Source organism: Fringilla coelebs, assembly GCF_963513975.1.
Source record: "Fringilla coelebs genome assembly, chromosome: 28".
NCBI lineage: Eukaryota > Metazoa > Chordata > Aves > Passeriformes > Fringillidae > Fringilla > Fringilla coelebs.
The window spans coordinates 6,374,338-6,514,394 of record NC_140054.1 but is presented as its reverse complement, the minus strand read 5'-3'; the positions used below and the strand labels follow the sequence as shown (position 1 = coordinate 6,514,394).

The following is a 140,057-nucleotide window of genomic DNA, read 5'->3' as shown; positions in this document are numbered from 1 at the left end:
ACTTCGGATTTTAAGATAAATCAGCTTTTAGTATTCTCATCAGCCTCTGAAACAATTAACAGTGACAGAATCAATTTCTAAAAAAGGAGAAGGAAGACCTTAGGACAGAACAAGATTTCTCAGGTCTCAGGCATTTGCAAGTGTGGTGAATCCAGTGGTTCTTCCCCTGGAAGTTGTTCCTGCAGGAGGTTGGAACCAGATGATCTTTAGGGTCCTTTCCAACCCAACCCAGTCTGTGATCCTGGACTGATTCTAAGAGAGCTGGAAGCTGGCAGCTCCTTCCCAAACTCCCTGGTGCCTGTGGGAAGGCAGGGATGGCCCCTTGGCACTGGGGCATCTCCAGAGCAACCATTTCCATCCAGTGCCACCTCAGGCCTGGGGTGCTGCTCCGGGTGGGATGGGAGACTGGAGACACACCTGGAGAGAATCAGGGAACTGCTCCTGGCTCCTGGCAGTGAGCAGGCACAGGAAGAGGTACCATATCCATGGAAACCTGGCCCAGGCCAGGCTGCCCTCGGGGTCAGGGCACCACAACAGTCCACGCCTGGAGATGTCACTTCTTGTCGTTTCAGGAAATTAAACCTTTTTTTTTTCCTTTCCCTTAATAGAAGCTTCTTCTTCCCAGATTCAAAACTGTAATAAAAACCAACAACTCCTCCAATTACCAGGGCTGCCTGGGATCCTGGTGTGACCCACCCCAGCCCATGGGAGCACCCCAAGCCTTGGCCCCCTGCCATGCCCCACACTTGGGCACCATGTGGGAAGAGTTTTCCCCATGGTATTTACGACCCCACATGTCTCCAAGACAAGTCAATCCAGTGTGCCAGAAGCGCAGTAAGAGGGACATGACTCCTGTGGAGCGAGAGCTCAGGTGTGGTGGTGTCTGAAGCACCCAGGGTTGAACAGCCCCAGCCATCCCTGCCATCCAGAGGAAGGTCCCACCAGCACGGCCCCTGCCTCCCAGCACGGTGGGCTCCCCCTCTGGCAGGGCTCTGGGCATGGAAAGGGAAGAGGGTGAGCACCAAACTCCCAGTGTCAGCCTCACAAGAGGCTTCTGCACCCTTTAAAGGGTGTGCAGTGAGCCCAGGCAGCAGCAGAGAGGAAGTGAAAGCCTGACTTCCCTGGCCTGCAGCCCGAGCTGCTGGGAGAGCAGGGGCTGGGCAGAGCAGAGGGTGGGCAGAGCAGGGGCCCACCCTGCCCTGGGAGGGGAGGGGGCTCAGCCTGCCCTGCCCTGGGAGGGGAGGGGGCTCAGCCTGCCCTGCCCTGCCCTTGGGAGGGGAGGGGGCTCAGCCTGCCCTGCCCTGCCCTTGGGAGGGGAGGGGGCTCAGCCTGCCCTGCCCTGGGAGGGGAGGGGGCTCAGCCTGCCCTGCCCTGGGAGGGGAGGGGGCTCAGCCTGCCCTGCCCTTGGGAGGGGAGGGGGCTCAGCCTGCCCTGCCCTGCCCTGGGAGGGGAGGGGGCTCAGCCTGCCCTGCCCTGCCCTGCCCTGGGAGGGGAGGGGGCTCAGCCTGCCCTGCCCTGGGGGATCTCCAGGGCCCATGGCAGCACAGGGATGCGAGCAGCAGGGCACAGAGCACACCCAGGGCCCCTGCCAGGGCTGCCCACCCACCCTGCAGACCCTCCCCAGCCCTGGCTGGCCCGTGCTGTGGCCAGAGCAGGGCGAGCTGAGGGAAGGGCTGGGCTGTGGGGAATGCAGCGAGGCGCAGGCAGGAAGCTGAGCTGAGCTGCTCTCGACCAGAATAGAAACAGGAAACGAGCCCGGCACCGAGCGCCGAGCGCGGCGCAGCTCCTGCAGCGGCTCCCCAGGGATGCTCCGGGCAGGGGGAGCAGCCCACGGTGGGGAGAGCCTCTGCACAGGGGATCAGCCCCCTCAGACCCCCAGGAAGGGGTGGCAGGAGACAGAACTGCCACACGACACACAGCAAAGCTGCCCTGGGCAGGGCCGAGTGGGAAAGGTCGGGGTGGCTCTGGAGATGCTCTGCACAGCTCACAAAATATAAAAACTTGGGGGCAAAGGCACAGCCTCCTCAAGGAACCATGCAGAAATGGTGGGCACACTCACACAACAAGAAAACCTTGGGCAGAGGAGCGCTGAACAAGGAAAAGCACATTTTTACCTTCCACTAGCACCACAGCCTGGGATAAAAAACCTTTCAGATGCACAAACTGAAGGCAGGGATCTGCACTGCCAGAGCTTCAGGTGCTCCTGGGGGAAGCCTGGGGTGCTGCTGGCTTTATCTGCATATCCACTGTGCTGCCCTGCTTTGAAATGCACACACTGCTAATCCCTCTCCTAAGGCAAGCAATAAGGCAAGCTCAAAAGGCTAAACACAAACCAAACAGAAGCAGGAAGTCCCATATGGAAAGAGAAAAAAAGGAGAGGGGAAAAAAAAGGGTTTGAAGTGACCAGCACATTCAACTATAAAGGTTCTTTCTCTCTACCCCCTGAAAAAGTCGTCAAAATTATTAATTTTAAAGCGAAATTTAAGGAAGCAGGCTGCCTGCCTCCCTCCATGGCAGCTCTGACAGTTTTTTGCTGCATTTCAGCCTGTTGCATTGATTATTTCCAGGTCAGGGGACGCAGCTGACAGAGCTCAACTTTATTCCACTTCCAGCAGTCCCAGAGCAGCTGCAGTGACCAGTTGGAAAGAAGGGAGAAGCCAAGCAGTGCTTCCTGACAGCCTCCAGTGCCCCAGCTCAGCCACTGCTCCACTGAGGGAGAGATAACCAAACCAAAACCACCCCACAGCTGCTGGGGACATTCACTGACAAGATTTTTCTGCCAAAGCTCTGCAGCCTCATTCCTCTCCCCACCCAACAAAACCTAATTTGCTTCAATCCACGCTGCAAAGACCCAAGGCCAGAACCCACACCCAGAAATTAACCTTGGATCAGGAATATTTTCAGTTGGTTAAAATCCTTTCTGCCACTGATAGAACACTTTTCAGATCAAAATTCATAGATGAACCAGAGTGAAACATCACTAAATAAACAAAATGGTTTCCCAACAGTGCAAACTAGCAAAATACTGAGGTTAAAACAATTCCCACTCTACAATAAGATGAAAATAAACTGTCCAGGACAGGGAGGAGATTTTTTTCCCTCAGGCTCACCACTACACTGACCAAACTGAAGACATTCTGGGGTAGGAATTCCAAAATTTTTGCCCCAACTGCCCAGTTTGCTGCCACAAAAATTCAAACATCACCTTGCTGTGTCAGGACCTCCAAAACCCTGCCAGAATGTGTCCTCCTGGTTTATTAATGGCTTTTGGGGCCAACCTGGGAGCTCAAACACCAGAGATGCCAACTTCTGCGGCTGGGAAGGGATGAAGAGCCTGGTGGAACCCTGGCCTCGTGCTCCACAACCTTCCCAAAGACATCAGGAACTCCTTCAGGGCAGCCCATGAGACAGGGACTGGGGCAAGGTAAAACCTGTCCCATGTTCCACAGTGAGAGAGAAAATCCCTCCCAACAAAGCCAGAACTCCACAGAACTCTGCAGCAGAGCTGCTCTGCAACCCAAACCCAAATGGGTGTCCCAGCAGCAATCTGCTTCCCCCAGAGCTGCCACCAGCAGCTGCACAAAGGAAGTTTTTACCTGGAAATGTGTGACTCCTTCAGCCTCAAAATCCAAGACTCAAAAGTTCAAGCTAGCACTGAATAAACTGGATACAACTCTCCAGGAAGAATTTTTTGCTAAGGAGAAGAAACTAGGGAATCTCCTGGGAGAAACAGATCTATCCCAAGGATTACTATTCCTCTATTACACCCAGACACAAAATACTCCACTTCACTTCTCCTGTGCAATTGCAATCTAAGTTTAGTTTGGCTGCAATCCTGATGGAGACTCCCTGGGGAAGGAGAGAATTTTACAGGGAAATTCCTCAGCCTGCCTGCCACGGGAAGGGAGAGCAGCCAGGACACTCACAGGGAGGCAGGGCTCTTTAAAAGGCACCGGGGAGAAAGTTTAGTTAATGACACAACAATCAGGACTGGGAAGGCATCCTGAAGGCCCCACCCAGAAGGATCCACAGGACATTCCTCAGGCAGATCCCAGAGCAGCCACAGGAGCTGAGCAACCTGACAATGTCCCTGCCAGGAGTGATGCTCCAGCCAAAGGAATATTCCCCTTTATTACTCAGAATTCCTGCATGAACATTAGTGCCCCATATCCATGTGCAAAGGCCAAGGACTTGTAAAGGCACTGGGCACATAAATTCAACACTTCCCAAGAACCCAAAAAGCAGGAACCTCCTTTTCCTGCTGGGCTGATCTGTGTTTAATTAAAGATGATGCATGGCATGATTTGCCCCAGTTCCAGGATGCCCAGTGAGCTTTTCCACAGCACCCACCAGGCCTGGGAAAGGGCTCAGGACTCTGTAATAAAATTAAAAGCCCACAAACAAACTCTGCTCTTCTAAGTAATCCATAATGACAAAACAGGGATCTGGGAATCCTCCTGAGCAGGATAAAACTTTCTCAACTAGACAGACTGAGCAATATCAGGAAGATAAAAAGAAATTGATGGTGCCCTTCCACAGAGATCTTGTGTTCCTGAGCATCCCCAGGCCAAACTCTGTGCTGGAGATTGATCACTGCAAACTGAAAGAAGGATTTGGCTGCCAGCATCCCAGAGATGCCTTTCAACACCCCACAGCATCCCTGTCTGAAGCCCTCCTCAGCTGGTGCTCTTCTTGTCCTACAGGATCCCAAAGAATTATGAAAGATGTACAAGTGAGTCTCTGAGTCTCCTTTTTTAAATTTTTTGCCTACTAAGGAAGAGAAAGGCCAAAAATACTCTGGGGCTGGGTAAGCTAAAGACTGCTTGATTTCTTAAATGCAAATTATTTGGTGGTAAAGCCAGGAAAACCAGATATTCCCTTGTTTCTAGGTTCCTCCACTCTTGCAGCTGGGATGGATTTCTTTTCTTAGACTACTCAGGAGAAGGGACAACTTGAAAAGGGCCAAATATATTTAACCACAAGGTATAACACAAACTCCCACTTGGTGCTGAGAAGGAGCCACTTGTGCAAAGCCTGGTTCCTAATTCCTATAATCCAAGCCAGAGGGATCAGTAGGATCCAGGAAGGCTCCATCAGCAGCGCCTCTGAAAGGACTTCCCACCGTTCTGAGCTACGGCAATTTCTTCAATTACTTCAGTGGCTTCACTTCTCCTGAGCTCCTCGCCAGAAGATGGGTCACATGGAAGAACTTGTGGAGAGGCAGAGTGGAAAGAAACATGCTATTTAAAAAGATTTTTTTCCCCCCAGGCCTCAGAACAAATTAAATCTTTGTAATCAGGGTCCAAAAGGAAAAGAAAAAAAAAAAGAAAAAAAAAAAAGGAAGAAAAAGCAACAACCCACAACTAGTCCCATTAGGTGGTCAGAACTAGAATCACTTTATATTTTGGGTGACAATTTGTACCCACGATCCGAAGGCATTATTTCAAGGGCTGGTAACAAAGCTGTTCTCATGGCTGGGAGCAAAAATAACTCAGTTCTACACACAGCTCACTCCTCTGGCCAATCCAGCTGCAGCTCCCAGCACTGACTTAGCCAGTGGCTAAAGAAAAAAATAAAACCTCACTCACTTCCTACTGGTTAGAACAAAAGTTACCAGCAAAACTGGAAGTCAGCAGCTCCAAACTTTTCTTCCAAGCCAGAGGCACAGACCAACTTGGGCAAGCTAACCTAAACTTTCAACCCTTCTCTGTTTTCTTGATGTTTTAAGACAAAATTAAACTACTCTGGCCCAAAACCTGCTGGAACACTGGGCACTAACCTCATCCCCAACTGGTCACTGCACATTCAGTTTTAGGATGCCAAAGAAAATGCAGTTCTCCATCTGCCAAGGAAGGAGCTACATGGGACTGATCTGTCTCACTCCAGATACCAACGAATTTGTCTTTTTCACAACTGTTCAGTCAGACTGGACCAGAGAAGCCCACTGATGCTCCAGTGCCAGTCACCAGCGCCACAGTGGGCCAAGGAACAGGAAAATAAGGTAAAAATGAGGATTTTCCCTGGAGGTCAGGGCCTAGTCTGACAGCAGTCAGGTACTTCAGACACTGCACAGAGAGCTCACAGAATGAACTGCTTTAGGCAGCACCTGCAGACCAGAGCACTCAGGGTTAAACTTCCCTCTCAAATCCATCACTTTTGTAAATCCCACTCAACCTCCAGTGGGAAGCCAGAAGCTAATGACTTTGTAAAAAGCACAGGCAGCCTCCATGGCTCCCATTTCCACGTGGAACAGCCCCAGTGCTCATTTTCCTGCTGTGCTGCTGATTGCCCTTGGGCCAGGCCCCACTCACCGGCAGGCTGGAAGGTCTGGACTGAAGATTCAAGTTCATCTCTTCTTGCCCTTTACTGGAAGCCATTGAGGGAGCAGAGGATGCCTGGGACCCAAACGAGTCTTGAGATAACTCCTGAAACATCAACCAACACACACAAAAAAAGTCACAAATGGGAATACAATGACGCCTCTGTTGGAACCACTCTGGGATATTCTCACATTGTGACAGATTTATGTCCCCTTGGTGACATTTGCCCAAAAACAGGAGGTGAGAGCCAGCACTGAGAGCCAGCACACGCAGATAGTGCTCAGAGCTGGGAGCACAGCTCCAGGGCCATGACAGAACAGCCATCCCCAGCTCTCCCTCATCACAGGCTCTGCCACAGGCTGCCCTGGATCTGCCCCTCTGCTTCCTCACCTTCACCATCTCACCCTCGCTCCAGGTACCTCTTTACACAAACAAGGCAAGCCAGTTAAACCCTTCCACTTCTCAAGGGCTGCTCTGGATGCAGTGCAGTGTTTGCTGGAAGGTCCCAAGCTTTGTTTCTCCTCCCCAAAGCCAGGTTTTGCTTTTGCTGGTTACCACCTCTGTGAGCCGCAGGAGAAGCCACCAGGTTTGCCAGTGTGGTGCCACCCAGCTCTCCGTGTGTAACTAACCAGCTCTAACACACAGAACAGCGGGTTTGCCCACGTTGTGCCACGCAGTTCTCCATGTGTAGCCAACCAGTTCTAACACACAGGAGGTTTGCCCCATTTTGTGCCACCCAGTTCTCCGTGTGTAGCTAACCAGTTCTCCGTGCGTAGCTAACCAGTTCTAACGCACAGAACAGGGGGTTTGCCCACGTTGTGCCACCCAGTTCTCCATGTGTGTAGCTAACCAGTTCTAACACACAGGAGGTTTGCCCCATTTTGTGCCACCCAGTTCTCTGTGCGTAGCTAACCAGTTCTAACGCACAGCAGAGGAGGTTTGCCCACGTTGTGCCACGCAGTTCTCCATGTGTAGCTAACCAGCTGTAACACACAGAAAGCAGCTCTGCCCCTCGCTGTCCCCGAGTGGAGCAGGAGCAGGGCAGCACAGCCTACCTGAGGCGGGGGGAAGCGCTGCTGGGCGTAGGCCGAGGGCTGCTGCGGCGGCTGCGCCGGCGGGTACGACGAGGAGGGCTGTGCCAGCGCCGCGGGGGCCGCGGGCTGCTGCGCCTGCTGCTGCTGGTACGGCGACTGGGACTGCTGCTGGGAGTAGGGGGGCTGGCCCTGGGGGTGCTGCGGGGCCGCCTGCTGCGGGTACGGGCTGGGGGGCTGCTGATGGGGCGGCTGCGCCGGCGGCTGCGAGTACGCGGGCTGCGCCGGGGCCGGCGGCTGCGCCTGCTGCTGCTGCTGCTGGTACGAGGGCTGCGAGTGAGCGGGCTGCTGCTGCTGCTGCTGCGGGTAGGGAGGCTGCTGCTGCTGCTGCTGCTGCTGCGGGTGAGGGCTCTGCTGGTTGTAGTAGGGGCTCTGGCTCTGCTGCCCGTACGCGCCGGGGCCCTGCTGCCCGTACGGAGGCATCTGCGTGGGGAGAGAGAGATGGACGTGCACCAGTCACAAGGGTGTTCCTCACACACGCACAGACTCTGCTCCAGAAGCAGAGATTCAGAGCAGTACATGCGCTGGAACTGCCACTACCTAGATACTTCCCAGAAACCAGCAGAAGTCACTCATGTGTGTGACATTATTCTTGGCAGTAACCAAGTTCTAACAGTCATTTTAGGGATCCCTATCTGACCACCCTTCAACAAAAGTAACATTGAAAGGAAAGACTGCTTGCTCCAAACATTTAAAAAAAAAAAAATTGCCTTTTGAATCCTGCAAACAGTCCAGCAGGCGCCACTTGGATCATGTAATGAGCCAAAACTGACCTGGAGTCATTTCTTGTGCAAAGAACAGCTGTGTCTCTAACACAGCACAGCAGAAAGAGGATCTCCCTCCCCTGCTATTTATTTTTCCCTTGCTGGACTCACTGCTCTGCCACCGCCTCTCTTGGAGACAAGGCTTCCCCAGGCTACGGATCCCACCTGGGTGCAGGTGTGGCACAGAACCCAGCCTGGGGAAATGCCCTTTTCCCCAAACAGGCGGGCTGTCTGTCTGTCAGTCTGTCTGTGCCCGCCCGGGCGCAGGGAGCCGTACCTGCTGTGCATAGGAGATGCTGCCCATGGCGCTCTGCGTCCTGCTCTGCATGGCCATGGGGTATCTCTGCGGCGCCTGGGGCCCGTAGGGCTGCCCGGGGTAGCCGTGGCCCTGCTGCGGCCCCGCCTGCGGCCCCGCCTGCTGCGTGTAGGGGTTGTTCCCTCCGTAGGGCTGGGGCCTCATCTTCCCCATCTGATCCATCGGGCTCGCCGGCTGCAAGGCAACGCAGGACACGTCAGGCACACCCAGACACGGGAACTGTTCCCTCAAACATCGCGACTCCCCAAAAACCCCAGAGAAATTCGGCAATTCGGCGCCAAGGAGAAGCTCGCCTGCCTCCTCCCAGGGGCTAAAGCCCAAAGCTCCGTTTGGAATTACACAGGATTCCTGCTGCCCTCCCAAACCCACCACTCCACCAAGAACAAGCCCAGTGAGAAGTCACTTAATGCTGACATCTCTCCTGTGGCAAGACAGGGAAGAAGGGGGGGAAAGATCACCAAGAAAAATCAATTATCAGTGTAAGCGGCTTTTCCCCATTGTAGGTTGTAGTTTAATGTCCAGATATTCCACAACAAGTTAAATTTAGGCTGAAAATTTAAATATTCACAAGAAACACTGCTTCTTTCACGTATAACAAGGTCTCCCAAAACACTACAGGCTGTTAATTTACACTTATGCATTTCAATTAATGCACATTGATGTAGTAACACTGGGCAGTGCTGCTGACATCCACAGTCCTCAAGACTGCAGTTTAATTTTTGAATTTTTTTTTTTACATGTGCTTTGTGTCTGGTGCCTTTTGGAGAATAAAGTTTCTAAATCAAATTCATACAGATGCGTATAAAAAACTTTGTCAGCCTTGAAAGTCAGGTCCCTGAGCTTTAGAGCAGAGACAATGAGTGAAGAAATGCAACTTTCCTTGGACTTCATCTGTGCTACCCCTGCCTGGAGCCAAGATTTTGGAATAGTCAATTGGATTTCCTGAAAACACTATAGACCTCAAAACAGGGCTTTTTCACCTTGGCAGTTATTCCCCACTAAAGCAAGGGCTGTTCTGGCACCATGACCTCTAAATGAATCCCAGCACAGTCCTTAACCCCCACTCCTTGGACTGAATGGGAATCCTTCCCGAGCTCCTGGTGACCTAACTAATCCCAATTAGATGTTTTCCACAGATCACCATGACAATGGACGCTATTACACCATCCCTTCCTGCCACCAGCCCCGGGGTGGTGTTTGTACAGATCCACCCTCTCTGGCTGAGCTCAGGTGCTGAGGAGTGGCCCTACAGGTCTGCACAAGCACACATCACACACAGCTCAGGCTGGAAAGCCCAAGAACGCTGCAGACCAGAGCAGGATTTCACTGCTGTTTGCAGAATGCCCCTTCTCAGGGGAAAGTCCTTGCAGCACTGGAGAGAAGCCTTCCCCAGCAGCCAGCACAGCTTGGAGCCCCAGCAGACATTTGTGTGCCCAGCTGTCAGCGCAGGGTGGCTGCCAGGGAGGCTCAGCCCCAGCCAGCAGCGAGCACAGGGACACCACGGGGACACCACGGGCAGCTCGGGGGGCTCTGCACTGAGGGGGGGCAGGAAAAGCCCCACTGCTGGCAGAGGGAGAGCTGCTGGCTCAGGAGGAGCTGGGCTCTCAGAGCCATTGGTGCCAACATGGCACAAATGCACGGAGAGCAAAGCCCGGGCGCTCTGTGCAGCCCCGGCTCACGGCTCTGCCAGGCTGGAAGGGACCCAAAGGATCCAACCCAGCCCTGCACAGGACACCCCCAGAGTGACCTCCTGTGCCTGAGAGCGTTTCCCAGCGGCTCCTCTGTGAGCACAGCCTCTGCCACCCTGTGGAAGCTGCCCCCAGCCAGTGCAGGGCCCTGCAGAGGCAGATTTTGGATGCCCTCCCACGCTCGGCTGTGCTGGCTGTTCCCATTCTTGTCCATGCCGACACCAAACCAACCCTGAACAAGTTTGATTCCATATTTTATGTCCAAGTTCTCACAGATGCTGCTGCTGGGGAGTGACAAGGGCAGAGGCTGCAGCCCCCGAGGCAGCCCCAGGTCCCTGCCCTGGGAATGCCAGGCACCCACACAGGGTCTGTGCCAGCTGGGAAAAGGAGCTTCCATTCATGGGGCAGAAAAAAGAGATCTTTGAAGGCTCTGGTGGAGCCCTCAGAGCTGCAGGGCCTCAGTCCTCAATGGAGCACCCTTGTAGAGCTCCCATACACCTTAAAGATGCAAATTGTGTTTACATCTTCTCAGCAATTGTCCCTGGTGCTTCCCAAGTCTTGCCTTGTGGGGATCCCCTTGCATTACTGACATCTTCTCCCTGCCCACATTATCTCCTTTGGTATGTAAAAACAGGGCCACCAGGAGCTTTCCTAGCCCCTGGCTTTTGACTTCAGCCTGCTCTCACCACCCCCAAGCACTCACATCCTTCCTTCCACCTGACAAAGTGCAACTTTAGGGTTACTGACTAAGTATTTCAACATCTTTTCCATTTGCTACGTGCTTCCTCCTGGTTGTAACTCATCTTTGCAGCCCTCTACCAAGGGCTACATTCTTTTTTGGGGTTTTTTAAACTTTTTTATTTTCCTAAATACACTCACACCACATGCTGCCACCGCTGCACTGATTGTCTTGTCTGTGGTCACCCACAAGACCAACCATCTCTTCAGGGAGGAGAAAACAAGGTGAAGATTCACTTTTCCATGACTCCTACAGGAAGCATGACAACTTCTAAAAAACTTCCAAGAAACATTTGCAACTGTTTATGCAGCCTTAAAAAAAAAAAAAAAAAAAAAAAGAGAGAGAGAGAGAGAGAGAGAGAGAAAAGAAAAAACCCAAAACACAAACCCCAAACATCTTTCCAGGATGTGACCAAGTCGTCACCCTGGCTGCTCAGCGTAGGAGGACACAACGTGCCTCAAGCTGTCACCCTTCCACCAGGCCCTAGCACAGAGAGGGTGCTAAAAACAAACACCAAGAGCATCTAGATTGCAGCCTTATGGATAAAATTCTATCACCAGGAGGAATGTAAATGCCAATTAATCCCTAATGATGGAACTATTTCATACACACACTCCTGACTCATAGCAAGGCTAATTCGTGCTCCCCAGGGTTGCCCTGTACATCTCAGATGCTGCCATGTGTTGTTTCTTCCTTCAAAATATCCCATTAATTCAGAATATCCCACACATCTCTGCTGCTGATGGGGCTTTAACTGCTCTGGACCTGGTATTGCTGCTCTGGCTCAGTCAGCCCTCAGGAAGCTTCCTTGAACCTGCCCCAAAACCCTACTAGGGAGTTTAACTCTCCATGCCTCAAGAAAAGAGCCAAGCTGGAATGCAGGGATTGATCCAAGGGCTGGTGTGGGGTGCTGGGAGCAGCAGAGGCTGCTCAGCCCCTCTGCACACCCCTGTCACAGAGATGGGCAGGGTAAATAGGGAAATACCAAACCCTGACTGCAAAAGGCTGGAAATTCTTCTCTGGGCTGATACATGGGAAATCCTTTCAATAGGAAACCACAGGAGTAGATTACTGTGATTACACTTCAAAAGCAAAGGCCCTGCCACAGAGAGACATAATTGAGAGAAAGTGTTGCTCCTTGATCACTGAAGTCCAGACCCCCTGCTTACACCTCCCTGCACTCATAGAAATTGCTTCTATTCTCCCTCAATCCCACTATCTCTGCTGTTGTGCAACACCAGTAAGTACCAAAACTCACAAAACATTGTCCTGCCACCAGCCAAACTCCCAAAAACAAAGCTGTGTGCTTTGGTGAGTAAAGAGAGCGACCATAAGCCCCCGTGCTCCAGAGAAACTGCAGAGCTTTCGGGGTAATTTAAGATATTTCTAGGCTAAGAGTTTGTAACAGCAAGCCCAGAGTGAGCTTGAAATTGCCGAGTTCAAAAGCTCTTCAAATCACTCTGTGTGATGTGAAGGGTGTCAGGCCCCTATAATGAGGCAGTGCAGTGAAACCAGCTCTTCTTCCAAACAACACCAGGGTTTTCCCTAAGAAACAAAAAAGCTTGAAGCAGACAAGAGGATTCCGTGAACAATTCTTTTCAGATTTTGTCCGGTGGAAGTGAAATTTGGCCTCTTGAATGAATAGCTTGGTTAAATTGGAGAGGACATGCTATTGGTCCTGTCAGGAAAGTGAGTAAAGGGAAGAGGCAAATCCCACTTGGGAAGCAAGAGCCAAACTCTCCACAGCTGTACAGAAAAATGGAATTCTGACTTTCCCCATTACCTTATTACATATTTGTATTTTATTGGGCCGGAGGAGGAAAAAGGAGAGTGATTTACTGAATTCTCCAGTTTCAAATCAGTGTCATTCAATTATTGGCAAACATGGGTGTTGGCCACAACTGGTTTCTTCAGCTGTCCCCCCGACCCCCTCAAAAAAACAAGAAGGCTGAAAAAATAAGAGAAAAGCCCTCAGCTCCCACCTTGGCTTTGAAATCTTTTCCTGACCAGCTTTGTTGTCCGTTATTTGTGATAAAAAAATAATAAAAAGCATTCCTGGCTGTTTAACCGAGAGAAGCCCTAATTGATTCCCACAGTCATTAACCTGCATTTTACCTCGGAGAGTGGTAGTTAAGGAAGTCGGCACTGCTATTTATAACTCATCTCAAATTGAGGGCAGACTGCCTAAAATCTAACACATCCCAGCTGTACTCCTGTTTGAACTGGGGCCAAGGGAATTTTTTAAAGCAATCTTGGCACTGAATGAATGACACCAACAGTATGAGCGCGTGTGGTTGTGTTGTGGTGACGTAGCTGGAGGTGGAGGGGACGGGGGGGCCGCTCTCCGTAATCCCTCTCCCAAGCCCAGCTCAGCCCCGAGCCGGAGCCGCCCACCCAGAACCAAACACAGGAAACGTCTTTTCCTGTGGAACGCCTTCAAGTGAGAAGCACATGGCTAATCTGCATAAAAGCAAAGCCACGCCACTGCTGCCAGGAAGGTTGAGCTCGGAATCCCCGGCCACCGAGGCTGCCTGCGAGGGCTTGGACCCGCGCCGGGAATCCCAGGAAGGGCCGCGAACAGATGGGGAGGACCCCGGCAGCACCAGCCATTGTCTGGCCGCCCAGCGCTGGTACAAAGAGGAGCCTGCAGGATCCACAGGGAGCTGCCAGCTGCTCCCTGGCCACCCCAGCTCGGCTGGAGAGCGGGGGTCACTGGGGCGAGGTGCTGAGCCGATGCTGAGCAGCACCAGTGATGGGTAACACATCCCCCAGGCTCCGGGCAAACTGCTCACCTCCCCAGGGGATCTCACGAGTGAAGCAAGTGGGTCCTGGAGAAGAAGGATGAGGGATTCGACCTCCCACCTTTAAACCCTCGTCCTAACCCCTCCGACCCCTGCCCCTTTTCCACGCTCCAAGGGCACTGTGAGAGTTCCACTGCTGCAGCACCAAGGCCTGAGCAACACAAACCCCATTTCCCGTGTGATGGTGCCAGTTCACAGGGCACAGGGCTGATGAACAGCAAGCAGGCATTGCCCAGAGCTGGCACCAAGCCCTGGGCACCCACCAAAACCGGCCAGGCTGTGGTGATTCCACAGCTGGGAGCAGCAGCTCCTCTCCTGCGACAACACAGCCATGGCTGATCCACAGCATCACCAAAACAGGACTAATGGGGACAGGGACACAACAGCACCCAAGGGGAACACAGGAGGCTCCAGCAAACCCCAGTCTGACATCAGACAGCCTCACACCCATCTGTGCCTTCCAAAATCCCCCCCAAAGGCAACTCCAGCTCCTCCACAACCGGAGGAATGATCACAAACCAACAACCGTCCTCATTCGGGAGCAAACACGGCTCACCTTGCAGTGGGGAACTCTTTCATCTGCTCTATTTAAGGTGCAACTGGCTGTGCTGAGGTCAACACCCTGGCCTGAACTCGCTGCCTTTTATAGCCCGGGTCATGCTCCCATGCCTCTCTTCCCATGGAGGTCTGCTTTTAAAGGGGGACAGAAAAGGCTCAGGGGAAGCTGAAGTTAAAATAAAGATCCTCCAGCAGGACATGAAGATGCCCCCAAAAGAAAACACCTAGAAAACCCATGGTAATAAACACTCCCACCTCACTGGGACAGTTGCAACAAGGAGCCTGTTTCTCCAAGAATATCATCACAGAAATGCACAGTTCCTTTTTTGCTTTTCCCCTCCCTTTACAAACCAGAGAAATCTACAAACTTCCTTCAGTCCCTCAGCAGACACAGGGCAGACAGTGAGCCCATGCTGGCCCTGCTCAGCTCCCACCAGGGACTCCCCTTCCCTTCCCCCAGAGCAGCCCCATCCCTTTGGGAACCCCACTCCCTTCAGGAAGCAGTTGGGATGCTCAGACTCACATCCATAAGCCTGGAATGCCAAAACCTGACTTCTGGAATACAGTATAGGATTACAAATGCTCATCCCTTGGAAACGTGCAGGACAAATCCATTTTTACATAAGCTACAGAAAAATAAAATTCCTCCCTCGCCCCCACAAATCCCAGAATCGAACTTGGATTTGGACACATAACCAGGTGATGCATCATCATCTCATTATCAATGGCCAATGCAGATGAAAGTTTGGCTGTCAAAACAAATGACCTCTGCTCCACAGTTTCAGTTCTACAACCGGAAAGAGCCTGGTTTTTCTTCTGACTTTTCCCAGTAGGTCAGAGTTTGACCCCAGACACTTTCTATTCCTCTAAACCTCTGCTAACACCCCGACCTAAGCAGAAGCTCATGACAACACAGAAGGAGAACAGGACTCTTGCTGCATTACTTCAGCCACCTGCTTCTATCTGGAGCTCCTGCAAACCTCAAATCTGCCCTGCTCAATGTTTAACCCCTCCTTGATCATTTATTTTGGGGAGATCTGCTGTAAATCCAGATCTTGAGCTGTACCAGTGGAAGGAAGATGAGTGAGTTTCTCCCAGCAGCCATCCTGTGACCTGTATCTCCCTGCTAAACACAATCCAGTAATTACCCATTAATGTTTCTCAGCAAGAGCCCAGTCCACACATCTCAGAGGACTTTCCAAAGCACAGCTCTTACTAAGATTTTTCTAATTGATTAAAACTGACCAGAGTTTTGATTACAGGATGTATCATTATGGAACATCTCATTCCTGAAAGAAGTCGATCAGCAGAAGGTGATGTGGTGGGAAGTGAAATGAGAGTCACCCCTCAAAGCCTCACTGGAAACAACCCACCAGCAGCACAGTGTTCATGCCCAAGTACCAGCAGAGTTGTGTTATTTTTTATTTTATTAAAAACTGGAGGGTGGGAGGGTGCCAAGCTTTCCACAAGCACCACGATGGCTCCTGACGGACACCTCTCCTGTCCGCAGGCTCAGAGCACATCCCCATGGGAGCAGCACAAGGGATCCCCCACCACCCGAACATTTACAACAACCAGAGGACTCATTCCCTGTCCCTCCACCTCAACTACTTACACTGTGGCAGGTCATTCTGACAAACACCATTCACCGATTAAAGGCAGTCATAACTAACAAAAGATTATGATTACTGTGCAATAGCTGATGACCAGTGAAAATTTCAGGCATTTCCCAGTTGGGGTCAGATAATGCAGTTCGTTATTCAGACTGTGCGATCCTATACAATTTATAGTTTCAACTTACATTTAAAATACAATTTCCTTCTACCCAGAGAACTAAGTAACAAGCTATCTATCCCTCACTGTCAGGCTTCAATTCACTTTACAAGCACATATTCAAGCAACTCGCCCCAGGATTCCCCCAGCGCCACTGCTGACTCCACCCAAAACTCCAAGCAACACCAAGATGTAAAGAAAACTGCGCCTGAGCTCCATGGGAGATGATCCCAAGGAACATGTGATCCTTGTAATGAGGTGCTGCTCCTTTTAAGATGGAAAGAAACTTCCTTCCTGAATATTAAATCAGGCTTTAAGTGTAGCCAGCCTCCTACTTCTGCTCTAATGAACTGGAGGCAAGTCAACAAAAAGGCGCTCGGATGTCTCAGCGCAGCGCTGCCGCTCCAGCCCGCCTGGAAGGAGCTCGTGTTGTACCACAGCTATGGGACCGGGCCAAGAGCAAGCCATAAAACACGCAGGAGGAGGAAGGGCTAGGGTGGAAGAGCAGAATTACACTCAGTGTCACCACTGCTTAAGTGATCTCACTCCAAGGAGCACGAGAGCAGCTGTTCCCCATCACCAGCGAGGGAGTCCCAAAATATGCGCTCCAAACAGCGCTGAAAACCTGAAAGGGCTCCAGATGCCCCATAAATACATTCAGACACTGCAACCTGTGGCAGACTTCAGTCATCCAGCTAACTCCCTGTAACCCCTGCTTCCTTTACAACAAGCCCTGCTGATCTCATGGGCAGATGTCTTTTGCTACTGAACACGAGGGATGTTTCCCAAAACTGGAGGTCTGAAGGAAGAGCCAACGCAAGGGCTCACTGGAGTTTGCTTTCTAGAATAAAGGTAGTTTTATCAATTCATTAAAAGCCTTTCCTGCACAGAAATCTGAGGGTGCTGGTGCATGCTTTGGAGTTGATAAGACACCTCCAGCACAGCCTCCTGGGTCCCTTTCTAAGAACACTCTCCTGATAAATCTTCATCTGTAAAATGCAGCAGCACAGGTTTCTACCCACTTGTGTGTCTGAAAGCTCCATCTGTATTTGAATATCTCATCACTTTGCAAATTCATCTCATTTTACACCAGAATAAGCAGTGACTGAACAGACTGAACTGGACAGGCAGACTCCCATGACCCCTTCCCACGCCAGGATGGGCATTCCTGGGGAGCCTCTGGGATCAGCTCAGGGTTCTGAACAGCCCCAGGTCCCCACAGCCCCACCTCTCCTACCACACACAGCACCTCGAGCGAGGAGGACACAGCCACCCTGATCCCTGGAGAGCTGCAGCTCTTGGAGGTGCCTCATCCCACAGCTCCATCTTATCCACAGCTTCCACAGGAGCTGCGTGTCAGGGCCTGCTGCTGCTCCAAGCCGCGGCTCAGCCTCTCCCCTGCTCCTGCAGAACGCCTGAACTCATTCAGAAGTGCATTATGGAAGATCAAAATCATCCATGAGGTCTGAGGCTGGGGATGAATCTGTGGAAGACAGGCAGTCCCAGTCTGTGCCAGCACAACCCCCTGTGCTCCACCACGCTCTCGCGGCTCCCAGCCGCACAGTGGCCATCACCCCGGCCCTGGGATGGGGTGACACGGGCCAGGCTGCTCTCACAGCCCTAGCCCAGCCAGAGAAGCATCACTGATTACCCCAAGAGTCCCTCAAACACCCCTCGGGTACAGGAGCTGTCCCCACACATCGCCACCAGCCCCGCTGTCCCCTGGTTAGGAAGTAACTCAGTAAATCCCAAACCCCCTCCCATCGCTCCTGACCCGGCTGTGTCTTGTATCCCACCCGAAACAAGGTAGCAAAGCTTTGTTTTGCTAATAGGAAACAGAAAGTTACATTATTTCCCTTGTCATTACAGCAGCTGATAAATTCGGGTGCTATTTTTGTGGATTTTATTGAGCCTTCTCTTATTTTAGCCTTAAAATTCAACCTTCAAGCCTCCACTTCAGTTCCACGGAACCAAAAATATTTAAAATTGCAGTAATGACAAGTTACCATCTGCATTTACTGAGGACGGGCTCTGTAACTCTACAGCAAAGCCACAACCAATCTCCAGTATTTACACCCAAACGAGCTATTTGCATCCAGCAAAGCAGGGCTTCTGGGGAAGAGGAGGCTGGGGGAGATGGAAAGTCTACGTGGGCAAGAAACTTGGAGCTGCAGCCAGCCAAGGCAGCTCCAGACAGCAGGAAAGACACTCCTGGAGCCTTCACCAAGCCAAGGCTGCTGTGGTTCAGGTTCACCACAGATATCATGAGTGACACAAGGTCCTTGTTACTTAAAAATACTACTAATTTTTTTTTTAAAAGACCACCAGGCCTTGCTTACAGTAATTTTTGAAGCCTGTTTCTGTTGCCCCACACTCGCTTCTGTCCTTGGGCTTTTATTTCATTTCCATCCAGAAAAATCCAGATTTCTTTCCAGGCAGAATGAACAACGTGGGGAGTTGCTTAGCGAGTTAAGAGGAGCGTGTGCTGGCAGCTGGGGAGAGGATACAAGAATTCCCAACCCTGCCAATGCCATGGGGGCAGGAGGAACAGCCAACGCTGCAAAGTCTCCACTGGTTCCAGGAACAGGTATAACAAGAAACTGTAAGGCAACTTGTATGAGGAAAGGAAGATGAGCCATGACTGTACCTTGACAGCAGTGACACCTCTGAACAGTTTATTGCCATTTACAGAGTGATCAGACACAAAGCTCGCCTCAATTCCTGCCCCTCATTCCGTGGGAGCAGCACCAGCACGCTCAGAGTCCTCACCACAGCCAGGAAATCCCTGCTCTGGGGATCAGCAGCCCAGGGCACCTGCCTCTGCTGGCTCCCAGCACCCCTCCCGGGCTCCCCAGCACCCCTCCAGGGCCCCCCAGCACCCCAGCTGAGTTATTCACCTGAGGAGGGGCTGCAGATTTAGCACCTCGCTCCAAGGAGAGGGCAGGGAAGGGTTAAGGGCCCGAACACAGCTGAAAACCAAGGAGCACTCCATTGCTCTGGGATGTTTCATACAACACTAATCACTTCATCTGATTTTAATTCCTGACACCAAATCAGCATATAGCTTTTCAAAGGAAATCTTGTCCCAGATTGCAAGGTAATCAATCACAATTAACGTGGAAAGCAGCTTTTGCAACACCACCATGGCCTGTGAACGGAGCAGGAAGGACAGGGAAGGGGCTCAGAAACATCTTCCAGGTACAGGCAGATAGGATGATTTGGGGTAGGATTGGTCTGTCAGCGTCTCCTGCACAGCAGCCAGTCAGGCTTTTTGCTTCTCCAGGGCATGACCTGAGTCAGGGTGGGTTTTATGCCAAGTCTCATTTCCTGCCCTGAAGTCCCCTCCCCAGCAGTGTGCCCTGTTCCAGGGAGCCACATTCTGCCCACAGGCTGCTGGAAACCACATCTCCATCAAGGTGATTTTCTCCTTAAACCAGAGAAAATTCCAAAGAGGTTGGTGCCAGACTCTGCTCAGTGGTGACAGTAACAGGACAAAGAGCCATGGCCATAAAATAAAACACAAGTTCCACCTCAGCTTCTCTCCGTGAGGGTGGCAGAGCCCTGGAACAGCTGCCCAGGGAGGGCTGGAGTCTCCCTCTGTGGGGACATCCCCAACCCACCTGGACGTGTCCCTGTGCCACCTGCTCCAGGTGCCCCTGCCTGGGCAGGGCTTGGCCCGGGACATCTCCAGAGGTCCCTCCCAAGCTGTGATCCTGTGAAAACTGTTCTAGGTGTAACCCTGTGCCCAGAGAGAAATTCTGATCCAGCAGCGAGGGCATTAACCTGGATTACTCTGAGGTATGGGTTTAGAGCACCCCTCTGCCACCTGCAGGGTGCAGAGCCAGGGAAAGGCTTCCAAAACATGGAAAACTCCTCCTTCAAGCCTCGTTGGTCTGCCACAATAACTTGAAAGACCCTGACATACTTTGATACTTAAATGTCTCCTCTCAAAACACTGTCCAATTATCCACATATAATTTTTTTATAAAATTAATGTTCAACTTGGCTGTATGCAGCAGCTGCCCCAGGACCTTCCCAGGGGATCCAAAGCACGGCTATCACCACAGGAGCCCCACAGAACAGTAAGTGAATGAGTTTGGGGTTTTTTATGATAAAAAATACCCCCCCACACCCACGCAATGCAAGGGGCAGGGCTGCAGGACTCCCCGGAACAGAGACAACACGTGCAGCCACAGCACATAAAGGCAGCCTCTGGAACACGTGATCACACTCAGTAAACTGGCCTTGAATGAGAAGTCTTTTCCTTGATTAGCCATGCAAACCCCAAAGTCAAAGATAATTTAAAGAGAAAAGAAAATCAAGTTTTAACTAATTCCAGCACTTCCACCGTTTCACTGGATCTCCTGCACAGAGGGAAGAACTCTTGTTGAAAGCCTTTCACAAGGAGCAGGGCTGAGGGGAGATCACCTCTAGCCTGGCCCTGGTTTAATTATTTACACAGAGTTAATGAGTACCAGACTCTCCTCCTAAACTCGCACAGGGTGCATAGTCCTACAGTCATTTGGACTTTAAATCCACCCTTGGTTATGAAGCACAGAACTGCAAACAGGCCTCCAGGAAGGATCCCACAGAGAGCAGTGAGCCCAGGACTCTGGCAGAGTTCAGGTGGCAAAGCAGGACAGTCCAACCCCTCCGAGAGAATTCCCACAGTAACCTGGAAGCAAAGGGAGACAGTCTGCAATGCAACCAGAGTTTCTCTCAAGGAAACAGGGGAGAGGCACAAAGCCACAGGTTTAAGAGCAGGTTACTGTGTGTGCACTTTTGCCTCTGCTCTCCACACCTGGAGAGACAGGACAAGAGACACTCAATTAACGTGATTTGAGCTGGAGTATTTTCCCTAATGTCCAGTGAGCAGCACAGCACTGGGACACGGGGGCAGCTCACTGTCTGTGCCCAGGCGTGGCTGGTCCTGCTCTGGAGGAGGAGCACCAATTCACCAATTCACCAGTTCACCTCCAGGCCTCTAAAACATCATCACCAAACAGGCAAGGAACCCGCAGCGAGACCTGCCAGGCAGCAGAGCCCACACCGCGTGTTCTCCTCAGCAGAAGGATCCAACCCAGGGCTGAAACCCAAACCAGCATGGCCATTTCCAGAGCAGCTCCCTCCCTGCCCTGTGCCTCGTGTGCCAGCCCTGGCCGTGCTGAGCTCCTGCCCCAGCAGAGCCGTTCCCAGAGCCTGGAGGTGCAGCTGGGGCTGGGCCCAGGGTTTCAAACATTCCTGCTGGCTGCTCACAGGCAGGGTGCCAGCACGTGCTGACATCAGAAGGGAAATGGTAATTTTCAGGGTTTCTCTTAGTCAAACCTGAATGAAATTTCACAAGTGAGTGGAGGGGAGGAAAGTACTTCTTTAACCCATTCATCCTCCCCGGGTGGGAAACTCCAGAGCCCTCCCAGCTTCAAGAATTTCTCTTTGAGAAAAGTCACAGAATCTCTAAGGGTGGAAAGTTGTAAGTGGCAGAAAGTCAGAGCACCTTTGGCCTCAGCCTCCTCCCAGCCAGGTCCAAGATGTGCCCATCACATGCCACCAAAACAAAGCCACCTCTGGCTCCCCACATGGCCAAGCACCCACAAAACCAGGACAAGGAGCAGGCTCTGCTCCACCAGCTGCATCTGGGGCCCCAAAAACCACAGCCCACATCTAACCCAGAGCTTCTTGGACCAATTTAGGCTTAATGTTAATTATCCAAGAGAGAGAGGAAGTCACTTAAGTTTAAAAAAAAAATAGAGAAAAAGAAAGAAAGTTAATAGCAATTGAATTTGTCCTTGAAAGAGTTTCAATTACCAGAGCTGGCTTAAGGAAATAATGACATGCTGGTTATCACATGAAAAGCCACTAAGTGTAATGGAGCAGCAGGTTTTTTGGGAGTTATTTACACAAACTGATTTTTCACGGAAATTTCATAGGAATTAAGACATAAACACTATATCCACTCTCTCATAAAGATATTTCTTTACCCTATTAACAGAATTAACCAGTCCCCCTATTTGAGCCTATACATTTTTGTCCCTTTTTTCTCCCAGAAAAAAATATAAAGAACATTATTAGTAATTAGACTCCAGCCACATTTTACTCTTAACACCTAAAGCAAAAAGAAATACTTGCTGAGGAATTCTGAGGCTGCTTTTATTAACTTTACCTGTCATTATGCAGCATCCTTTATGTTTCACTACAGAGAACTCATGCCCACGTTGTGTAAATACTCACTGAGCTGTCACTTAAAACTCAGAAACACTCCAGAAAGACACTGTGGCAAACCTGGAAATGCTCTCCTTGATGTGGTGCAAGAGCCCTCAGAAATGCTCCAGCTGCAGGACTGCACTGCTGGCTTACAGCACCGAGCTCAGGTGCAGGAACAGCCAGGGGTGCTAACACATGATGAATCCATGTCTGACTGGGACAGGGAATGGTCAAACATGGACAGGAGCCGAGTGCTGGCAGCAGCAGCTCCTCCTGTGCTGCTTTAAGCACAGAGCTCCATCCAAAGGGTCTCAACGTGTTCAGCTACTGCCAGGGAGGGAGCTGGGGTCACACTCCCAGCACAGGATGAGACTGCGAGCAGTCACATTCCCCTCCCCACCCTACCCAGCCCGGGAGCCTCAGCACTTCCCAAAGTTCCCAGAGCAGCAGCTCAGCTGCTGAGGAACCCCATGTTCCAGCCCTGCTTCACAGGGAGAGACACAAGGCTGCCTGGAACCCAGCTCCTGCAGAACTCCAGACCCAAACAAACCCAGCTCCTCCAGAACTCCAGACCCAAACAAACCCAGCTCCTCCAGAACTCCAGACCCAAACAAACCCAGCTCCTGCAGCACTCCAGACCCAAACAAACCCAGCTCCTGCAGCACTCCAGAACCCTAAAGAAACCCAGCAGACCCAAAGAACCAAAAGCAGCACCTCCAGACAGCAGAGAGGATGCTGAATTTGGAATTGGAGTTTTCCTGAACAGGACTGATGGCTGGGCACAGTGGGGTCCTCCTGAGCCCCCCAAAGGACTCGTGCTTTATCTCCAGGTGAGGAACCCCCCTGCTGTCCCAGGGAAACCAAAAGGGCAGCAGAGCTCCTCTGGTGCCACCCAGGAGAGACCAAACACAGCCCAAGCAGCTCTGTTCCAATGTGCCAAAAACCAGCTTTTTTTCTTCCCATCCCACTTGTCATTCACTTCCAGCTAGAGATTTATGGCTCTGGCTAACAGGCATCCAGTCCAGTTTTCCCACTGCCCGTGCATAAATTAAAGACTGAACTTTTTGCAGCCAGTACACAACAGAAAAAACTTTTGTAGGACTTCTTAAAAACATTTTTTCCCAGCAGGAAGGTATCTTTCCTTTCTCTCCCACCAGAACAAAAGGGGAAATGTTGTTTTCCACCCTTGCTGATGGTTTAAGGCCATTCCAGAGGGAAAAAGCAAATGGCTAAATATTGACAAGCTTATCTTCTCCATCTCCCCAACCAGATTTGCTGCCTTCAGTTTCTGTTTTTCTGCTGCTGCTCCTTGAGTTTCCAGCATTCCTAGCAGGAATTGGGCAATGGCATTGCTGATGAGCTTCTCCTCAGAGCAATCCATCACACAGGAGTTGCAATTCAAAGAAGAGATCAGGCTCACTAGCCAGAGAATTTTAAATACACAGAGTAAGAACTGGAAAGGGCATTTTCTCCTCTAATATTTTAATTACCCAGAGCACAGATGCAGAGGGTAAAAGCTGGATTTCCAATTGGTGGTGTTCCTTTGAAAAACGCAAGGGAGAAAAGTGGTGGAAAAGTCGTGTATGAGGTAACAGATAAAACCAACAGCTGCACTATTAAGCCTAATTTTAGACATTATTTTCTCTCTGAAGGAAAGCTGCTGGGATTTTTAGCACAGCCCTCATGGAACGTGTGATATGTCTGTAACACAGGAACCACTGACCAGAGTTCTCAAATGAGACAACAGAAAAATCCCAAAGCATTATGAATACACCAAGCTTATGAGAACAGTCAGGGACAGCTTTGTAACAGAACATTTGACTGTCCTGCCTCCCCCCAGCCCAGTTTCAAATATTATTTAAGACCAGGGAAGACGTTCTGCCTGCTTGTTGAAGGAAAACAGGAAGCTTTCCTGATTCCAGAAACAGGAAACAGAAGTTGTAGCAGGTAAAAGGAATAAAACTGGGCAGTTCCAGGAAGCCAGTAAATATTCTAACCCCCCCCAAAAAGGCCTGAAAGTCAAACATAAAACCTTCCAGAAAACAAATTTCCATCTTGCAACCAACAACATCCTTACAAGAGAGACACCATAGGGGGAAACCCTCCCCTAGCCCAGATAATACATAAGGAGTCACAGGGCAGCTCAATTAAACTTCATAAAAAGCAGTAGGCAAGCCTTGCTAACCCCATTTCACCACAACACTCAAGTGGTTTGTCCTGGGTTTCCCAGTAAACTAGTGGTGATAAGGGCAGGGAAAAATAAAAGCTCCAGCTGAGAGTGAGGATTGAGTTTTACTGTCCTGCATCCCACACACATCCTGCCTGGAAACACTGGACACCTCCAAGCTGGGCATCAAGAAGATGGTACTGCAGAAAATTAGAGATTTTAAGAGAATTAGACAACTCCTGGTTGACTTCAGGCTGTTTAAAAAGATAAAGCAGCAAAACCTCCTGTGTCCACACCAGGATTAACAAGATTTTATTAAAAAAAAAAAAAAATCAAAGCAGCACAATTTTCCTGCTTTTTCTAAAACAGCCAAGCCCTAAAATTGCTCATTCAGAGAAAGGAGATGCAGCACTCTCCTTTTTGTTGGAAAGCTCCAGTGCACAACACACAACTCCAGGGCTCCTGACATTACAATGCAAAGCAAGGAAAAACCACGAGCCAAGAGGAGCCAGGTCCCAATTTCCCATTCCAAGACATCGCAGCTCACTGGCAGCACAGTGCCTTTTGGTGCCAATTTAGTTTAAAAACCATATTTCCAACAACGTTTTTCATGCCTCACTCGCTACTAAAGTCGGAATCAAAGTCAACAAAAAATAGCTATTGTATGGCAACAGGCCCAAAAGCTTTTTTTTAAATTAACATAAGATTTTTAAACTGCTTTCACTGAACTTCTAGCAGAGGCCTTGAGATGCCAGGGCACCTATGGGGAGGTTATCCAAGATGTCAATGTTTAATGTGATCCAAAGAGTTCTCCCATTACAGGAGACACTTCATTGTAGCCAAAGCCTGAGAAATGCCCATCTAATAAAGGCAGGGAAGTCCTTTCTCTCAAGCAGTTTCCTTTAAATCCCAAGACCCTGGAAAACTGGCGCATTACTAAGAGCTGCTACATGCTCTGAGGGGAAGCAGTGGAAAAAAATCCATGGGAGAGCTGGAAAAATTGAAAACCAGGACCCATGGCCTGCCTTGTTACAAGTCATTCCCACAGCAAACCCCAGATTTCTCATCCCACACACCACAGATCAGCCATCCTGATCTCCTGATCCTGCTCTGTGCTCCCCAGCTGAAAAGATCATCTGCAAAAAGCACCAAGTCCCCAAAAACACAGAGCATCCTCGTGTTCCCTGGCTGTGGGTGAAGTGCCCATCAAGGTTACACACAGGAGCCAGCCCTGGTGTGACCACACACTCCTCTCACTGCAGGCAACATTCCACCCAAACAACTTTCACAGAAAATTACTGGGCCTTTCCTGATGAGCAAAGTGACAAAATCCTCCTGATGGCATCACTGAGAATTCCTAAAGAGCACCTAAAGAGGGATTAAAGGCACCACCCTGCTCCTCACCCCAACTGCTCTGTGCCCCAGCACTCCCAGGGGTGCTCTTCCCACATCCTCCTCCCCAGCCTGCCCGGAGATGTTCCTGGGAGGTTTCTGGCAGGTGAGCTGCCCTCTGCTCTGCTCTGCATCCCCAGAGGCTCTCAGAGCTGGGTGGGAAGCACCCACCCTGCTCATTGCTGTGCAAGACAAAGAAAGACACAAAGCTTTAAGTTCTCCTAATCCAGGGAATTTAGGAGTACACAGCACAGGAGGCTGTAATTCAAGGCTGCAGTATTATTATTATTAATCAACCTTTTGTGGGCAGCACAGATGACACGTGGAAGCTGTTTTCTTTAGCTACCTCTGCTCTTTTCTTTTTCGGCAGAAAAAGAGGAATTGTCAGTTTAAGACCAACAATCCTGGTAACGAAAAGGACTGGGGGGAAAGTCATTTGGTTTTTGAGGTGAGGGAGTTGCTGGTTAACCTTCTACATCCACTATTTGTCCTTCCTTAAGCCCAACTAATTTTAAAAACAACTTTTCATTAATAATTCCAGTTTATGGGACTACTTACTCAGGTATTCCTAATTCACTGTGTCAGCAGCTCGTGGAATTAAGTGAAATTCATTTGCCAAGACTAAAAAAGCTTCTTTTACAAATTTGTACCAGAACACTGACAGAAGCGAACTGCAGGAAAACACCTGACAAGTTCAACCCGACTCCATATTTTAGTACACATTTTATCTAAATTGAGATTTTTCAGGATTTACAAAGTAAGCACTTTGTGCATCCACGGAACACATGGCCACATTCCCGAGCAGCTGAAACCTTCCCTGAGGATGCTCCAACACTCACTGGATGTTTGATGGCCCCAGCGGAGCAGATCTGCTCTCTGGGACAGCAGCACCTGAGAGAAAAGCCAATCCAACCACTCAAGGTGCTGCAGCAGAGCGCACCTCTGGTAATCAAGGCACAAACCACTGAGCAGTTTTCAGATCAGTGCAGGAGAAGTCCTGAGCAAGAAGGGCAGCTCTGGAGGCTGCAGGTCACCCTACGTGGTACCAAATACCTCCGACCCTGGTCTGAAATCGGAGCAAAGCACACAGAAGGAAAAGGGAAGTTTAGTCCTGCACGAGGCCACCACAGGCCTTGGAGACGCGAGTCTGAGCACAGAAAGGAACCTGCTTTTAATCGAGGCTGTCAGATAAAGATACCAGCACCTCTTTTCCCTGCATCTAAAATGTCTGATGCTGTACTGCCTTCTCCTCTGCACGCTTCCTGGCCATTCCTATTCCAGCAAAGAGGGAATTCTACACATCCAGCAATAAAGATAATCCTCAGGCTTGCTCTTCCTAGTTCCACTCCTCAGAAGAGTTGTGACACTGCTGAGCCTGACCACAACCAGCACCTGAAGTCTCTAGGAAGTGCCTGTATTTATGGGGGGGGAAGGAGACAGATCAGTTCTCATTGAAAATAAGTCAAAATGTACCCTAAGACACAGAGCTACAGACTCCTGCCCTGTATCACAGTTCTGTTAAATGTAAATTAATAATTCTTGGTAACTAACCAAATTCAGCATTTTGGCCACAAGTTTGTTCTGATTGTTTGAGGATTTTTTTTCTTCTTCAGGCTGTAACACACCCCAGAACCCCCCACATGCTCCCATCTAATAAAGAACCCAAACAGCCCCAGATCTGAAAGGGCCAAAACCAGGCAGGAACAAACGCATCCTCAGATCCATCAAAGAAATCATTTATACCAAGGGGAAAGTCACATAACCAAAATAAACAGCAAGCCCATTGTGCGGAGCAGCCCTGCCACCGTTCCGACAACACAGACTCTATTCCAGGCTGAATCCAACATCACAAGGAAAATAAACCCAAGGTACAAACAACGTGCCCTGGCCTCCCGTTCCGTCCGGGGCACGGGGCAGAGGGATGCGGGGCTCAAGGTCACGCCGGGGGATGCGGAGAGGGGCGCGGGGCTGCCCCGTCCCGGGGCTGGCGGAGGAGGCGAGTGTGGAAGTTTATGAGCTCATCAGGATGGTTGTACCATTACATCAGAGGCAATTATAAATGGCCAAGAGCAGGGGATGGGGAGCCAATCAGATCACAGATGGGATGTCAACCTAAGACCAACTGTCTCCTGGCTTTGACAGAAGGATTTTACCTCCATAATTCAAATCCCAAACCCAAGCGATCCGCACTCGCTGCTCCCATCGCCCAGCTCCCCGCCAGCGCTCCCGCCCCGGCCCGCGGCCCCTCCGCCCGCCCCGCGGCCCCCGCGGCCCCGCCGGCCCCTCGCGGCCCTGCCCGCCCCGCCGGACCCCGCCGCGGCCCGCGGGACCCCCCCGGGGCGGCGCCGGGGGTCGCGGGGCCGCGGGAAGGCGGCGGCGCTGCCGGGGCCACGCGTTGTCCCGGGCGCGCCCTTCGCCGCCCCGGCCCCCCGCGCCCGGCCCCGCCGGGCCCTCGCCGCCCGCCCCGACCCGCGGGCCCCCGGCAGAGCCCCCCGGGGCGGCGGGGAGCCCGGCGGCGGCGGCCCGGGAGCCCCGCACAAAGGCCGGGGAGGAGGAGGAAGGGAAGGCGGCGAGGCAGCCATTTTAGAGCGAGCGAGCAGCACAGACAATGGCAGCGCCCGGCAGCGCCGGCCCGGCGGGGGGAACCCGCGGGAGAGCCGCCGCCGCCACCCCGAGCCCCCCGAGCCCCGCGCCCCCCGCCCGGCCCCGTGCCCGGACCCCCCCCCGGCCCGTCCCGCGCGGCCCGGCCGGTACCTGCTGGCTCCTGCCGAGGCTCTGTCCCCCGCCGCCGCTGCTCCCGGGGCTCATGGGCGCGTGGTGGCTCCTCGGCGGGGCCCCGCCGGCCGCTGCCCAGCCCTGGCCGCTGCCCCCGCCGTACTGCGAGACCATGTCGGCGGCGCCCTTGGCGGCGGCCGCCCCGTCCTGCGGCCCGGCGCTATAGTCGCCCCCGGGGTACCCCTGGTAGGCGCGGGCGGAGCTGGGGGAGGTGAGGAGCTGGTTGAGGGTGGGGGTGGCCGTGGGCTGCGGGGTGGTGCCCCCTCCTCCCGCGCCGCCGGCGGCCGAGGGACCCATGACCCCGAAGCGCTGCTGCTGCTGCTGGAAGGCGGCGGCGGCGGCGGCGGCCGCGGGGGACTTGGCGGCCGGCGGCGCGGAGCCCCGGGGGGAGCTCAGGGCGTAGGCCTGGGGGGGAGGCGGGTAGGAGCCGGCGCTGCGCCCGGCCGCGTAGTAGGAGTTGTACTGGTGGTTGGGGAAGCCGTGCTCGGCCCCGGCGCCGTGCGAGTTCTGCGGAGGGGGCGGCCCCGCGGGGGCTCCCGCCGGCCCCGGGTAGTTCTGCTCCAGGCCCCCGCTCTGCAGCGCTGCCATGCCAGGGCTTTGTTGTCCGCCATGTTGGTGGAAGGCAGCGGCGGCGCCCCGGCCGTAGGGCTGCCCGAAGCCGTAGGCTGGCGGGGGCAAGGCGGCCGGGTGGGAAGGGGGCGGCTGCTGCTGCGGCGGCGGCTGCGGCGCCCCCACCCCGTCGCTGCCGCCGCCGCCGCCGCCACCGGGCGGCTCCGGGAGGTTATTGTTCAGGGTGGCGGCGGCGGCGGGCCTGGGGCCCGGGTTCCCGTTCGAGCTCTTCAGGTCGGACTCGGCCCCTGCGCCCCCTCCGTTGCTCTCGGTCCCGTCCTGCAGCTCCTTCCCCGACGGGCCCTCGCTCTCCGCCTGCTTCTCGCCGCGCTCCGCCGCCGCCGCCTCACCCCCCGCCTCCTCCGGGGGACAATCCCGCTGCTGCGCCTCCGCTTTCTTCAGCTCGGATGGAGCCGGGGCGCCCAGGCTGCTGGCGGCGGCGGGGGCGACCTGAGCAGCCATGATCCCCCCCCTCCCCGCCCGGCCACCCCCCCGGACCGGTCCCCCCGAGCTGCTCCCTGCCTGGCCGGCCGGCGTGAGGCCTCGCTGCTCTGCTCTCCCCGCTCAGGCGGCGGCGGGCGGCTCTTCAGGGCAGCGGGGGCTCATTCCCCCCCGGCCTGCTCGGCGAGGCGGGGAGGGCTCCGCTGGGCTGGGCTTCCCGGGGCCTGGCCCCGCTGTACCTCCTCGGTTGCAGCCGGCGGAGAAAGGGGAGGAGGAGGGAGTGGGGGGGAAGGAGGAGGAAAGGGGGGGTGGGGGGGGACCCGGGACGGGGCTCCCGGTGCGGGAGAGGCGGGAGGGAGGGAGGGGGGACACGGCGGGCGGGCGGGCGCCGTCCCCGGAGCGGGGCCGAGCGGCGGCGGGGCCGGGCTGGGCGAGCTCCGACTCTGCTCGGCCGAGCGGGCTCAGTCCGACACGAGGCTCAGCGCTGCCATTTTACCCAGCGCCGCGGCCGCCTGCCAAACCCGGAGCGGAGCGCAGCCCGGCCCGGAGCGGAGCCTCCCCCCCGTCACAAAGGAGGAGCGGGCCGGCCCCGGCCGCCGCCGGCGCGGAGCTGCCGCCCGCAAAACCCGCGGCGGATCGGCGGAGCCGGGGGCCGGGGGGCAGCGCTCCCCCGCCGCGGCCGGAGCCGCCCGCGGCGCTCCCCGGGGGCAGCGGGCGATGTCCCGCGGCCGGAGCGCTCCGGGGGCGTGCTGGCCGCTCGGCGGCCGCCGGCCCCGGGGTTTCTGCCCGTGGGTTACCGAAGCGCCTCTTCTTTGTCCCTAGAAATTCCATTTAGAATTAAGCCCTCTGCGAACTGTTAGCGGTTGTCATTTCCTCTCCGCTTGGCCGTGTCCCTCTGGAAAAGGCGTTGGCGGCGCGCCAGGGCTGTGACTGCACGCGCGGACAATCCAAGAAAGTCCGGCTCCCCGCTCCTGCCAAGGCGAGGGCGGTGGGCACGGAACCAGGAATTCCCAGATCCAAAACCACCTGAGCGCATCTAGACACAACACGTTGGGCAGCGGGACAGGATGCGCTGGCAGTCAGAGCCCAGCGCCGTGCTGGAGCTCCCCGGCTGTCAAGAGGTGAACTGGGAATTGGGCCATGCTCTTCTGCAACCCTTTCAGACCCAGATTCCCACCTCCTCCTCCATCCCGAGGCCTTGGCAGAGCGGGCAGAGGGAGGAGAGCACTGTACCTGGAGCTCCATCCCGGCCATAGCCTGGCCTGTGCCAGCGGGGTCTGAACCTGCCTGGTGAACTTCAGGTGGTGCAGGGCTGCGGCAGGGCACGGGAGGGACAAAAAGATGAGTTATTTGGGATATAAACACCAAGTTCTTAGAAATCAGGACATGGATGTCCAATAAAAATGGCAGGCATGGTGTGGGTTAGGCCTGGGTCCCACGTACCGGTGTTCCTCTGCAATATGGAAATACTTAGAAAAGTGAAGTTGAAGTAAATACAACTTTAAGATGAGAGAAAACATCAGAAAACAGTAGGTGGGGAGCCAAAAGAGGCTGAGGTCCGAGGCTGCCATTTTAGAACATCGCCACAGAACAGATAATGTGGCAGAAGTGACCCCTGTGCAGGGACAACAAACAGGGCTTGGCCCCAGCCCAGCGCCCAGCGGGACACACCGCAGGGAATCCCTCTGGGAGGGAGCAAACTCGAGTCCAGCGCAGGAGGAGAAGCCTTGGGCAGCAGGACTGGGTCCCTGCCAGCACCGTGTGCCTGCTGGGGATCAGGTGAATGTGTCAGTGTCTACTGACAGCAACTCAGCCCTCACACCCGTTATAAAACTTATAATATGAAAGATTTATCATCTAGAGTGCAGGTGGCAGAACAAAGGGGTTATTCCAAAGCTGGAAAGTGGGAGGAGAGGTGGGATATGGTGATAAATAGCAAAATTCTAAGTGTTTTCCAGGGCGAGAACCTGCCCCTCAGGCTCCAAACAAAGCACCTTTGCCATTTCTCAGCCTGCGCAGTTGACTGTGCAATACGGAGCAGATTCCATCCAGCAAATTGGCTGGTCAGCCTTTCTCCTCAGCTGTAAATAAACTGTTAGGGAAAAATAGGTAATAAATGATGATATTGGTATTGTGATAGTACTCAAGGCCTTCTCAAGGGTCAGAGCCCCAGTACAATGCTGAAATCTCACATGGGAGGCCCTGTGGCTTTAGTGAGATGTGTGTGGATCACAGGGAAGGAAAAAAACCAAGATATTCTTCTTCAGAAGAGTTTGGAAACTGTGGAATGTGCTAGAATGAAAATTGATCTACGTCCTCTTATCAGAAGAGTTATTTGATGAAATCCTGGGTTCTGGAAAGACAAAAGAGAAGAGGGGGAAAACTCCTCCAGTATCAGGCTGGACTCTCAGAAGTGAGGCCCAGTGTTCTGTTAATGTCCGTGGTGCCCCACAGCACCAAAACACCATTCCTTGGGTGTTTCATTGGCACTCAACTTTAAAAAGCAGGAACTGGAGAGAATTCTGCCATTTTATCCCAGAACCATCTCAAGCCCCCGCCTCCCCAGCCCCAAAGATAGGTCTGCTTCAGGGAGCAGAGCCCCACCATCTCACTGAGCATCACCAAAACTTTAACCACTTCACTCCAGGAGCCTGGGAAGCAGCTCGGGTGCATCCAGGCAAAGATCCCGAGCTCACACCTCTCTACCTGAGTCCGTCTTTTGGAACCCCCTCCAAGGAGCACTATGTCAGACTATGAAACCCGGTGTTGATAGTAATGTGAAAAGCAGCCTGGATTCCCCAGCCACCCACACAATGAGGAGACACTCACTTTACCAAATGTTTGTGAAAGCTGCAGCAGATTTTGGAATACGCCTCATCAATGAGGCCCTGGCACTTTACTCAATACTGAGGCATTCAGTGAATTCCCAGCCATGAGGGCTGGGAAGCAGATGACAGCACAGTTCTTAACAACATTGCCACCTAAGAGCTGAAAATCCTCCCGCCGTCCCGGGATGTCCACGGGGCCATCCACAGGACCGGGAGCGACTTTTCCCTGCGGCGCATCCTCACTTTTGCCAGCCGGAGCCATCCCCGCTCGGCAGTGCTCGCTTCCCCGTGTCCCCGAGAGGCGAGCACGCCTCGCTCAGCCCGGCCCGGCTCCTGGCTCTCAGATAGGCTGGGAACCAGCGCTCACATGGCACTGCAGGCCACCGCCACCGCGCTGGCTCCTCCTGACTGGAAGTCTCCTTCATGAAGGTGGCCGTGCCATTTAACCCAGCACTAAGGCAGTTTAGGAAACCTGGTCTAGATTAGAGTACTAGAAACAGGAGTAGTGTCTCCCCCCTCCACGAAAAAAAAAAAACCCGGGCTCTGCCAACTGTGTGATGGCAAATATGGACTGAATCGTTGACATGGAAACCGGACTAAAGTCAGCGCTGCCTCGGCTCAGCTCGCACACACAAGTTATCATTATCCAGCCTTTCCCTGGCTACAAACACGGACTGGATCCGGCTGCCGGAGCCGGCTGCGGCTCCCGAGATAAAGTCTGGAGGAGCGAGTAGGGCAGAGCGAGGGGAGCTGGGCAGCAATGGATGGAGCTGTGCGGGGAAGGATGCTCTTCCCCCGCACCGGGCGTGCGGGGATGTGCACGCTGGACCCGAGAACAAGAGACCCATCTATTATAATCTGTGGGGCACCCTGCAAGAGATGGAACGGAGCCGGGAGGGTTATTGGCTGTACCTCAGCTTCTCTTATAGGCTTTTCGCTAAAGAAAATCACATTTCCTTTCAATGCGTTTTTATTTGCCCAGCCTATTCCTTGCAGTGTTTGTTGTATCTGGGTTAAGCGCTCTCCACCACCACTAAGACTGATATTATTTGAATTATTTGTTTGCTGGGCATCGTGCGAGACAACGCTCACTTATCCACTTGAACATAATGCTAAAATATTGTATAATCTCGCTTTCTGGGGAGACACAATGGCTCTGCGCTGTGAGTGCCAGGCGAAGGTAACTCTGTCCCTTTGCTGAATGCAGCAGCTCAAAGGCAGGCGTGGATTTTCCAGGGGTTTTGCTGCTTCCCACGCCAGGTTCCCCCGGGCAGGGAGCGAGCCCCGGCTCGGCCGCCCCGCGAGAGCCCGCTGGTGACATCTGACAGCGATCTGCGAAACTTTGGATGCATTTTAAGGCAGGAAAGTGGACTCGGCCTGACTCGAGGAAATGCATTATTTTAGCAGCACTGGCGAGGACGAGGAAAAAGCGAAGTGGAGTTTGCGGAGGGGAAGGGACGCGGAGCGCAGCCCCCGCGCATCCTGCGCGACCCCCGCGGGCCGGGGGCAGCCGGGGCTGCGGCCACGCGTGTCCTGCGCCCCCGGCCCGCACCGAGCTACCCCAGCGCGGGCAGAAGTGGCACAGCGCAAGTTTTGGGGGCACATGTGTGCGGATTGGGGGGTGAGCGAGGACAGCAGCGCTCGCCCCGCAGTGAAAGTAAGGGTGGGGGTGGAATTTAGTAATTCCAGGGAAAACTGGGGGATATCGGCAAGGGCAGGAAAACAATAGTGAAGTGCGGGGAAGGACGAACCCCGTTTATTCTGTATACCCGGGGGTGCACCCCAGCTGCCCTCGGACAGCAGCGCTCCGGTGCGCTGCTCGGGGAAGGAAGAGTAAATCTACTGGAAAAAAAAAAAAAAAAAAGGGCAAAAAAGAAAATCAAAACGCGGACCGGAGTTTGCAAAAACCCCTGCACTGGATCCGGAGCCAACCTTCTGTTTTCCCTGAATCCCACCAGATTTGGGAGCTCTCGGGTGGGTTGGCAGAGAGACCGCTTTCTGCTGCAAACCCCACTGTGAAGAGTTAAAAAAAGGGGGAAAAAAAGGCTTTTAAATCTGCAAAAAGAGAAAGATCTGAACTCTGGGCCTGGATTTTCCCACTGAAGGAAAACTTATTGTGTTCCAAATCCTTGGGACCTGGCGATGCTGTGCAGGAGGGGTCTGCAGCAGGTTCCCCTGTCTGGAAAAAGCTGTCCCTCGGCCTTTCCCCACCCCGGTGCCTCTTTTCAGTGGGGTGTAAAAAACACATCCCCTCCCGTGAAAATCTACCCTCCTAAAGTGTATTTTTAGAGAAGTTTGAGTTCAGGCGTCATGACTGGGGAGGGGGGGTGCTGCGGGAGAGGCAGGCGCTGAGAAAGAAGGGTTTTTTTCCCCCTTTTCATCAAGCTCTCGCACTGCCATTTTCCCGAGGCAGGGAGGGAGCGAGGGAGGGAGAGCGGAGCGACAGACAGCGCTGGCGAGGAAGTTTCTCACGGCAACTGCGGGCTGGATCGGGAACGGAGCCTTTTGTTCCCGGCAAGTTCAGCAGGAGAGAGAGTTGGAGCCTGCTGGAGAGAAAAACCAGCGGAGAAATAAAATGGAGGGAAGTAGGAAGAGAGGAGAGAGAGCTGGTGCTGGGCTGAGATTAACTGCAGAGCACCGCGCTCGGGTGTGCGCGGCATTTATTTAGAAAGTTGGTGTGGTAGCCTGAGGCAGAAATCCCTCGTTAAGTGCATGGGAATGAGTGAGAGACCCAAGGACACGCAGTGCTGGGCAGGAAGTGGAATTTTCCAAGGGGTTCACATCCTTCGGTGCTCTTTTTGCCAAGATTCGCTCTCCTTGCTCGATAAAGGCTGCCTCCTAGAGACACCAGGGAAAAGGCCTTAAAAATGTGGCGTGCTCTAGGCCTGTTTAAACGGAACAATTAAAGGTTGGGCATACCCTCCCTCAGAGACTGCAGCATGGTCTGAAGCCCAGATGCAGTTTGGGGTACTGCCCTACCTCCCCTCCGTGTCCCTTTCTGCCCAGTAATGTTGAAACACGGTGCATTGTGACCATGATCTCGGAATGGGGTGAAAAGTCACCTAAAACCCAGCCCCCCCTCGATTTAATGCTTAGACACACACCCAGTACATCCCATATTCACATCCACAATTGGTTTTGTCCCCCTGCACACGCCGCTAATCCTTCACCCCAAACCACGCGTGCTCTTTGCATGTATGCAGACCCAGAATGTGAAATAAACTTGTCTGAATTAACCCCCAAATCGCTGACAAACATCCATTCCTTTAGCAGGCACCCAGGAATGGGGAGCAGAACTAATCCCCTCATTATTTGTACACTCAGTCCAGGTGGAATTAAAAAGCAAGAGCCTGATCACGAGGCGAGCAAATTTTTCAGCACAAGTTTGGAGTTTCGTGAGGTGTCCTGAAAATACGGTTCGATTAAAAATGTTCATCACCTTGTGCCTTCCCGGCAGGGCAGGGGAGAAGCTCCGGTGCCCTGTGAGAGCGCGGCGTGGCTGTGACAGCAGCTCAGCGAGACACCACGTGGGAAAGCCGAACTCGGGATTTAAACGTGCTTTTCCACTCCGGCCATGAGGGAGGGAGAGCCTGAGTTGGGGGAAAATAAATAAATAATTAATGAAAAAAAGGCTTCGCGTGGAGCTCAGAAGCGACCTCTGTGGCGGCCGGGGACTGAAGTTCAAGAGCCCCGGGCTGGGAGCGCGGAGCAGATGCGGCTCGGGAAAATCCAACGGCGGCAGGAATGGGAAAGGGGGCTCGGGGGTCGGGGCTGCCCCCCGGCAAACGCAGAGGGGCCGGGAAGCGCTGTCTTGGCCGGGTGGGAGCGGTCCCACCCCTGCATCGGAGCTGGCTCCGTGTGGGAGCGCCCCGAGCTCCGCGGAGGACGCGGTGCCCGAGCCGTGCCCGGTGCCGGTGCCCCCGGCTCCGCCGCAGCCCGCGGCCATCGCTGCCCGAGCCCCGGGGCCGGCCCCGAGCAGCCCCGGGAGCGGCCCCGGCCCCACCGAGCTGCCCTGCCCTCCCCTGCCCGGGCCGGGCCGGGGGCACCGCGGGGCACCGGCCCTCCCCGTGCTGCCCGCTCCCCGTCCCGCCCGGCCCCGGCGCGCCCCACGGAGCCGCCCCGCACCGGGACCTCTGCGGGCCTGGGAAAGTTTAACAGGGAAACGTCAGGAAGCATCAGGCAGGAATTTCAGTGCATCCCGTGTTTTATGGTGGCGTTAACTTTTACATATTGGGAGTAATTAGCAGCGAGGCTGTTAAAAGCAGATTTAAATAACCACCCCCCTCCCCCCTTTCTCTCCTTTCCCAAAATGGTCCAAATCCGGTTTACCTCTGACTCGACCCCCACCCGGACAGAGGTGAGAGCACAAACCCCACGGTTTGTCCATGTAGGCAGGAAAACACATTAAAACCCGCATATTAATTAACAAGTAAATTAAAATAAATATAATTTTGCCACGGTTATTTTGGGTTTTGCCCCTCCCTGCCCCCCAACTTTGTTTTAGCAAAGTGGGGAAACATATACAGAAACCTTCCTTGCAGTAGATGCTTTTTTTTTTTCAAACGGAGCCCAGATGCTGGTCAGGATTAAGGTTACACCAAACACATTCTACATTGCCATTTTCCAAACAGAATAAAGCAGATGGAAAAGATGGAAGAGGATAAAGCAGGAACGGAGCAGCAGTGAAAACTGCAAGCCCTGCACTAACGCTGAGAGGAGTGAGCTGGGATGCCAGGAGAGGCAGAAAGAAAGAAAGCAGGCGTAGCGCCGCTGCATATCACATTCCTCACAGTTAAAATGAGTATCTTTAATTAAACAGCTGTCAGAATTTGGGCTTTAAACCTTGTATTTAAAAGGGGAGAAGGAAATGGAGCTGCAGCTGATCGCTGCGTCTCCTCAGGGCTCAGTCCTAGGAGATGTGAAAGCCACTGGCCGGGGGCCATCAGAGTACTTAAGTCTCTGCGTAATTTTAAACATCAGCAGCCCCGGTGATTTTAAGGATCTACTCCCTTAAAGTTAGCCATGCACTCAGCACTTTGCAGGATCCGCCCAGCACACTCAGAGCAGCTCTGAGCTCCAGGACATGAGTATGTGCACATCCGAGAAACAAAGAAAATCCTCTTTTCAATAGGCTAAACATTTCTCCTTTATTTCTAAGAGACCCCAGTTCGTCCATACTGGGAAATTGGATCAGACTGGAAGAAAATCTCAAGGGGAAGTTAGCAGAATGTGTGCATATTTGCAAAATATCACCATTTGGCAAATTCAGATCTTAGGTGAAATTCTTCAATAGTGGTTTACTCAGCACCGTGACTCAGTTACATGATGTGCTTTGAAAATCTCTTGCAGAAACTGACTTTAAGAGATTTTGCTGGTATTATATCGGCACACACACGACACAGAGAAGGAACACACAAACTATTAAATATTCATGCTATGGGGAGAACACTTAGTAACGTCCCTTCATTCCAGCTGTACAAAGGCAGGCACAAATAACTGCTGAAAAAATGAATAACCCAAAACAATCACAACATTCCACATCAACACGGTGTTGAGCAGCTTGCAAACATGGGCCAAGAAAGGGTCAAACAGTAATTGTCCTAATCTACCTTTCAGCAGCCTCACATAAATGAGTAATTCCAATCTGAATTCTGTAATCAGCCCCCCCGGGAGTGTTGGGACTTCCCACACACTCAGGGTCCTTGTGTGGGGACGGATTTTCTGCTCCAGGCCTCCACCCCTCGAGCTCACATGGCCTGAAGTCACCTTCTGAACTCACAAATAGGGACCTTGGTGACATTTACTCACAAACAAAAATTCAAACACATTCTGACCAGCTTTGCTGGAACTTTCAGAGTTCAGCTCTGGGACTGTGAAATGAGGTCATTTTTATCTATCAGTTATCTCTGCCTTGAGAGAGGCCCGTGATCACACCTCAGCAACAGCACTGCTGGTAGAGGCTGGGATATCACACACATTTTTCACTAAAACAAAGGCATTGGCCTGAGCTTCCTCTGTAGAACTGAGCTCCAGACGTACTGAAGAATCGTAAAAAAGACATAATTTTCAAATATTTATAAAAGTCTTGAGTATATCTGGCAAAAAGAAAAAACCCTACTCCAAATCCAAACATGTAAGGGTTGTCGCTTGCATCCCAACCTTTAGAATTAGAGCCTGAGTGAAACGTGATCAGAAGGAGTCAGAGTCATTACAGCTGTCAGAAAACGGTGCAATTAACGGTATTATGAAACAAAGTATTTAAAAATATTACTTTTCCCAGCTTCAGGAAACATAGTTACTGACCTCGGGCTTTCCTGTGCCTGGGTTCCTGCAGTCACGGATGGCACTGCAGCCCTCCCTGCCCAGCCCACCCTCTGGGATCGCTGCCTTCCTATTGCTTCACCTACCTTGTCTATTTTTAGGGAGTATTTTGTGCAGGACTGCCTCATACACGTGTGCAGAGTGCCCAGCACGCTTCATGTTCTGTTTAAACACAGGGGGCAGTGAAGATGATAATGCTGAGGCAGCAGCAGGAGCAGAACTTCTGCAGGGCAGTGATGAGCCACGGGCTGCAACGAGCCCCTGGCACTTATCAGCATCCCACGGGATAACAGAGCCCTGGATTCAGCTATCATTGCTCAAGAAACTGCTCATTATCATTATGCTTTAAAGAACTTTGAAAATACTCCAAAATTCTTTTTTTTTTTTTTAACCTGTTTAATAGCCACAGCACAGCAACTTTCTTTAAAAATTAAAAAAAAACCCAAACCAAAATACCCACCAATAAACAAAACCCAACCCAAACATGAAGCACTACAGCTGAGTTGTGATGCAAATGAGTGAATTCATTTCCACCACTTCTGGAGGTACAAAAATCATCTAAATTTGACATCCTATTATGGGGAGAAAGAAAAAACCCACCCCAAAATCAAGCCAAAGATGGTGAAAGTAATGTCCAGACAACGAGAGGCTAATTAACCTGACCTCAATGAGATGCAAAACTTAAATTATTCTTCCTCAGGAGAGGGAAAAGATGTAGAGGAAAGTAAAGAGATAAAATACAACAAAGGTTGCAATAATGCCAAAGCTGATATCTTTCTTTGACAGGGCAGGAAATTTTTCTGGGTAGAGGAAGACAGAGCAGATCTCACCCATCCACAAATCAATAAAGTGTTTGGTCTGGTGCATCATGTAAAAATACCAGTTAAATTGGAAAATATGAAGGTAAGTAGAAGAGAAGTTTTGTGGGTAAAAGTGACTAAAAATCCAGAGCTGGATTATGATGAAATGGGAAGTTTTGGGCTAGAGAGCAAGTGCTTTGAGAACTCCTGCAGCTTTGGTCTCAGAACTGGTGCTGTTGATGGGCTTTAAGTGACACGAGCACAAGGAACTGAAAAAGAGTGTTAATGCAGGTGGTGACTGACAAGATCCAAAGGCACCAGTCAGGAGACTGGAATATCCTAAATGAAGACCTGGATGAGGTTCTGGAACAGCACAGGAATCCTGAGGAATGCAGTAATAAGATTAATGCAAATCACAAGGCTGTTCACAGGGGGACTGACAGCCAAAACTCTTGTAACCTGGGAATTCACCACAGCTAGGGAAGGATAGAGACTCAGGAGTGTTATTTAGTCACAGAAATGAAGATGACAAATGGGATCTAAAGACCAGGTAAGGCACATCCAGATGTTATGGCAACAGCTCTCTTACAGAATTTTGGGTACAGTTTCTATTCAAGAATGACACATGATAACTGGAATAATCGCAGAAAAAGCTCCCTGAGCTGGTTACAAGAGCAAGGAATCTGTCAGGAGAGAAGAGTGAAGCTTCCTTTCAGCAAACTCCAACAAACAGAGGGGTGATAGGGTGAGTTTGTATACACAGACTGTGGCTTGAAGACAGTATTTGAACTCTAGGGTTATGTTGGCAACAAATACATATCTAAAGGCCTGAGTACAATTAAAATGATTGCTAGAATAGGATGTCTTATTATTAGAAAAAATAGATTTTAAAGAATCCTTCTTTCCTCTGGGAAACACAGACCCAGTGGAGAACTTTGACAGTTTTGTCATTATTTTCCCCACTTTTAATCAGTGAAATGAGAAGAAAATCTCTGCAATATTGTGAAGATTCATTAATGGTGGTTAAAAAGTATTCAGACACTGTAGTGATAAGTGTAACAAAAATCCATTACAATTAGTAATTCTGTATTTACTGCAGCACTTGAATTATATGCAATAAATAAAATATGGAAGCAAACATCAAATAACAAGGATAAAAGAAAACTCTGAATGAGACAAGAGTTTGAGAAGGCAGGTTGTATGATTTGATTTATAATTAGAGTTTGCATCATGGTGCAAAGAACTGGATTAGGGTGGTCAAAAGTGTAAGAACCACAGACAGGAGAACTGAACACCCTGCTGAGCTCCCTGGTAAATTCATCCGGGTTACAGGAGCATGAAGAGCCACGGAGCAGAGGGTGAATTAATGTGGGCCTGGAGCACACACCAGCTCAGCACATTCCCTGTGGCAGCCAGTGCTTGGAGGGCTCGGCACTGATCCTTACTCACACACTGTCGCTGTCACCTCAGCAGGGAGGGCTCCTCTGCTCTGCAGGGAACTCTTCAAGGAGAGAGATTTCCAAGGGAACAGCTTCCAAAATCCCAGAGGACTGCGCCTCCCAGAAGACCATAAAGGCTCACACCACAGGCCTGGTTTTCCTGGAGTCTTTCTGTTTCCATCATAAGGAACTTAGTTAGAAATAATCAGAAATCTGCTCTTCCACAGGTGGCAATGGGCTTCTGCACGTTAAGGGATGTTTAAATGGATTTACCACTTTCTTAGTCATGAACATTGCAGCCTTTCAGGAAAGAAGTTGCACAGGGAAAAAAAACAATTGATGTCAGGAGAAAAGTAGTAGTCATTTGTCAGGTTGACCCACAGAATCCCCAAATTCCTGAGAATTCCCTGTCAACACATTGTGAAAAATAACATACAGCTGAGTAGCAGAACACCTCTCTGTGGGAGAACTGCCCAGAATATCTTGAGAGGTAAATTAATACAAGAAAGAACCAAGCACTGTGCACCCGATTAACAGTGAAAATACCTGAAATCAGCATAACAAAGTGGGGTGAGTGCACTTGTGCTCAGGATGGTTAAACAGCTGTAATTAGATCAAACAAACTAGATTGATGTATCATCCCTTTGTAGCTGTGGCCTCAGAAGGCAGGTCAGGAGCTAAGTTCAGTAAAACAGTTTTAGTGCTGCAGCTTTTATCTAACAAGACACAGCCACACACTCACTCCAAAGTAAATACTGCTCAGGAGAACTGCTGAATCCCAAAGAAAGAGAGTTTCTAGAGAAGGTGCTGTTCCCCAACAACAACCTTAACTTTTATCAGTAATGAAACTCTCCTCATGAATTCAATAATAGACTCCTTGGATTAACAGTGCTCAGGATTTTGGTTACAAATTCATTCAAGGCATTTGAAGGTCTTTATTGAGTTGCTTCCCATTCACTTAAAGTGTCTGCACAAAATGGGTGAATTCTAATTTGCTTTGTTCTTTCAGAACCTTTTAATTAAATTTTAAGAAAATCATGTAAAACAACATTGAATGAAATATGGTCAGTACATTTCAGAGATGAGCAAAACATAAGGTAGCAGATGGTAGGAAGAGGATATATGTGAAGAAATGTAAATAGCAGGGAACCTCACCAAATCAAAGATGTGAGGCAGAACTGAAAGCGTCTGCAAGACCCCTGGGAGGGCTGAGGAGAAGAAGCAAGCACTGAGCTCAGAGGTATCAGCCTTTCCTTGCTCAGAAATGACACAACACCAACAGGAAGCTCCAATCTGGTAGAGGGACCCCTCGTAACTGAGGTGAGATTGTTGTGAAGGGTGCTTAGATGAGTAAGGGAGGAAGGGAGGAAACAAGGACAGGTGCCAACAAATGTATTTATCAAACACTCTTGGAATAGGAAAGATACCAACTCTCCAGAACTGTAAGCAATGAGGACATTATAAGCGAGCTAATAGTAGAAAATAATCTCATCTTGAAGACAAATGAGATGAACTGTGTAAGTTAGGCAGGAGACCAAGCAAAGAGAGGCTTGGTGTCATCAGAAGAGTTGTGAGCAGCAGAATCAGGCTGACTCTGGGGTTGGGAGGGGATGTAACCTGTGTGTTACCATTGTTTGGGCCAGGAGCTGCACTCAGGTCTCTGAGCTGCTGTGGCTGCACTGATTGCTGGCTGGGAGCCACCTCTGCCAAGACAGAGCCAAAGAAATTTGTGAGTGGATTGTGCCATATCTGTGGATCAGAGCAGAGCCTGGGTGAAAACCAGCCAGCTCTTTCTAGTCTTCTGATAAAAAATATCAATACCACACCAATACTGCTAAAGACAAGCTACTGAATATTAGAGGATGTTTAAGGGTGAAGGGAGGCACCCTTGAGGAGCAAGATCCAGCTGATAACTGCAAATTCAGCTGAAGGAATAGCTGGAAAATGGTGACCATTCTAAACATTTGTATTTCAAATAGTTGGTAAACACATTCCCACAGCAGAACTCCTAACCTCATGGAGCCTAAATCACAACTATTCCCATTTTGTATCTTCTTCTGCCCCAAGCTCCATTTGTCTGGGTGATTTATGAGGTGAGCTCTGGCTGCACAAGGCTTCTCTCCTTCTGAATGGAAGGAACAATTCAGATAAGGAACAAATCTCTTCTGAGTGAATAGAGGAAACTGGACTTAACTGCATTGACTAAGGTATTTATTGTACATCTAGGCCAGAGGAAGCTTAGCACTTTTAATACATATAAAACTGAAGAGAGCTGCTAGGAAGAGCAGAAACTAAACAAAACACATTCACAAGTTCCTTAATTATTTAAATTAAGCCACTAAAGTAACAGGAAAGAAAGAGCAACAGATATCTATCAATTCCAGCGGCTGATTCCAGCCACCCACAGGAACTGAGGAGCAGTTGGCTTTGTGTCCCCTCAGGCACTCTCAGGCTGAGGAACAGCTAAATTGTAATCACATAACCTCCAACGGGCAGTGCTTTCGTGGCTGTTGATTTCATAAATTGTCTTGAGGTTCCTTGTCATGGAAGACATTGGATATAATTACAGACAAAAAAAAAAAAACCCTCACAGGCCTGGTCCTGGGCAAGGTGCTTTGGCAACTCAGCAGCTCAGGGGATCATCAGCTCTTTGCAGACAGGAGCCCAATGCTAAGAGACAAACTGCAAGAAATAAATATCTGTGGTACAACTCCAACTTACCAGTTCAGAAATGACCCTGCACAAAATTCCTGAGAGGCAATGAAACCACAGAATTAAAAATTTTAAGTGCAAATCCCAACATTAAGTCACCCATTTGCAATTGTTGTTGGTGAATCCATCTACTCCAGATGGGAAGAGGTCACTCTCTTCTTTTTCCAGGGCAAGTCTATGAATAATTTGAGTGATTAAAGCTCAAATCAGGTGTGAAAATGAAAGACCGGGAATGCACATGGAAAAGAAACCACACTCACAAAGAGAGACTCACTGAGCTTTCATTCTGGAATCAGGAAAGGCCCCTTCCATTTCTGTCCTGCCACAAAATACAGGTGAGCTCGTACATTTTTTTCCCAAAGAGTTGTCACTTTTAAAGACACATTGGAATCTTATTTTTACTTTTTAGGTCTCCCTTCCTCTATTGGAGATGACCTAAATTTTGAGCTGAAGCACTCACAGCATCCTCGCTTGGAATAGAAAACAACAGCAAAAAAACATCAGGCTGTGAAAAGAGGCAAAATAATAGGAGGGAAAATTACAGTGAAGTCCTCCCTGAATAAGAGGAGGTCACAAAGGCTGCAGAAATAGAAGCTGAAGTGGTGCTATCCTGAGCCAGGGGACACAAAGTGGTTGCATTTACAGCCCAGGCAGAGGACAGGTGGGCAGGATGTGAATTGAAGCAAACGGCCGCAGTTCTGGGAATACCCAACAGTCTCAGCATCCCCTTCAAGCACAGCGCCGTGCTCCCGGTGAAGAAATGTCACACACACCAAACTCCAAGAGCCTGCTGTCACAAAAAAACCCTGCAAAAACCTGAATGCTTTCTAGGAGGGTTCAAATGGAATTAGACAGCTACAGAAAGGGGTAGAGGCACTATTTTATATGTTAAATAGAAAAATGTATGGGACCACATATAGAGCCCAATAATCACCAGTAGAGACTACTGAACATTCATGCAGCTCATCATTAACAAAACAAACCCCAAAATGTACTTGCAGATACAATGATTTTGCTTTACTTTATCATCGTAAACAGTCAGCAGAAACTAAGATTATAATCTGTGCCTTTTAAAAATTCCATTCAACAGATGTTCATAAACAGACTTGAGCCAAATTTCAGGTCCCCAAAAGGATATTCAGCCCGAGAACTTCTACAAATGGATGATAAAGTCCCGCTTTTCCCCTTGTAATCATTGCTTTTCTGAGACACTAAATCCTCTCTTAGCCTCATTACAAGTTCCCACCAGCATAAAATGTATTTTTAATTTCCATTTTCTATAGTATTGTTTTCCAAAAATGGCATTTCCCAGCACAAGACAACTCTCCTTCACTCCTTTTTTATGTCACCTCCTCAATACCAAAGGATTGTCTCAGTGACAAGGCTCTGTTCTTCTAAAAAGATGAAAAAAATCCAAGTGGTACTAATAAATATTTACTTAATGTAAAGAAAAGGGAAGTCAACAGTTAAGGATGAAAATTACAGGGAAAAAAAAAAGGTGTTTGGAAAGGCAAGGCTCTAAGAAGTTCAGTGCTGTTTATGAGAATGACTGCTCAATGGCTCCTTCTGGGACACAGTGAGATGACTTCTTTAAAAGTATGGTTTAGAAATACCCCCAAATCACTGAAATTATAAGTCACCCGAGTATTTCAGCCGCAATACAAAATTAAGAAATATCAGGACACATAATGAAAATGGTGGAATGAAACCAGCATTGCACTGACTTGTCTATGTTAAAAGGGGAAGGGGGGGGGCTGAAGTGAAAGGTTTTATTTTTACTTAATTACTCTCAGTGCTCCCTGGGGACTCCTTCCAAAGCGTATTTTGTATTTGGACCTAAATGCAAGCAGGATTCAGCCTTGATCGTATTCCTTATGACAATACGTTTCTTAAATTAGAAGTCCCACAACTGGAATGTTGACACCACTGCTGGTTCCTCCAGCACCCTAGAGTCCCTCCTGTGCTATCAATCCATTAACCCGGAAAGCAGTGAGAACAGGGGACCACAGACTGTTCAAATTTAAAAATCCATCCACAAAACAATACTTTGAGAGCTTATAGCATCTTTTGTCCATTTCTCTGTATGTGGAAATGGGAAGCCTCAAAATAATTAAAAAAAATATCAACAAACCCACGTAACTTCAAGGTATTCTGAAATGATAACATATTAATTGAGTGAGCATCCACCTGTGATGCGATTTAAGAGTCTCCTACTGCAGCATTTCACACATATTCAATCCACCTTCTGGTTACAGCGTGCAAGTTTATGTATGCTATGTAGAAGGAACAGCAGAGCTGGTTAAAGATTTTCTCTTGCTTCACATACTCTGCAAGCTTCTCATTAACTCATACATGACTTTAATCAGTGCTGAAGCACACACTTCCTTCAGCATGCAGCAGGACTGAGCTGGGGGAAAAAATCCTCCATAAAATATTATTGTAACCATGAATTAATAAAGAGAAGGGCAACATTTTCCTAAAGTGGCTGCCGATTCTCATCTCTAAAGGGTTAACCCGACCTTCGCTGATCCAGAAGAGGTAATAAAATAGAACTTTAAGGACAAAAATGGAGCACTTCAAGAGATTATTATGAAGAGCCACATTCAAGAAGACAAAACCTTATTCTTAAAGCACAGATGCTTCTGAAACAAGAGATCGCACGTTTTTAACAGCACATTGCCAACCGCTTATAATGAATAAGCAAAACGAGGGGAATCAGGGTGGTTTTTTCCCTTTTTCCTTGGAGCTCAGAGGGAAGGGGCGTTCATGAATGTGGTAGCAGAGCCAGCTCTGCACTTCTGCAGGGCTGTGGAGCTGGTGCTGGTCGGTGTGTGGGGGGAGAAAACAGAGTAAAACCTGAGAAAAACCCATCAGAGCTCCTGTCCTCCCCTTCCAGCGTTAATGGGAGGGATACGAGTCCATGGGAGCTGCAGTGGGGGATGGTGCTGGCGGAGGGGGTGGGGAGAACCGAGCGAGGCCTTACAACCATCAGCAGCTCTTGTTCTTGTTCCTTTCAGCCTTAGCAGGAGGATGTGAAGCTCATGGAGCCGGCAGCGGGATGGGGGGGGGAAGCAGCGCAGGATCATAGTTTAGCTTTTGTCCTCTCTCCGCAGGGTTAATAGGAGGACACGAGTGTCACCGGGATAAAGGCAGGGCCGGGGGGGCACGGCGGGGATCGCAGCTCCCCGCAGGACTACGGGCAGCGTGTGCTGGGATTTGTGGGGTCCTGTGCGAAGTCACAACACCCGCGGGCGAGGTGCGGGGGGGAGAACACGGGGCAAACTTCCCTCAACGTGGCGGCTCCGCTTATCCAGCACGGCGAGCCCGGGGTGCCCCGCGGGTGGGGCGAGCCCCGGCCTTATCTGTGGGGCGCAGGGAGCGCGGCTCCGCGGCCGCGGGCAGGGAGGCAGCGAGGGAGGGAGAGCCCAGGTGCGCTGGCAGAGGGAAGGGGGGCACAGGCGGCCCCGCGGCCGCTCTGAGGGCGCTCCCTGCCCGCAGCAGGAGCGCGGGGCTGAGGCGCGACCTCGGCCCCAAAACAGGAGAAAGTTTCCCCAAACTTTGGCGCGGGGGTCCCGTCCCCCCTCAGCGAACCCCTCACGGCGCGCCCCCCCCTCAGCGGCTGTTCCCGCCCCCGCCGCAGGGGGAGGGGGGCGCTGTTCCCGGCTCCGCGCCGCGTTTTCCCGCTCACCCCCCGCTCCCCGCGCCTCCTCACTCCTCCGCGCCTCCGGATCCCTCCGCCGCAGCCGGCGCTGGGGCTTTTTCATCTCCCCCACCCCCACCGCTTCATCCCGATTATCTCGCCCGAAGCTGCGGGGAGGATGCGGGAAGGGAAACGCTTCTCCCACCCTGTTCCTGTGACGGGGTCCCGGCTACAGGGACCGCGGGACGGAGCCTTTTGCTGAGTGAGGGAGAAGAGGCGGTTGGGACTACTTGGCGTTCCTGCCACGGCCTCGGCGGAAGGAGCGCGCTTGAGCGAGAGGCTGTGCGGTACCGCGGCTCTCCTCAGCGCTTCCTGGAAACTCCCGCTTAGGAGCGAGGGGAGGCGGGAGCGAAAGAGTCCCAGGCCGGGAATGGGAGGGGGGCAGGGCACAGCCCCCTCCCCGTGCCCGGACGCCCCCCGAGCCCGCTGACACCCCTCAGACCGACACTTAGCCCCTCTTCCTGTGCAGATGGAACAGGGAGAAGTAGGGGATAAACTCCCTCGTAACCGCCGTGCGGGTTGGTGGGGGCTGAACCCCGTTTTCCCTCACAGTGTGGAGGGTGAAAGGCCAGATTCCCCTTTCCCCCTCACAACCTGGGGTCTGGAAGAGCAGATTCTCCCCTTTCCCCTCACAACCTGGGGTCTGGAAGAGCACACTCACCCCTTTCCCCTCACAACCTGGGGTCTGGAAGAGCAGACTCCCCCCTTTCCCCTCACAACCTGGGATCTGGAAGAGCAGACTCCCCCCTTTCCCCTCACAACCTGGGGTCTGGAAGAGCAGACTCCCCCCTTTCCCCTCACAGCCCGGGGTGTGGAAGGGAAGACCCCCATTTTTTTCCTCACAAGCTGAGAGCGCCCCTCTACCCCCAAAACTGAGGGCTGGGGAGCGGGGAAACGCAACGGTGTGGGGTGGGGGAAAAGAGCCCGGCATGGCCGGGGGACAGGGGAAAGAGATCCCCCAAAAAGAGTCCCTTTCCCCCCGAGTTCCTTGGGATGCGGGCCATCTCTGGATCCGGGGGCCTGGGAGCGGGCTGAGGTGGCGCGGGGGAGGGGAGGCCGGCCTGGTAAATGCAAAACGCTGGTACAGAAGCGTTTTAGCACAATCGGGTTGGAAAGCTCCGACTGCAACGGGCTGAGAACAAAAAAAAAAAAAAAAAGAAAAAAGAAAAAAAAAAAGAAAAACGTGAAAAGGCTCCTTTGCTGCCCTCTGCCTGCCGAGGCTGCGGGGGAGCCCGGCCGCCTCCGAGGCTGGCGAAGGGCTGACATTGCCTGAGTGAAAAAACGGAGGAATCCGGGCCAATTCGCACACCTGTGGTGCTTCCACAGAATCAGTTAGGTTGGAAAAGACCTCTGCGATCATCGAGTCCAACCCTTCCTGGCTCTGGATGCACTGAGTTATCCTTTTTCCCACGTATGGACGTGCTTCTGTTCACCTCACTTCCGGACAACTTAAGTAGAGGTAAAACTCCTTCCCGTTACACTAGGCTGATGAATATCTCCAAGCCCAAGAGGGTTTTGAGGTCTGCACTTTAAAACTTGAATTATTTAATGACACAATGGTACAAATGCCTAACACATATAAGCCACAGGAAAAAGAAAAAAGAAAAAAAAGTGGAAAAAACAGGAGGGTAGAGCGAGTGTGCTGATAAATGCCCGTGATACACAAACACGGGCAGTAAATACCGTGTGGTTCATTAGATATGGGCTGGGGTGATCCTGCCCTGCAGTTAAAGGCCTCTCACTTCCTCTGCTGTCTCCAGATTGGTGCCTTGTACCAGCTCCTCTCCAGCTCTGCCAGTTTCCAGTTTGTCACCCTTTAAATGTGGAGCTGTTGATCGTTTTTGATGTTACAATGCAACTCTTTGATGCCCAAAGCCCCCTCCTCTACTGAATCCACAAGTTTCAGGGATGCTGGGTCTACACAGGAAAGGCAGGCAACATGTAATGAAATTATGTGGAAGAGAAAGGTCCATTAGAGCAAGGAGATACCCGTAAATCCTGTTAGCAGCCAAGTATTTCCATAGAAATTTCCTGATTTTAGATGCCCAGCACCTTTCCTATCCATTTCCTTAACACCATTCCTAAATCCCTACGTGGCTTCATTTACAAACCTAAACCCCAAATGTAAATGGTGGGGGAGGATCTCTTTGAACTCCTGTCTCCTTGGGTTTTAGCTCTAAATTCCGTAGTTCAGGGTCTACTGGAAAGGGCAGCCTCCAGCTCTTGGACCAGGAATCATCTCTTGGTTTTAGACTCCTCCAGCACTGCTCAGTTAAGGATGAGCTGTGTTAATATCTTTTAGTTATGTACTCTTCGTTGAACTTTTATTCCTTTGCTCTTTGTACCCCAGTCAGTGCAGAACAGCTTGTAAATACATGGATTTATTCTGTCAGCCTCACACTGCTTCCCTTAAACGTCAAAATATTAAAACACAAAAGCTCCCCGATTACTCATCAGCAGATCAGTGACTTTACACACAGGCAGCTTTCTCTGGAGTAAATTAAAACAACTCCTTCAAAAAATTTGAGCTGAGGTAGATTGTTTCCAGATTCCCAAGAACTGTGAGGGACAATATGCCCAACACCAGGATCCTCAGAGTGGCTGCAAAAGGTAAAGATACATCTTGGGTCCTGCAATTAAATCCAAATTAATTATTCTGGATTCATTTTGTTCAGTTAATGATGTTAATTGCCTGCCTGGCAGACTGTTTAGAATTTGGAACCATTTAATGACTGCTACATAAAGATTTTGCAGTTGGGAGTGATTTTTTGATAACAGATCCAATACAAATCCCTCTCTGGCCTCCCAGTTGTGTTGGCTCCCCAGTGCCAGGGCAGTGCTGCTTGGTGTGCAATTGTGCTTTAAGTGATTACTAGGTCCAGGGCAGTATTTATACCTGCATTTTTAACATTCTGGCTGACAACATTTCATATTTTTAAAGTTATTCAAGTAACTCAATCCTAAGCAGACATTCTACTGAATCCAGAATACCAGAATCCAGTAAAAAAGGTGTTAGTTTTATAAAACTGAGCACATTTTAACCAGGGAAAGCTGGGTTTATGGGCCCGGAGTACTTGGGACTCGCTGCATATGAAGCAGTATCACTGAAATATCACTGAAAGGTAGTGCAGGAGACCCTGCTTTTCAGCTTCCCAGCCTTCTGTCAGGTCTCTGGCAGAGGATGAGGTAAGTTTACAGGAGTTTCCTAAATGGGAAAGGAAAGTAATTTAAACAGTGTAGTTGTGAATCAGAGGCTGAGGAAGGGAATCCCACTGTTAAGGAGAGAATTGCTCCTGTGCCTCTGTGCTCAAGTGGAAGCCCCAGCAATGCTGCTGCCCAGTCACAGCTCCCACGTAGTGAGGTGGAGATTCCAGAGAGATTATCCAGCCAAAGCAAACATGCTGGAGGAGTCAGGCAGGTGCTTTTGGAGGAGGAGGGTATTTCAAACACACTCCTCAGCCCTCCACATGACCTGTCTGGCATCCAGCACGGCTGAGTTAGTCCTAAGGCCAAAGGAGTAAAATGCGGATAGAAGACAGAGGTGTCTCCTCTCCATGGCTGCCACAGAGAGAGCACAAGACAGCAATGAAATTTCCAAGGCATCATGCTAATTTTTCGTCAAACACCCATTAGTAAAATTGTTTTCTTTCCTTTTGACAAATCAGTTCAAGCCCACACACATCCTGCAGGATACATTACACTGGGGGCTTGAGCCTCTTTCATTTCCAAAACAGCTCTGTCACCCTGTTAGTGATCATCTACCAAAGCACTCCATTGTACATCCCTCATGATGCAATAATTCCTAATATTTATACCTTTTGTTATGAATGGAAGATGCATTGATGGATAAGCCAGATACAGCATAAATATCAACGGAAGTGGCTGAACTTGATTCACATTTTCTGGTGCTGTGCCCTCTTACAAATCTTTTTGCTGTTCTCTTGGCCTCAACAGATTTAGCATGGTATTTCAAAGACCACTGATGATACCATTCAGTAGCTGGCAAGACAAAGAATCATTGGATGGAGTTAATAAGGGAGATAAAAGCAGTCTGTGCCCCAAACCCAACATTTTCACAGTGCACGTGGGCTGGTTGTGTGAGCCAGATGCAGAGAGCTCCAGGGATGCTACGCTGCAATCCTACAACCCTAATTCTTGCGCATTTAAGGCTGTATCTGATTAGGCATTTCTGTATTTTCCGAGTATGTAATTATCTAGCACAGTACGTGCGAGTCATGGAGTAAACCCAGTTGGGAGTGGAGCACTGGGAAGGGGAGAAAAGGTCTGTAAGTGGGTGGGTGGGTTTGTCCATGTCGGTGATTGCAGCAGCCTGGGAATACAGTGTGGAAAAAAGCCTTTCCTGGAAAGAAACTGACATGAAATCCCGCACTGTGCTGCGAGCAGTTATCAGCTCCCTGTAGACCACGAAGGAGGTGATAACTAGATCCTATATCCTTGTAGGATCCTCTTTAGGAAGAAATGCTTTACTCAGAAGGTGGTGAGGCCCTGGCACAGAGTGCCCAGAGAAGCTGTGACTGTCCCTGGATCCCTGGAAATGTCCAAGGCTAGGTCCGATGGGCTTTGGTGCACTCTGGGACAGTGGAAGGTGTCCCTGCCCATGGCAGGGGGTGGGATGGGCTTTAAGGTCCCTTCCCACCCAAAACCTCTCTGTGGTTCTGGTGGTCTGTGTTCCACAGCACACCCTTGGGTACAGTCCCAAGCAGGTGACAGCTGAAGAAACAGAAGTTTCAGGCTTCTCAGAGTTGAAGAATTAAGGAAATCCAAGTGTCCTTGCTGTAAATGCAAGGTAAATTATTCATATTCTCTCTCTCCCCCCTCTTTCCTCCCTCTAGTTCAGTTTTTCTTTTCATGCTTTAATCGTTTTGACACCAAGCTGTACAAAAGTAATTTAAAATTAACATGACTGACACTTGGTAGATAGCAGGACCCAGTGCAGGGCTCCACCTTCTACTGGGAACTGCGGAGAGGGCCTCTGGATTGGCTGCAGGACCTGAGGCAGCTGATGGGGACTAAGGAAAAACATGGCAAACAATTAATTTGCTAATTTAGTTTTCTGTTTAATTTGAGACCAGAAAATTGTCAGGCACTCATCAGCCCACGAGCAAGGCTGAGTGGACTCAGGGCAGTGCTGCACTATTGGCAGCAAGGAGGGGATGTGTTTGGTTAGCCAGCAAAGCAATTTCTCCTGTGGTAACAGTGGCATTTCATAGCGTGTTTGAGCTCTGAGGTTCTGAGGTGTGGCTTTTGTGTCACCTCTCCCCAGTTTGGTGCATTTTGCACATCTGACAGTGGTCTTTTTCACTGGGAAGGAGGTGACGTGGATGTGTGTGCTGCAGAACAGCTGGGAAAAGTTGTCACCTCAAACACAGAACGTGCCATAGCCCGTCACTAACCCGGTACTGCCACACGGTGCCTCGGTCCGCGGGGATGCTGACAGGGATAACTCTGCACACCGAGAGCGTAATGGACCTGGATCGGGACTAATGCCCTTTGATGGGGAAAGAAATGCTCTAATTTGATTTCCTCCCTTCAGCTGCCGAGTGTGTAATTTCAGATCTGTGCAGAGCGGGCCCTTTACGCTTGGGTTTGGGCCTATTTTTGATTGATTAAATTGAATTGTATCTATTTATTTCACGCATCCAATTCAGGATTTCACTAGTGGCTCGTCACAGCGAGAACGTGCACATTTATCGAGAGTGAGAACTCACCACAGCCCTCAATTTCCTCTGATGCCTTTGCCGGGATTTGGTGCTGTGGGGGCGAGTGGGTGTGTGAGGAGCTGGGAACGTGTGAAATCGAGGAGTTGGTTGCCAGCAGAGGGAGCGTGGGGCAGGGCCGGGTTCCGCGGGGAGTCAGAGGGCTGGAAACGGGACCGGCTCCCCAGGAAGCATCACACAGCTCTCTGATAAAATACCCGAGACTGTTGGAAGATCAGCACGATTTGTTTCCTTAATCCAAATGAACTGAGAGATGGGATCTCGTTTGCAAATCGGGCACCTTCTTGGCCTCCCTAATTCACAGATTCCCTCTTCCCGGCTAAGTGATGCTCCCGGGAAGCCCAAGTCACTAGATGGTACTGTTGCTGTTCAATATTGACGCCTCCGCGGGCCAGCTCCCTGGGAAACTCGCATTTCTGTCGGGAGGGAAGGACGGCTGTGTAATTTGTGAGGGAGACGTGAGCGAGGAGCCGAGAAGTAGGTCAGAGCTGCTTCCTGGGATTTGGCTGTGGGAGGGGGAGCAGAGGGGTGGCAAGGATTTTGTCAGGGCTGGTTTGCTTCGAGGTTTGCTGCCCAGAGGGCCACAGGGTCAGGCTCTCATGTAAACTCTGTAAAAGCTGGGTTTTGGTCAGCCTCACTCGTGGTTGAGCCCAAGCAGAAGGAAGAGCCCTCTGTACCCACAGCCTGGGGAAGTTTTGTCACTCTCTGACCTCAGGGCACACCGAGTCACCTCCTGGCAGGAGGCAACACAGCAAATCATAGAACCATAGAAAGGCTGATTTGGCTTGGAAGGAGCTAAAGCTCATCTTGTTTCCCCCCACCCCCTGCCATGGGCAGAGACACCTTCCACTGTCCCAGGTTGCTCCAAGCCCTGTCCATCCTGGCCTTGGACATTTCTATGGATCTCCAGCTCTCCCCTAAAAGCCAGCCCGCAGTGAGGAACTGGCCACACAAATTCCTGGAGCACTCTGAAATCCCCCCCCAAGCTTTCCAATGACATCATTGCCTGGGTCCCATCCCCGTTAGGAGGTCACCAAGCTCTCCCTGGCCAGGGTAACAAACAGGTTATTGTGCTCTGTGCTGCAAACAAGCCCTGGCCCTCCCGGCTCCAGCCCCAGCGGAGAGCGGAGGAGCTGCTGCCTGCTCGGCCTGCGCTCGGGTTTCTGTTAGAGGAGAAAGTCAGGCCAATTAAATCAGGCAGCATTGAATCTCTAATTGACATAAATGAGACAGACAGACAGCTGGGAAGACTGGGAGGAGGGGAGGGGAAGGGGAGCAGGTGCCCTGGATGAGAAAGAGATGGAAATACACCCTAATAGTACCACAGCTTTCCTTATTCTGTGTGTTTACATTAGCCAGCAACATCATGGAAAGTGTCTGAGCCCCTGCTGGAGAGAAATTAGTGAAATAAATACAAGTTGCAACCATTATGGAGTTGATTAGAATGTTCCTAAAAATCTCCAAACAAACCCAAAGGAAAAAAATCACCCTCAAAAAGATGTTTGAATTTGTGTAGTTAAATTAAGAAATCTGGTTTTTCCCATGCAGTTTGAACATGAGGCCTTGCAGCTGAACAATTACAAAATAATTTAAAATCATATTTGTTTAATTTTCCACATCTGAGCAGTGCTTGCCCAGGTATTTCCCCCTCTCCTTTGACCAGGGAGTGCTCTTTTGTCTTTAACAGACCTTTCAAACACTAATTTATACAGAAATAAGTTATTTAAATTCATACATTTCAGAAGGATGAGGCACAAAGAGGAGGAACTCACCCAGGTCTCCCACCCGGCACTGCAGAAGGAACCAGAATTACCAGCCCTCGCTCTGCCTCGCCCAGGGTGTGCCCTGATGGAAACAAACTGTCGGACATTTTCTCCAAACACACCTCTGCTGCTGCACAGGTGAGAAGCCAAGGTGGGAAAGCATTCCCAAGTGGATGCAGGTAACAAGGAGGGGGGAAATGCAGTTAGCAGCACGACAGAACAGAAATTTGCGATAATCTCTTACAAACCAGCCCATATCTTAGTTTTAAAATAATCAAGATTTGCACATTGTGGTGTAAGAACCAGAAATGTTTTTCATTTACATTTCCAGAAACTTTTGAGATCTCTTCCCGAATGTTTCAACACATTCTCCTTCCCCATTTTCCCAGCTGGGATAATTTTTTGCCAGCACAGGCAATTCTTCTCGGTATCCATGGGAATTGCCTCCATAATTAGACGTGCACCCAGTGCACAGATCAGAGCGCTCCAACCCAGCAGCTGGAACTAGGAGGCAGGTCTGATTAAATCTGCTCTGCCATGAGGAGAAAAGCCAGCTTTAATGAAACATCACAGGACTCCCTACCTTGTCTTTAAACAGGGCAGGAAAAGGGACTCCAGGATTACTTTGAGAGTGACTGCTTGTGGTGTGTTCACAATTCACAGAGCAGAAAGAGAGCATGGAGTGATCCAGGGCCTTGAAACTGGGGATCTGTCTCATTAAAAAGGGGCTGATTGCCAGCAGTTTATTAAAGGCGCTCACAGTCTGCCTTCAGAACGGCAGTGAAGGTTGGAGGGGTCAGCAGGTGCAGATGGAGGTTTTCTCCTTGATAGTTTCTCCTCAAGCCAGTGAGATCAGGGTCAGCTTGTAGAGGAACAGCTTCTCTGGGTTTCCTGCCCTGCCCATCAGTGATTGATTGTGTGGATCCGCCAAAAGACACAGAGCCAGCCAACAGCTCTTTTTTTTATTGAATCCCACAGGGGTTTGGGTTGGAAGGACCTTAAAGCCCACTTAGTTCCACCCCCTGCCATGGGCAGGGACACCTGCCACCATCCCAGGCTGCTCCAAACCCTGTCCAACCTGGCCATAGACACCTCCAGGGATGGGGCGGCCACATCTGCTCTGGACAATTTTCATGGAAAGTAAATGATTTCTATTCCTGCACACCCGGTTTTGCAGGTACAATGTGCTCTTCAGGAAAGGGAGCTGGTGAAAGAGGCAGATGGTCGGATGGAAATTATTAATCCCATACAAGTTCTTTATCTTTAGTTGCTGCCTCCACTTGGTGTCACAAACCCCACCGCTCCTGGGGGCTTCCCCTTTTAGAAACAGAGTTGGGAGTTGGGGTGGAGCAGACGTTAAAATTCCAAGTGGTTTAGTGGGTGGGAAAAAAGCGACTTTTAACAAATACGCTGGGGCTGGGGGATCAAACAGGGCTCTGGTCTAGACAGAACCGCACTCCCCGCCTGCCTCAGAAGTTCATAGCACACCAGCTGACAGAATTTAGCATCTCGTTTCCCTAACATGATTAAAATGCAGCTCTGTGTCCTGGGGTACTGACAGCCCCTCAGATCTCTCCGCATTCCAAGCCACGTTTCCATTTCCACTGCTGGAGTCGCTCCCTTAGGAAATGCAGCCCTGCGGATGAGCGGCGCTCGTGGATTCCAGCAATGCAGGTTGCTTTAGCTGGGGTTTGAACTCAGCCCTTCCTGTAATTCTATGATTTGAATATCATTTTCGCAACCCTCGCAAGCAGCAGATGAATGAGAGATTCCTGGCTTTGAGTCAAAAGCTGCGGTAATTAAATGTTTATAAAACACTTTAAGCATGCGAAGTGCTGTTGTAGACAAGGAACCAACAGATCTGGCAGATTGGAGCTGGATTTTAAGGCACACCAGCAAACAGAGCCCATTTCCCCTAATACATCTCTCTTTTAGAGCTGCTAGCAGAGGGTTATGGAGGCCATCACCAGGTTCCTTTTATTATAACCAGAATAAGTGAAATCCAAATCACTTTCCTTCCTATGAATATGCGTAATTCAGAAGTTTTCCCCTCTGTAAGAACTCGCCAAGCAAAGGGTCAGCTTGCTGTTCAACTCGGGAAGGAACTACCCCGTGGGAAACAGAAATTGCTGCTACTTCTGGTCTCTCACATAAAACTGGAGAGCTTCCACCTGTTACAGGTTTCTAACACCATCTGCTGTTTAAAAGGAAGATGGCATTGGAGCTCAGCAGCACTGAGAGCTTGTTTGATAAACCAGGCGCGACACCAGCAAATCTGGAATGTTTCTGTAATTGCCACAATTCCTTTTTTTTTCTTATTTGAAGCCCTGAACATATTTTGACTTGATCTTCATTATGAAGTGAATTATTTCTTTGCTAGAGGAAGCAGAATCCCAGGGAGCAGCAGCCGGATGTCAGGTCCACAACACTTCAGTTTTCATTCCCAGCCATGAGGCTGTCGTTTCAGCACCAACACAAATTTCAAGCAGTGTCACTCTCTCCAAAGCTTGGCCCAATGAAATGACTTTAAAATATTTTCATAGGAGAGTTCTTATGGTCACCCTGGGGTATGAGGAGCTCAAAGCAAATAATTATTTCCATTAAAAATAAAAATATTGACCTTTTGCTGGCTCACACTGCTGCCTGTGGGACAGAATAAACACTCTAACCAAGGATTCTTCTGCTGCTTCCTAATTGAAAGAGATACAAACTTTTATCCCAGGAAAAACAACAGAACCCAGGAGCTCATTACACATTTAAATTGCAAGACTCACAACTACTGCTCTTATTTTTGGTTGCAGATATTTGTAATAACAATTTTTTCTAAAACAAAAAGACTTTTCTCCAAAGGGGTCCTTGGCCATTCACCCTGAGACAAGCAGGGGTTTAGACAAAAACCACCCAAAACCTCAAAATCTATCACCAAACAGAGGTCGCAGCTCTGGGATTCTTCTCCAGTGTGATCCCATCAGCCCAGTTACAGCATCACCCCCACCTCTCGCATTTCTCACCCCTCCACACATCATTTAAAGTCAGTGGCTCCTTTTGTGAGCAGCCGGCTCCTCACCCCGGCACTTTCCCTGCACTTCGACAAAAGAGACCTTTTACATGTCAATTTATTTTCAGACAAGCATATCTGAAAGGGAGTTTCCCTCCGGAGTCGAATTAGTATTAATGGCAGGTGTTCAGTGGCACACAAAGGGAGGGAGGCTGAGCCGAGGCACTAAGACAGCTTGATGTTTTAATAACCAGAGGCAAGGAATGGAGTGGCAGCAGACCCGCGGCTTCCCCGGCGTGAGTGAAGGTTTTATTCAGAGCCCCCATGTACTGCCAAAAGAAGACCTTGAAATATTTTAAATGTTTTCTTTGCCTTCAAAGAGGGATTAAATTGTTGAATATTCCATGAAAGCGCAGCATCCACCCCACATCCCGTGGAACTCACTCGCAGTCACTGAGTACTTCCGAAGCCTCCTGCAGCCTTGGGAAGCAACCGTGGCCACCACGAGGAGGTGGTGGCACCCAGGAGGCCTCCAGCTGCACAGTTCACCATCCACCAGTGCCTAGAGATGCTGTAAAAAGAATTACATGGACTAACTCAAAGGTGGGAGCTTGGAGAGGGATTTGCATTAAAGTTTAAAAAGTTAAAACCACAGATCAGTTGCTCAGTGAAGTTTCACTATGAAAAAGAAAGAGAAGATTGCTGGGAAAGCTACCGGTCTTCAGTTTTAAACTGAATCTTGCTGGGAATATTTCCCAGGCCAAAATACATTTATTGATGCCCTGGTGAATTTGACAGAGGTCAGCAAGGGAAAGGCACAGCTGTCCAGTGGGAAAGAAGGGAAACATCCTCTCAGCTGGGTTAGCCCCTACAACAGAAAAATGGCTGATTTATGCCCAAAAATAGGAAAATTTAACTTGTATTATACAGAAACAGTATTATATAGAGCTGTTCAACATTATTTTCAGGCTCCTTGACTTTGGATCAATATGTTTTTTCTGCAGAGGTTGTTTCCAGGTAGACTCAGCAGTTTGAGGCTGGATTCTGGGATTTCTGCTCCCTTGAGCTTTCATTCAGACCTGTTCAGGACAAAAGCTTAAAGATCAAATCCACTATTAAATACCTGAACTAACAAAAATAGCTTTCCTTGTAAAGATGTCCTTATGTATGGAAGTTAAATCAATTTTTGCCTCTTTTAAAACCAAGACAATTTGTGATATCCTCTGTATCCTCTTTGTCCCAAGTTACAGCTGAATGACCCCAAACTCCTGTAAGAGCAAATCACTTGGTCTCTCACCCCCGCAAGTAGGTATTGGATACCCAACTTTCACCTCAAATAATGCAATTTCAGTTAACATGACAAGAGTATTTTGGCAAAGGTCAGGACAAAACCGTAAAAGGGAGGAGAGAGCTCAATCCATCACAAACACCTACAGCTCTCATATACAGAAAATTCACAAGTCCAATTTTATTGAGCACTGCCATTAAAAAAGTAACAGCACTTGGTTGATCTGGAACTAAAAATGAAGGCTTATTTTACTTATGGATAACTCAGAATAATGCAGTTAAAAGCCCCCTGGAGAGGAAGGTGTAGCCCTTGTTCTCTCTGTTCTCCAACGGGATGGGGGTTTCAGAAGTTCCAGCTGCACCAAACACAAAGTTCTTCTGATTGGAGACACGAGGGTGGCAGAGAGGTTTGATGCTCCTGGGTTTGGGGTCTGACACTACAGGTATTGGGGTCTGACACCGCAGGTATCGTCTCATGGCCAGGCAGAACCTGCAGCAGCTGAGGGCTGCTCTCCCCCTGCCAACACTGATCTGTACTTGGTTGTCCCCACACCCCTGAGTTGTCCCCAGCTGGCCTCACACCAGCACATCACAGGGAGGATTAGCAAGGGCTGTAATGTTTTTCCTGACTGATATTTGAAAACATTTGCAATTTCATACAAATAACCAGTTATCCCCCAAACCAGGACAAGTATTTGGTTTAAGACCCCCTAAACCCCAGGGTTTAAGAGCACTGACCCCCACCCACCCATGGTGGGTTGGCATCCAACCCATCCACCACCCCAGACCTTCCCTCGAAACATAATGTAGGAAATATTCTGAAAATCTGTGGAGGTTTCTGCAACACCCAAAGGGACTGAGCCCAGCTCCAGAAAAATGTGATTATTGTATTGTTGCAGGTACCTACCATTTGCACAGCACTGGCACAAGAGTCACTGTGGAGTTGTAGGGAACAACATGCCACAAGTACTTTTAAGGAAGGCATTTTGGGTGATGGAGTGTCCCCCTCCCCAAATCTCAGCAAAACATTAAATCCCTCTCTGCTGGGGTTGGTGGCAATACCAGTAAGAAGATCCACTGTGGACTGGAGCTGGCCTCCTCCTCTCAGAAGCGCTGGACACTCAGGCTGCACTTGGAATACAATACAGGGAGAAAGAAATTGTGACTATTTCAGCTTCTCACTGGCTGCTCACAGGATCTGCTTGGATGAGGATACAGGAGAAGAGCACTGTGCATCTCACATTATTTTTATGGAATTCTCCATTTTAGAGCCAACTGGGACTGAACAAAAAAACAAGTTTCCTCTCTTGTGACATGATCAGCTAAAAGTAGCAGAAATTCACATGAGAACCTTTGCTGGTTCCAGTCACATCCTTGAGCTGTGTTTGCAGCCCTTGTTGCAATCCTGCTGCTCCCAGAAACTGCCACCATGGAACCATGGAGCTCTGGCAGTTCCTTGCAGGTCAGACTGGGTTGGGTACTTATTTCTAGCACAGTTTGTCTCCAAGTGTTGGTTTCTATAAGCACAGCAGTGTCCTGAGAGTAAGAAATTCCCCATTCCTGTTGGTTCTTGCCTCATTCCAGGACTGGTTCTGGTGACTTCCCACTGAGAGAAAGTAGCATGAGAGGCTGCCCTAAGCAGCACTGCTGGTTTTCAGGGCCTGATCAAAAGCTTTGCAGCTTTTCCAGAAGGCTGACAAGGAGCACTGTCCCTGCATAGCACGGAGGAAGAACCTGGAAAGGGTGGGAAATGCCCGGGAAACACCGGGGGTCCCCGGTTCTGCAGCTCACAGTCAGTCACAGGACAGCCCCTGAATGACACGTTTATTGTAGAGTCAGAAAGAAACCCTGAGTCACCGGCTGGAGAATAAAGTTAAATTAAAAAATAAAGGGTGGTTTGGTTCAGAGGTTCCAACTGAGGGGAGGGAGAACCTCAAATGGTAAAGCAGCAGCCAGAGCCAGCCCAAAGCCTCCACTTTGCCAGGGAGGAGGTTCTGTCGTCACCCCCCCTGCACAGGTGACAAACTCCGCAGTGATGGGAGAGCATGGAGACAGGAGAGCAGAGGAAAGGAATGAGCCAAATCTAGGAGGTGTCCTGGCCTGCTGAGCATCTGCAGGAGTGCTTGGAAAAACGTGGTGTGGACATGAGTGCTGCTGGCTGGGAGGCTGCAGGGCTGGCTTTGGGAAATGCATCCAAAGGTTTGAGGGAGGAAAAGCCCCAAAGCCTAAACCCCAAGTGTGGCACAGTCTTCCAGCTGCTGTGGAGCTGGACAGGATCAGTTGCAAGAAATGCTGTAGCAACAACAAATACCTGGTCCTACACAGGGAAGGGTGAATCAGAACTGCTTTTTAGTGCCACTTGACATCAGTTATACATTCTAGTTCTCATATACACAGATGGATTTCTTTATAAATCGACAATTTACACGTCAAAAAAGTTTTACAGTGAAGTTCTCTCAGCAAAGATCAGTCCACATGAGGAGGAACCAGTCTTTCAGGAGCAGGAAGGCACTTGGCCTCTTGAGAGCAAGTCCCCAGGGGAGCCCCTGTGCAGACCCTGCCCGTACCCTGTCCCCCTCTTCTGCTGGTGTGCAAAATCTGGGCTGTTCCTGCACCGTGGGGCCTCACAGCGTGGTGGAGGGGAGCTTCTTCACCCGCCTCTGTGCCAGGATGGAGGATTCGATGGGCTTCAGCTGGGGGCTTGGCTTGGAGCTGTTCAGTGCTGAGTACGTGGCAGCCATGGCGCCCTGGAGAGGGGCACAGAGGAATCACTCAGGTGCAGGAGAGCTACTTCAGACTCATGGTTTACAAGACGGGGGACCAGAGCAGCCACATCCACAAACAAAGCCAGAAGCATCTTTTCTTGTTTCGTTAAAGAATCTCCCTTCTTTCCTCCCAAAAACCCCTGCTTGTCTGTACTGCCTGCCCTGGCTCACACTTCTCCAAACTTCCCTCCTGGTTTCCCACTCCAAATTTTGTACCTTTACAAGCTGAATGTCCTGGTGATTGAGCTGGCTCTGGGGTAGACTGTCCTTCTGGGTTATCCAAGGATGCTGCAGGACCTGCTTGGCTGTGAGACGCTGGTGAGGATCTACATGGAGCATCTTTGATACCAGATCCTACAGGCATCATTTGGAAAGTTAGACTTTGGATTTCATAAATTAAATGCAAAAAAGCCCACCTGTGTACGCCCCCAGATTAGGATTTAAATGCAGAGGCCAAGTTTAAAGTCCCCAGACATCAATGTCTTTTTGTATGAAATATGTTTTTGGTAGGCCTGGGGGATAGAACACAGAGCAAACCCCACATGGGTCAAGCACGAGGTTGGTTTTCCATGCAAATATCACAGCCAGAGCTGAAACAAAGCTGCTGTGAGGGACTTGTGTAGGGTAGAAGCTGCAGTGCTGGTTTTCTTCTCTCTCTTGTGTGCTCCCTCCCCAGCCTGCTCTATATTTGCCTCACAGCAACCCCAACCCCAACAAATATCAAACCCTACCTTGGCCATGTCAGAAATAGTGTCCCAATTGCCCCCACTGATGGAGAACTTCCCCCCTCCTATCCGTGTCAGGATCTCTTCTGGAGTGTCACTGGGACCATTTGCAAAGGGAGTGCAGCTGGGGAGAGAGGAGAGAGCCCTGGATTTACTGAGCCAGGCAGGAGGAGAGATGCAGCTGTCCCCACAGAGCACTGGGGACAGGGGTCACAGCCCCAGCCACTGCCTTACCCTGCCAGCATCGTGTACAGCAGGACCCCCAGGCTCCAGATGTCACAGCCCTCGTCGTAGCCTTGGCGTTTCAGGACCTGAACACAACAAGCAAAGGGAAAAAAGCGAGTTTGGTTCCTGTCATTGATCTCATTTCAGAAGAGGGGCTTGACCTGGGTACAGTCCATATGCAAAGCTTCCAGAGCTGGACAGAACAGCAAAGTCTGGGACTAAAATATCAGGATTCAAAATAGATTCATTACTACAAGTGGTATTTCTGTAATTGCCTCTTCCAGAGCGGGATGGAGATGGGAACAGGGCAGACCCACTGTGCCAAGTGGGAGCACAGGTTAGGGGAGGGACAAGGGGACTGCTGGAGGGTCTCAGGTCAGTAAGGTGCTCACCTCAGGTGCCACGAAGTTTGCTGTGTAACAGGGGGTCATGAGGAGCCCGTTCTCAGCCCTGAGCTGCTTGGCAAAGCCAAAGTCACAAATTCGGATGCTTTCGGGGTTCCCTGATTTATCCACATAGAGGATATTGCTGGGCTTCAGGTCCCTGTGAACCACCTGTGGAGCCAAGAAAGGGCTGTGCTTGTACCCCATGTAGATAAAGGTCTGAAAGCTGCCTGAGGTCACTCAAACCCTGCTCTGGCCCCACATTTGCTTTGCCAAGAGGGCAAAGAAAAAATAAACAAGAAATAATTGTCGTGATGGGCAGAGTTACTCCCTGGAGGAGAGGGAGCACAGTGTAATGCCAGGGAGCTTCCAGGAAAACAGTCATGACCACACTCACCCCTTGGGAATGCAGATACTCCACTGTTTTACAGATCATGTGCAGGACTGAACTGGCTTCTCTCTCTGAGAAAAATTTCTGTCTGAGGATTTTATCCAGCAGCTCCCCTCCCCTCATGAGCTCGGTCACCAGGTACACGTACTTCCCATCATCGTACACCTGCCAAACAAAACATGGGTGGGGTAACGAAAATGTGCTTCTACAGCTTCCCTTTTGTACTCCCATTGCCAAGGAGCAGACAGGGATCAGCAGAGGTGGCTCTGGGGATGCTTCCTCACCCCAGAATCATGGAATATCCCAGTCTGGAAGGGACCCACAGGGATCACTGATCCAGGTCCTGGCCCTGCCCAGATACCCCAACAGTCCCACCCTGGGTATCCCTGGCAGTGCTGTCTGAGAGCTCCTGGAGGTCTGGCAGTCTCGGGGCCATGCCCATTCCCTGGGGAGCCTGGGCAGTGCCAGCACCCTCTGGGGAAGAGCCTTCTCCTGACAGAGAAACAGCAACACGTGGAGCTGGGTCGCTGGTCTGCCCCTGCTGGGGCTGAACTCTGCCCCTGCCAGCCTGCACTTCCTAAACCAAAGCATGGGGAAGTCCCTCAAGCACACTCACATCTTTCAGGGTGATGATGTTTGGGTGCTGCCCGTACCGCAGCAGGATCTCAATCTCCTCAGAAGGGTCTCGCTTGCTCTTGTCAATCACCTGCAAGAGTAGGGACACACTGCAGCCACCATGGATGGGGAAGGGGCTCGGACAAAGCACATGAGCTGAGTTTGGAGCCCTGCAGAGCTCCTGTGCCATATCCACTCTGTCCCCTCATCTCTTTAGCTCTAGAAATACTTAATTTGCTTCATCAGTTCTGTCTCCCCAGCCCACAAAATTTTATGTCTTTTGTTAAGACCTGATGTCACCACAGCTTTGCACAGAAAGATGGGATGCTCTCCCCCCTCTGAGGGAGGAGGACACTGCTTTTCTGCTATTCCTAGGGAAGTACAGATACCTGCAGAGCAGCACAGAAATTGTCTTTTACATCCTAGATAAGCCTAAAGCTCATCCTGTTCCACCCTCTGCCAGGGGCAGGAACATCTTCCACTATCCCAGGTTGCTCCAAGCCCCATCCAACCTGGCCTTGGACACTTGCAGGGATGGGGCAGCCACAGGTGCTCTGGGCAAAGACGTAAGAGGGGAGCTCAGTTGGGAGGGCAGGTCCCGGACCTTGACTGCGTACTCCATGTTGGTGGCCTTGTGGATGCAGCGTTTGCAGACGGAGTAGGAGCCGACGCCGATGGCCTCCTTCACCACGTACCCATCGCTGAACTGGACGTTCTTGCCGTGCAGCTGCTGCCAGGGCACAAAGGACAGGTTCAGGGAAGGGTTTGTGCAACATGATGAGTTAACTGCAGCACAGAGAGCTGTCAGACTGTCTGTTACGTCCCACAGCTTCTCCTCCTGGTGGGGAGCGGGAGGAGAGAACAAGGCAGATATAGGTCAGTGGGCCAATGCTGCCTGCACCAAGCACGGTGCCTTTGCCTTTGGTTGCCCAACCCATGGGAATTACAAACCCCCTGCCAGCACAGATCTCCTGGGGACAGGAAAGCCACAGCCTCACTGCCCTGACAGCCTGTGCGCAATGTGACAGTGGTGATGAAAGAACAGGAGGCAAGAATTCCAAAGAGAACTGCCTCAGGCTCCAGATGGTGCAGAGGTCCTGCAGACCTGGAGCATCCCTGCACCTCCAAAGAGCTGTTCCTCTGTCCCCACTCCTTACCTGCACAACTGAATGCAGGGCAGGCTGGGGAGGATGGACTTTGCCATCCTCCATTAACCCGGTTGCCACGAAACTGAAGCCTCGGAAGAGCTGATGGGCCCCTGCACTCGGAGGCACACCCGGGGAATCTGCAGCAAGAGTTGAGAGACAGCTCGAGAAGGGCCTGAGGAGCAGAAGCCTCCCCCTTGCTCCCAGGAGTTACTGTAATTTATTTCAGATAGGATCCACACCAGCAGCACTGAGTTTACCCCTAACATCCCACAGAGAATCATGGAATTGTCCAGCTTGGAAAATCCCTCTAAGATCATCAAGTCCAACAATTCCCCCAGCACTGCCAATGTCCCCAAGTGCCACATTCACATGACTTTTAAACCCCTGCAGGGATGGTGACTCCACCGCTGCCCTGGGCAGCCTGTGCCAGGGACTGTCAACCCTTTTGGGAGAAGAAATTTCCCTGATATCCGACCTAAACCTTCCCTGTGCAGAAACCTTATCCTGCTAGTGCTGGATACTCCCTGGTGTGAAGTCACAGAGTGACATCTCACAGGGAAGCTGGGCTTTGCCTCAAGTCATACAAACCTTTTGGTGTCCGTGACGTGAACTCTGTGTCAAAATAAAAGGTGTCATCTGGCTGGCCCACTGCAGGCTTGAAAGGGGGTTTGATTTCCCTGCGGTACAGCTTCTGCAAAACACATAAAACCCAAAAAACAGCTGCAAAAACAGTTGGAAGTGCTCCCACAGGCACCTTCTCCCAAAGGGTGCAAAGTATGGTGAGGAACGAGGGCCAGGAAGAGATTTTGTGAAACTCTGTGTCTTAGCATTTTGCTACAGCTCAGGGAGGTGACAGGCAGCCCACGTATAAGACAGAGAATTTTGGTTTTGGAAAGCGTTATTGGAATGGATGGGGACAGGGGCTGGTGGCTCTCTCGTAGCTGGCCAAGCATCAGGACTGTGCTATTCCTGCTGCCAGAACTGTGTTACTGGTGCTGAAATTTGCTCTTTCTGATACTCACGTTCCAGTCGATGGTGGAGTAGAAAGGGTGGCGCTTGATCTCCTCTGCCCCATCTGGCCCAGACCCTGCAAGAGCCACCACAGGTCATGTTGTACTGAACCCCCAACAAAGCCAAGGGGACAGCCAGGGAGGCAGCACAGTCAGGTGTCACAGAGAACCTTAGAAACCAAAAAAAAAATGGTCTTACCTAATCTGTTGGCTGGATTCCTTTTGAAAAGGGCTCGCAGGAGACTCTGAGCCTCAGTGCTCAGGAACTGTGGCATGCCCAGTTTCGCTCTGGGGAGGAAGTTACGCAATCAGCTGCAGGTTTGAAGAAAACCCACAAGGCATCTGCAGCACCTCCACCCCCAAAATGCACAATCATCTCTCTGGCATTTACACTGCACCCTTTAAACGGATGGCTGATATGGCACCACTTGCCAAATAACGCCACAGAATTTCAAGAGCCCCCAGTTGCAACACCCCTACTGTGCAGGCAGGAGGGAGAAACTCTTACTTGAGGATGAGGGTCATTGTCTCCTTACGGTCCTTCCCCTGGAAGGGCAGTGCCCCCGTAAGCATTTCAAACTGGGAGGGAAAGAGAAAAGGGGGATCATATCTGAGCAAGGCTCAGGGTTGCACAGGTCCCACTGCCCCTTTCTGCTTGTGAGGGGTCCCAAGCCTGGCTCTGACAGAGGAGCTCACAGGCACGGCGAGTTCCCAGCAGCAGCTTGGCTCGCAGGGTTTGCCTGGGAACGTGTCCAGGCCAGCGCCTGCTCCTGCTGCAGCCCTGGGATCCAGCAGCTGCCAGATGGTGGCACCAGATCTGCACTGACAGCGAGGGCCCGGCGCTGGGGTGGACACGGACACCCCCACGCACCCCACACACATCCCACAGAGAGCCCCATGCATCCCACACACCCCCCAGCCCCCTCCCAGCCCAGCACCCCCTGGCACAGCAGCCTCGAGGGACCAGCGCTCCAGGCTGGAGGCCTGGACAGCCCCTTAGGGCGGTTTGGGGGTGTGGGGAGCCCCCCCGGTCAGCAGGACACACAGAGCCGTGTCTGGTGTTCCAGGGCAGGGGCAGCTGGCATTCCCAGCCCTGGGCAGGTACCCACCATGAGGACCCCGTAGGACCACCAGTCAGCACTGTGCGAGTGGCCCTGGCGATTGACCACCTCCGGAGCCATGTACTCCACGGTCCCGCAGAAGGAGTAGGCTTTCTTCTCGTGGTCTATGGCCTCCTTACTCAAACCGAAATCTGCACAAGAGAAAGCTGTCAGCACACTGCTCCAAACATTTCAAGCAGCTCTGTATTTCAGGAACCAACCTTGCTGGAGCCCAAGGCTCGGTGGAGCCCCTTACCTGTGAGTTTGATGTGCCCCTCTTCATCCAAGAGGATGCTACAGCAGGAATGGAAAAGCAAGTTGTTACTGTCTGTGGTGAGGGCTGGTGAGAACAAGCACAGCAAGGGATGGTCTGAGATCATCCTTTGGCTCCCAGAATCCCAAGTTACCTGTCCCTTCTCTCAGTGCTTTAAGCTCCACCACGAAGACAGGAGCAGGACCAGGAGCAGCTCCCTCCTCTCCACACCCTCAGCTTCACAGCAGACCAAAGGCCCCAGAGGTCACCTCCCTGTGACCTCCACATACCCCAGGCAAGGATAACCAAGCTGGAGTGGGCTCTGCAGAGCCCAGCCTGGTCCCTTCTCTCTCTGAAGGCTCCCAGCTGCCTAAAGCTGGAGCCTGGAGACTGCCATGGATCTCTGCTCAGCCTGTGGCACACACAGCTCCTGGCTGGAACCACTGATCCGAGGAGCAGCAGCCTTGGATTGGCACCACCACCTCCCATGTGTCCAGCCCCAGGGTGCCCTCCAGCCCCTCTGGAAGGTGGGAGCAGTTCCCTGACTCCAGGCTGGGCTGGATCCAGGGCCGGGATCCTGCCTCAGCTGGCCACACGTACTTCTCTGGCTTGAGGTCCCTGTAGATGATCCCCAGGCTGTGCAAGTGGTCGAGTCCCAGTGCCAGCTCTGCCAGGTAGAACTTCACATCCTCCTCAGTGAACATGACCTGCAAGCAGGGGGAGGAAGCAGAGAGGTGCTGAGTTGCAATGCCAGCAGCTCCCCTGCACCCAGGCAAGACCTTCCACACCCATGTTGCTCCCTCCTGCCCTTTCTAAGTTTTCCAGACTTCACCCACCGTTTATGGCTTGGATCAGAATGGACCTTAATGGATCCAGTGCCACCCTGCCATGGCAGGGGCACCTCCCAGTGTCCCAGGCTGCTCTAAGCCCCAGTGTCCAACCTGGCCTTGGGCACTGCCAGGGATCCAGGGGCTGCCACAACTGCTCTGGACTCCCTGTGCCAGGCCCTCCCCACCCACACAGGGAACAATTTCTTCCTTAACTCTAATCCAAAATGACCTTCTTTTCATTCTTGTTCTTTAGGAGATGCTCATCTGAAGCTGTTGCAGGGGTGGATCTGCCACCTGTGCTGCTGCTCTTCTGCTGGAGCACAGGGCTCCCACAACACCCTCTCCTGGTGCCAGCTCTGGACTAGCAGCAGGCTGGAAGCTGTTTTCACCCTCTCAAGGACTGCAAGGGTCAGTTACTTCTCCAGGCCATAAGCAGAGATGAGCTGAGCCACAGCAGCCCACCGAGATGCCAGAGCATACCCACCTCTTTGGAAAGCCGAGTGAAAAGGTCACCTCCTCTGAGGAAATCCAAGATGAGGTACAGCTTCCCTTCTGTCTGGAATGCTGAAACACAAGCCAGAGCAGGAATCAGAGCTCTGCACTGAGGGAAGGCTCCCTGGTGTTACATTAATCACTTAAATCCCAGTGACTCCAGCTGGGCACATGCCCTGCATGGTTCCTGGGTCAAATGCAGGTAGGGCTGATGGGGTAAAGGAGATGGCCTGACCCTGCTGCTGAAATGGGAGCTCCCCACAGCAATCTGGCACTGCAGAAATCCTCATTTTATGGGGGTCTGGTTCCCTTTCCACCAGTGATACCCTCCTGAAAGGACTATTTTCCCAAGAGAGGTGCTCTGGTCACCTTACAGGAACAAAGCTGTCCTTGCCTTCCCCAGAGTCAGAGCATTAACCCTGCCAAACTCCAGCTCGGCTAGTTACCTCTGCTTTCTCAGTTCCTCATGGTTTAATGTTTTAATCCCAGGGATTTGATGTTTAAACCTCCTCTCCCAGTCAATGCTCAGTTACCCAGTAACCCTAACCCTAACCCTAGACAGTAAATGCAGCCTAGGGCTGAGGCTGGTTCCAAAGAAAAAGCAGTGGAGGAAGCCATGTTGTGGCAGTTTGGTGTTCCTCTTGGGATGCCTTTTTCAGCTGCAGTGTGCCTGGAGCTCTGGGCTTTGTGTTTTCAAAACCCTAACCCTACCTGTAACCCTAATCCTAGGCAGTAAAAGCAGCCTTAGCTGGAGCGGTCAGTGGGACCACAGATCCTTCCAGGAAAAGATTTACGTTCAGGGGATTGTGTTTACAGGCAGCCAGAGTCTGCTGGATCTGCAGGCCCTCTCCCAGCACCCCAGTGAGCTCCACTCACCATAGTGGAGTTTCACCACAAAGGGATGGTTGACATCAGCCAGGATGTCCCTTTCTATCTTTGTCCTCAGTCGGTCCCGCACTGTGGGAGGAGAGGAACAGCTCAGACACAGAAAAAGGCCCTGGCCAGTGCCCAGCCCCATCCCAGCCTTAAGCACCAAGCTGCTTGAGCCAGGTGTTTACCCACCTCCATCATGATGCTCTTAACAGATGAAAGAAATGGAGGATGTTTTGCTAGGATAAAGATTCTCTTTCACCCAGCCCCTCCCCAGGGCCAGCAGTGACATTTCCCCAGTGCTCTTTAAGTCACAGAGGGTCAGAGCACTGCAGGAGGAGTCTCCTTCCTACCTTTCAGCGTCGCCTTCTTGAGCACTTTCATGGCATAGAGGTGGTTGGTGTCTGGGGGAGTTATTTTTCTCACCAAGAAAACCTGAGGCAGAAGAACACCACACTCACCAAGTACTAAACACTGGCAGTAGGAGCTGGGTGCTTTCCAAAGTGGCAAACCCCAGAGTGTCCCTAAGAAGCTCAAGCTTTCCCATGGGGTTTCCAGGGAAGTGCTGTGTGTGGACTCCTCTCACCCCCCAGTTTCATGTTGCACATTCCTTCTTTCCAACCTTCCAAACGTCCTGACTCCTGCAGCTCTTGTGGGGCTGATGCCTGGGAGCTGTGACGGGAGGCACTGATGCTTCACTTTACCACTAAAGCCTCCTGGTTTGTCAGTCACATCAACTCCTTGTTATTCAGGTCCTGCATCCTCTGGATTTTTATCTCCTCCCCTTCCCTGATGTCTCATTCTACCTGGTTTTAGGCAGCATCAGAAGGACACCACCTGCAAGTGGTGGGCTTGGCAGTGCTACTGGTGAGACTGGATGATTCCAGAAGTCTTTTCCAGCTTTTCTCTGATTCTACAAAACCTCTGCTGCATTTGCCCAGGCAGCAGCACACAGTCCTGTCCAAGCCCCCACTGTCAGCTGGTAACTGACTGACACCACGCTGATTTAATGTGTCAGCAGATGGTCTGTAAGAGACCTGGATTATAGAAATAGATAAGAGCTACAGGCTACTTCCTTCCTCCTTCGCAGAAGGGAAACTGGACCGTAAACAGGGGCCAAACCCAGCCTGGGGCACACAGCAGCAGTTCTGAGAAGGGAGGAACATGCCCAGGGACATTCCTGGGAGTCAGGAAAGCGGTTTTGTTGGGGATGGTTCCTTTCGTCACCAGGATAATTTGCCTGGCATGGCACATAGGAAGAAGTGATCTCACCTTGCCAAAAGAGCCCTGTCCCAGCACCTTCAGGAGCTCAAACTGTGAGGGATCAGCCTTCTCAGAGCCCTCCTTCACATGGTGTGTGATGTTGATTTCCTGCAGGACACCTTCCCCCTGAAACAGAGGGCACACGGTTGGCAGGGACGCCTGAGCCAGGAAAAGCAGCCTTCTGGGATTATGGAACAAGGACTGCAGCTCCAGACTCACAGGAGCCACATGGGAGACAACCATAAAGGTTGGTGCTTGTCACAGGTATCAGCATCTGCAATCGATAAGTCAGGGTAGGGAGGAACAGGTAAATACAGAGCCCTCCCTCCCAACCACAGAAGCTGCTTTGAACTGCATTTCATAAGAGTGCTTGAGAAGCACCTTCCTTTTTGAGGCACTGGTAGCAAAAACAGGAGTGTTTATGCCACTAAAAATCCCACAACACAAAAAATACGGCACTGTTGTCAAAACAGGGCCAGGGCTGGCAAAAATCAGACATGTTGGAGCCCATCTGCTCAGCAATCTGAGCAACTCTGCAACATAAGTCTTAGTGCATCCTCAGCACATACAGATGATGCTTTAACAGACTCCAGCCTTCAAGAAGATTGAGGGGAAGCCAAGGTCTCTGGCACATGTTTTGTTTAAAACACATTATTTTACTTTAAAAAAATAAGGAAGAAAAAATAGATTTAATCAACATAAATATAATAAACTCACCAAGGGATCTAGGCCAGCACAGCCATAGACCCTAAGGTGGTGCTGAAACACCTCCTATTCCCAGCAAAACTTTTGGACCCAAAGGACAGCAATTATGTTCAAAAGTGCATTAGATTCTGCTGTCCCCAGCCGTGGGGAGGCTGTGGCCAGCAGAGGCTGCAGAAAGCTGGAACTACAATTTATTTTTTTCCCTTGCAGAGTTGGGGGAAAAAACTTACACTTTGTTTTCTAGACCTATTCAGACACTTAGTCTGGAACCACCTCATCAAAGCAGCTTTTAAAGCCAGCCAGAGGCAGGTGCCAGCCCTGCCTGTCCTGCCCAACCCACTCCCACCCTCCATGCCCATGGATGTGGTTCCCCACCTGTGCCGAGCTCCCTCCCCACTCTCAGGCAGGGTTTTTCCCAGTTTAGGAAGTGGCTTTGTTTCCATGGTGGGAGCTCTGCTCTCTCCTGTGCAGCTCAGGCACTCAGGGCAGGGCACAGGAGCTCCCTGGCATTATCCTGCCTTTCCCTGGGCTCGGTGATCACAGGCAAGAAAGATCCCATAATCCCTTAAACAACACATTTTCGTGTTCCTGATGATCTCCCAGCTTAAATCAGCCACTTTGCACTTCTGGGTCCATCTGGAGGCTTAGTCCCTACAGACAGCTGCTGTGAGGAACAGCTTCCCACCTCCAGAGCTGGAACAGGAGCCGGCCAAGTTCAGCTCCTCCTGCCAGCTCAGCTCTCCAGGGAGAGAGCCCACAGCAGGGAGAGACACATTAGGAAGAAATTCTTCCCTGTGAGGGTCCCTGGCAAAGGTGCCCAGAGAAGCTGTAGCTGCCCCTGGATCCCTGGCAGTGTCCAAGGCCAGTCTGGAACAACCTGGGTTAGTGGGAGGTGTCCCTGCTGTGGCAGGGGTGGCACTGGAGGGGCTTTAAAGTCCTCTCCAGCCCAGACCATCCTGTGATACTCCTATCACAGAAACACTTTGAGAAGCCATTTGGTATCTTGCTGACCCAAGGGAGGATTTTCCTTCATGGACTCATCCACCAGCTTGGAATTCAACACTCAGAACTCTTGTGATGAGCTCCTACAGCCTGGCTGGCAGCACACACAAGTCTCCAGCACAAAACCACCTGTGTGCCACCAAGGCCAGCTTCTTCCGGGGTCACCACAACAAACTATCCCAGAAGGCAGAGAAAGAAAAGCAAACCAGAGTGCCCTGAACATCCATGGGAAACATCAGCCAGTGGCAGGAAGGGAAGCAGAGGGAGATGGCAGCAGGAGGTGGCAGCAGGAGGTGGCAGCAGGAGGTGGCAGCAGGAGTGGTAGCAGGAGGTGGCAGCAGGAGGTGGCAGTGGTACTGACCGGGCTGGCGAGCTGGCTGGGGGCAGGCAGCGGCAGGCTGCAGGGCTTGGCTCGCTGCTTCCTGTGCAGCCAGAGCATCAGGAATGCCCACACACGGGGAAATTTGGGGTCCCTCTCCATCCTCCCATCCCGATCAACATCGTCCGGCGCAGGGAGCTGCGGCCCCGGAGCGGGGCTGGGGCTCGGGGCTGCGCCGCAGCAGGCGCAGGAGGAGCTGCAGGAGCAGGAGCTGCAGGAGCCGCAGGAGCAGGAGCTGCAGGAGCTGCAGGGGCAGGAGCTGCAGGAGCTGCAGGGGCAGGAGCTGCAGGAGCTGCAGGTGGCTGCACCGGCGGCGGATGTGCAGTGGGGACCAGACTCAGTCACACGGAGGGAGGTTCACGCTCCCCCTCCCCAGCACAACACTTGTGGTTGGGGTTTTTTTGGTTTGGTTTTTTTTTTCAGGTTTGCTTTTAAAAAAAAATGATCTCACAGCATCTCGTTGGCGTTTGGGTTCCCTGGCTCAGACAAGACTGATAGAAACCCCACAGAATCTCCTTAAAGTGATTTCCATCTAATGCTGCCTGAAGTTCATGTCAGTCTGGGAGCTTTGGGTATTTCCACAATAGGGGAAATCGTGACAACCCACTTTCCTCTCTAAAACAGAAGAGAAAAACTCACAAGAACCATCTAGAAGTGTGATGACACCTTGGAGAGCTGCACATCTCTGCTCTCCCACTGGCACAGGGATGAGGGGGCACCCACGATGGGATTCCTCCAGGAATGTTTGGATTGGCATTCAGTCCTTCACTTGCCTTATGCTGCACAAGACTCCTTGCTGTGGAATCTGGAGTTATTTATCTGGGAGCCACCCTGAAGGTCCATAAGGTGTTTTTAAGGGCATTTCTTGTTTCTGAACCCACCATGGCTCAGATTATGGGCAGGACAGAGCAGAGGTATTTAGAGGGCTTGTTTTGCCTCCTTCCCCCTCCAAACCTGTTCACCTTTGACCTTTCCATCAGGACAGACAGATGTTTCCTGCAGCAAGACCCCAGAGGGTGCTGGTAAGAAAGAAGCCCCTTGAAATGAGTCAAAAGACACCCACACAAAAGGAAATAGCCCTGTGTCAGCACTGATTTCTGAATTTCTCCTGACAGTGCAGAGGATGGAACCAGAGAGACAAATTATGACTGTCTTGCCCCCTCTGCCCCCACCACGTGCTTTTTGAGAACTGATAATGAAAGAAACAAATGACTGAACAGCAGAGAGGCAGCTGGGCCCAGCCCCACCACGGTGCCTGCTGAGCTCCAAGGGCTGGGGCATGTGCCAGAGCATGGAAAAGCACCTGCAGCTGCTGAGCACAGCAGGAGCCTGGTTCACACGGACACCTCCTGCGTTCTGACACAGCCCAGGGAGGGAGAAACCCTGTCCACCCTGTGCTGCCCAAGAGAAGCACCCATTCCTCAGCACCTCCAGGTTCTCAGTGTGGGGGAGCAGCAAACTCCTGTGCCTGAGCCTGGCAGGAGCTGATAAATCTCGTTATGACCCAGACAATTTTTCACGTTGTGTTACCAGCGTGGGAGAGGAGCCTCAGAAAGGCAAGAAAATCTCCGCTGTACATCCACGCAACCAAAAGTGCCCGTCCTGGCTCACTGACAAGATCAGAAAGCCACAGGAGACACAAATGGCAGCACGGAAAGGGGGTTGGTGTGGGGAGGAAGGAGGAGGAGGACGATGAAATCAAGTCCAGGATGTCATGTGAGCAAGTGAGCGATAGCTGCTCTCTGCAGCAGCAGTGCCACAGAGCTGAGAGGGGCTGGCAGGGGCGGCAGGCAGGAAAGGGTTTGGTTTTCAGAGAAGTCCCTGCGAGCTCTGCACACGCCTCACATGTGGGGCGCAATGCAAATTAAACGGATGAGTCTCCGTGAGGTGCCCACTGCAGCTCGCCTACCTTGTCTGCCGAGTCCACGAGGTCTTTCTCTATCCAAGTGATGTCAGACTTTGCCTGTGGGACAATAAACAAATGTCAGCACAGAAGGGCTGTGATTCTCTGCTAGAGTTTTCCCAAAGAACTTGTTCAGCAAGGCCAGGTGAGCTGTACACAGCCACTGGGGGTGTCTCACCGGGGGAGCCATCGCTCCTCGGGATGTGATTCTGAGCCGTGTGGTGGCTCCACGAGAGCAGTTGGTGCCAGTAAATAAATTTATTTTGATTTGATTTGATAAACACAGGGTGACCTGGAGGTGGGTCAGGAGCTACTGAGAGGGAGAAGAGAAGGAAAAGCAAGCCTTGAGGAAGGGAGGAGCTGTGTGAGAACAGTGAGATTAGAGCTAGGAATTAACTGAGTTTCAGCTCCAGAAGGACCAAATTAGATCGGAGGGGCCCCTGCAGTCACCTCTTCCCCTTCCCCCTCTGCACTGCTGTGCGCTTGCAGGGGGAGCAGCTGGAGAGGGTGGTTGTCCCACTGCTCCAGGAGCAGCAGGGTGACAGATCTGCCAAAGCCACATCTGAACCTCTTCCTAAGCCAGAAGTCATCACAAGACCCTCAGCAGATCCCGCCCCAGGGATCCCTCCCACCCACCAGGAAAGCAGCTCCATTCTGGCTCCTTCAGACCAGGCCCCAGCCCCTGCCTGCGATGGGGTGGGAGGGCTGGATTCCTACAAGCACGGATCTCTGCAGGTCCAGCCCTCCCTGCTCCTTGGGGCTCCCAGCACCTGCTGCCACCCACAGCCTCCAGAGGCATTTTCCACAGATTCCTGCACTGCTGGGAAATGAGATTGGCTTCTCCTGGAAAATAAAAGCCCAGGGAGTCGCTCCAGTCAGAGGAGGAGACAAGTTCTGAACCTCCCTGTGCCGCCTTCGCAGGGCACAGACGGCTGAGTCACCCCAGAGCAGGGGCTGGGCACAGACCAACAGGGGGTTTTCCCAAGTTCCAAATACAAGTCCTGTTTTCTACTTTCTCCCTTTTTTTGAGGGAGGATTTTACAAGCCAGAAGCCAAGAGACAGGTTTGTTTTTGCTCGCGTTTTGTCACTTTGCCGGTTGAGACCGTCACATCTAAATGCAAGAAAAAAAACCCACCCTGCAAAAGCTCGAAACAGATTCTGCTCTTGGCATTTCACTTCCTATTCATCAACAACTAACCAGAAGCTGTTTTAATTTTTGTTGCTTCAACACATGCTCTGGTCCCAAAACACTCCCAAAATCTGGCAGCACCTAGGAAAGACTTCTTAGAAAGCAGTCATACCCTCCAAAATGCCTTTTCCAAAAGAGTGCTTAATTAAACCTGGATAAGGTCTGGCTCTGTAGGATCAGGAATTCCCTGATTCCTTGTGTCCTGCAGAAGAGACAGGGCCCAGCACGGCAGGCAGAGCAGATATTTTATCAGACACTTGCCTCCTGGATCCTTGGCTTGCTGCGGAAGAGGAGCCTCAGCATCTCCAAAGCCTTGGGCTGTTATCCTCCCATCCTTCCCCAGCTGGTTCCTGAGCGCGCAGCCCGAGCAGCGCCCGGAGCAGCGCGAGAGCCCCGGTGCCGGGGTTGTGTCACTGGGATGTATTTTGGGAGTTTTACTGAAAGGAAACGGCGGTTTCGTATGGGGAAATGGCTTTGTGTGGCCATGGCTGCACAATGCAGCAGCCAAACGAGAACACTGGGCGGCTTTACGGGTGCTTAGGCATGGAAAGAGCCATCAGCAAATCTCAGCGGGCTTTTCAGGAGGATCAGTGCAGTCCCCCTGTCACACACACGAAAACAGGCTCAGAAAGAACGATTTCAGGCACTGCACAAGGCAGCCACGAGCAACTGAGAGCCTCAGTAGTTTTCTTCCTCAAAATTTCTCTGCCCCTGCTCTGAGCAGCACAAATGCTGATCCAGCAGGGATGCTCTCCCAGTAGGATCAGTGGAATTGCAGCTCTCCAGGGAAAGGGCCAGGAGGCAGCAGCAGCTTCTGGATCAGCACAGGAGCAAGGTGGACCTGCTGGAGAAGGCCATGAAGATGTTCCAGGGACTGGAGCCCCTCTGCTCTGCAGCCAGGCTGGGAGAGCTGGGGGTGCTCACGTGGAGAAGAGAAGGCTCCAGAGAGAGCTCAGAGCCCCTGCCAGGGCCCAAAGGAAAGCTGGGGACAGAATTTTTGGCAGGGCCTGTTGTGATAGGACAAGGAGTGATGGTTTTATGCTAAAGGAGGGGAGATTTAGATCAGATATAGGGAAGAAGTGTTTTACAAGGAGGCTGGTAAAACCCATGGCTGAAAGCAGCTGGTCTCCTGAAGGAACTGGGAGTGCACGTGTGGCTCCCCATTTTCCTTGCACGGACCAACAACTTCCCTGTGGAGCAGCAGCTCCTGCTTAGGAGGGAGCCTGGGATCAGTGGGAAGCACGAGGGGCTGCAGCTCTGCAGAGGAAGCGAGGCTGGAGTTTGTGGAGAGTAAAGGCTGCTCTGTCTGGAACTTTTTTCAAGTGGTGGTTCTCAAAAAGGGGAACAAATAAAGTAAAGAAACCTCCCCACTCACTGCCTGCCCTTCTGCAAAGGCCTTTTTTGGGCAGGGCTGGCCCTTGGCCTCATTTACAACAAAAGAATTGGCCAGAACCTGGTACTTTTGACTGCGCTTCTGCGGTGGATCCTCTTCAGTGCTCCTGGCAGCCCCCAGCCTGAGAAATCCTGCAGGATACTGAGCAGAGACACGGCCCAGGCTGGGAAGGGAAGGGTTCAGCTGTGGGTACCTGTGCCTTGGGGCCTCGGACTCTCTTAAAAGAAGAGGGAGATTCTTGGAGCAATCCTAGAGGATCTGCAGGGAGAGAGAGGCTTCCTTAGCCTTTAACTCACAGTGAACAAGGGCATTTGCTGACAGACAAAAGCCTGGGGACACTGGAGATTGAGGAGGAAGGGACACCGCGGGGTGGCTTTGAAGGTGGAAGTCCTGCACAAAGTCACTGCTACAAACACAGCCCAGGAGCACTGGCACCTTGGGACTGGAACTTTCCAAGGAGGGGATAAGGACAGGGGCGGATTCCTGGCAGGAGGTTTGCAGGAGGGGATTACTGAGAGGGAGCAGGGCTGCACGTTTCACCCCACACAACCCCCAAGGACTGTTACTGGTCTCCTGAAAAACAAAACCAACCAAAAATGGGAGAGGGAGGAGAAACCCAGAGGACAGTCAGGCCTCTGCCCAGTGGGGGTATCGTGGTGTCCAGAAATCCTCAAATTCTCAAATCATCAAAGCCCTCGTGCTCAAACCCTTACACAGCCAAGGCAACTGAAGAAGGGAATGACCAGCTCCATCCTGGCGTGGAAAACATCAGGAGCCTCTCCACACATGGCCTAAACAAAAGTCTGACTCCTGGAAATGCTCTGCCATCCTCTGCCACTTACAGAGGCAACCAAATGTGCAAAATTAACTTGGTGACTCCTGGGAAGGATTCTGCTGCTCCTCCAGTGATCCTAGCTCCCCACAATAGGGGTTACAGGCAAATCCCTGAAAAGGGAACACTGCCACGGGACAGGCAGTGTCACACTGGCACCCCTCAAGCACATTCCAGCAGGTGGCACTCGGAGCATCTACAGTGTCCAAAATGTGTTCTCATTTGACACGGGATGGGGGGAGCCCAAAGCCCATTTCATAAGCATACACATTATAAACACCCCCCTGGGAAGATTCAGCACCCCTGAAACAGAGGGATCTTGGAAATTGTTAAGGGATGAAGGGTTTTCTCAAGCAAAGCCTGAGGCTGAGGAAGGGAGGAGGCAGATGGTGGCTCACGCAGCTGAGCCCCTGTCCTTGTGCTTTACAACATCCTTTTTGATCTGCTCAGTTTTTAACCAACTCGTTTCACAGGGAAGCCAAAATATCTTTTTTATGTCAGAGGGCTCAGGTTGGTTTTGGGATGGAGAGAGCAGAGAGGCTCCAGCACAGGCACCCCCTCGCACTCCCCAGGCTCCTCCTGCTCCTGGCTCTATCCAGGGCTATGTTGGCAGCACATACTGAAAGTTTCTTCAAAAAATAAATAAATTAGTACAATTTCCCCACCCTTTCCACGCACCACAAGCTGCAACTGGCCAGGATCAGCTGACGATGAGCTGTTTGGGCTAAAGATACAAGCTCAGGCAAAAGATGTTCCCAAACTCCACGGAGACTCCCCAGCGGCTCCGGCGCTGCTGCAGTTCCAGAGCTGTGAGAGGTGCACGGGGAGCAGCAGGACTTTGCACCCAGTGAAACGTGACACTGGAGAGGAGAACACCTTTAACAGCCAGGAGATAAGGAATTACTCAGTTCTGCAGCTTCTACAGAGCAAATCAGCCTCCGGTGCAAAAGAGCAGAGGATGCAGCCTCCCCTTCCTGCAGCACACCTCCCAGCAGGGAGGGAAGCTCTGCTCAGCAAATTCCAACCGGCTCAAGCTTTGATGGTGGTAAAAACAGAAGACCCCGTCCCAGGCTGTTCCAAATGCAGAATCCCACTCTGAGGAACCAGAGCACCACCTTCCATCAGGGCACAGGGCTGTTCTGCTACTTTCAGTAGAAAAGACGAAAACTCTTTCTAGCTGAATTATAAAATACAGCATTGGTTTCACAACAAGAACCAAGACTTGTTTGCTGCCCTTGGAGTAATCGTGGGATGTGGAAACTATTCTGTATTGCAGGAACGCTGGAATTCCACACTCCTCCCACAGCACACAGGCTGCCCTCCCCTCGCAAGGCACACAAAAAGCGTCTCAGGACCTGGAAAAGCCTTTGCCTGGTACCTGCCGCGGTTGGTCTGCGCAGGCAGGGAGAACCCAACCCTCTCCCGCCCTCTGGGAAGGTCACACGTGCAGGACATGGTGAGAGAAAGGGATTGTCACGTTTTGGGGGTGGCTGTGAACTGCAGCAGGGTTAAAAGCAAAACAAACCCTGTCCAAAACGCACCCCCGGCTGTGCGTTACCAACACCCCAGTGAGAGTGCACAGGATGAGTGTCTGCTGGAGCAAAGCTCCAGTTAATCATTTAAGGTCTATAAAACCATGGATGCAGCCAGCAGCCACCCCCTCCATGGCTCAGCTGCTCCGTGTGCCAGGGACAGGGCCATAACTTGGACATCACATCCATCCCAAACATGGAGATCACATCCATCCCCTTCCCAAATATGGAGATCACATCCATCCCCTTCCCAAACATCACACCACAGGGATTGCAGCCACCCCCACACTGGGAATACCATGTTTTGTCCTGTTCCGCTCAGATGCTGCTTTAATATGCTCTTTTCTCCTCACTCTGTCCCTGTGGAGACCCCAGGGGTCCCCTCCAAGACCCCAAAGATGACCACTGACCCCAGTGCTGGTGCAGAGCCATCACCTCCCCCTCTGACAGCAGTCCCAGCACATTCCCAATCCATATCCAGGCCAGCCTGGACTGTCCATTAAAATCCACCTCTCTGAGAGTGAGGGGATCAGTTCAGCCACATCTCAGGGGCACAGAGTGTCCTCAGCCTGCTCAGCATTCCCAGAGCAGCTCTGCCCACCCCAGGCCCTCAAGCACAAAGCGGGTTAAACCCCCTCCTTTCCTCCTTTTCTGTATCCAAAGGGGTGGCGTTTCCCAGCTGTGCTCTCCAGGACTGGCAAGCTGCAGTTGGGAAACCCTTCCTGCCTCAGAGCTGCAATGAGATCAGCAGGAGCTGCTGCCATGCCTCTGCTCCCACTGCTGGGAGGCTGCCCCAGGCACACACAGAGGGGATTTCCTAAGGGAGAAGGAAAAGGGCTCCAGGCAAGGTAGGAATTCTTAGATAGCTGGGACTCCCCTCCCTGGATGGTTCCCACCCCGTGGCAGCCCTGGCAGGCAGCACAGTGCAACCAGAGGGAAAACAGCTTTTGCAGCTTCACCTGGAGCTAGGGAAGGAATTTACTGCTCGTGTCCAAGCTAGGCTTCACTTCCAAATAAAGCTGGGACTGGTGAAGCTGCAGGAGCTTCAGGCAGATCTGCCTGTGTGTGCAGGGAGAATCCCAGTCAGCATCTTGGCCAGCCAGGGAGCTCACAAACCCAGCCAAGGGCACTCCAAGCTCCCAGTTGCTGGGGTGGATGACCCAGTGACCCAAACCCAAGCTCTGGCTCCTTCAAAAATCAAATATGAATGAGTTCTTCAGGGTCCTTTCCAGTGCCAGCCCTCACCACTGTCCCCTCCAAGTACAACACACTGTAACAGATTTTCGGGGATTTATTTTCCTTCAGTACAAGAAGCTATCTGGAGACAGAACATGAGGCAGCTTCTATGAACTCACCAGGGGGATGGAAATGGCAGAGAAGAAACTGGAGTGGTTTGGATGGGTCGAGGACCATGTGGGAGGGCTGCTGGAGCAGACTCTGCTACATTCCTCGTGTGCAAGTCCTGTAAGCTGACCCCTCTTCAATTATTCGTTAGAGTCTGCAGCTCATCAGAGATTCTGCTCCTCAAACAGGCATTTATTTGTGTTTTCTAAGAGCTCAGAAGCTGCTGTTCACCATAGCCCAGCCCTGCCAAGGACACAGAGCAAAGGCTCTGCCAGGAACAGGCCAGGCAGCTGTCAGGCACTGCTGGAGCAACAAACCCACTCAATTCCTTCAGCTGACAAGGCAGAGCAGCCAGTTTGAACTCAGAGCTTTACCAGTGACAGACTGGAAAAGCCAAATGTTAAGAGTGGCCACAGCTGCTGCCCAGTCCCTGCAGCGTCAGGGAGATTTCCAGGCAGCACCACAGCACACTGGAGATGTTCTGCTCCCACGTCCTGCCCAGCCACAGGGCCAGTCTGGCCAGAACACTGCTGGCTGGGAGCCCCAGGAGAGGGGCTGAGAAGGGATTTGCTGAGGTACCTGCCTGTTCCCACAGCTCCACGGCTTTCCAGGTCCTAGAGGAACCAGCAGCAGCTGTGCAAACACGCACAGAGCAGAGCCCTCACGTGTTTGTTTTGAAACCCTTCATGTGAAGAGGCTGAGATTAGTGGTGTCCAGCACTGACCAGGATCACACCGCTGGATGTGGGTCCTGTCCTGCTCTCAGCCTGGAGCTCGAGGGCAGTGCTGGCCCGAGAGCCCTCCCTCACCTGCACCCTCACAGGCTAGGCTGGACAGGGCTTAGAGCAAGCTGGCATAGTGGAAGGTGTCCCTGCCCAGGATTCCTTCATGCAGGGTACGACCTGTCTGCAAGCTTTCCCTGTCAGGATAAACCAACAGGAGCTGCACAGATCTGGGGAAAAGCCTCATCTCTGCCTGTGCTGCACTGCCCCAGCCAGGCTCAGCCTGGAGCACCTCCTGCCCGGTGCCTGTGGCAGAGCACAGCCCTCGCTCCAGTCTCAAAGGTCCCTTTTATGGGCCGAGCTGGGAGAGCTCAGTTCTCCCTTCCCCAGCTCTCCCTGTGCTCTGTGATTATCACCCCAGAACAAGCTGATCAGCACCCTCAGCCCGTTCCCCAGAGAGAGTGTGGGCACACTCGGCACTGCAGTTCTACTCCTCTGCTTTTCATGATGAAGTGATTGCACTAATTGGGTGTTGTACTTCCATGTACAATTCCTCATGCTCGGCACCTTCAGGGAGCACAGGCTCACCCCTCAGCCAAGCTGGCTGCAGAGCAGGCTGAAAAACCCCAGTTATGAGAGGTTCCATTTTCCCACTGAATTCAGTTGCTGTTCCCCAGCTGAACAAGGACCAATTTCACAAAACCTGGCAATTAAAAATTGGAGAACACAGGAGAGAATGAGGTTCTGTACCTAGAGAGGCTTTTAATTACTACCACCAAAGAGGATGAGGAAAAAATCTATCCTTGTACCCATCCTGCATTGGATCAGCCGCCTGGTGTTAGGGATGTGGCCATGATTAACCCTGTTTTCAGTGCAAATTCAAAACACAATCTCATCCTATCCACTGTGAGCGCTGACTCTTCCCCAGCCCCATCCAGCACAAGGATCTTGCAGACATTCCCCAGGTAAACACTGAGGAATGAGGCCTGCAGGGACTTGTGTACCACAACTGTTCTTGAAAGGCAGAAAACACAAGAGCTTGTGAAATGCACCAGCTGTCCTTGCTAGGAAGCTGAGCTGGAGCTACAAAAGCAGCAAGAAAGTACCAGAAAGGGCCAGCCTGGCCCAAACCATGCCCTTGGTACCTCTGCAGGGATCACCTCGAGTTTCAGTGAGATGGCCACGGAGGTTCACACGCCAGCAATCTCACAGCACCAACTGTGGGCTTCCCGACTCTTTTGAGGAACTCTTGGATTTCCTCCCTTTCAGAGAGTCTTTGGTGATGGCCCAGGCACACGAGGGCTGTACTTTGGCAGCGTCCTGCTGGCAGGGCAGGGAGGGAGGGACAGGGCTGCCGCGTGGGCGTGGAGTGACCGCCGCTGTCGCCGCTTCAGGTTATTTTTAGCAGAGATCACGGAATGAGCTGCAAAAGGATAGCACAAACCTGGAAAAAAGGTGCCTCTTCCCCTTGCAGCTCTCCACACACAGCACAGTGGGGTGTGGGAGGGAGCCTGAGCAACCTTCAGCGTGAGAATAGTCACCTCGGATGGTGGTGGCCACTTGGTAAAGCCAGAGCCAGGAGCTGCTGCTGATGTCTACCCCCAGAAAGAAATGACACACACAGATATTCTGGGTGCTGCCTGTTCCCCCATCTGCAGCATCTCAGGGCAGAGCTTGCTCTCAAGCTGAAGGTATGTGTTTACAGGAGGGATTTCATTTGTGCTGGTAGCAAACATACCTTGTACAAACTTGGAAAACGCCACCGAGGTTATTTCAGGAGCACGCAGCAGAGCTTTGGGTGCTCAAAAGTTACCCAAAATGGGATTGTCAGACACTGCTCACAGGCACTTTGGCCACGGGGCCTCAGGAAAGTGGAAAGCAGGACACCTACAGCAGCACAGGGCTCTTGAGGCTTCCCTGCTCTGGGACATTGGAGAACTTGCCCTCTGCTCTGCTCCGGCTTGGACTGCATGTCCATGACCTACAGAGCAGCAAAGGGAACCTCAAGTGCTTTTTGGCTTATATCTCATGATCTTTCTGTGGAAGAGCACCTACAGATGGAATCAGCCAGGGTTTCTCTCAGTGATGTCCTTCAAAGAGAAAAAAAATCCTAAACGATTTTTAAAGGAACATCCATCAGCAGCATTTAGGGAAGGGCAGTTTAGCCAAGTGTTTGAAGATGAAAGAGGCAGTCTCAAACCTTAGAAACCCAGCTGGAATCCAACCAGAAGACACAAGATTCCTTTTTCCCCATGCCAGAGATGCAGGCACAGTGAAGAGTTGAAAACCCACTGCTCTCAGGGGAAAGAAGTGCAAGTTCCATTGACCTGAATTCATCTGACCCAAAGATTTCTTTGCCAGCCACTGAAGAAGTGCCAGGCTAGCTCCAGAGTGGGACAGAGAGGCAGAACAGGTAGGGGAGATGCACTGGCATGCTAGAAATCCACAGACATCCCAGGGAAAAAAACTGGCTGAAATGTAGACAACTGGGGTTTAGGTTTAAATGTCTTTTACTAAAAATACAACGTAACCAGCTGGAAAAACAACCCAGCAAGCCCCCAGAGCCTTTGGCAGGGCCGATGATTCAGAGAGAGAAGCTGCCACAAGGCCCTCGCTGAGGGCACAGAGCTCCTGACAGCCCGCTCGGGAAGGCTGCCCAGGGCAAATCCAAAGTGTTGTGTCATTCTCCACGGTCAGAGCACGGCTGGGGCAGAAAAGGAAATCCTGAAGGGATTATGATTTCATGGTACTGACATGGCTCTTCTGCTCTGCAGTGAGTGCAGGACACAGGAATGGGCACAATCAGGGGACAGCATCGTGCTGGTCCTGTACCTGGGGAGGGCTCTCAGCACACAGATCAGGTCCTTCCACACCACGCTGCTCATGTGTGGAGCAGGGTGAGCTTTAGGTGTCTCAAGAAGGAGGAGCAGGTTCAGCTCCCTGCCCAAAACACGGGAGACAGCAGCCCAGGTCTTTCTGTCATTCCCAGCTGGTGCTAGCAGGGATGCAGAGGGCAGCTTGGCAGAGGTGGAGCTTCTCCCAGCCCCACCGGGGCAAGAGAATAAACAGATACCAGACACTCAGCAAGGGCAGCTGCGCCAAAACCATCAAATACTCTTGTACTTCTCATCCCAGCTGGCAAGATCACACCACAGAGAAAGGCATAAACACAGCACCGAAACACCCCAGGGCTTCTCACTCCTCGCCCTCGGCTGCAGCCCCACTCCAGCTCCCGAGTGCTGGACCGAGGTGGCCCTCTGGAAAACCTTCCAGGCATGTTTGGATGACCAAAGGGACAGGAAGACAGGGGTTTATCTTCCCTCTTCCCCGTCTCCAGTCCCTTGCACTCCCACGTGCACTCCTGCAGGTTTACAGAGCAGCAGCTTTACAGGGTTTAAAAATAACCAACCCCATCCTGCTCCCGAGTCAGCTCACACCTCCCATGCTCAGAGGGACCTGCAGAGGTAACCTGGGGCATTTTTTACCTGGGATGGAGGATTCCCACCTTCTTCTGGAGCTGGCTGCCCGTTCTGCAAAGCAAGAGAACCTGCTGTTAGCACATGCTAGGCACGGGATTGTTCCTCATGTCCCTCCCAAAAGCCGGTGGCTTTGGGAGCCCCTCACACGGGACAAACAGGGCAGGGTGGCATTTGGACATGGTACAAGGCGGTTGAACCTTTCCCCATACACCAGACTCCTGTCTTTTAACTTGTTTAAAAGAAAGTGTCTTGCCCAGAGAGTCTCTCCATACTTCCCCCAGATGGCATTGGGGCTCCTTATCCACCCAGGGTTGCTCGTGGGGCAAGCAGCACCAGCGAGGATCCGGGGGGGCTCGGTGCCCATTCCCACCCCGTGCTGCAGAGCTGCTCCATCCCACCCCTCCTGCACCGCTGCTCTGGGATGCTGGCAGCAGCACAGCCGGAGTTACCGCCCTTGTGCCGCGACACCAGCTCGCACGGATGGAGCGTTTATCGGTCATTTATTACCCAGCCGCAGCTGAGAGCTGCAGGAAACCTGCCCCACCCGCCTGGCTCCAGGTCCAGCCCCGCACAAAGTCACAGCAGGTGACCGGAGCCACCCGGAGTGGCACCGGCCCAGGTCACCCCGGGCTGAACCGAGCGGGGATCAGGTGCAGACGGCACCGGCACCGCCGGGGGAAGCCGGGCGAGCAAAAGTGGGTGGGATTTCATTGAGACACAGATACCCAGAGCAGGATAAGCACGTACAGGAGGTTTTCTGCAGACTGTGGAGAAAAACAAGGGCAAGAAGACTTTGCTTTGACATCTGTTTGCACTGCAGTCTCAGGCTCCAAAAATCATGGCATTCCTCTCCTCCTCAAAGAACAAGGACAGTTTATTCCTTCCTTTTCAGAAGTTATGGGCCAAGTGAAGAGGTGCACTGCCAGTGGATTCGAGCCTCAGACCCTCAGTGGAATGACTGGGTTCTAGAGCCTTCCAGGAACTGACAGAAACGAAGCCAACTCTTTCCCTGGAGCAGCAAGGATCCATTGAGATGATGAACCTGACTTCTTCCTCAGGTCTTCACTGTACTACAATATTTATTTACATCTGTATGGACCCGACCAGAGCTCCACAACTCAGTCCCAGCTTAACGTTAAGGTCCAAAGTAGTTTCAGCCAAGGACTGAAAGCAGGCCCCAGCAGCCCCGTGCAGTTCTCCAGAGGAATGCTGCCCTGCTGTTTACACGGAGCCCTCGGTGCCATTAGCACGGAGAATAGCTGAGCAGTGAAGTAAGAATTTGTGTTTATGAACCGCCCCCACAAGGCAGGGGGAGCCACTGCACTGAGATAACCAGACTTGGAGAGAGGCTGATGTTTACTGGCTCAGCTGTCACCCATCCACAGCTGATAACTGGCTGCTAATCCAAACCACAGCTCAGGGAGGGCTGGTTTTCTCTCAAACAGCCCAAAAAGCAGAACTTCTGTGCTGGACAGAGGGAAACAGTGCCTGGCTCTTGGTCTGGAGAGCAGATCCACAAGGCATGTGTCAGGAGAGGGGTGAGTGGATGCAGGGGGTGTCCAACCCCTCAGCTTCAAGGGTGAGCTGGGAGACACCAGGTGATACCTCCAGAGCCACCAGAATTTCAAGGGCTGAGTTTTATCAGCTCCCTGAAAAGGAAAACTTGTCTTTCTGCTGCTGACAGAAACCCATCCTACCTGGGATGGAAGGGATAGGGAAAGAAAGAGAGCAGTTCCCTGAAGCTCCTGATGAAATGGTCCTTTCTCAAGCTGACAGAAGTCAGATGCGTGAGCAGAGAATTGCAGTGTTTAGAGCCAAGTGCTCTCCTTCCACCCCAGAGCAAAAGCAGTCCTTATTCCCTCATATGGAATTGGAGGGCCATTTGTATATGTTCCAGATGGAAACAGCTCCAGACTCATCACCTCCCCAGATAAAATACGGCCACTCAGCACGCCATCAGCAGGGCTGAAATAGTTTGTGGCTTTCTTGGGTTGACATTTGCCTCTTTAAAATGCTTTATTCCTGCCCTGCCCCTGCATGCCACACACAGGGGGGAGCAGGTGCAGCTGCCCTCCCGCAGCACTCTGGGGCTTCAAAGGAGCCTCCCAAATATCTGCTCCGAGAGAACTCCCAAGCTCTCCCTCCTGCAGCAACCAGGCAACGTCTGCGGCAGGAGGGAGGCACAGCTCCTCCCCGGGGTGCCCGGGGCAGTGAGAAGCGCACGCAGGCTGTGTCAGAGCAGGGCTTGGGCTGCTGATGAGGCAGCCACAGGAGCCTCACCGGGAGCCCTCAGGCTGTCCTTGCAGCTGCCCTGCTGGGGGTGAGCGGAAAAGGGGATTAGAGCTCTAATCTGATGGGCACGTGGAGCAGCAGCCCGGCAGCCAGGGCACCTCTGGACCCTCCAGCTGCCCCAGAGCTGACACAAACCCCTCCTGAGCACACCCCGGGTGAGTTTCCTTAATAGCACACAGGAAAGTATCCTGGAAAACAAGTGTGCTCAGTTACGCAACTGCCAGCCTGGCTGAACTTGGGAGATATTTATCTTAGGACATCTTGCGCTTTAAATCCTTTTAATTCCACATAATCCGCAGCACAGGCAGCAATTTCCAGAGCAGGCCAGTGTGCTCTAATGTGAAACCAGGACGAGGCACATCCTGGCAGGGCCGTGGGGACGGGGCCCAGTCCTGCTCTGTGGTCACACCACCAGCTCAAGGCATCCCAGGTTATGGACAGCTCTGCCTGAAAAAGCAGCCTGCTGCTGTTCCTGCATCCTTGGGCTTGGAGCAGCCACTTTTGAGGGGCCCCAAAACACCTCACAAGCACCAGGTACCCAGAGATGCTCTTTCACCCAACTCTGATGAGCCATGAAACACTCAAGGAAGGAGCAGAGGAAGAAACCCTTCACCCCAGAGCTCCTGCTAGTCTGGCACAAGAACAAGGCACGTTTAAATTATTACCATTAAGTGGAATTTATGGATCTTGCCTACTGCAGTTCAGAGAAAGGAAATAATTCAATAATTCTACAAGAATAGAAATCTCCAAAGGAACTCTGGTAGCCCAAACAGAGGAGTCTCTTCACAAGGCATCTCAGAGATGACAGCCACTCAGCTGTCTCCCTTGTCTCTCGATCGTAGTTTGTACAGCTCAAGCTACCATGCTTGAGAAAAGAGTTATTAATGAGCAGCTCCTGCTCAATAAAGGGTGATACATATATACAGGCAAAAATAATTAGCTTGAAGTGGCGGAGTTTGGCATAATCCCACGTCAGTTGCATTGTTGTAGGTTTGTGTAATGAAAGAAGAATTTGAAGCAAAGCGGAGCCCTGATGACAGATCCATCGCTGTGGGGATGAAGTCATGGAATCAAAGAAACACAGGATGGTTTGGGATGGAAAGGACCTTAAAGGCCACCTCATTCCCCCTGCCATGGCAGGGACAGCTTCCACTGTCCCAGGCTGCTCCAATCCCTGTCCAGCCTGGCCTTGGGCACTGCCAGGGATCCAGGGGCAGCCACAGCTGTGCCAGGGCCTGCCCACCCTCACAGGGAAGGATTTCTGTGTCACTCAACTCCATTCTCCAGCGCTTGTGCTCTGCCCCAGGCACGTTTTTCTACTACATAAGCAATATTTGGAATAATGTAAGCAGAAGAGAGAATGGCAAGGGTAAAAAAGCAGGAGCAATGATTACAAAGCCCAGACTCCAGGACAGAGGGACTCGGCTCCTGCCAGGGAGCTCCCATTGCCACCCACTCCCACGCATTTCCCTGGCATGGCTGAGCTCCAGTGGGCCAGGAACAGGGGCACCACACGGCCAATTCTCCCAGAACACAGTGGAAAAACCCCAAATCCCTCAACAATAGGACTGATGCCTCCACCAGCACGGTGACAGCACCTCTGCTCCATGACTCAGAAAGCAAAGGTCGGAGGAAGCCGGTTTCTAACCTGGATGGCAGCGATCCCAGGGCAATTTACGTAACCGGTGTTCCAGAAACGTCTCCTTGCTTTCTCAGTGGTGCCACCTCTCCCAGAGGGGTGAAAACTTCCCCCTTGGGCCCCTGCCCTTGGCAATTTTCACCTCAAAGCGCAAAACTCCTCCCAAGCCGCGTTCCTGCTCCACTGCTGGACCTCAGGGAGCTCTCTAACGTCTCACCCAGGTATGGAGGTGAGGAACACCTGTATTATTTTCCTTGCTGGAATTAAGAGTGTGTACTTATCATTTTAAACCAAAGGGAGGCAAATTGCTAAGTCCCACTTCAGATCCTGAGACGAAATAAACCTGATCTGATGAAATCCCACCTGCACGTGGTGCCTGGCCCTGACCCGGAGCTGGGGCCAAGGTGAGATGGCGGAAGGGGAGAGCCAGAGGCTCCCTCCAGTTTCAGTTTAGGAGTAACACACCCGCCCCTCACGCCATGAGGAGGAAATCAGTGCCTGCCCTGCTCTGAGCCCGCAGCGGACCCGGCTGACAGCAGCCCGGAACCCCGGGCATCTCCGCTGGAAGCAATCCTGTGGCGCTGACACAGCACCGGCACCGGGACACCGGCACCGGGACAGCGGCACCGGGACAGCGCCACCGGGACACCGGGACACCTCATCAGGCACTGCATGGAGCCTGATGCCCTGGGCACTGGAATTCCTTTCCTCCCATTATGAGTCGAGCGGCGTTTTCTGGCTTTTCAGGCATCTCCCTTCTCAGGAAGGGAGAAACCACAAATAAAAAGCCCTGTCTCCCAGCAGTGACCTCCAGCCTGGCTCTGGGCACATGACGTGATTTGGGAATCGCAGCAGGACTTCCCTCCTCTCCCAGCTTGGAGCACAAACTCCTCCTCACAGCTCCAGCGATGTTTCAGAGCAGAGGCTCTTCACCTACCGCACCTTCGTGCCAGGTGTTTGGCCCGGGCAGAGCCTCCCCACCTCACGGGGGGCTCCAGGAGAAACTGTGCCATACCTGGCTGATGGAAATTAGGAAACCTCACCTCGAATGGCCAGTGCCTCCCTGCTGTCCCTGCAGCAAGGGGAAACGCTGCCTCTTCTCAAAGCACAGACCTCTGAAGAGGCAATTTTAAACAGGAATGAGTAAATCTGACCAATTAACCATGGAGACATCCTCAGGTATGATAACAGAGTGTGACAGCACCAAATCCAGACAGAACGACAAGAAATCACCACGGTCTGTGAAACACCTGGGACCAAATCCCCACCTCCCCTCTGGTTTCTCCAGGAGAGCTGCTGGCTCCAGTTTGAGTGAGAAGATGTTTAACTGAAGAGTGCCAGAGCCCAGTGCCTCAGCCGGCTGCTCTGCCGTGGGTGACAAGTGCTGCAGGCTGTCCCTTCCTTCGGAAATGGCTGTGCCAGCCTGCAGATGTGCACAGGGGATGAGCTCCCTCCTGCACATCTGCCTTGGGGGTCTCAATAAGGAGGAAAAGAGCCAAGAGGGAGGGAAGAACAGACGTCCAGCAAAGTGACACCGGAGCGTGGTCGGACTTGGCGGCGCAGGCCTTTGCGAGAAGACGGCGCTGGGAGGGTGAGGGAGAAAAGCCCCAAAATTGAGATCTTTATTCCCTGGGCCTTCAGCCGGGTCCGCTTTCCTCTGTGCCCGGGAAATTTGGGAGCGCCGCCTGCCCTCCCCGAACGATCACAGCCCGCGCGGGCAGCAGCGATCCCGGCGGCCCCCGGCGCCCCCCGGTGCCCCGACCGCAGCCCCGGGCGCGCACAGCGAGCCCCGGAGCGGCCCCGGAGCGGTGCGGGAGCGGCCCCGGCAGCGCGGGGCTCCGGCGCCCGCGCTCCCCCGCCGCGGGGCGCGGCTCGGCCCGGGCGGCACCGCGGCCGCCGCTCCGCGGGGTCCCGCCGGCCGCTCCTTTGTTCGGCGGAGCCCCCCGCCCCGGAGCCCCCCCGGCCGTGCCCGCTCACCTCCGTGTCCAGATGCACCAGCTCCATGTCGGGCCAGGGCTCGGCCAGCTGGGCGAGCGGCATCGCTGCCGGCGGGTGCCCGCGGCGGGCTGGCTCCGAGCGCCGCCGGGCTGGGCACCCACCGGCTCCGGGCCGGGCCGGGGCGGGGCGGGGGGCGGGCGGGAGGCTCCGGGGAGGGGCTGCGGGGCTCCTCCGCCCGGAGCATCCGGCAAACCCAGCCCGGCGTGCGGCGGCCGCGGGAGCGGATCGGAGCGTGCGATCGCGGAATCGCTCGCGTTGGAAAAGCTGCCCCCGGGAGCATCGAGTCCAGCCGTGCCCGCAGCACCGGCTCCGGGCCGCCACTAACGCGTGTCGCCATGTGCCACATCCACACGGCTTTTAAATCCCTCCAGGGATGGTGACTCAACCTGGGCAGCGTGTTCCAATGCCTGACCACCCTTTTGCTGAAGAAATATTTCCCAATATCCAACCTAAACCTCCCCCGAGGCAGCCTGAGGCCGTTCCCTCTCCTTCTGTCCCCGTTCCCTGGAGCAGAGCCCGACCCCCCTGGCTGTCCCCTCCTGGCAGGAGCTCTGCAGAGCCACAAGGGCCCCCCTGATCCCCCTTTTCTCCAGGTGCAGCACAGGGAACAGGCACTGCCCTGGGCCTGTGGCCACACCATGGCTGGGACAGCCCAGATGGTTTTCACTGGAAAGCTGAAACGTTGGGAAGTGAAGCTGGGTGCTGCCCAGCTGTTTCCCTGTGTGTACAGTCTGCACGGCTCTACCAGGAGAGGTGCTGAGGACAAGCATGGTGACACGGCTCAGATCACTGCTGAACTCAGGAAACTGCTCCAGGAAATCCGGATTCCAGGTTTGGGATGTGCCATGAATCACTGCTCATCACCTCCTGCAGTGCCCCTGGAATTCCCTAAAAACCAGGGATAAAGAACACATCCACCTTAAAAATGGTGTTCAGAATTCCTGGCTGAATTCTCACCTGTCAGGTTCTCACATAGGAAAAAGATTTCCTCTACACACGTTTTTCCAGACCCCAATGCACTCCAAGAGAAGCCAGAAGTTCTCAGACTGATCTTCCCTCCATTCCTGCTCCAGGTAATGCTGGATCCCAGCTGGATTAACAGAAGGTGAAATGTGCCACAGGAGATTGCTGCTAAGTTCAGGGCAAGATGTCAGGGTAGGAGAAATGAGGTAGTGGTGTCCCCCAGGATTTATTTCCAGTCAAAGAACAGCTATAAAAAGCATCCTTGATCCTGGAAGCAGGGTGCAAAAAGCAAAATCTGCTGTTTGGGTGGCTGTCAGGGCTAAATACAGTGATTAAAACATATAGCCTGGCATTTTTCTGAGACAGTTGCAGGCTGGGAAGAGCTGCTGCTGTGGTAAACAGAGACTTGGGATCAGCTGGATGCTTTGTCAGTGCTGCATTCGCTGAAAGTTCAAAATGCTGCGGGTTTAGTTTGGTCTTAAAACCATCAAATCCTCCTCAAATACAGTTGTAGATATTTTTGCCTCTGCAGCTGGCTGGCTGTGTAACATTTTTCCTTTGCAGAGAGGCTGACAACATTTGTTAAGCCAGTTAAGAAGAAAATTAACTCTATCCCAGCCAAAACCAGGACCTCCCCAAAGCACTTCCAGAGCAGATGGAGACTGATCAGTATCATCACCACCAGATCCAATTTTGACTGCCTGTTCCAAAAGCTGGCCAAGTGATGACCACACAGTAACCCAGTGCTCCCGTGGCTCACTGCATCTTTTCTGTTTCTCTGAATCCATGGGCAGCCCATCCCTGCCTGCGCTGTGTGATGCTGCTTTTACACGTACAAGAAATGCAAAAAAGCTCACAGGCACAAGACCTTCCTTGCAAGGCTGAGTCCCAAATATCTGCTACAATTTACAGACTCGTCTAATCTGCTAAGACAGTCAATTAATTAGAGCTTGCAGCAACCCTCCCTGTACTTTTAATATTGGCCAAACAGATCCAGAGCTCGTTGTTGTTCTCACAGGGAAACTGAGTCAGGTTTTCAGTGTCAGGGCGGAACTTGAACTGCACATCCTGATTTCTAATCCCCAGCTCTCCATTCACCATCTCATTTCTTCACCTCTTCTGCTTTGTTTTCCACTATGGAGGAAGAGATGATGGATGAGCTTGTTTTGATCTCAGGAACGCTTTTCCTTAGTGTGGTACAAACCACGTTGAAGATACAAAGCAGGGCCTGGAAATGAGAAGGACTGGCTGCCTCTAAGAGCTTTTTGCTTTTCTGGCAGGTTTCTTTCTGTTCCTCCGCACTGGGTGCGATTGCAGCTGCCTCAAATGCCAGCGTTTTCCAAGGCAGGTCCGGGCAGTGGTCGGAATGCAGGAATTGCACCACAGCAGGCAGCGGGATGCAGAGCTCTCGGGGAAGCACAGCCAGGCAGTTCCTGCTCCCTGCGCAGGGACTGTGAGGCTCATCTGAGGCTCATCCACGGAGCAAACACCTCCAGCCTCTGCCCACATTCCTGCACAGGTGTGCGCCACGTTCCCTTGCTCAGCTCGGATGCATTTCTGAAGGTGTCCAGAGCATCTCAACCCTTTATTTTTTGGCAGAATAAACCGCATTTTGCCTGCCGGCTCCGCAGGCTCTCAGTCTGCCAAGCCCACCCCGTCCCTGCGTGGGGATCTCCCGCAGCCCCTCGGAGAGGCACACGCGGCTCCGGACGGGATTTCTGCTGCGGAACCGATGGAGCCGCTGGCTCCGGGGACGTGCCCAGCCTGTGGATTGCGCACCTTTCTCTCGGGAATACTGAACGGCGGGCCGAGCCGGGCTGTGCCCGGGGACGGCGCCGGGGAAGGAAGGCAGGAGCGGCGAGGCCGTATCTGCCGGTTGTCATGGCTACAATCGCTGCCCGGCTCCTGGATCGGTTACCTTCCCTTCCCAGTGCCGCCCTGGCTCCTGCGCAGGACACAGCCCTTGGCACCCGGAGAGAAGGAGAAAAACATCTGCTTCAAACCCACACATCTCCTGCAGCATCCGAGGGGAGAGTGGGAGGCGACTCGGGCGCTCGGTATTCAAACTATGCGGGGCCGAGAGTGCTTTGCCCAATTCCACGCGGTTCTCTCCGAACCTTTGGCTGCTTCCCGGGACCTCAGAGGAGCTGTTCCAGGGCCGTCCGTCCTTCTGGGCTCCCGAGGAACTTGGCGTCTGCACAGGGACATTAAAGCCCGTCCGATTCCAGGGCAGGGACACCTCCCACTGCCCCAGGTGCTCCAGCCCCGGTGTCCAGCCTGGCCTGGGGCACTCCAGGGATCCAGGGGCAGCTGCTCTGGGCACCTGTGCCGGGGCCTCATCACCCTCACACAGAATTTCTTTTGTAAAAGATTCCTTTTCCTACCTGAAAATGGCCTTTTCAAAACCCCATGGAAAACACAAGCGTTTCCTCACCTTTTCTTTTTTAATTTAATTTTTAGAACAGGTCTGCAGCCCAGGTGGGAAGTTATTTAGAGCAAGTTATGCATCAAATTTCATTTTTAATGAGCGCACAGCTATGTTTGTAGCTTATTTCAGTGTAGGGCTATGTGAGGGAGTGAAAACATGAAAGAAAAAACTATCAGAAACTGTAAACAGAAGTGAAGCTGCCAGGGCTGTTTGCACTGTCCCCCAGGAGGGAGAAACCTGAGTAAACACAGCAACAAGAACAGTCAGGGTTTATGGTTCTTTTAGGTTTAAGAACTTGTAAACAAATGATGGGGCTTTTGAGTGGATACAAAAAGATACCTTCAGTTTTGTGCTGCTTCCAGAGCACACAGTCCCACTTTCTCCAGAGAGGGGAGGAGACAACAAAAGCACATTTCAGCAGAATTCCAGCTCCAGGGAGAGGAAAATGTCATTGCAGGGTTTGTGGTCTCGAGCTGACATCCTGCACTGAACAAGTCTGGTCCTGCTTCACAGGAGGCACTCACAGATACCTGTTCCTAATTACCCATCCCAGGGTTTGGGATGCCATCATTCCACAGCAAAAATAAACCATTTTAGACTTGGAAGCAAATATCAGGAATCCTGATGAGAAGCCCAAACACCACAGAAACTAAATCTCCTTAGGGGGACCCCAAACTTTATTTCTGATTTCAGATCAATATAAGACTGGCAACATTTCACTTCTCAGTCCCCTTGCTAAACAGAGACCACTGCACACATCCAGCCTTGAAAAGCCACATCCCAAAATAACCATTACAACATACTTCTAAAATATGAGAAATTATCCTGGCCAGGAATATTTTGGCCTAATGGCTGATTGGATCAGGTAGGAAGACACAACACAGAGTTTTTGGAGAGGTGGGGAAAGATCATTTAGGGAGAGAGAAGCAGGTCTCTCCCAGTAACAATAGTTTCTGTATTTCATACGTGCTTCAGGCAGTGCAGAGCACAGGTATGACTCAGTTGGCTTCAGGGCCAGCAAAGAGTGCTCAATGGGTTCCTTGTTGGGAGCTGAACAAAAGGCACAGCAGGTCAGTGATGGAAGAAACTTGATTCCCTGGAAAAACAAAATCTCTCTGTCCCTCATCAGCATCCCAAAACCCCTAAACAAACAGCCTCTGGACTTAGGGAGGCTCCTGGGTTTTTGCAGCACTGCAGGTCTCATAGCACACACAAAAGGGGCAGAAATGCAGGGCTGGTGCTTTGCTGCTTGGCTGTTAAATTGCTGCTTCCCTCGTGAGTCAGTGTCAGGACTGCCCAGCTGGGCCTTTTCTGGCTCCCTGAGGAGAGGCTTGGTGCATTTCTGGGAGCTTCACCAGAGTCCTCACACCTCTGCTGATCAGGGAGGACACCCTTGATCCTCCATTAGAAAAATCCTCCTGCAGAATCATTTTTCAGTCCCCTCCAGGCACTGCAAGCTCAGCCCAAAGAGTTTTCTATTAGCAGGCTCCAAATCCACCTGCCTGATTCTTGTGTGCTGCTCTCATTTCCCTGTCATAGAGCAGAACTGCTCAGAAAAGAGGATAGATGGATAGATGGATAGATGGGTAGATGGATAGATAGATAGATAGATAGATAGATAGATAGATAGATAGATAGATAGATAGATAGATAGATAGATGATGGATAGATGATAGATAGATAGATAGATAGATAGATAGATAGATAGATAGATAGATAGAATATAGAGATATAAAGATATAGAGATATAGAGATGAAATATAGATAGATAGATAGATAGATAGATAGATAGATAGATAGATAGATGATAGAGAGATAGATATAGAGATATAGAGATATAGAGATATAGAGATATAGAGAGATGATAGATAGATAGATAGATAGATAGATAGATAGATAGATAGATAGATAGATAGATAATTTCTAGCAAAAAACCAAGAACTTACTTTTATCTTTCTTCCTCTAAACTTGGTGGGCACCCTTGTGATGGAAGGCACCCCTTTGCTGTGCTGTGGCTGTGCCTTTCCTCTGTCACAGTGCAGAGGGGAGGGTGGTGTTTTACCACTGAGGATTGAAGATATTCTATAAAGAAATGTGTCCCCAGGTTCATGTGCCAGAATTCAAGGATGTCCCCTCTCTCTTCCTCTGCTTTGCTGCCCTGTGCATCCCCAGCCACTGAGGAACAGTAATCTACAAAGTAAAAACTTGATCAATCAGGTATTTTGTCACCCGATGAGGAGATAAAAGCTTCAGAGGGTGTTATTTTATGGCCAGAGGCACTGGGCAGTTTAAACAGCTCCTGCCCTGCAAGGTGGTTTGAATTTGCTGCTGACTTCAGTGACTGCAGAACCAGGACTTGCCTGGCAGGCAACAACTCCTTTTACCCTTTCCTCCAGCCTGCTGTCAGAAATCGCTGGCCAGACCTGCCGTCTCATTTTTCTATTTACAGTCTGCACAGAATCATTTCCCCCTCAACCTGAGCAGCCACTGGCATTGTGTTGGAGATAAATGTCCTGTGGCAGTGGCCCAGCACAAGATAGGATGGAGAAGGGGTCAGTGTGTCAGAAATAGATAACAAATAACATCAGATGTAACCTTATTGAACTCAAACCTCTCATATTAGATATAAGGACTCGGAGATATGCTACAGTCCTTAAAATGGGATAGGAATCATAGTGCTATTAGCTGTTAACACTCTGCAACACCAGATACTTGTTGAAAGGGACTATTGATCAACAGAGATGGAAAACAGGTTTTTGGCAGCTGCTTGCCAGTTGGAAGTTAATATGGGAGTCAATTACCACCAGATAAATGTCCCTTCTCTGAGATCACCAGCAGAAGCTTTCGGGAGAGGAAGATACAGGCATGGCTTTAAATATCATCACTATTCAGACAAAACCAGATGGGTTTAAATACCAGCACTACGGTCCTAGAAATTAATTTTTCAGTGAAGTGAAAGGGTTAGGGTGGAAAGCAAAGCAGCTCAAGAACCAGGCAGCCCAGCCCACACAGAGTGTGTGTTACCCCTCGTGGTCCTGCGCCAGCCAGGGGGGAAATGAAGCGGTTTTTAACTCCCGGTGTAGGATGGGGGGACTGTGACTGAACGCCAAAAAGCTGCAGAGCCCGGGATGGGAGCGGTGGTGCTGGGGAGCGATTCCCTCTGGTGAGGAGAGCCCGGCACTGCACAGCGAGCCTGGGGCTGCAGCAGAGCCGCTCACAGCCCTGCCCTCGCCTCTGCCCTGTGCTCACCTCCACCTGCCCAGGGCTCTTTGCTCCCCCCGGCAGGAGCCAGGCCAATCTGAGTTTAAACCAGAGCCAGTTTCAGCTCCCAGTGCTCCGTGCACAGGGGCTGGGAGTGCTCAGAGCCAGCCCCGGGCAGCAGCATGTGACAAGGACCTTGGGCTGACATTGGGGAGGTTTATCTTGAACAATCTGTTTGCTCCTGAGCGCAGGCAGGCTCGCAGCACAGCACAGCACCCGCCAGCCCCAGTGGGGGCTGCCAGCCCCACCTGCCCTGGGCCACGAGGGGAGGCTTTGTCAGCATTCCCAGTTTGGGTTAAACCAGCCTGTTGTGTTCAGAGAATCCCAGAACTTCATAGAATCCCGGGCTTGCCTGGGGAGGGACCCTAAAGCTCATCTCGTGGCACCCCTGCCAGGGGCAGGGACACCTTGCACTGCCCCAGGTCCAGCCTGGCCTTTCCTCCCCAGACACGACCCACAAGGTGAGGGCTGCTTCCTCCCTGATTGAAGTTAATCACTAAACCAAATTCCCAGCTATTCACTGCACAGGGGTGGAACCCTGGCCTGCCCAACAATCACTCTGGGTTTGTTATCTGCAGCTACCAGGGCACGGTGACAGGGTGGAGATGGGAATAAAATCCCTCAGATCTCCCTAGAACACTTGGCTTCAACGTTTGCTACATCTGCCTGCCACAGCATTTACACTTTTGACTGGAAATCTCTGCCTTCTGCTTTTTCCCTGTAATTCTGGGTGGAGTTTTGCCCACTGTATCCAATAAATCCTCACCCCAATAAATGCATAAATCCCTGTCCCCAGCAGGCACGGAGAACTGAATAAGAGGAATGAGTTTGGCTTACCAGGAGCTCATCTTTCTGTTTTGCATCCATTTCAAGGAAGTGTCATGAGGGTGTCAAGTGCTTTCCCTGCAATCTCGCCAGCTCTGGGAAGCAGCCACTTCCTTCCCAGCTTTCAACGCCGTCCTTGGAAAAGATAAACATGGAGAGCATGTGCTAAAAGGAGATAACCCAAGGACTAAGGCTTTGGGGAGCGGGAAAGGTGAAGGAAAACCAGCAACTGGTGGCATTGCTTCAGCACAGTACAGGTCACAGGATATCACTCTGGGAGTCTAACACAAGGCAGGTGAAAGTTGCTGGCTGGCAAAGTGAGCCCAGAGTTTTTCAGCACCAGAATGATCACTCTGGTTAGACTTTTAAGGAGATTAGCACAGATGTTACAACTTAATTTCCTAGATTTGTCTTGCAGAGCAAAAGCACAAACTCAAATACTGGAAAACAAAAGCAAAATGAAGTAACACAAAAAAGCACAGGACACTTTATAATAACTAAAGTGTTATTTCTTTGAACATCACCACTTATTCTGTGATCTCAGGTTGAAGATTCAGCAAGTCTGATATAAGCAGTTTGTGCCAGCAAGCCTAAAAGAGACCAGGCTTATAGGCTACCTATTTAAATCTGGGTTTAGGATAAAGTATCCCTTCCCAAGCTGAGGACAGATGAGCTGGAGAGTGGCAGCTCTAGTTTTAGGCTCAAACTTTCAGGACATGTGCCACAGCAGCTGCAATAATGGCCTGAGGAGGAAAAGGAATGGTCCAGTGATTCTTAAAATAGAAATATGGGAAGCCTAAGTTCAAAGGCTTGATATAACACGGATAAATTCCTTTGCAATGTCAGCTCTGCCTGTAAACCGATGAGGAATTGAGCACTCAGTCTGAATTTTGAGTAAAATCACAACAAAAGCTGGAAAGGGAGGCTCAGAGAGGGCTCAGACTGCTCGGGTGAGTGGAGTTTGTCCAGCACTGATCCCTGGAGGTGGCAGAGGATGGAGCAGCCGGGGCAGCGCCGATTCTGAGTTTAGGAGCGAGTCCCTCTCATCAGACTCCGGGCTCCAGCCGCCCGGGTCTGCCCAGCCGCCGTTGGACTCGGCTCGCTGGCCCCATTCCGTGTTTCCTGGTACCACCGTGTGGCCAAGGGAAGGAACAGGCTGTTAATCACCGCGTGTTAATGAGCCGAGCCGCCCGCACCAGCCCCGCCGGGCTGCGGAGGGAGCGCCGGGGGCTGCCGAACCCAGCCTGTCCTGCCAACCTGCCTCAGACCAGCCCGCCTCTGAAATCAGGGATATTTTTACAAGAGCAATTCATTCAGTGTCAAGAGAATTTTTCTCTGTGGGGTTTGGCAGCGCGGAAGTTCATCGGATCATGGTCTGGCAGGGAAACCTGGGCACCTCCAACCAGGCTGCAGGCCAACAGAACCCCTGCACCAAACACCCCCAGCCCAGGAGCAGCCGCTGCTGTTTTCTGCAGTGAGAAGGAGGGGAAGAGAAAAGCTCTTTTAATTGCCCAAGTTTTCAATCAGTCCTCGGGCTGAACTCAGAACCCCTAATTCAGGAACGTTCAGCCCTCTTGCTGAGGTCAGACTGAATTCCTTCAGGAAGCACCAAGATACCGCTTCAATGGAGTAAAAGCAAACCAAATCTGTCTGGGCACTGCTAAAATAGTAATCCAGATTAATAGTAATCTAATAGTAACTCCTCTGCAGGAGGAGACTGCCACATACACCCACCTCTGCACAAACTCTAGAGCAGGGGAGAGCTGCTGCCTGCAGGGAAATCTGTTCAAAATCCAAAAGTAACTTCAGTGGGATAACTCAGCGAGAAAAAATTAAATCTACTATCAATCTCTTTAAAGGGGAAAAGTAGAAATTTCATTTGGGGTTTATGTGTCCAGCAAAATGCAGAGAATTGTGGTACCTACTCCCCACCTGGGCCAATCCCACCTGGGACTGCTCCTTCTACGTTCTCCCAAGTATTTTCTCCAGGCTGGTTTGCTGTACCCAAGGCGATGAAGTATTTTTGTTTGGAGGCTTTAATGCATCTTAAAAAGTCTCACATTTAAGTTTTCCCTGAAATTTTCTACTCCTGTTTCTTCTGCCACACCATAGATTTTCTGGCTCCCTTTGTAAGAAGATGGTTTAAAAGCTTTAAAAAAAAAAAGACAAAACAGTTTTTAAATGAAGGGTCTTTAAAAAGCGCAGTCTCTCACATCAGAAATCTTCTAAAGCCAACTTATTAAAGATCTTTATTAGCTTCAATCAACTTTACCACAGCTCCCCCTGTGCCATCTCCTTCCCATCCCTTACAAATGATGGACTCACTCTGTAAATTGTGAGTTTAACTCAAGCTCCATTTCATCTCCACCAACTGCAGGAGAAGGTGCCATTTCTCAGGAATTATAGTCAGCAATATTAGTCCCTGGGTATGGTATTACCATATCTGGGATGATTTAGGGACAATGAAATCCCTGTGCCATCAAGCTGCGTGATTCCTCTGACAAAAATGATCCTGCAACTCAATATCCTCTGGATGCACTCACTGAATTCAGTCCATTTGCCTTCCCTGTTCCCTTTCAGCCCACCCGAGGCAGGGCTGGAGGAAACTGTTGCTTCTTCCAAACAGAATTTTGTGAGGGCAAAAGGAAAACTGCTCTAGGGGGAATGATTCTGAAAGTCAAAACTGTTCATCCTAGGGCACTGTACTGGGAGGAGCAGGGACTTGGGGAGCCCTCCTGGCATGGTCCAGTTCACCTGTTCTCGTGGCTTTTAGCCCAATCCACTTTCAGTTTAACACAAACCCATGGTGGTTGGGAAGTGACCACGGGCTGGCAACTTGCTCACATTAACTTCTGCTCTGTTTAATTGTCGCTGCTTTGGGGGGAGTCCAGAGACTTTGCTCTATAATTTATCAGTAATTTCACTGTTCTTAAAACCCCAGCAAAATCCTGAAGCATTGGGAAAACAAGGATCATCCCCAGTATCCACTTCCAGCATCCCAAAGGCTTCAGCCCTGTGCAGAACTTGACCATCCTTTGCAACTTCACCTATTAAGAGGCAAATAAATGACAACAGCACTTTGGCCCTATTTCCCAGGTGACTTGTGCTGAAATCGATAAATGGAGAAGCAAACTATTGGCAGAGCCCTAATCTTGCATGGATTTAACCCATACTGGTGCCCAGCTTCCAGGCCTGCTCTGGAGCACAGAACTCATTTGCCTTCCTGTTGCCAGTGGTGACTTTCTGGACCCTGGGTGTGATGTCCAAAGCTCCAGCAGGACAAAGTCCCTGCTGCTGCTGCAGAGCCCACCCAAGAGACCACCAGCCTGTTAACTGCACCTGGCAGCACCACTCCCATTCCAACAGATACACAAGAGACCATTTTCCACGTAAAATGATTACAATTTAGCAGAAAAAATGTCTGTTCAGCTTCAGGCGTTCTGGCAGGCGGCGATGCAGATTTGTGGTGCCTCTAACCACGAACCAGGCACGGGCTGCAGCTCAGCGCCTGCTCCCCAGCTTTAATTTGCACAGCTAATTAGTTGGATTTACTGGCTTCAGCATCCCTCACTCTCTATTTGCTTAAGGAGAAAGAGATGAGCCCTGCCTGTCGAGTCAAGCCCAACAGGCCAATAACTCCCAGCAGTGCAGGGCACAGCCAGGGGGGAGCACCTCAGCACCCAAAATATCCATTGCTTTCTGAGGAATTCAGGTGGCAGACACTGCTTAAAATCACTGTTTTCATGCTTGGCTGGAGAAAACATCCTGCAAGGAACCACACAGGTCAGCACAGGCTGCTGGGGGCAGGAGGATGGAGAAGTTAAGGAGTAACTCCTCCAACAAAGAGCAGCCCTGAGTTCCCCTTCATTAGCAGCACTTTGTTTAATGACCGGGGGTGAAGAGGTCACCCAGCCCTGACAGGCACAGGGAACACCAGAACATTCCAGCTGGCAGCTTGGCCACTGGCCACCCCTCAGACCCAGCTCCTTTGGAAGTACTTGTTCATGTGTAGATGCCCAGCAAGGTAAGGCTCTACAAAAGCAAGGCAGGCTATTTCCAACTCTCTGATTTTAAGATTGAATTATTATTTTCCTTTGTGCAGTGGCATCCCACTGCCCGGCCGCTCCAGCGACTGCTCAGGAGGTTTGGTGGCTGTTTCTGGGTGGGGTTTGATGAAGATTATTAAGCAGGATTATTCATCATTATTTCTTTTCTGTTAGAGCAGCTGGGGGAACACGGGATGGAGCAGCTCCTAGGGCACATCCCAAACTGCCTTTAGTGCCTGCAGCCGCTCCAGGACACTTCCAGCACTCCTGACATCGGAAATTTCTGGATGTGAAACTCTGCCCTGCTCGTTTTCACTGGGTTCCCTCTGAAATCAGCACAGGTTGAAACAGGTCACTGAACTTAATCACAAACAGACACTGAAATCCCAGGGAAAGCCAAGCAGAGATGGAAGAAATATTCCATCTGACAGCCACTGAAGGAGACATTTACACAGGGGGGTTTGGGTTTGGCTCTGCTCTGGAGTCTAAGTAGCAATTATAAAAATGGTGCATTTTTACTCAAAAAATCCCGTCTCCTGCTTAGTCACTACCCCAGCCAGGTCTGGATTCGATTAGCAGGAGCAACAATATTCAAGTTTAAGTGCAGAAATGTAACACATCATCAGTTTTATGGAGCCAGTTCTGGTTTCACTCCCAAGAAAAGCTCACCAGAATTTTACTTTCCTCTGCAGCATGATCACTGTATTCCTGCACATTTTGTACAGTGCTACATTTTAGAAAATAAAGAAAATTAACTCAGTAGATTCACATACACCTTCCATTTTCAGCCAAGTAAGCCAAGGCCCTAAAAACATCCTGCAGTGATCTAGAGTTTAGGCAAGGAAACCTCGCTTTTGGGTAAGGAAATCTTGCTTTTCAGGTGTGAATTACAACAATTAATTATCTGAATGAAAACACAAACACAGGCATGCAGAAAGCAAATGTTCTTAAACCACAGGAAGTGAACTAAAGGCAGGAAAAATTACAGAGCATTAAGAACAGTCCAAGCCAAACCGTATCCAGCTTTATTAAAGGTACTTTTCATGAACAATCATGGTAATTTAGGCAGGACATGGGCTACAATCCGCAACATTTTACAACAACCGTCAAACTCCCCTCCCTTTGTGGACTACTGAAATGGAGAAGTTGCTAAAAACCGTCAGAATCTTCAGCTGGCACTGGCAGAGGGCGAAGTTTAGAGTGAGGGTGGCGAGGTTCACACGGCCGGCGCGCTGTCTGACAGCGCTGCACAAACCCACCCTGACTGGGAGAGCAAACAGCTCCAGAGGCAGATCTCTGCACTGAGGGTCCACGACGGAAAAGAGGAAGTGCAGCTCCTGTTTGGGCCAGAAAATCCCAGACTGGACACCAGCAATCCGCATCACCTGGCAGTGGAGCGCCCCAGTTCTGCCGTGGTTTGGAGTGATGGCTCTGGGCAAACGGGGGGGACACCAGGGGAGAACTGGTGGCACTGGGACTGGGAGCAGGCAACAGCATCGTGGGAGCTCTGATGTTCACTTGGACATAACTGACACGCAGCACGGGGGAATCCCTTCTTCCTCCCCGCAGGAAGGGCCCTTCTTCCAAAAACTGGGGGACTGGCAAAAGCTTTTCTTATTAAAATTTAGGTTTTGAGAAATAGACTAAATGACATTTGTCCCCATTGCCCCCCACCCCCCAGAACACAACAATGAAGCGGTCTGTGTGCTAACAACATAGCTTAAAAAAAAGTAAACCAAAATTCTGCATTGTTATAAAACTTGATAAAAAATAGTATTTCAAACTGTACAGTCACCAGAAGTACACAGTTATCAAAAATTCACACGTTTTACTTGGCTTCACCAGCACCTTCAGCTTTCTGTGCCTGAAAAGGGAAAGGGGAACAAGTCAACACATTAAAAAAATGGACACTCATTTTTCTATACAGCAAAACCCTGAGCAGAACAAATCCTCTCTGGGCTGCACAGCTCTGATTTCTAATAAAACTAAATTGAACATCTGTTGCACCCTAGAACACAACTTAGAAGTTGCTTTTTGAACTTCACAGAAGAACAGTAACTTCCATGTGGCAACATCCCCTGGCGAACAGACAATTTAACTCTTTACCAACACCCCCCTCTGTGCTGAGCAAGGCAAGCCACGCTCCCCAAGCCCCGACCCGTCCCAGTCCCAGAGGGAGAGGAATCAATGCTGGTGCATGACAGGCTGCTGGGATACCTGGTCTGTTTTGGCATCTCCGTTTTCTGCAGGGTTGTTTCCCTCCTTGCCAGCATCAGCTTTTCCTTTCTTCCCCTTGGGCACCTTCTCGCTCTTCTGTGAATACAAGACAACATTTGCTGTCAGCTCCCCGAGCCAGGCCTGAGCCACAGCCCCCCTTTGGGGTGGTGGCCCCAAAGAACACAGACACCCAGGTTTGTTTGTTCAGGGATTGACAGCAAGTGGGAAGTCCTCACTCGGGTATTTTTTATGCAAATTCTGTAAAATCTGCAAATTGTCAGTTCAGCTTTAGGCAGCGAGGATGCAGTTCCATTTCCTCACAGCACAGCTGTTAATCAAAGGTTTGCCAGCTGTTACTGCCAGGCAATGCCAAACCTCATCACCCCTTTATTCACCTTTCCAAACAGCCCTGACCCAACTCACCTTTGGAGCTGCTTTTTTAGGTTTGGGCTCTGGCTTGGGAGGAGCAGGCTTCTGCAAGGGAGAGAAAACCTGGTTAGACACTGGTGGGATGGCTTGGCTTGGGAGGACCCCAGAGCCCCTCCAGTGCCACCCAGCCATGGCAGGGACACCTCCCACTGTCCCAGGTGCTCCAGCCCCAGTGTCCAGCCTGGCCCTGGGCACTGCCAGGGATCCAGGGACAGCCCCAGCTGCTGTGCCAGGGCCTGCCCACCCTCACAGCCAAGAATTCCTTCCCCATATCCCAGTCCTCTGGCAGTGGCAAGCCATTCCTCCTTTGTCCAGGCACTCCAGGCCCTTGTTCAAACCCTGCTCCAGAGAAACAAACTACTTTTTTTTTTTTTTTTTTTTTTTAAACATTCAGGCCAAATAGCTTCGTTTTAGGAAAGCAAATAAAGCATTCGAAACTGCAGCAGCTATTTGGTTTGTCCATTATTTTACCACTCCCACAGCAGCACACAATGGGGCAGGTCCTTAAGGCAGGAACTTAATTTTCACCTCCAGCGCTGACACACATTTACACACCCAGTGGTGATGTGTAAAACCGCCGGGTGTTGTGACACCTCTGCCCAGCAAGAGGATACTCACGGCAGATAACCTCGCTGATCTCCGCTGCGGCTGTCGGAAAAGGAGAACGGTTCTATTGAAATGACACGGAACACGTACTCTCAACATCCCGCAAACTTGCTCTCCTCCCAAAGCAGTAAACCCCCAGAAATTATGCTTATAGTGCTTTAGTTTTTACAAATTAGGGAGGTAGTTTCCCTTTTCCTGTATTCTCAAGAAACATGAGGCTATGCTGTTGAAATTACTAATAGCTAATAATAGCTGAGTAGATTTTTCACGGTTAAAAGTAGGTTTCTCATGGTTAAAAAGCCGTCAAGACTTTGAAAAGCCAGAATCAATTGAGACCAACCCTCCCCGCTACTCCCCAGTTATTCTGACGGCGTTAAACCTCATCTTCCAAAGGAAACACTTGATGATCCAACTTTCTCAAAACACTGAACTTCTTACCTCATCCTTAACTTTGGCCTTATCGCCCTTGGTCTCTCCTTCAGCCTGGGGACATGGACACAGGTTGTAGGGACAAGTGATGGACGGGACTCGCGGTGCCCAGCCGCCGTTTGAACCCCAAATCTCACGGGGACCATCCCCATCCCGCCCCCGGCGGGCACCGGCCCCTCCCCGCGGGGCCGGGGCGGGGGATGCCGGGGCACAGCCCCGCACCGCCGCGGCCCAGGCGGGGCGGGCGCCGCCGCCTCCGGGGGCTGCGCGCGGGGCCGGTGCGGGGGCGCCGCCGCCGCTCGGGGCGGGCCCCCTCCCGCCCCCGCCGTTTTGGCGGCAAAGCTCCGCCGCCGCTTCCCGCCCTTTCCCGCCCCGCACCGGCGCTCCCCTCCCCCCTCCCCTCGCACCGACCTCCCGCCAAAACCAACCGGTTCGGACCGGCGGGCACCGCCGGCCCCTCCCGCAGCCGCGGCCCTCGCCGGTGCCGGGCCCCGCGCCGCCCCCACCCGCGGCGAGGCCTCGGCGCTCCGTTACCGCCCCGAACGCGGGGGGGGCGCGCGTAGTCCCGCCCCCCCTCCCGCAGGCGGCTCCGCGAGGGGGGGAAAGGACACGGTGAGGGGAGCGGGCGGCGGGGGGCGGCAGCTCACGTACCTTTCTCTTCGGCATGGCTCGGCGCGCGTGAGTGCGAGAGAGCGCGAGTGCGTGCGGCGGAGAGCGGAGCGCGCCGGGCGGCGTGAGGGGGCGGAGGGAGCGGCGCGGGGAGGCGGGGGCGCGGGAGCCGGGCGCGCTGGCGGCGGGGGCTGCGGGGCGCGGGGAGCGGTGCGCGGGGCTGCACCCGGCGGGCTGCGCTGGTCCCGACCCCACTAATTGGAATCGGGTGTTTATAAAGTTTTATATAGAGCCGGACGCGGCCCAACCGGTTCCAGCCGGATCCCCGCCGCCCCGCGCGCCCATTGGCCCGCGGGGGTCACGTGGGGTGGGGCCAAGGCGGGGAGGGAAGGAGGGGCGGGGGGGGCGCGCGGAGGGGGCGGCGCGCGCGCCATTCACCCCCCCCCTCCCCCGCTCCGTGCGCGCGCGCGGGAAACCCGCGGGGGGGGGGGAGGAAAAATGGGGGGAAAAGGGGAAAATTGGCGATGTGAAAAAAGGCTCGGGGAAAGCGGGGGACACCCGCACCCCGGCGCGATCCGCGCGCAGGTGAGCGGAGCTGTTCGTTCAGCACCTCCCGCCCCGCGGGGCCCCTCCCGGGGGAAGCACGGGAGGCGCGGAGAGCTGGGTCCGGAAAAGGAGGCGGCTCTGCTGGAAGGAGAGAGAGAAATGTTAAAAAGCGATAAAATGCCGTTCAATCAATTCACACAGGTACCTGCTGCTGGTGCCAAGTGACTCGGGAAGTTGGGCTCCATCCAAGAGGGGACATTCCTCACACCTGGCACGGGCACGGCCCCTGTGCCATAAATCCAACTAAACATCTTCATCACCGCTTCACTGTGCCCTGAACTTTTCACTTTTTAGTTCAGCCTCATTCAGAAAAACACCCCAAGGAACAGCCTTTCCCCCCTTCCCTGCCCAGGTACATTCAGGCTTTTTCAGACCTCAGCTGCACATTTTTCCAGCCATGCTGACTTTCCCCATCTTCAGCCCCTATAAATTAATGATGGGGGTTCAGTTCTCACTGACAGAAGCCTGTGGCTCTACTCCCACAGGTTCACTGGAAAGATGCACTCCTCAAAGTCTGGAGTCTGCCTGGTAACTCATCCCCACCCTCTAACAAAGGCAGGCTCACAGGGGAAATACCTGCAATTGCATTTACTGGAATAACTGATGCAGGTGAAAGGTACCAAGGCAGGTAGCAGGAACCTTTTGCCACTGCTTGAAGGGCTCTTCCTCCTCCCCTACTCCAGTGATGCCTTTTATAAAATGGATTAAAACTTTCCAAACAAGTATTTTATAAACCAGATCCTTCACTTACCTCACCTGTACTTTGTGGAAAGCCACCTCTGTGGCTTTTGTCACCTGTAGAGTCAGAACACAATGGCAAACTTTTTTTTTTCTTAAGGCAAAAATGCATTTTTTGAGTAGAAGAGGCTCCCCATCAGCCTGGCAAAGCAGACTGGAGAGTTTCCATCTCACGGAGAGTACACTGTTTCCACAGCTTCCTGAAACATGGAGAAAATAAAATACAGCAAAAGAAGTTTAAAATCAACAGCCCTCATCATCTCAGCACATTTTTAGCCAAATTCTCTTTGTTACTTACACAAGAGGTGGAACCTGCACACAGCTTCACTCAGGCAGGCTTTGGGGTATCAGCAAACTGCTCACACTACACTGTAAAAATAACCTTCAAATCATTCCCAGGCTAGCAGGAATCACATGAGGAGTCTGTCACAGATTAAATATTATTATATTAAACCTGGATTCCAGCTTCATCACACCTTAAAATAAGCAGCTCCACATACTTTTAAACATTCAGGTTATTTTTTAAATAACTTTGGTATGAATATACTTTATTCCCAGTTTGACTACACAGTTCTTCACAATCACAGGCCAAGTGCTCAGTGTGCAGCACTCACAAGGCTGTTCAATCTGCATTTTGTGGTTTTCACCTGGAGGTAAGAAGAAACACTTCAAAACCCAGCAACAGCTGGTACTGCCACACGTGTGTGTGCATCAGGAGCAAAAATCAAGACATTTTCAGTTATTTTGATGGTGGGGACGAAAACCAGGAGGAATGAGAGATGGAAACAGCCTTGGAAATCTGCTTGTCCATCTCCCTGCCAATGGAAAACTGAGAACAAGCAATACTCCACAGCTGCTCTGGTCACTGCCTTTAGTATCAGTCCAACTGCCCCTCTGAACCATTTGGGCTGGGGTCAGAGGTTGGTTTTGGCTACTGGATTCCTGAATTAGGCCCAGCCTCATTCCCTGGAACCCCCTCAGAGGGTTTGGCATACGGTAGCCATCACCTGTTTAGCCAATTTCCTTCCTGAGAAGGTTCATTCCCAAGCAATCCTTTTTTCCTGCCTGCTCAGAGCCTTTCCCAAGGTCAGTGTGGTCCAAGACCTTCTGCACCTGGGTTTTCCCCAACACACTGCTCAGGAGCCATCTCAGAACCTGCTGAAGCTTTGGAGCAGCTTTTTTTTCCTTACAGCAAGGTTGGGAACCCTTCCTTTAGCTCTCTGGAAAGCAGGATTGGATACATCCCACCCAGCAGCCAGGTGGGGAAAAGACAAGATGCTCTCAGGGAGCAGGCAGTGGGGAATGCCCCTGACACCAGGCACAATCCCCTCCCTGCAGAAAGCAGGGCTCAGCTGATGGGACAGCAGAGGACATCTCAACAGGACAGTCCCTACTGCAAAGCCATGGGAAGAACCCGAGCCCAGACTGATTTAACAGGACTGGTGTGGCTGGGCCAGCTCAGGAGCAGTCAGAGAACTGCAGGAGGCTCATTGCAGTTAACTTCTTGTCACCGGAACACCTGGCCTGCCAAGGGCCCAGCAGCAGAGACCCAGCAGGGTGCAGGTATCTGTCACCAGGGCAGGGAGGTGACACAGGACGGCACCACCTTCCTCAGCAGCATCCCAGGCCAGGAGAGTTCACAGCAGCCATCCCTGCTGGGGCAGGGCCAGCAGGACAGGAGCTGCCAGGGCAGGACCCCGCTGAGCCAGTCCCGGTGGCAGCAGCTGCTGGCTCTGCAGGCTGTGTTCCCCAGAGCCAGCACCTGTGTCACGCAGACACGGGGCACAGTCTCTCCAAGAAGTCTGCTCTCTTGTGCTCCAGGGCCTGCAGGAAGCCCTGGATCCTCTCCTCCCTCAGGGCTGTGCACTTCTGCAGCAGCGTGCGCCGGCGCCGCGAGTCTCCGTGGGACACGCAGCCCTCCTGCTGCAGCTTCTGGGTCACGTAAGCCTGGTCCCTCTCCAGCTGCTGTCGCCTCCTCTCCTCCAGGTAGGAGTCTCTGGCCTTCTGGAGTGAAAAGCAGGAGTGTTAGCGCCTTAGCAGGCTCTCAGCTCACCTGTGGGACAGGGGGACAAACAGCCTCTGCCCAGCCGTGGATCTGCAGGTGCACTCTGGCTCTGCCTCTTCCACCTTGAGGCAGCCTGCTCAAAAAGTACAGGGATACCCTCCTGGGCCTTGCCTCCAAGACACAGCTCTGCTCAGGGCATTAACTCCTAGTCAGAACAGATAAAAGTCAGGACAGATTGTGTGAAAACCCTCAGATATTGGAATCAGAGAGGAGCAGCTACAGGAGAACTCCTGAACCCCAGATGTGCACACTCCTATCCAACTCACCAGTGTTATCACAGCATTTTTTATCCTATTCCCCTGGCTGCTGAAAGGTTTTAGGGGATTCCAAACCATGACTTATAGGGCAATTCTTTGAGATGATCCAGTATTGAGCTAATCAGCTTTAAAACAAAAGCAGGAATAAGCTCAGCATTCCCAAATTTCTGTGATATAAGGGTGTACTGGCTTGAGACACAGCAGGAGAAAGGCAAAGGCAGGAGCCATCCTCGTCTACCCTTCAAGTATTTGAAATGTTTTGTTGTAGAACATCACTTTTAGATTTCTCCTTATTGCACACATCCTGGCCTGCAGCTTCCAACAGCAAAACACACATCAGCAGGCAGGAATATTGAGGTTCTATTTTTAAAAACTGTAAAACTGGTCACTGTGACATAAAGTGACACACACACTTGGGAAGTGCTGGTCTTTCAAACAAGCAAGAAGAATAATTACAGTAATGAGAGCCTGACTCACTCATCCCCACACTTCCTGAGCCCAAGGCAGCTATAGCTCTGGAAATTAGCTTTTGTTGTGCTGGCAGTGTGAGCAGAAATATCCCCAGCAAACCCACTGAATGGATGCACTCCAGGGCTGACTTGAACTGCAAGGATCATCATCAGCCCGCTGAGCAGGAGATCCAATCCCTCAAGGTGCAATTCTGTTTATTGCCCAGAAAAGGCTCAGCTCACCCCTGCAGGGGCAGGCTGGCCAGCCAACAAGCCCTGCACTCCTTCCCAAGATCTACCAGCTACCAAAAGCAGGGTCCAGCTGATGCTGGGACTCCATGGAGAGCAACAACCAGCTGGGAAATAAAATGGCAGCCGTTGAAACTGGTGCTATTTGAGCTGATGGAAGGAGGATATCTTTTATCCAATGCCTCCAAATCAAGGAGGGGGTTTCTGTACCTCATCACCCCTTCCATCCTGCTGCCCATCCACATCCAAAAGCAGCAGCCCATTCCCAAAGCAGACACAGCTGCTGTAAAACATCCTGGCTTCTCAGCAAGTCCCCCCCAGCCTCACCATCCTCACTGACAGCAACCCTTCCACCAAGAGAATTTGCTTTGTGACCTCTTTTGGGTTTCCAGATCACCTATTTTAAATTTTAAAAGATCCAGCTCCTAGATCTCAGTTCCTCTGAGGGAGAAGCCCTCCCTTTGCACAATTGTGAGGGTTCCCTGGAAAAAAAGAGCAGCCTCAGACACTGCAAAGTGGCTCTTACAGGGAGAAAACTGACCAGAGGACAAATGTGGACAATGAGAAACCTTGATAATAGCATGGCATGAACACATCCAGCCACCAACCAGAACTAAGAAAAGATGAGAATAGCTGGGAACAGAAGCTGCATTTGTTGCCTGTCAGAAACCAGCACCAGGAGCAAAGTCAGAACAGTGACCTTACTGTTCCAGACAGAGGCCAAGCTCATGGCAATGACAAACACTACTGCCTTTTTTGCTTCTCTCTTCATGCAGAAGGTGAACTGCCATTAGTTGTACTAATACAATGAATTGCTGGTAGGAAAAGGGCAGACTTGGGCCAGAAATAGGAACAAAAGAGGTTAAGGACATGGAGAGTTTGGATGCTGCCAGACTGGCTGCACTTGATTAAATTCAGCCATAACCTCAACTGGCTATAATCTCTTTGACAACTCTAAGGGGTGAGCAAGGTCCCTGAAGGTAGAAAAGGGCAATGTAATGCCTGTTTTTAAAAAGAGGACCCAAATAATTAAGGAACAGACACACTGAGCAGCAAGATGTGGTGAGGATGAAGAGCTGCCACCCTGAGGTCCTTTTGGCAGTCACTGCTGCCTCTGTGCCACCAGCTGCTGCCCCCCACATTCCTCCATCAAGAGTTCCAGCTCCCACACTTGTTTTGCTTAAAAATAGCCAAACTGCTATCTCACTACTGAGTTGGCCAGCTGTATCAGAACCAGGTCAGGGAGAGCTCACAGCAACAGATCTAAAAGGAGAGGAACAATGTCAGTGAGCAATAGGAACAATCCCTTCAGCAGGTACATCTGGACCCACCAGAAAGAGGACACTTGTCCACAGACTCCCAGCTCAGGCTGCCTCATTTCAGCTCCCAGAAGGGAAACTCTGCACCCACTTGTAACAACCCTAAAAACAACAGTGGAGTTAGAGGAAGAGCATGTGAGTACTGCCTGCAGTGTGAGTGCAGATTTCACCCTGTGGCAGAGCAGCAGTGCTCACTGGGTGTGTGAGCCCTGGGACAGATGTTCCAGCTGCTGGAATGAGCAATGAGGAACAGAGACAGCGCTGACTTGGGAGATCTTGCTGAAAGTAGAGGAGTCTGGCCACACACCAAGACGTTGTAACAAGCCACAGGGGTACAGGAGGGGCAACACATGAGCTGCTACTGAAACAAGATCTTAACTAACAACCACTGCTCCCCCTTTGCAGCCTCTCACCTGAACTCCAGCTGCTGTGCAGGTAACACATGGGGCTGGGCTTTCCACTTCCCCAGGGCTCCCTTACCTGTAGAGCACTGTAGTTCATCTGGAACTGAAGGATAGCTTCACACAAGTTCCAAAAGGAATATTCTGGCCACAAGACTGACTGAAACACCAGGCATGAATGGGATGTCTGCAGAAAGCAAGATCACCAACAATTTAATCATTGAGTAACAGAAAAACCCATTAAAATGCAACTTTCCCCACAAAGGTTTTACCTAGGCTGTGTTATCAGATTCTACTTAAAGTGAGGAAAAAACCAGCTAGGAGAGCCTGAAATTGCAGAATGTACAGTCCTTCTAATTTGTTTTCAATGCTGGGACACCAGTCATCCACTCCAGCATCAGCAGAATTCTTTCTACTGCTGTGTTGGTCTTCAGAGAGGTATTTTTAATAGCTTAAGCATCACAGACTTATAAAAAACCTAAAATAGCAACACTGGAGTACCAAAGGCTAAGGGAATAACAGTTGAACTGAGGACCAGGACATGACATTTAAGCCATTCTTCAAATGACATCTCATGATATTCCTTACTGCCCACTCATGGCATTTAAACTACTTAATGAAGCCAAGAGTTGTGGTGCACTGAAGATATCCTTGAGCTGGATGATGAAAGATTTCAAGTCAAAACCTATTTTTGCCACCAAGTTCCTCACAGTTTGGGATAAATATGTTCCTATGATGACTGCTAAAACAATCCAACACTTAACAGGACTCCTCTACCACCGAGAGGAGCAAGCAAAGTGTTATTTCATAGCATCAACACCACCCAGGGTAGAGGTGTGCCCAAAAATAGGGGGAGGAGAGGGGATGCCTTGGTAGGTAAGCACAGTTCAGGCCAGACAACTTCTGAGAACTTGCCAATTAGATAATTTGGAATGGGAATCATTTGATGTGGTTGCCTAAAGGCAATTGGGTTTTGGCTCCAAATTGTACATATAAAATAACATGTGAGCTCCAGCTGAGGCAACTCCACTCAAACGTTCCCTACAAACAAGAAATTATCTAAAGGTGAGGAGAGGAGCAAAGGATGAGAATTCATGATTTTTGGCAAACACAGATCTGCCAGAACCAGATTTCTCAGAGGTGCCCCAGCACTCAGTGCATCCTGGAAGTTACCTGGCCCCAGCAGAAGGAGATTCAGAGCCCTCACACCTGCTTGCACCTGGAGTCAGTGGAACACCAGCACCCTCTGAGGCAAAGATGGACTATCCCAAGGAGAGAACAGAGACTTTACCTGCCAGAGCAAGAAGTCACTGAGGCGAACCTCTCCAGAGGTTCTTATCAGCAGGTCAGGGTCGGGGGAGTTGTTGGTGTACAGACACTTATCCAGCAGCGACTCAGACACGTCACTGAAAGAGACACAGCTCATCACACACCCTTCCTGACCTGATGGATGTGCCACAAACCAGATTTAAGGGGTTTTCTGTAAACTCAGGGATGCAAGTTAAAACTGGGTGGTGGAGCTGAACCATAGTGAGCCATCGACTTGCTTCTTTTAGACACTGCTGTCTGCTCCACAGCCTATTCCAAATGCTATTTCAGCCCCCAGAGCATCCCACTCCATGCTCTTTGAAACATAACACAGTGGTGGAAGCAGACTGTGAGGGCTTCCATCTGCAGCAGGGAGCAGAGTATAACTATTCCTTCTCCTTCAGGGTGGAGGAACAGTGCAGCATTCATGATTCATCTGTTGTTTGACCTCATAGCTAAGACTGTCAGCCAAGCAGCCAATTGTTGTGGCATAAAATCTGCCTTCACATTTAAACTAACTTAAGACACAGACCTAATCTCTCTTCTGCCTTGGTTGTGTATCTATCACCATGGTAACTGAAATAATAAAAGCCAAACATTGCATAGTAACTTTAAGTCATTTGTTCCAGTCACACTGGTTTAATGAGATCTATTTAAAAGCCACTTGGCTTCTGAGAGGTTTCTCATGCAGTGTGAGCGGTAAGACAGGCAGGATTCATCCAAAAGCCTCACACAGAAAGCCAAGAGTTACCTGGGCTCCAGCAGTCCTTGCTCCACCCCCCAGGCCATCTCCCTGACAGCATTGCTGATCTCATGTCTCGAAGTGTAAGCGAAGCAGACATTCAGAAAGCACCTGCACAGAGGAAAAGCTGTGAGAGGCTCATCCTGGGAGGGCCCAGCACACGACAGTGATGTGTGCTTGTAGGACCAAGAAGAAAAAAGAGGTGTAGCCTGTCTGACAAGTCCCAGCCCTCAGGAAGAGGAGGAAGACGTGAGCTATCAGCTCTTTGAACTGGGTGTCACTCACTTGTTGTAGTTCCTGGTTGCCAGCACAGCCTGGGCAATCAGCTCCTGGATATCCACGGGCAGGAGGGGCAGATCCCCGAGCACACGGATGCACACCCCGTGCTTCTTCAGGTTCTCCCTGCACCCAACCACAGTGGGGACCACAGAAAACACATCAGTCTCTACTGCACCAGGGCCAACATCCACCCACAGCTTCAGCAAAGCTGGGAACTGGAGAAAGGCAAAACCACCAAATGCTTTTCAGGTGTGCCAAACTGGCTGAGATTTGATCATCCCAAACCATTCCACAAAGGCACAGTGATCACTCCCCACTCCAGTTCCTGAGGTACAGACATTACCAAAGGACCAGGACGTGATCACAGACTAGGCATCCCTACCTGTGGGGGCTCAGAGTACAACCATAGGCTCTGGTCACCTCTAACTAACCAAAAATTAAGACAGAGCTTTGATATTTCATGAAAACAACATCTGTCACTCTGTGTTTATCTGAAAGCTGTCCTCGTCCCCATGGTTTGGACGGCACAGTTGTCCCAAATCTGATGTGCAGGGGGAGCGTGCATGCACAGAGCTGTACACCCCCCCAGGCAGGCACAGCCCCTCCAGTCTCTGACTGCACGTGGGGAAGGCTCTCCTCATGAACCCATTCTCACAACCTGGAACATCCCTGCCATTCCTTGTGTCCTGGCCCAGTTCCACCCGTGGGACACACGTGGGGGGCTCTTACTGCTCCTCCAGGAGGCGGCTGAACTTCTGTCTGGCCAGGTCCATGAGCCCATCCACCTCCTCCTTGGAGCGTTTGAAGTTCTCGATGCTGAAGGCATAAACTGTCACCTCCCGAATGCCCAGGTTCAGGCACCACCGCAGGGTCTGCAACAAGACAAAATGTAACCATCAGGCCAGCAGGACACAACTGCTCCATGTGAAACCTTCCTGTGGCCTCCCACCAGGCCAGGACTGGATCAAAAGAACCGACTATCAAAAATACGGAACCCCTAGATGTGAATTTCAGATTCATATTAAAGAACAGGAGGAAAATATCACTACCTGAGGATGAGAATCCATCACAGGGGACTCATCCAGCCAGGAAAAGCACCATAAATTATATCATACTGCACTTTTCAAAACCTTTTCAGAAAAAGTCAACCTGTTTCACAGAAATAAAAGCCTTGGGATCTGTAAGGTAGATATTTTAATTGAGGACAAACAGAAGGAAAAACAGCTGAATAGAATGACTCTGCAAGATAACACAGAGAGGGAGGAGCTGAAGTTGTGAATCCTGATGACGAACAGCAGCTCCAAGCACAGGAAGAGTGAAGAGAAGGAACACAGGACACCAGTCCAGCATCAAACCCAGCTCAAACTCCCACCACACAAAGGCAGAACACATCCTCCCCACCTGTGCCAGCTTATCAAAGCCTTGGGAATGTCCCTGCTGCCTCTCCACGTGACACTTCTGGGCATAGCGGCGATTGCCATCCATGATGAAGGCAACGTGCTTGGGCATTGGCCCTGCCTGCAGACAGGGAGAAGCACAGGAGAGCAGCAGGTCAGCAGGGCTGTCCCCAGGGAGAGCTCAGCCCCGTCCCCAGTGTGCTCCCAGGGCTGCAGTGCTGTCTCCTGCAGCTGGAATGAGCAGGGTGCTGGTTTTCTCCTTGCCAAGCCCAGTTTGGGGTCTCCAAAGAGACAGTGCTGACAGCTGAAAGGCAGCTCTGCCCTCCCCATTTCCCTCAGGACAGAGCTGCAGTGCTCAGGAGCTCAGTGCTGCCACAGCCAGGGAGGGGGCACACAGGCCTTTATGCTGCATTTTTTATTTCAGAGCTCAAGGGCCTTTTCACAGACACAGTTACCTTCAGAGAACACAAGCAAAGGCCACAAGACATCCCCCGACAAACAGGAGTATTCCTTTCCACTGACCTCACTAGGGCAGCGCCACCAGTCTCAATCCTGAGCAAGGAATTTCCTGGAACTGGTGAGTTTTTGTTCCAATACTCAGTTTCATTCCTTCAACTCCTTCTCTCTCTTCTCTCCCTCCTTCCCATGCCTTGCCTTCCTCAGCCAGGGCAGAGATCCTTATTGGCAAGCACTGCCTGCATCCTGCTCATTTGCAAGGCTAAGCCTAAGCAATCTCCCACCCTGGGATGGAGTTTAGGGATGCACATCCAGTGCCAGCACTAAACGCAGTCTTGTCAGCAACTCTCCCTTTCCAGAGCACTGCAGCCAAGACAGTTCCACCCTGAAGAACCTGCCAGCTCTTCAGTACAAAATCCACCCAAATCTTTCCCTTACCTTAATGATGTTGGCACAGAACCTCTCTATGATGGTCAGCTCGCCCTCTCTGATCCACGACATTTTTTTATTGAGAGCGCCTTTCCTTTATTAAAGGGAAGATGAAAATAAAGGGGTTAAAGGTGTTTGAGCCCAAAGCAAACAAACCACCTGGGAAAGTCAGCTCTGACTTGCTGCTCTGGAGCCCTTTACGTTGTCTGTGCGAGTCCTTTGATAAACAGGCAGTGGGGAAGCTCAGAAACAGGTTCTGGAATTTTCCAGCTGTGTCATCAGAGTGGATTCTGCACCCACTGGTGCAAGGAAAACCATTCCCGAGCGCTGCAGCCTGCAGGACTGGTTCGTACAGACCCAGCCCAGCACAAACAGCCCAGACCCAGCGGCCTGGACTCCATCCCACCATGCAGGGGCAGCAGCAGACCGAGTTACACTCGTCAGTTCATTCTCCGTGTGGGCCTTCTCGGCCTCCTCCCTCAGGAGGGGATCCCTACCCACAGCCACGGCCACAAACATCAGGGCAGGGGACGGCCGAACCTCGGGCTGCTATCGCAGGGCTCGGGCAGGGCTCACCCAGCGCCACCGCGGGCCGCTAACGCCCGGCTAACGGCGGCCGGCCCTTCCGGCGCGGTGTGCCCCCGCGCTGCCGCCGAACGCCCTTCCGAGAGGGCCGTGCCCGCTCCCCGGGCCGGCCGGCCGTTCCAGCCCCCGCGACCCCGTCTCGCCGCCGGCAGCGAGCGGAGCCGGCCGAGAGCGGCGCGCACACCCAGACCCTGCGGGCGCCTCCGCTCCCGGGAGCCCCCCGGGCCCTCCCGGGCGGGAAGCGCACGGTGGGGACGGGGCATCCCTCAGGCCTCCGCCGCTCCGTGAGGGGAGGGACACGGCCGCCGGGGGGAGGGACACGGCAGAAAGAGACACAGCCCGCCCGCCCTCCAGGCGCCCGTCGTGCCCGGTCAGCCCCGGCTCTCCCCGGTCCGTCCCGGTCCCCCCGATCCCGGTCCCGGTCCCGGTACCTGCCCCGGCGGCGCCGCCTCAGCCTCCGCCGGACGGTGACGTGCCCTTCCGCTTACGTCACACGGGGGAGCGCGCGCCGGACGGGGCGTGGCGGGGGCCGGCCCGCGCGTGGGCAGGGGGGGCGCCGTGAGGGGAGGGGAAGATGGCGGCCCGGGAGCTGTGAGGGGAGGGGGCGATGGGGAGGGACAGCACGCGGGGAATGGCTTCAGAGGGACACAGGGCAGCGTGGATTGGCAGGAAATTCTCCCTTTGGGAGCGTGGGGGTGCCCAGAGCAGCTGTGGCTGCCCTTGGATCCCTGGAAGTGTCCCAGGCCAGGCTGGACATGGGGGCTTGGAGCGGCCTGGGATAGGGAAGATGTCCCTGCCACGGCACGGGTGGGATTGTTGGGTGGGCTGTAATGGCCCTTCCACCCAAAGCGGTCTGGGGCACTTTTGGGGGCTGCAGGGGAGGTGGGCTGTGGTCCCAGCACAGCCCCCTGCCCTGGTCCCCCCATTTGGGATCTGGGCTCCTCAACCCCAGGGGGGAAAACACAAATAAACCACACACAGAACATCACCAGCAGCCATTGCCCATGGTCTTTATTAATTTTTTTTTTTTCCAGAAAAGAAAAAAAAAAACCCCACATTTTACATAGTTGGTATAAAAACAAAAATAAAACGAGCAGAAGGGAGGGGGAAACCTGCAGCAGCAGGAGCTGAGGATGTGGCTGCAGGGACTCCGGCAGGAAATGTCTTTGGGAAGCGTGAGTAACTGCTCAGGGGTCACCCTGAGCCCCCCACACACACACATTCCCCCACATCCCCTCCCTCCCGCCCCGTAAAACTTCACGGGTTGGACACCAACGCTTTGGTTGCTAGCAGTAAACATGGATTACATTCTTCCGTCTCCTCGTGGACATTTTTTGGGACTCAAGGCTTTCGCCCCAGGGCAGGCACCCCCTTTCGAGGGTGTCTTTGTTTTATTTCTGATACATTCAAACACTCCCGTGTCGCAGCGGGACCCTGAGCGTGCCCCTTCCTCCCTGCCTGTCCCCTCATGCATAGTGCCCGTGGGCAGGGTGGGCCGTGATGCAGCAATTTAGTTAATTATTGTCAGCAGAAGGGAAGAGCCACAATGGCCAACACCAGGAGATGAGAATCAATCCCATCTCCTCCAGCGTGGCTTCCCAGCACAGATAAAAATCCCTGTTTTCTTAGATCCCAGCACCCTGGGGGAAAGCTGAGTGATTCCCTGTTTGCTTTGCCCGGGGCAGGGATGGTTACAGAGCTCCCACATCCATCTCCCTGCTCCATAACCTAGTAGATGCTTTGGATATTTTATATTTTTTTTCCTTTTTTTTCTTTTTTTTTTTTCCTCTTATTTTTGTAAACAATAACCAAGGAGAATACTGAGAGAAGGTGGAAAGGTTTACAGAGGTATTTACACACACTAGACATCTGACAGAGAAATCACCAAACCATTAGAGTGGGAGCAGGGGGGGGAAGGTCCTACATGATCCTTGAGGATAGACAGGAATGAGGGGGAGAAATACAGGGGTGAGGGGGGCAGATACAGGGGTGAGGGGGCAGATACAGGGGTGAGGGGGCAGATACAGGGATTGGGGGGCAGATACAGGGATTAGGGGGGCAGATACAGGGATTGGGGGGCAGATACAGGGATTGGGGGGGCAGATACAGGGATTGGGGGGCAGCAGTTTCCCTGGCACAGCCGAGGTGCCGGGGGGAGGCCAAGAGCCACCCCCAAGGCTCTATTGCATTTACCCCGTCAGACTAAAGCTGTTTTCCTGAAGCAGTTTTGTACAGATCCCGTTGCTAGTCAAAAAATAAAAAGTCCTTCCCCCCTCTCCCAAGAAGAGCCCACCACCTCACCCTAAACTACGGGAGCGGGGCAGGGAGCAGCTGGGGGCTGCTCTCCATCCCCCTCAAGGCCCACGAGCTGGGGGGTCTCTGGGCAGCCTCAGCGAGTCCCCCAGAGTCCCCCAGCCCTGGGCACGGAGTGGGTGCTCCTGTCTGATGCAGCCCTGCCCCACAGCTAAACCTACTGCTACTAAAACCCAGCAGAAAACGTGCCCACGGCTGGACACCCTCCCTGGGAAGGCTCCAGCCAGCCCCTGGGCTGCGAGAGGAGTGTTCATACCCCAGAGATTCTCCTAGCCGTGGGGAGTCAGCATTGGAGGGAGGCCAGGAAGGAGAAAAGGATGGAGCAGTTGCACCTGCCCTGTGCCAGGAGGCCAAGGACAGCCAGCCCTGAGCTGGAGGGTGAGGAGGGGCAGGTACTGAGGGTAACCCTGTCTCCCAACACTCCCTGGTCACTGTCTGCTCTCCCTCTGTCCCCCTGCATGGGGCTGGGACCCCCATCCTGGCCCACCAGCCTGCTGGGAGCCTGTGTGACATCCCAGCCCACGGGCAGCAGGAGGACTCAGGCACGGGGTGCACTGGAGTGTTCCATCAGCTGGAGAGTCAACAGGAGAGAGAAACAGAGCACAGGCCCCAAAGCACCAGGCTGGGAGGAATTCAGGAGCTGGGGGCTGGCAGGGGCTCTAGCCCCTGTTCCCTGCCCGTGGCACTGCCTGGCTTCTCCATCCCCACACACAGATCCACAGACCCAAACGCCTCCACCAGTGCATGGGGAAGGGAAAGAGACCACTACAATACAGTTACAAAGGAAACAAATCCCAAACATAGCAAAAAACACATTTGAAAAGCTCGACAACACGTCAGCCCACCTAGCAAACATCCAGTGAGGTAGATCTACACTTCCAATACAAGCTTCATCATTTCTTTGTGCTGTTAGAAAAAACCCTCCTCTCTGTCCAGCACTGGGCTACAGAGGCATTTTATCCCTGAGATTGCTCGAATACCTGAGAATAAATTGCAGGAATTATGTCCTTTCTCTCCTTTTTTTTTTTCTTTTTTCATTTTTTTCCTTTTCTTAAAGATTAAAATATACAAAAATACAAAACCAGAATATTTATATTAAAAAAAAAAAAAAGAACAACATACCCAAAAACAAAGACGACAAACAAACCCAAAGATACGTCATTCACGCACGTCCTAGTGCAGCTTTCACTTGGCCTTGGCTTCGGGGGGCTCCCGGGACAGGGGGGGTCCACAGGGGCCAATAAATACAGGCAAGGCTTGGGGAGGGCCCTGGGGAGGGGGCACGGCAGGACAGCAGCCACTGAGGCTGTCCCTGTCCCTGTCCCTGGGGAGGCTCAGCCCCAGAGGCAGCGGGCTCTGCAGCGTGGGGTGGGCAGGAGGAGCACAGGGGTGTCCCCAGCTCAGGGGTGTCCCAGCTCAGGGTGTCCCAGCACAGGGGTGTCCCCAGTTGAAGGGTGTCCCCAGCTCAGGGTGTCCCCAGCTCAGGGGTGTCCCCAGCACAGGGGTGTCCCCAGCTCAGGGGTATCCCCATCTGAGGGGTGTATGTCCCCTCTGGGCTGGCACTTGGGAGGATCAGGGGAAATAAAGTGTTTTTCCTTTAGCTTGCTGTCCCCCAGGCTGCAGCTCGCAGCCCACAAACTGGTGGTGTTACTCCAGCCCCGAGAGAGGATCCATTTCCTCCCAGACCGAGCCCAAGTCTGGGCTCTGCTCTGTCAGCAATGGAGCAACCGTGGAAAAGCCACAAATCCTCGCACGTCCCTGGAAGTGAGATCCCCGGGGAGCAGAGGGAGCCGCGGGGCCGGCCCACGGGCACTCCCTGGTGCTGCAGGGAACCTCTCCCTCCTCTCCCCGGGGCAGGGGCAGAGCGGGTCCCCCAGCCCACCCTGGGTGTGCTGAGCCTCTGTGGAGCTCGGGAGAACGAGGAGCCACCAGCTCCTCCCTGGGGTGTTCCCCCTCTGCTCCTCCTCCCCTGACACGACTGCCTGGCTTAACTTAGGAAAAGAATAAAGGTTAATCGAGTATTTTTGGGGGTTTTCGCCGGTTGGGTGCTGCATTCCCCTGCTCTGGAACAAGCCACCGTGATGCTAACAGGGCTTTTCCCAGCCTGGGCGTGGGGGAAAGGTCTGTGCAGGGACACCAGGTCCCCGCTGCCAGCACCGCCACCTGCCCTCCCCAGCCCCTGCCCTGCCCCTTGCCTTGCCAAAGCCTTCTCACCCCGGTGGGAGCCCCCTCTCGCCGCCCCCGGCATCATTCCCGGCTCTCGGGGAGCAGCGCCGGGCTGTGCATGTCCTCCTCCTCTCGGAAGTAGGCGGGCTTTCCCTGCGAGCTGGGCGACTGCTGCGCTTTCGCGGGGCAGTTGGCCACCATGTGGCTGATGCTCTGGCAGAAGTGGCACTTCTTGGGCTGCGGAGGGAGCTTGCACTCCTTGGCGTGGTGGTCCAGCCCGCCGCAGTTGTAGCACCTGGGTGAGGGGAGGAGGAACAAAATGAGGTGGGAGGATGCTGGGACCGTGCCTGGGACCTAGCTGGCTTCTTAGCCAGAGCTGGGCTCGGCTTTTGGGGTGGCTGGTGGCCCCGGGGTTGGTTGCAGAGCCCCAGCTCCAGCACGGCTCAGTGGTGCTGCTGGTACCCAGGAGATGGCAGCAAACCGCTGCACCGGAGCCACGCACAAAATCGGGATGTGGGGGGTTCCACCCCTCTGGCTCCATCAGTGTCCTGGCTCCTGTGTCTCCAGACCCCACTCCCGGGGCTGCACTGCCCCAGGAACAGGCAGAGGAACGACCGACATGCCCAGCTGTCATCGTGTGGGGCGATGCCGAGGGTGGCTCCTCACAGGGCTGCACCTCCCACGGGTGCCACCCTCACACCGGAGCAGAGGGAGCTGCCCTGTGTCCATTTCAAATCCTGCATCCATGTAGGACGGCCACAACCCTTTCCTCTTTCCTTTTCCTTCACAATTCCTTTCTGATTAACCTAAGACCTGTTTAGGAGAACAGCTGAGTGGGGTGGACAGCATCCACTGGGAAAACCGGGATGGGACATCCCGAGGCAGCCAGGATGGAGAGGACGGGAGAGGACAGGAGAGGGGGGATGAAGGGCTGGCCAGAAACCTGCCCCGGGGCTCCATCCCGCCGTGGTCCGGCTGTTTCCTTCCCACGAGGAAGGGCTTCTCTTGGAGGAGCTGCCCGGCCCGGCAGGGCTCCCCGGGCTGCCCGGGGTGTCCCTGACCTCTGCCCCTCCCTGCCGCTCCCCTGCCCCTTCCCCACCGAGCTGCATCTGCCGCTCATTAGGCACCGCAGGAAGCTGCTTTCCCGGGGCCGGGGTCAGCGCCCGTCCCCCCGGCCCCGTGCCCATCCCCGGGGTGCCCGGGCAGCCCCCGGTGCCCGCGGGGCTCGGCCCCACCCCGGCCCGGCCCTCACCGGTCTCCTTTCGATCTGCGCTTCTGCAGGCTCTTCCCCTTGGGCCTCCTCTCGCTGCCGATGCAGAAGACGCCCCCGGGGCCGGTCACCCGGATGGACTCCAAACCTTTGGATGATTTCTTGAAGGTGAACTCGACAGCTTCGCCCTCCTTCAGGCTGCGGAAACCCTCCATGTGCAGCTTGCTCTGGGGAGGGGGCACAGGGAGAGGACGGGGGTCAGCACAGAGCTGGGTGTTCTCCAGGCACAGCACAGAGCCCTCTGCAAGAGCTGCAAATGTCCCCCTCTGCCTGTCCCTCGGTCCTGCTCGTTTTTAAATACAAAGGTAGGAGCCCTGTGGCAAGGCCAGGAGGCTGCAGGCTGGCACTGCCGGCCCCCAGCACAGCTCAGCTCAGCTCAAGCCCTTTAACCGCCTGCAATAATTAATTAAGCAGCCATTTGGCACAGGATTATCACTGCTGGGAGCTTCTCCCATTCCTTCCAGGAACACCACATCGGTTATCACCGCACAATCAAAGCAGGGGAGCCGAGAAAATCCCAGGCTGGGAAGGGGGGGTTGTGAGGTGGCAGGAGAACCCCCCTCCACTTTGGGGGGCTCTTCCATTTCAGCAGAACAAATCCCTAGGGAGCAGAGCTGGGTGAGACGGGCAGGAATCCGCTCCCCCTGTGCCCTGAGCATCCCTGCTGCTCTGCCCGGGGGCAGCAGCTCCAGCTCGGCATCCCCGCAGCTCTGCGAGCCACAACGAGCTCGGGCAGCGGATTCAGGGGGATTTGCTGAATTCAGAGGGAGGAGCAGCTCCCGCTCCTGCCCTGGGGATTCCCAACGCCTGCGCGGCCCTGCATTTATGAATGGAGCATCTCCCATTCATGGCCGGAGAGCTCCCATCACGTGGGCCCGTTCTCCCGTTCTCCCCGCACCGAGGCTCCCGTGAGCGCCTTGCGGGACGGGCAGGCACCGTCTGCTCCCACCCCTGCTCTGAATCTCACCGGGGGTCACGGGGAAACAGCCCACGGAAAAACAGAGAGGGGAGACATGGAGCTGTTGGGTTCTAGGAGGGAATTTTTCTCGGCGGGGCCTTGCAGGACGTCCCTGTGTCCCTGGGCACGAGAGAAGTGGGAGCGCAGCAGAGCTCGAGGAGAAACCCTCGAGACCCCTTTTTCTGCTGCCTTTCCCCTCCTTTTCTGTGCCTGGGGGCCCAGCCCAGGGTGGGACAGACCCCATGTGCTGGGCCAAGTCACCCCCAGGCCCTGGATCCCCTTGGCTGCTGGGACGGGCTCCAGAGTGGCCACAGGGACCCTCCTTTGCTCTCTGACCTGCTCCTACCGCCTCAAGGGAGAGCCAAACCCTGAGCTCTGAGGTCCCAAATGACAACAAGGACATGACAGAGTGCCATGGCCCCCGGTGCCCACCCAGGGCAGGGCCAGCACCACCAGCCCCTGGCAAACCCCCCAAACAGTGACCAAACTCTGCTCCCCACCACCAGCCCAGCTGCCCTGTGCTCGGCATTCCCCGTGCAGGAGCTCTGTGCCCAAGGCACCAGCACATCCCAGGGGTGCCCAAGGCACCAGCACATCCCAGGGGTACCCAAGGCACCGGCCCATCCCAGAGGTGCCCAAGGCACATCCCAGAGGTGTCCCCAGCACATCCCAGAGGTGCCCTCAGCACCTCGCTCAGCCACCATGAGGTGATTTGGGCAATGGGAGCTCCCCCAAATGGGGAATTTATTTTCCTCATTCTCACAGCAGCCCCCGGGTTTGAGGGTAAGGAGGGGCTGAGCATCGCTCCCTGGCACGGGAGGCAGCCCCGGGAGCTGGGGGACGAGCCCAAGCACCTCCCGTGGCTCCTCTCAGGGCGTTTACAGCCCCAGCTGGCCCAGCTGTGTTTACACTGCGGGGATGAAACTCCCAGGCGCTCAGCCCCGAGCTTCGGGCTAAAGCTGAGCCGTGCCAGGGGGTCCCCAGCGCCCGGGCTGGGCCCCCCGGCTCAGCCCCTCCTTGGGCACCCCCGCCCCTCCGCCAGAGTCCAGCCTCACACACCCTCAGCCCCGCTCGGAGGAAGAGGAGGGATGAGGCAGAAGCTGCCACAACATGACGGGGAAGCGATTTATTTTCCAGGAGCGGGTGAGGATGACAAGCACCCCCAGCCCCCTCCGCCAAAAGGCCAAAGGAAACGCCCCCTCCCCGGGGAAGGGGGGGACAGAGGCTGGGGCGTCCCAGCTCTCCCCCCCTCCCCCCTCCCACCGCAGCCTTTTGATGTGCGCTGCAGAGTGGCCGGTGGTCCCTGCGCATCCCCCCTGCCCCCTTCCCAAAACACACACATTGCTGGCATTCCTCTGTTATCAGATAGGTAATCAAACTGCAGCCCATTGAATTAGCTGCATACCTCCTGCATCTGAAAGGAAGGGGCCCAGAGCCCCTGTCCCACACCACACACAAAGCCGGAGCCTTCCCAGGCCTCCGCACACCCACACCCCCCCCACCCCCAAAAAATAAAGAGAGGAAGGGGGGGATTGGAGCGAGCCGGGGATGCTGGGGATGAGGGGGAGCGCAGGGGAGGGCCGGGGCCGGGAGCCACCGGCCAGAAGAACAAAGGGCCGGCGGCGGCCGCGCTCCCGCTGCCCAAATTCCAGGAGTTCCAGGCCCCGGCGGGGGGAGGAAGGGTGGCCGGCGTGGCCGCGGGCCCTCTGACCCCCTCCAGCCCCTCTCAGCGCCGTGCCCGGCTCGCCCCGGGCGCTGGGTTCGGGCTCTGGGTGCCCTGGGCAGCCGCGGGCTGGTCCCGGGGGTGGCTCTGGTTTGGGGGGCGTGGGGCGGCCCTGGGCTCGGGGTCACCAAGCGCTGCCATCCCAAAGGAAGCGCAGCCCAGCGCCGGGATCTCCTCGTGGCCATCGGGCCCAGAGTTGACCGGGGGGGACGGGGGACGGAGGCAGAGCTGGCACAGCTTCCCCAGCGGCCCCCGGGCACCTCAGCGGGCACCTCTGCCTCTCTCCCCCTGCCTTCCCTCCCTCCCCGGTGATTTAGGGCGGACAAAGCCGCAGCACGTGAGCGCCCGAGCGCTCCCACCCGCCGGGCTGGCCGCCCCCCCGCACACGGGTGCCTTCATCCCTCCTCTTCCTCCCACCCAGCAAACCCCTCATCGCGGATCCCACGCTTGGACGCGCTTCCCGTCCCGGAGGGATGACACCGTGGGGCGCCCCAAAGCCCAGCGCTGTCCCCCGAGCTGCCGGGCTCGGGCTCTCCCCCACCCCGCCGGGCTGCGGAGGGGCTCGGCCGGCCCCGGGGTCACCATTGTCCCCGCGGCCTCCCCAGCGCGACACAAGGGGACGTTTATTCCCGGCCAGCCCCGGCCACTCAATCAAACCATCTTTGTGTCCAGCGGGGCCCGGGGCGGAGCAGCCGCTGCACCTCGGCTCCGCAGAGCCCTTTAAACTGAGATCCCTCGGAAAACCGGCCGGGCTGGGACGCTGGGCTAAGCCCGGCTGCAGGAACGCTGCTGGCAGTGCCCAGCTGTGCCAGGGCAGCGTCTGAGCCCTGCCCAGAGCGTTTCGGGCAGCCCAGCCCCACCGCAGGCAGGCTCTGTGCCTCAGTTTCCCCCAGCCTGCAGAGGAGGGTCAGGAAAAGCCGCCCAGGGACTGCTGAGCCCCCGGGGGGGCCGTGCCCCCATCCCTGGGGTACCCTGCCCACGGTGACCTCTGGCTCCGGTGGCACCGTGCAGCCCCACCCTCCCCTGCAGCCCCCAGAGCCGCAGTGTCCCTGTCCCTCTGATCCCTCCTTCCGCGGTTCCAGGGCACCGGGACCCTGTGGGGGCGCAGGGCAGCCCCCGGGGCCGCCCTCGGCCCACCGCGACCCCCGAGGGCCCTCCCGGGGGAGCATTCCCGGCCGCAGGGGCTGCGCTTTGGCTCAGCCCGGGTGTGGCTGGCTGTGGGGCTGACACTTGCCCGGTTCCCGAGCTCGGGGGCTCCCGTCGCCACTGGACGCGGCCACCGCGGTCCCACGGCCGCAGTGGCCCCAGCCCAGCCCCGGCAGAGCCGTTCTCCCCTCGGCCGGGCATTCCCGACGGCAAACAGCCCCGGAGCAGGCAGGGCAGGGCTGGGCAGGGCTGGGCAGTGACCCGAGCCCCAGTCCCAGCAGGGAAATGTCCCTTTGCCTTCACAGCCTGGGCCTGGATCGCTCCCTGTCCCCAAAGGCAAAGCCCTGCCCCGTCCCCGGACCCCACAGCAAATCTTTCCCGGTGCCAGGAGCTCCAGGGACGCTGCTGCTGCTGCTGGGTTTGGGTTTTGGGAAGGGCCTGGAGCAGGAATCCCCCCGGCCCCTCCTGCCCCCTGCACAAACGGGGATGTGCTCGGCAAAGGGGAGATGAGGAGGGCGATGCCTTTGGAGCCCTCGGGGAGAGCGCGGAGATTTAACAAAACACCACCAAGGCTTTCCTCTGGCTCCCTCCCCGTCATCTGGTGCAATATCCCTAAGGACCCCTACCGATTTCAACTAAAATCAAAATAAAGACGTTTCCCTGGCAAAGTAGCGATGTTTGCTCCTAATTTTCCACCACAAGTCAGTAAAATTAAACTCTAGATAACAACTCCGAGAGAAAAAAAAAAAAAAAGAAAAAAAAGGCATCTACCACAGAGTTTAATCCACCAGTTTCCTGTCCTAAATCCTTTTAGCTCCTTTGGTTGTATTTTTTTCTCCCCCAAAACTCTCCTGCACTTCCCAGGGGCAGCTAATTGGGATCAGTGGCTGCGTATTAATTTCGTGCTCCCGTCTTAAAGCAGGAGCACGGCCCGGAGCAGCCCTCGTCTCCCGACGATGATTTCAGCTCCATCCCGCTAATTCTGAGGAGAAAGGGAACAGGGAGCGGGGAAAAGGCAACGGCGGAGCTGGAGGAGGGGGCGGCGGGGCCGGGGCTCCATCCCGGAGCAATCCCATTCATTTGGGCCATTTTATCTGGGAGACCATTCCAGGGTGTTTTCTCTCCCTGGGGCAGGGAGGGGGAGCTGGGGGAAGGGATGTGCCTGCGGCCATCAGTTAATCTTTAGACAGAGACAGGAGGCTTTTTTTGTGTGTGAGCGTCTTGAGGGAGTTTCAGGGGTGGAATAAAGCCGCTCTCTTTCAGTATTGCCCATCGGGACGCGGCGCACAAGCGGCGCAATACAATTTCGTTCCAGCGGTTATTTAAAAAAAAAAAACCCTACAGAATAAACAAAACCCAAGAAATTGCTACTACCCCTCTCCCCCCCAAAAAAAAAAAGAAAAAAAAAAGCAGAGATTCCAACGAGCATTTCTACCCCAGGGGATCTCTGCGGGGGTTCCCTGCTCCTTGCAGGGGGGTTGGACTAAATGACCTTTAAAGGTCCCTTCCAACCCAAACTAATCTGTGATTCCCCGATCTCTTCCTTCCCCGGGGTGGGGGTGACCCTGCTCCAGCGGAGCGAGCACGGGGAGCAGGAAAAGCGAGATAATATTGCCCGTGTCCCTCGAGGATGGAGCGTCACGGATTCCCCATCCCCTCGCTGCCCCCCAGCCCCGCAGAGCCCAAAGCCCCCCAGATCCTCAGCCCAGAGCCCCCCGGATCCTGCCCCCAGCCCAAAGCCCCGCTCGGATCCTGCCCCCAGCCCAAAGCCCCGCTCGGATCCTGCCCCCAGCGCAGGGGAAGGCAGCAGGGAAAGGCGGGGTGCTCCTGACAGAGGAACTGCTCCTCCTGCCTTTCCTGCACACTCAGTCGTGGAGCTGCCTCCAAACACGATTTTTTTTTAAAGGCCTCCCGTCATGCTCACGTGAATGATTATCTGTGTTATCCTGGCTGCACACACGGGGTGGCACAGGCACAGGTGGGTGACAGCCCAGGTGGGCTCGGCCGTTTCCACTCCCCCCATCCCATCCCATCCATGCCCTGCCCGGCCGTCCCTGCCCTCCATCACGGGGCACAGGAGCCCCTCCCGTGCTGGGGGTGCCCACGAGTCCCACCCTGCCCAGGGAGTGCCAACCCCAGCCCCAGCAGGTCTGACCACAGCTTTGTGTCCCCACAAGGACAAGCTGGTCCGAGACAGCAGAGCCCAAACCCTGCAGCCACCAGAGCCCACGGTGCCCGGCGGAATTTCTTGCTGAAACCACAAGAAGGAGCAAAAAATCCCGACTAACTGCATTTATCAGGGATTTAGACCTGCTGGCTGGGAGAAAGGCTCGGAAATGCGGAGCCAAGCTGTGAAGAGCAATGATTTCCAGGCACTGGACATCCTCTTCCCTTCTGCCCCCAGCCAGAGACAACCCAAATCCCAGCCCAGCTGCTCAGCACTGCTCTTCCAGCTCCAACCAGCGGCGCCAAGCCTTGAATTTCTCCTTTGCCTCGTTCCATGCTGCCTTCCCAGGCAGCTCCACACTCCTGTGAGTGATGCTCAGAGCCCGGGAGCCGCATCCCGAGGGGACCACTGCACCTTTGTGGCCTTCACCATCGCCACCAGCCCAATTTCTGCCACCTCGAGATCCCCATTTTTCCTCGGGGGTGCTGCTCAGCCCTTGGCCTCCCCGGGACGATCTGCTCTGCTCCCCTCTGCTTCATCCCTCCTGTCTCCTCCCGGCCCCCAAATGAATCCATCTCCAGTGTCCAGGGGAGGCATTTGAACCCAAATGCCTCATTTTTAGCTCACAATGCGAGGGAAAGGCAGCCCCGAGGAGCCCTGTTAGTCTCCTGTCCTGCCGAGATTTTAATCTCTTTGTGATCAGATAAAGGCAGAGGGAGATGGAGACGCGCTCCCTGCAGAGAGGGGCCATTCAGACCTGGTTCCTGTAATAAAGTGATTTAATAGATCTAAAGAGGCCAATTCCCTTCTTTCTCCCACAATTACTTCCTGTGGGTCATCATTCACATATGTAAATGAAGAGGGGAAGGAGCGGGTTTTGAGGGGCTCTGGAGTGTTAAGCCCCAAAGCCGGTTTGGGGTGCTGGGCAGGGCGCAGCGAGCCCTGAGCCTTGCCCCCCTGGCTTTTGGCGGCTTTTGGCGGCTTTTGGCGGCTTTTGGTGGCTTTTGCCCTCGCAGCCCTGACTCCCTCCCCCGGAGCCGGGTCGACACGGGCTCTCGGCAAGCGCCGGGGTGCTCGGGGTGGGGACAGCGTCGGGACAAGGACCCGATTCCCTGCGAGCCACCCAAAAGCAGCGAGGCCGCCGTGGCAGCGTGAGCTGTTCCCTCTGCAAGGAGATGTTCTGCAAGGAGAGGCGCCGGGAGCAGCTCCGGCTGTTTCTGCAGGAGAGCAGAGACTTTGTGCCACCAGTGAGAGGAGCAGGAGGCGAAACCCGGCCCGGAGGAGAATTCTTCTCCATCAGCCCAAAGCTTCTGGTGGGGCAAAGCCCTCTGCTGCAGCAGGGGAGCCCCCCACACCCCCGGCCTCTCTGCCACCCCAAATAAGCTTCTTTACCCCAGAGCTGCCCGAATTTCCAAGCGCTGCAATCTCTGGCATCCCACGGCTGCCCCGGCCTTAGGAACCGGGGGCACCGGGAGGCTGCAGGGCAGCGGGACGCTCCCGACAGAGACACCCCAGCTAATTCCCTTCCCCTGCAGGAATGTGAGCAGGAGCAATCAGGAAACCAGACTGTCTGGGGGCAATAAACCCCAGGAGCAGAGCGGGAGGCTCTCCCCAGGAGCGCTGGGTCCCGCTGTGCTGCATTGAGATGCAAAGGCCCATTTGCTCTCCGGAGAACACCAGGATCTGTTTTCCCCTGGCTGATTTGGAGCCCTTGACTCCAAAACCAGCTGTGCCTGGGAGAGCAGCTCCTACCAAGGCGCTTTGCCCGTGCCACAGCCAAGGGAGAAGGGACTGGCATCTCCCCTGGCCGTCATTTCCTTGCCAGTCCTGCCTGCGGCCGCCCTCGAGGGCAAGAAGTGAGCGACCCCCGGGGCCCCCTGCTCCAGGAGCTCCTCACAGCCCAGGGCTCAGTCCTGTACCCCCAGCCCCGGGATGGACCCAGTCTGGGGGGCTTTGGGCCCGTGAAGAGCAGCAGCCACTGCAGGCGGCTGCTCCGGGGACTCCCCAGAGCCGGCACCGCGATGCTGCTCTCAGCCATGTGCACAAACCCCCGTGTTTGCCCCAAAAACACCCGTGCCCCCTTCGTGCCCCCTTCGTGCCCCCTTCGTTCGTGCTCGCTGTGCCCCCCAGCCGCTGTCCCGAGGGGAGGGGCGCCACACCGAGCCCCGCTCTGGGCACCATCTCCAAAGCCCTTCCCCAGCCCCGGGGCATCTCCCGGCAGATCCTGCCCCGGGATCCGAGGCGTTCAGCCCCTCATCCACGACTTCCCTCGGGGCAGGGTCTCCGACACGCGTGGGGCTTCCCCGCTCAGCCGGGTCAGAGCCGGACACGGGACTGTCACTGTCACACGGATCCGCAGGGACTCAAACGCGGCGCCTTTGTGCCCCCCGCGCCTGGACAAAGGGCTCGGGCAGAGCTGCCCGGGCCCGGGAGGAGCTCCGGCGGGAGAGCTCCCGGTGCCGCATCCCGGCGCGCTCGGGGCTCCCGGGAGCGGGTACCGGGGCAGCGCCGCCCGTTCCCCGAGTCCCCCGCGGGGTGTCCCCGCTCCGGCCCGGCCCCGCGGGCACCTGCTCCCCCGGCCCCGGCCCCGAGGGGCTGCTCAGCAACAACGACGGCAAAATGAAATCGCTCGGGATCGCCTTACAGCGCCGGTCCCCGGAGAGGAGCCCCGGCTGCGGCGGTGCCGGCCCTTCCACCCTCCCGGGGCGGCAGGGGGGGTCCCCATCCCACCTCCATCCTCCGCAGGGTGCCCCCCTGCCCTCCTCCGGCCCGTACCTGGTGCACGAAGACATCGACGGGCGAGTCCAGGGTCGCGCCGCCCTTGGCGGTCATGGAGAGGAAGCCGAAGCCCATGCGGACGTTGAACCATTTACAGATGCCGGAGCCGTGCAGGGGCTGGGACTCGTTCTCGGCCTTGGGCGAGTCTCCGGCCGGCTCCTCGCCCGGCTTCGCACCTGGCGAGAGACCCACGGAGCCGCTGAGCCGCGGGCTGGGGGGCCGCGAGTGCCCCCGGCCCCGCCGCCCCGCACCCCGCGCAGGGACCTCCAATCCTGCTCGGGGTGCCGGGCTGCAAAATACCCCCAAAAAATCCCCAACCGCCCGAAAAAGCCAACGGAGAGGTGAGCTCTGCCTCCACGTGCGCATGGGGGTCACTTCAGGAAACGAAGGCAGCTCCTGCCAGCACGACCCAGGCAGTGCTTGGAGTGGGAGCCCTAAATCCGTTTCTCCTTCAAAAACGTTAAAAAACGAAAAAAAAATTAAAATCCCAGACTCACGCACTAAAAGACCGAACGAGCAACGAAAAAAATAGCCAAATAATTTTTCTAAAATCAAAATATTAAAACAAAATTTTAAAAAAAGGGAAAAAGCTCCTCCAAAACACCAACCCGAAACCCCCCTGCCCCAGCAAGCCACGCTGGAGAAACTCTCCCTTGCCGTCAGCATCCCCCCCTTGCACCGTCCCACCCCCGCTCCCAAGCACCCCCAGCAGCCGCCAGCGGCCCCAAACTTCTGGGGTCATCCTGGGGCTGGAGGGGGGATAAAACCCCCGATAAATCCCCCCCTGCGAGCCGCAGCGCCGCGCGGGGCAGAGGAGCCGCCGGGCCCGGCCGCGCTGCCGGGGCGCAGCGGGACTGCCCGGGCCGGGCTCGGGGGGGCCCTGCGCCCCCCAGCCGGGCTCTGCCCTCGTTATTAATAATCGCGGAGCCGAGGCGGGCTGCGACAATAATATAACTTAACCTGCAAACTGCTGGTTGGAAACAGACCCCATCCCGACACTCGCTTGCAAATTCCGAGTTGTGGCTGTTACCGCCTCCTCCCTCCTCCTCCTCGGCCAGCTTTGAGGGTATCAGGCCAGCCAAAAAAAAAAAAAAAAAAAAAAAGAAAAAAAAAAAAAGGAGGAAAAAAAAAAAACCAACAAAAAACCCCAGCTTAGACCCCGCCGGGAGGGAGCCGGGAGAGGTTTGACTCCATCTTCACTCCAACAATAGGGGTGGGAGGGAGCGGGAGGGTTTTTTCAAAGGCTCCCAAATTCTCGCAGACAATAGCAGCCCCCGCCCCCCCCCCAGGACCCACCCGCGGGGCCGGGGGGCGCCGGGCCCTGCTCCGCCATCCCGTCCCCACGTGATCCTAATTAACCCCCCCGGTAACAGCGACACATTCCGGGAGGGATTTGCAGCGGGGGCGCTCTGCGGGCCGACCCCCCCACACTTAGGGCACTTAGGGGCGAGGCCACCTGTCAAGGCGAGAGGTGACACCCGGGGAGGGGGGGCTGGAGCCGGGACCCCCGGGCACCGGCGGAAGCTTCCACGTCGTTCCTCCCCCACGAGCGGAGCCACCTGCGAGCCGCGGCCCGGTGGGACGGGGAACCGGCACCGGCCGGGCGGCAGCACGGGGGAGGGGGCGGCTTCCCGGGGCACCGGGGGCTTCCTGCGCCCCCAGCCCCATCCCGCGTCCCGGGAGCGGGGCGCGCACCCCGCACCGTGCGAGCCCCGGGATGCGCAGCCCCCGCGGTCCCGTTTCCCCCGTCCCGGCGGCACCGGCGGCGGGGAGCGATGCCGGGGCGGTGTCGGGGGCCCGGCGCCCCCCGGGCCGGGCGGGGACAAAGGGCGAGCGAGTGACCAGCGGCTCCATTTCCGGCGGCGGACAATGCCCCGGCCGCGGGGGCACAGCGCCGCCCGCCGCCGCGCCCGCGCCGTGCCCGGGGGTGCCCCCGCGCCGCCCCCGAACCGGACCGAGCCGGCGGCGCCCCCCGAGGGGGAGCTGGGGCTGGGGGGGGCCTCTGAGCCCCCCGCGGCCGCCCCACGCGGGGCCGGTCCCGCGTGGTGTCACCGAGCGGAGCACCGGGGGGCACCGCGCGGTCGGCGGGCGGGGCGGGGAGCGCGGTGTCACCCGCGGGGGGACCCCGGGCCGGGCCGGGGCTGGCGGTGAAATCCCGCGTGGGGAATCCCCGCGCGAGGGCCCCGCCGCCCGCGGGGCCGCTGCCGCTGGCCGTGGTGCTGAAGCCGCGGCCCTGTCCAGGGTCCTGGCGGTGCCTTCCTCCTCCTCCTCCTGCTCTTCCTCCTCCTGCTCTTCCTCTCCCTCCTGCTGCTCCTGCCCCGCACACCGGGGACTCCGCGTCGCCCCTTCCCCACAGAGCCGAGCAGCCCCGCTGGACCCACTGACGGACGGCAGAGGAGGAGGAGGAGGAAGAGGAGGAAGAGGAAGAGGATGGTTTTTCTCTGTGGAGGCACCCAAGTGAGCTGCTGGGACAGCCCCAGCCCGGCAGGACTCGCTGCAGGTGGATCTGTGTCCCGCACGGACAGAGCTTTCCCCGGTGCCACAGCTGACCCCAGCCGGTGTCACAGCGTGTCCCCTCACCTTCCCACGGCTCTCAACGGGCACCAGCCGGGCTGGAGGAAGCTCCCCTGCTCTCCCCTCGCCAGTCCCGAGCCGATTCCCCAGAGCCCAGGAGCAGCACCTCCCCTGCCGCAGGAGGAGGGAAGGGTCTGGCCGGGGTTTCCTACGGGATCCCCACTCCCATCCCTGCCCAGGCGCTGGCAGCCGCAGGACTGGGACGGGACGGGGCTGGTGGCAGTCCTGGCAGGAAGGAAAGCGCGGTCCTGTCCCCGTTGTCGCTCCCCGGCTCTGCTGGCACTCACAGCCAGCGCGGGTGCGGCCCGGACCGGCCCGGGACGGGAGCGCGTCTGGCCCCCTCTCCTGGCTGCAGGGGTTGCACACTCATCCTCGTTTTCCTCTCGGCTGTGGGATAGCTGGGGCAGGAGGGGAGAAGATGACCCACCGTCCCGTCCCAGCTCCTGCCCGGCTTCCCCCGTTCCACTCGGGGTTTGGGCAGGGCGCAGCCTGCACGGTGTGAGGGCACGGGGGAAGGATCTGCTGAGGAACGGGCCCTTTCTTGCCTTCTCCACAACGAATCCTTCAGGAAATAATCCACACCCTGCACCAGCCTCCCCTTGCAGCCCCTTCCTGAGGGACAGGAGTGACAGCAGCAGCCCCAGAGGCATTTTCCTGTGACTATTTGCAGGCAGCAGCAACTTCCTCAGCACCCCCCGACTTCTGCCCGTCCTCAGTGACTTTCCAGCCAGGGGATGCAGCCACGTCCCCGATCTGGGCACTTCCATCCCTCTCCTGGCGTCCCGGCCCGCAGCAGCAGCGTCATTTTTCCGTGTGTGGTGTGTTTGTTTTCGGGGCTGCTGAATGGCAAACGCGGAAGGGAAGGGACGGGGACTCCTTCCTGTTCTTTCAGAGCCCGTGGCTGTGCCCTGCTCGGCTTCAAGGCAAGAGCCGGCAAAGCGGCCGCTTTCACAAATAATGGCTTCATTAGATTGAAAGAAGTGGACAGTGACCTCACTGAAATGGACTTTCTGACCCCTGCTGACCTCTGGCCCCGGCTCTGACAGCCTGTAAATCTTCCCCCTCGGCACGGCCGGGGCGAGGGCAGCAGCTCTGCGAGCCCAGAGCCGGCGCTGCTGTCCCTGGGCCGGAGCCACGGAGCTGCCCCGGGGCTCCACCCGGGCCCTGACCCGGCAGGACGAGCCCTGGGATGGGCAGCACCCGGGCACGAGGGTCACGGCGCTGGCAGAGACGGGCACCGGCGTCCCCAGGGTGTTGCAAGCCCCTGCAGGGTCCTGGAGGGCCGTGGAAAGTGATCTTATCTGGGCTGAGGCTCCGGCGCCATCTCCCAGCGCTGGCACTGTCACCGCTGACCGGCTCAAAAGCAGCCTCCGAGCTCCTGCCAAGCAAAACTGATCCCTCTCCCTGCCCACCCTGCAGGCACAGCCCTCTCGGCCGCACAGAGATGCACAAACCTCCTCCAAGCCTCACCGAGCCCTCCTCCACCCCCTCCTGTGGGCACAGCCCCTTCCCTCCAGCCCCTTCCCCACGCACCCAGCCAGGACCCTGGCCCACTGCCCACTCCTGCCAGCCCATTGCCGGTGGGGAAACTGAGGCACGAGGGGCAGCGGTGGGCGCCCGTGCCGGGCACTCCACCCCGCCCTGCCTGAGGCTGGCACAGCCCCAGGGCTGGCAGCGAGCCCCTCGCAGCCCACCTCCCTCCTCCCCAGCCTGCCACGCTCGCCGCTGACCTTTGGCTACAGAGCAATCAATAAAGGAGGCCAGGGGGCTGCTCCTCCCCCTCCCTGGCCCCCCACACCCCCTGCTCCCCAGCCGGGCCTGAGGGATGCTCCCAGCGCTGGGAATGCCGGGCTGGGGGGACACTGGCACCGGCGTGCCCCCCGAGGGTGCCCTCAGCGGGCAGCACCTTCCCAACCCTCCAAGAACGCTCCCCTGGCGCTCCCGCGGGCTGTGGGTGCCCCGGAGCTCCGGGGAGGGAGCGTGGCCGTCCTGCTCCGTGCCCAGGGGGGCTCCCCGGGGCGCTGGCACCCCCACGGGCAGGGCGAGGGTGCTGCCCGGGGCCGGGCTCGCCCCGCAGGGCAGGGGGCAGAGGGCGATAGGCACAGCCCTGCCCCCGGCCTGCAGCCATGGGCTGTGCCCAAATTCGGCAGCTCCCTTTGATAGGAGCCCCGGGGCCGCAGCTGATTGATCGGCTCCAGAGCGGATTGATCAGCGCTTCAGCCCATACATATTCCTGCTCCCTGATAAAGGGGAATCGATAGCTGAAGGATATTCCTCAGAGGCTGCAGAGCCCCCCAGACCAGAGCTCACACGTCTGCCCTTGCCCCTTAAATCCCCCCAGCCCTGTTCAAGCCTCACTGTCCCAGCAGCAAACCCAGGCAGGGGGGGAGAAAATTGTTCTGGGGGAGCCAGGGGGGCACAGCAGGGCATCGAGGAAAGGCAGAGCCTCTCCTCAGCAGCTGAATCTCACCTCCCCAAGCATCGGCCTCTCCTGCATCTTCCTCCTCTCACTGGTGGCCTGGCAAACAGGGTTCTCATCTTTCTTGGGGCGCTGGAGAGCGCCCTTCAAAGTCCTGGTGAGGGTGTGAGGGTGCTCCCGAGGAAGCTGAGCTGGCTGATACCTCCAGGGCCCATCGCCCTCATTGCCCCCGAACAGCGGCAGCGGCTGCCCCGCCCCGGTGCTGAGAGCTGGAAACGCTTTGCAGCTGGGGCAGGGCAGAGCAGAGCCCGCCGGTCCCGCTGGGAACGGGGACAGGCCCCCCGTGTCCCGCCGGGGCGGGGTCCTTGTCCCTTTCCACTCCTGCCTTCCCATTTCCCCCCGCCCGGAGGGACGGTGACCCCGGGAGGACTCGGGGCAGGACTCGGGGCGCTCTGGGCTCCCCCCGGCCCCCCGTCCCTGCCGGGAGCTGCGGCTGAGCCCCACCCCGCCCGTCCCCAGCGTGCCCCGTGCCGCGTCCCTCCCTTCGCACACAGTGACTCAAAGCCCGGGCTCGCCCCGGTGTCCCTCCAGTTTCTCCAGTGCCAGGGGAACTGGTTTGCTGCGAGGGTCCCTCCCCAGCGCTGACTCAGCGCTGCCGCTGCGGGGGCTGTGCAGGGAGCTCCCGCTGGAGCCTCGGCTGGCTCGGCACGGGCGCCCACCCTGGCACACTCTGGCACACCGTGACACACGCCAAACACGCCGAACACACGCGTGCACCCGCACCGACCCAGCCCCAGCGCCGGGCCGGGGCTGCCGGGACCCCACGGCTGCCAGCACCGGGGGGATGCAGGGGGCACATCCCGCGCCCGAGCCACAAGCACCGGGAGTCGGTCCCCGCTCAGCCACCCTTGGGAGCCCGGCGAAGGGCACGGGAGGGGACCGGGGACCGGCCAGACCCCGACAGAGGGAGCTCGGCCGTGCCTCAGTTTCCCCAGCACGTGAGCGGTGTCACCCAGAGCTGGGTGGCCCCGGGCGCCCCAGCCGGGCCGAGCTGCGGCCGCCTGCGCCGGGCTGGCGGTGGCCGGGGAGGCTCCTGGGCTGGGCCAGCAGCCGGGAGTGGTGGCCCCGGGCAGAGGCTGGCACCGCAGCGGGCTCCGCGGGCTGGGGCGGAGCGGGAGGGCAGGGCGAGGACACGGGGCGGGTGCCGGCCCTGCTGCGCTCCCAGCCCTGCCGGGACGGGGCCCTGCGCCCCGGGGTCAGGTCTCCCGCGGTGGCCCAGGGCTACTGTGATGTCCACCCCCTCCCTGAGCCCGTGTGAAGCCCCTGGACAGCCCCAGCCCCCTGAGACCTGGGGGATGTCCCCGCATTCGGAGCCCCTCGGGAACGCTCTGCAGTGCTGGGGGCTCCGCGTGGGACCCCCGAGGGCTGACCCGGGGCGATCCCAGCCCTGCGGACCCCCAGCCCCTCACCGCCCCGCTGGGACCCTGCCAGCCCCCTGCCCGGGCCCTGCGGGAGTGCATTGCTGGCCGGAGGCGCGGGGACAAAGCGGTCCCTGGTGTCCCATCCGAGGTTCCCATCGCCCTTCACTCGGTGGGTGGTGGGAGAGAGCTCCGGGGGCCCAGAGCCACCCAGGCCGGCCGGGCTCCCTCCCGGCACTGCTGAGTCGGAAGAAACGGGGGAGCCGGGTCTGGAACCAGCCTGACCGGCTCCCCGGCTGTCAGCACCTGAGGAATGCCAAACCTCCGCTGCG

The 140,057-nt window shown here is 53.6% G+C and overlaps 5 protein-coding genes across 5 annotated transcripts in view; all 5 read right to left on the bottom strand.

Moving 5' to 3' along the window:
* ARID1A (AT-rich interaction domain 1A) overlaps nt 1-29,766 on the bottom strand; it is a 53,624-nt gene extending 23,858 nt beyond the window's left edge. The window contains exons 1-4 of the mRNA XM_084222834.1: nt 28,565-29,766; nt 8,453-8,665; nt 7,376-7,834; nt 6,312-6,425 (exon numbers count right to left, since the gene is read on the bottom strand). Of these exons, the coding sequence (XP_084078960.1) occupies nt 6,312-6,425; nt 7,376-7,834; nt 8,453-8,665; nt 28,565-29,656 (1,878 nt within the window). The 5' untranslated portion in view covers nt 29,657-29,766. The remainder of the gene's footprint in view (nt 1-6,311; nt 6,426-7,375; nt 7,835-8,452; nt 8,666-28,564) is intronic.
* Nucleotides 29,767-61,064: 31,298 nt separating this feature from the next.
* RPS6KA1 (ribosomal protein S6 kinase A1) lies at nt 61,065-91,813 on the bottom strand. Its single transcript, XM_084222762.1, has 23 exons — nt 91,680-91,813; nt 85,778-85,822; nt 75,287-75,340; nt 71,301-71,417; nt 70,382-70,463; nt 70,035-70,115; nt 69,151-69,230; nt 68,437-68,543; nt 67,840-67,877; nt 67,593-67,735; nt 66,992-67,062; nt 66,683-66,771; nt 66,496-66,560; nt 66,062-66,164; nt 65,483-65,610; nt 64,930-65,055; nt 64,327-64,416; nt 63,717-63,875; nt 63,329-63,490; nt 62,946-63,022; nt 62,718-62,835; nt 62,203-62,340; nt 61,065-61,968 (listed from the first exon to the last, which is right to left on the bottom strand). The coding sequence occupies exons 1-23, from the start codon at nt 91,740-91,742 to the stop codon at nt 61,846-61,848; spliced, it is 2,259 nt and encodes a 752-aa protein (XP_084078888.1). The 5' UTR covers nt 91,743-91,813; the 3' UTR covers nt 61,065-61,845.
* A 12,413-nt stretch (nt 91,814-104,226) lies between these two features.
* Nucleotides 104,227-107,853, bottom strand: HMGN2 (high mobility group nucleosomal binding domain 2). Its single transcript, XM_084222811.1, has 6 exons — nt 107,556-107,853; nt 106,914-106,958; nt 106,488-106,517; nt 105,864-105,914; nt 105,441-105,536; nt 104,227-105,087 (listed from the first exon to the last, which is right to left on the bottom strand). The coding sequence occupies exons 1-6, from the start codon at nt 107,568-107,570 to the stop codon at nt 105,052-105,054; spliced, it is 273 nt and encodes a 90-aa protein (XP_084078937.1). The 5' UTR covers nt 107,571-107,853; the 3' UTR covers nt 104,227-105,051.
* A 1,475-nt stretch (nt 107,854-109,328) lies between these two features.
* Nucleotides 109,329-119,271, bottom strand: DHDDS (dehydrodolichyl diphosphate synthase subunit). Its single transcript, XM_084222786.1, has 9 exons — nt 119,225-119,271; nt 118,218-118,302; nt 117,328-117,444; nt 116,656-116,798; nt 115,933-116,049; nt 115,657-115,758; nt 114,889-115,003; nt 113,677-113,784; nt 109,329-110,861 (listed from the first exon to the last, which is right to left on the bottom strand). Exons 2-9 carry the CDS (start codon nt 118,278-118,280, stop codon nt 110,625-110,627), a joined length of 1,002 nt encoding a protein of 333 aa, XP_084078912.1. The 5' UTR covers nt 118,281-118,302; nt 119,225-119,271; the 3' UTR covers nt 109,329-110,624.
* Nucleotides 119,272-123,353: 4,082 nt separating this feature from the next.
* On the bottom strand, nt 123,354-134,674 carry LIN28A (lin-28 homolog A; the record flags this gene model as incomplete). The annotated part of the gene is made up of 4 exons (XM_084222799.1): nt 134,275-134,674; nt 133,312-133,490; nt 124,525-124,709; nt 123,354-123,567 (listed from the first exon to the last, which is right to left on the bottom strand). The coding sequence occupies exons 1-4, from the start codon at nt 134,303-134,305 to the stop codon at nt 123,354-123,356; spliced, it is 609 nt and encodes a 202-aa protein (XP_084078925.1). The 5' UTR covers nt 134,306-134,674.
* Between the last annotated feature and the right edge of the window lie 5,383 nt (nt 134,675-140,057).

Coding starts and splice junctions, on each gene's coding strand:
- RPS6KA1 (XM_084222762.1), bottom strand. CDS start 91,742: ATGCCGCTCGCCCAGCTGGCCGAGCCCTGGCCCGACATGGAGCTGGTG. Junction 66,772..66,991: donor ACAATGACCCTCATCCTCAA/GTAAGAGTTTCT, acceptor CTTCCTCCCCAG/AGCGAAACTGGGCATGCCAC. Junction 61,969..62,202: donor AGGACATTCAGCTTGTAAAG/GTACAAAATTTG, acceptor GCCCCTCTCCAG/GGCGCCATGGCTGCCACGTA.
- HMGN2 (XM_084222811.1), bottom strand. Junction 105,915..106,487: donor GATCAGCGAGGTTATCTGCC/GTGAGTATCCTC, acceptor TCTCCCTTGCAG/AAGCCTGCTCCTCCCAAGCC. Junction 105,088..105,440: donor GAGATGCCAAAACAGACCAG/GTATCCCAGCAG, acceptor TTCCCTTTTCAG/GCACAGAAAGCTGAAGGTGC.
- DHDDS (XM_084222786.1), bottom strand. CDS start 118,280: ATGTCGTGGATCAGAGAGGGCGAGCTGACCATCATAGAGAGGTTCTGT. Junction 115,004..115,656: donor CAAGGACTGCTGGAGCCCAG/GTAACTCTTGGC, acceptor TGTCTCTTTCAG/TGACGTGTCTGAGTCGCTGC. Junction 113,785..114,888: donor GTGACTTCTTGCTCTGGCAG/GTAAAGTCTCTG, acceptor TGCTTTCTGCAG/ACATCCCATTCATGCCTGGT.